This window comes from Anser cygnoides, chromosome 1, assembly GCF_040182565.1.
Source record: "Anser cygnoides isolate HZ-2024a breed goose chromosome 1, Taihu_goose_T2T_genome, whole genome shotgun sequence".
NCBI classification, from domain to species: Eukaryota; Metazoa; Chordata; class Aves; order Anseriformes; family Anatidae; genus Anser; species Anser cygnoides.
Window position 1 is genome coordinate 55,934,862 of NC_089873.1, and position 105,980 is coordinate 56,040,841.

Sequence of the window (105,980 nt, forward strand, 5' to 3'; positions counted from 1 at the left end):
TATTATCTCGCAGACTCCAAGCCTCACATCTTCAATGAGCCACAGCAGGATCTCTCAAGCTTTCCTGCTGAAATGTTTCCAACCACATTCAGTTTCCTGGAACGAGAGTTGCTTGTAAGGCTCCTGCTCTTGCTGACTCCGGAATCTCTGCTTTCATTAAATCAGTATGGAAATATGTTCCCCGGTGGTGAAGATAATTCCACAAACGTTATCAAATGGTACCTGGGCATGCTGATTTATCTGAGAGAGCCTGAAATTACAGCTTGGGGAAGCGGGGATGAGTCCTGCTCACGCTAATGACATTGGGATGTGTTGGACACACCTCAAAGCACGGCCGGGGAGTTTCCCAAATCGGTGCTCCCCACCTACACCCCCACACCTCCACCATGAGGAGCTCACATCGGGCTCCATCTCACCTCCGGGCGATGAACCCCCTCGGGGCACAGCCTGGTTTGTGCAGCTGGTCTCCTGGCTGGGGTGGGCTCCCTGTGGCTGCAGGATGGGCTCAGCTTCCCGGCCAGGTGCTGGGCTGCAGATGGGCAGCACGGATCACCCCATGCCAGCCCATGGAGATCATTGTCCCGAGCCATTTGAGTGCTTTCCTAGCATGCAAGTACAGTGAGAAGCCACTGACGGTGCTAGAAATAGTGATGGTACAGCAAAAAAAAACCAAGCCTTCGATTAACTCAGGCATGAAGGAGCCTGACTCCACGGAAGCAGTGGAGTTAGCAGATCTTTAAAGCCAGCAACACGGTGACTGGTTGTGGAGGCTTTGTGCTGCTTGCATTTTGGTTTAGGGGCACTTGGCACAGGGCGGCAAGTAAAAGCAAAGCAATGCAAGCAAAGGTGGCCGGGTGCTTTAGGAAAGGACCTCCTTGTTTTGGACACAAGGATGTTGCTGGCAGTGACACAGCCTGGCCCAGGTGGTTGTTGTACATAGAGGGATTCCCTCAGCTGCAAACGCAGGTGGAGAAGCCTTGCGTCATGTAGGGCACAGCTGCTGAACCAGACCAGCACTGCAGCGCAGGGAGGGCCGGGAGATAAGCAGGAGGAGATATGAGCTCTCCTGCAGGCAAAGTACAGTTAGGGACCTCGTCCAACTCTGCCATGCACTTTGAAACTGATAATTTGCTTTTGAAAAGAAATGGGAAATTGAATTCAGGCCGGTGCATTGAATTTCCATTTTTCTTTAAATAAATACAGTTAAAGAAGCAGAAGGATAAAAAAGTAGAAGTGTTGGGGTGCAGCATGCGCTGTTCAGGCTGTGCAGGCACTGCAGGCAAGCCCTCAAACCTGAACTTTAAGAAATGATGTGTTTCGAAAGCAGACCTACAAGCTCAGCAGACACTGACTCTAGAGGGGAAAGGATTGCCACCGCTTGGCTGGATGTTGGCTAATGCCACCCAGAGGGCCGGCAACACCTGCCCGTTGCAAGCACTGCAGGAGAAAAAGGCAATATTTTGCTAAAATATGACCCCGTGCTTTAGGTAAGGACTATTCCTGGGCTAATGGTTGGCACTGGGTGTGCAAGGGAAAGAAAATGCAACTCCCCGCTTGCTGCTGGAGGCTCGGGTATGTTGTTACTGACATGCAGGAGAGCTGCAGGCTACGGACTGGCTGTGATCACCGTCTCCGCGCTGCTGTAATACCCAAACCAGCACCCTTGCAGTAGCAAAGAAACCTGCCATTTATTAAGCCTATTTCAAGCCTAGAAACTACCCGCTGAGGCATATTACCCGTCTCGGGTTGCTGTCTGCAAAAGCGACTTTTGAGACATGCCGGGCAGAGGTTTGTTTGCTGTGTTTAATATGCAGATTGCAAGTGGGTGCTGTGCTCGAACATGTCGGGGCAGGCCAGGTGCCGGTTTCAGCTCTCCCAAGAGCCAGGGCTCTGGAGCAGTGTGCTTGTGGAATAAAGGCACGTTTCTCCTGCAACACCCTGGAGACCGAAACTCAGCCGCTTGCTGTTTTTCAGCAAGCGATGCGCGTAAAAACGAGTCTGCAATGATGGTCCCGAAGAAAGAGGTTCCCTTGAATAGTTTTTTTTAGGAGCTGCTGGAAGAGGAGGATGTTTCGGCAGGGCTGGGCTCCCTCCCTTTCCCGAGGTGTGGCGGGCGGACCAGACGTGCTGCTCGGGGAGAGAAAGTGCAGGGTGCTCCGCTCCGATGCTATCGCGGCTTGGAGGCAGCGGGAGGTGCTGGGGTGCGTCATCCCCTGCCATGCTGCTGGCTCCAGCCCCCTCGCAAGGGGACCCAGGTGCAGAACTGGGCTCCTCAGCCTCCATCCATCGCATTTTTCTGGAAGGAAGCCTGGCTCTCATCCCAGCACGGCTGGGAGGCTTGGGAGAAGGGAGGGAAGCATGTTGATGCACTTAGCACCGAAGCAAACAGCACAGCATCGCTGTATGGGATCCTTAGTGTTGTTCTTGTTACGATAGACATCAAGAATGAGCATTGACACACTCCTGAGTTGGCTGGGGTGCAGACCTTGACGTGCCAACTGACTGCCTCGCCATGTGCATGGACCTCAGGGCTTGCCTGTGGGACAACCTCCAGGATTTTAGTAAGCACCGATGGCCCAGAGGCTACTGTTTGAATGGCGTTTTGATAGGGAGCAGGGTCACAGCTGGGACAGGGGGCTGGTTAGACATAATATCCACTTCTGCTTGGCTTCCTCACAGCAGGAGCCCGGGGGAAGCGGGGAGGAAGCTGACCTGCAGCACCCATGTGCCAGTGATTTGGTGGCAAGTGCTGCTCGCAGCACGAAGCCTGCTCTTCTCTCCTAGTGTAGAAGGCCTGCAAACAGCCCGGCTGTTTTGGATGAGCCCTGTAGGAAGAATTAAGGAGGTTCTCCTGGCCTCTGTGCTCATGTAATGAGGGGGGGCTCAAGCTGCCATATAATGCTCTTCCTCCCCTGCGAGGAGTACTGTGGGTGCAGAGGTGGGGTTGGAGCAGTGTGAGCTCCCTGCTGGGCTTCTGCTCCCAGCCCCAAGGGAAGGCTACCTCCTCTGAGCTCAGTTTTGGTGGAAAGACGCTGCTCTGTGTCCCCCGGGGGCATGTGGGGTGGTCCAGAAAGCACACACACACCCCCCACACACACCCCTGGGTGAGAGCCAAGGCTGGTGTCTGTTTTGGAGAAGAGCTATTGGGGAGGGAGGTCTATGGGCAAGCAGGCTCCGTCTGTGAATTTCCTAGAGAGAAACATGCAGGGAGAAACAGCCCCAGCCCCCGCAGTGCACCCCTTCCTAACAATAGCATTGTCCGCAAGGACGGGTGCTGTGTGCCAGGGCTCCCCGAGGCCCTCGGGGACCGGACAGGCCCCTGACGAGACGAGACGCAGGGAGAAATGCCGTCCTGACAGCGCACAACAAAGGCGTCTGTCTCGCTTTGTGGCAGGCTGTTTATTTGGGGTAAAGAGAAGGAAAAGCAGCAGAGAGCGACGGGGCCTCCCTCCGCACGGGGCCTTATTATGGGCCATCCTCGGTGTCCCAGCCCCTCTGCTTGGGGGGGCATGGAGGCAACAGGGCGAGGCTGCTCCCTGGCCGGCTCGATGGGCCACACCGTCCCTCACGGAGGAGCTCGACACACCAGGCAGGACCCTCCAAGGAGGGCCACCAAGGGTGGTGGCAGCCCTGTCCCTGCTGCCCAGACGCCCAGGGACTGATACTCTTCCCCAGATCCCTGGGACAGATCACGAGGGATCTGGAGGGATCTGGTCTCAGTGGGCCCCAACCTTCATCTCTTCTTGTGTCTGCAATGTCTGTCAGACCGAGGCTTCCTGAAAACCACCTCCTCAGGTTCTCAGACCAGCCAGGGAAGCCCTGCGAGCTTCTAATAGCCCAGACTGAGATAATCTTTAGGTGCTGCAAGCTGTTAGAGGATCGGCGTTGCAAAATACCCACCTCGGGTACCTTTCGTGAAGGCCTGAGGGCTCAGGCAGGCCTGAGACGGGGGTTTTGTGGAGGAGGATTTTGTGGCGTGAACGACAGCTCCAGAATTACAGGAGGGAGCGGCAAAGGAGCAAGAGGGCATGGGGAGAGGAGCCTTTCTTGATTTGGAGGATCTCTTTTGGGATAAACCAACCTCTTGCTCCTGGTCCCTGCATGCATTGAAGCCTGAGCATTAAACCGAGGCCAGCAAGCTGTGACGCTCTCGAGGACTGGCCCTGGATGCTGACCAGCTCCCTGCGGAGTCACCATTCCCACTTTGGGAAACCGGAGCTCCAGCCACGTTTATCGCATGGTGGGAGGATGAAAACGGCCCTGGACAGGAGGGGATCCCTGCCCAACAGCTTGCAGCTGGGCCGGAAAGCACTGCAGCAATACAGCTCCCTGCTAACACCAAAGTTTGACCTCCCCTGGTCCCTGGAAGTGCTGCGAGAAGGTCAGGATGCTTCTCAGCTCAGCTGGGGGATGGATGGATGTTGCACCCCTCAGAATGAAACCGAGATGCTTGGGTCAGCGCTGCTGTCCCCAGAAGCAGAAGCTGGTGAGGATGCCAGCACCTCGTGCGCCCAGGAAGGTGGCTGCTAGCTCAGAGTGATACCGCCTGCGGGGAAATGGGATGCTTTCTGAAAAAAGGCAGGCTTTCCGAAAAATAAAGCAGGCTTTCCAAAAAAAAAAAAAAGAAAAAAAAAAAGCAGACTAAGCAGACTTTCTGCAAGCAGTGTGCTGGGCAGGGGTGAGATCTGCCAGTGATGGAGTGGCCTGGCTTGCTGGGCCAACATGCACTAACCCTTTTCAGAGCAGGAAGGGGTTTGGGGGGTCTTGCAAATGGCTCACAAAGGGTCGCTTTCTCGTTTTTTTGACCTGCAGAGGTCTGCCAAAGGCAGAGCAACGTCTCTGTGGGCTTGCAGGGCCCCCCTGTGCTCCATGTGCCTGGGGAAGGGCGTCTCAGACCAGCCCCATGGCAGGCAGGAGCTGCTCACAGCCGGTGCTTGCGGTGCCAGGGAGGGATGAGTCCCAGGGGAAGGTGAAAAGCAGGGCTTGCTCTATGGTTAATAGCCAAGCTTTTATATATATATATATATATATACACATACATATATATGTGTGTGTGTATATATATATATAAAGAGTATCTTATCTTTAGAAACATTCCCATAAAGTTAAATATATATATATATATAGGGTTAGGGTTATATATATATATATTTAACTTTATGGGAATGTTTCTAAAGACAAGATACTCTTTGATCCCTCCAAGAGGCTGAAATGGGAAATGCACTGCTTTGCCTTTTTTTTTTTTTTTTTTTTTTTTTTTTTTTTAAATATACAACATCTTTCAGCCTTTTGGGCTTTGTGCTGCTGGGAACACCACGACTCCCAGCAAGGAACATCCCCCAGCGCTGTAACACCACGGATCGGGCCCCGGCAGCCAGAGCAGAGCCGATGGGGGACGCAGGCCGAGGTGAGGCCCCGCTAAGAGCAACGGGAGGCAGGGCAGCAGATGCCAGCCGCTGCAGGCAGCCGCAGCCGGAGCTGATTAAGTGCACACAAAGGGCAGCCGTGACTTGGAGCCAGCCCGCGGGGCCGCCGGCTGCATCGCGCGACGCTTTCTCCCCGGGATGCAGCCCCGCTGGCCACCGGCCCTCCTGAGCTGAGAAACTTGGGCGAGCGAGCCCCTGCCAAACGGAGCTGGGAGGGAACAGCAGCTGGGGGCCCCGCTGTGCTGACAAGGACCAGAGAGAGAAGCTGGCCCCCGAGAAACAGCCGAAATTCAGCATGCCTCTCACCGAGCCTTGGGGTGATGCGGAAATAATGGAGCGTTTTGCAGGCAGCACCGGCTTGGGCTGGGTGTGCAGAGTCACGGAGCAACTCCGACGTGCGACCTGACAGACAGACAGACAGGAGGCTCAGGCAGCAGGGAGAGTGAGGTCTGCTGGAAAGCAATTGCAAGAGGCATAACTTCTTTCTATTCAATTTCATTTATTTTGCCTCTTTCCGTGCCCAACACCGAGGCCTCTGTTAAAGGACAGGGGAAGAGTGGTGCCTGGCAGGATGGATGGTGGCAGGGGTTCACAGCTTACCCTCCATGTGTACAAGGAAATGACAGGCAGCAGAGTTACAACAGAAAGACAGGGAAGAGATAATTCGACAGGAATATCATGAAATCAATGAGAATTTCACCCCAGAAAGCCTAATGGGAACACAAGCCAGAAGTTATCCTCTACTCCTAGATTTATTTTCAGCCTAGGGAACAATGGCCTGGGAGATGGGAGAGTGAGAGCCCTAGACAGACGGCTTGCTTGTGATGTCTGATTTACTTACTGCACCTGGCACAGCATCAAGAGACAAGGAACAGACAAGGGTGCTCAACAGGAGTTGGGCATCCTCAACAGGCCAAACAGGAGGCAAACGCAGCGTGGCATTGCTCCACGACACAAGCCCTTTCACCCCAGAAACCTCTGGGGGAAGGCAACGAAAGAGACTGCCTGTGGTGGATTACAAGGCAGTGAGCACCAGGAAGCTCAGCCTAAACCCCCCGAGGGAGCTGTAGGACCTGCCCACCCCACAGGACGTGCCAGTCTCCGTGTGACCCAGGCCGTGCAGGCAGGCGGTTGTGCCGGCGTGCCGAACGGGAGCGTGGTGCCATCCTTCACATTTCCACCTCCAAAATTTGGTGAGCGCATGAACAGGGGCTGGCACGGCTCCACGCCGCTTCTGGGCCCTGCTCAACGGCGGCTGAATCAGCAACCTCAACGCATTAGGGCCGAAGGACGCTAAGTCAGGAACACCTCTGCTTCGTGGAGAAAGGGCACCTGGCCAGGACCACAGCCGACGTGGTTATAGCAGGGGGGGATTCTCTAAGACTCCCTAACTTGTACAACAGCGGAGAGCACCTTGAGGAAACAGCAAGCAGCACCCGACTCGCTTCGGGTGACTAAATCACAGCCACCGGGCAGGACAACTCGGATGGTCGCAGACCAGGCAATCCGGGTTTGTTCCTTGCATCACCTCCCTTTTTTCCACGCTCAGGCCTTACGGAGCTGCCTGTGCTTGGCTGCGGTGGTTCACTGAAGCTACAAAGGCTGATAAAACTCTCTAAGCTGGGGAGGTTATTAATGGCTTTTAATTGTTCTCAACTGGTTCAGCATGGAGAGCCGAGCTAGCTTGTCGACCAGGAGCACTTCCAATACGTCATCTGTGCACAATTCCCAGCAAAGCCTGAGAGTACAGCAGCAGTTCCCGTACGTGCAAAGCTGTGCAAGTTGCAGGCTGGGTGAGTTTGCTGGGGTCAGAGTCCACACTGTGAAAGGAAAGGCAATAAGGAAGGAACGTACAACGACACGGGGATGGCAGTGAGGCACCCAGACGCCTGCAGGACATGGAGGAGGGGACAACACCTTGTGAAGGGGGTGAGGAGAGGCAACCTGCGCAGCAGAGGAGGCTCCTTACAAACCGTGCTGCTGGAGGAAGAGCAAACGCTGGCTGCTGCCTCTCGGGGCAGGCAGTAACAGGCTGCTGCTCCTCGCCTCCTCCTCCCTGCGCCCCGTGCTGCAGGACAGGGTGGTGCCTGAGGTGCCTGCCCTGGCAAAGGGGGAGCCTCGCATCAGGTTGGACGAGTACCGAGCGAGTTCCTCGGATCATGAGCCTCTCTTGGCTCCGGAGGAACTTTCCCATGCAAAAAAAAAAAAAAAAAAAAAAAAAACCTCCTCGATCCTGCCAGTCCTAACACCTTCCAGATCCTTCCCTTTCTCCTAGCAGGTCATGTGGCTGAACGCTACCAACATCCCAGCCGAGGTGATTATTAGTTGCTCATATTACAGGCATCTGCTCACTGATTAATATCTTTAGACCCGTATCTTCCTGCAGCGTTTGTCGTTTGACCAACCTGATAAGCTTCTATGATGAAATGACTGACATGGTAGATGAGGGGAAAGCACGGATACTGCCTGCCTGGACTTCAGTAAGTCCCTTTGATATTGTCTCTCCTAAGATCCTTATGGAGGAGCAGTTAAAGTACAGGCTGGATGAATAGATGGCGAGGTGGATCAAAGACTGGTTGAACAGACAAGCCCGGAGGGTGGTGATCGGTGGCAAGAAGCCTAGCTGGAGGCCAGTAACGAGTGCTGTACCCCAGGGGTCAGTACGGGCGCCCCAGTCCTGTTTTACCTCATTGTTAGCCATCTGCGTGATGGAGCAGAATGCTTCCTCAGCAACATGACAGAAAACCGGGAGGAGCAGCTGCCACAGCAGCGGGTTGTGCTGCCATCCAGAGGAACCTCGGCGAGCTGGAGAAACGGGCCGAGAGGAACCCCGCGAAGTTCAACACGGGGAAATGCAAAGTCCTGCACGCGGGCAGGCACAACCATATTTTACCAAAAAGTGGGTATTGGTGTCCTGGGCTGCATTAGGAGGAGTTACCGGCAGGTCAAGGGAAGAAATCCTTCCGCTCTTATTTTTTCAGTGGTGCCCAGTGCAAGGGGAAAAGAAACAGTGGGCACAAACTGGAGCATGGGAGGCTCCCTCTGACCGCCAGGCAGCACTTCTTCACTGGGTGGGTAACAGGGCTCCGGCACAGGCTGCCCAGAGAGGCCGGGGAACTCTCCCTGCTTGGAGATCTCCAAAAGCCACCTGGACGTGGTCCTGGGCAGCCTGCTCTGGGTGGCTGGAGCAGGGGGCCTCCAGAGGTCCCAGGAGGTCCTACGGATCCCAGGAAAACAGGAGCACGGTGAGGAACGTTTCAAACTAGGGGACACCAGGCTGCCAAAGCCTTGGTGCCCTAGAAGTCAGGCTGGTGAGAGCTGCCCAGCCAGAGGTCCCAAAGCAGTAGAGGAAAGGAGCAGACAGCCACGGAGGAGCACACAGGGATTGCTTCCAGGTTACCTGCCTTCAAATCATGTATGCTGCATCCCTTGCGTCTCCCCGCGCCTTGCCCAGGACTGGCGATGCTCTGTGGGTTGCTGCTACCACCAGCAGCCAGGGGTTGCCACAGTAACAGCACTTACACGTGGATGCTGGGCTCCTTGGATAACTGAACGGCTGCCACGCGCCTTGCAGGGGTGCTGTCTTTATTGCACAGCGGGCAAGGATGCTGCAGCTTTCAGGAGAGGAGATGAAAGCTGTTCTCCACGCCAAAACAAGCCCCCCCCATCCGTTCCACCCTCCCATGCGCTTCCACAGCCCTGTTCTCCCTGGCAGCTGCACCGTTTCTCTAAGCACTCAGCCCAAGAAGTAAAACTGCTTTAGATGAATAGATCAGCCTACCTAGGCAGAAGCCATCGCTTATTTCAGTTTAAACAACTGATCCCCCTGGGGATCCTAGACCCCTCGGCACCAGAGGCTTTAACGCAAGCTGAATGATATCTGACGGGCTTGGATGGAGAGCTCACCACCCCTCAGGGACACCGGGAGGGGGTCTTCCAGTCTGTTTTCTAGGAAGGTCTGCTCATTCTCACCTTCGTGCAGGAGGATAGCGGAGGGAAGCCACAGAAAAGCAGCCTGGCAGGTCTGGTGGATCCCTATATTGCTGCTCTCAGCCCCACGCAGGGCTCAACAGAGCAGCCCAGCGGCTGGAGGCAGCACTGGTCCCTCTGCTTCCATCGTCGGGGAGAAGCAGCTCGTAGAGGACTCCTTCCTGGTGGCCTCGGTGATGTGAGGCACCGAGGGTAGGCCAGGTAAAGCCTATTCTTCTGCTCCCAGCCCACCTCTGCTACACAGCAAAGCCCCCAGGGAGAGGTCCATCAGATCAAAAGCACAGCCATGAGGGATACTGGTCAGCCACCATCCATTTAGGGAAAAGGGCCAGGAGCTATTTTCAGCAGCAACAGCAGGGAAAAAAACCACCCTGCTCTCCAAGCTTCACCATTCAAGATCCCAAGGAAAGTCCGAAGTCAAGGGAGTGCCCAAACGCAGGCTGTTGGGCTGTTAGGAACCAGTTAGCTACCGGATTCCCTCCTATTTCCTGGTGTACCAGCCTGGGAGCCCACAGCCTCCAAACCCATCTGCTGGTCCCGACAGCTGGCAAGGACAGAGAGAATGAGGAAGAGAGCACACGAAGGATTAACCCCTAGGAGCACCCTAGAAAAAAGGAGGGAACTCCAGGGTAAGTTCTTGCTGTGCATCTGTGTGTATGCACCTGTAAATAACTCAGCCTAGCTGTGGCCCGAGGGCTCAACAGCAATGCTCCGAGTTTGAATTTGGTACAACAGAGCTCTGAAAAGTGATTTGGGGTCTGGGTATCCATCTAATTAGGCAACCGGAGTTAGCAGACACATTAGATCTTGGGTCTGGCTCTGCTTGGTCATTCAAGAGGTGATTAGAGGCTCATTAAACAAGTACCATTCCTCTGGATTTCAAATTAGAGATGGCAGACACAAAACGGACAGACAGATGCATACAAAGGGGACCAATTAAGACGACAGGCAGTCTTCAGAGAGCTCTTCGGATGTCGTTCTGTTTTGGAGGGCTGTTCTCTAAGTCATTTTGGCTTAAACAACAACAGAAAAAAAAAAAAAAAAAAGACATTCAACACGTGGGATTATCCTAGCACCAGTAAACTGCATCTGGTTCTGCCACACGAGCTAACACGGCAGTAACTGACACTGAGGGTGTTTGTTCATCTCAACAGCTGATCTTTCAAGCAAGACATGAGAAGCTTGGTGACCAGCAACAGCTGTTAAAGAGGTTTAATAAAGGGAAGGATTTGGCTCCTTTATGAGGGGCTTCAAATGCAGTCTTACACCCAGATACCCAGGCCGTTCTCACCTTGGTGGGACTACAGGCGAAGAAAGGAGGCCATGTCCAGCCTACGCTCACACTTTATTATATACAGAGACACGGTGAGTGTAAGAACATCAACACGGGACGTGGACAGTCAGGGAGGCCCGAATAAACTGTCCCCCGCCCCCTTGGTGCAAACAGTCAGCATAATTTATACAAATAATACAATATTCGAACAATAAATAAGTCTGATAATTAAGATCAATAAATAAAAAAAAAACGTAGAAAGACGAAGCAGCAAGGAATGATTCGAGGGCTGCGACACATTCACAGCAGTGACAATACCAACAACATCTCACCTGCACAGCAGCAGCTGGAGCACAGACACCCCCCCGTCAGCCCTTTTCTCTCACCACACCATGGCAAAATCCACTGAGAGGGGGGAAGAAGGGGAGAGTCGTACAGTTCACTCCTGCTGTGCTTTTGAGGTCTGGTAGCCCTCTCTCCTTCACCAGCCCCTTTGGAAAAGGGTGCTTGCAAACAACGTACAACCACAGACCCACTGTGCGCAGTCACAGCTTGTCTGAGTTGCTTGGCACAAAAAAAAAAAAAAAGGGACAAGGACAGTCTCTCTTCCCTTTCTACAGTCCTTCAGACAGACACTGGCACAGTTATTAACCGAGTCAGGGCAGGAGGTGGTAGGGGAAACATATCTAAGGAACAGGGGAAGAGAAAAGATGGAAGCGAGGTGATGCTCTCTTCCGCTCGTGGGAGGCAGAGATGCTCTCATCCATCGCTCCAGCACGCTCCTTCCACACGCCCTGGCACCGCTGGAGGCTGGGCAGGTGAGAACACCAGCTACTCCCCTGGCAAGGAGGGGGTTACCACAAGGGCTGCAGGGATGCAGCTCAAAAGTCGAGAGTTACGCGAGTGGAGGGACAGCAGTAAAAGGCCGCCACTGGTTATCTAAGAGAAAAATAAGACAGCTGTTCCCTAACCCCTGCAGCGGGAGAGGCCGTACAGAAACACTGATTTGACCCCAGGTCAGCCTCAAGGCCTCCAGCTCTCTCCCAGAGATGCTGGCACATGAGGGAGAGGACTCTGTCCATCACGGACAGCTCTCAGCAGAAAGGAGGCAACTTGAGCCCTGCCCCTCCCTCCTTCTGCCCCCAGAGAAGGGTACCGGAATGTGAAGAAACGGGGAACTGAGGGAATACGGCGGTGAGAGAGAAATGGGAACAGATGGAGATCTGGGATGGGGAACCCGACCCCTCTGCCCTCGCGTGTAAAGACTGCTACTCATCCAGGCCCGGTATCAAGTCTGCAATGCTGTCCACGTAGTAATGGGGCACCATATCCTTGGCGGCGGCACTGTCGCTGGCCATGTAGGCCTGCGCCTCTTCGAGGCGGGAGACACCCGTCAGGGTGAGGATGGTGGAGAGCCCGCAGTTCTTGCCGAAGAGGATATCCGTCTCCAGGCGGTCCCCCACCATGAGGGTGCGGGACGGGTCGACGCCGAAGCGCTCCACGATGCACTCGAACATGTAGGTGTTGGGCTTGCCCACCACCAGCGCCTTGCGGCCCGAGGCCGTTTCCACCGCAGCTGTGAGACTGCCAGTCCCTGGGGGAAGAGAAAGACACAGCGGAAAGCGGCTCAGCACCGGGACGGACACGCGGGACGGCAGCCAAAGCCAGCGCCCCGACCCTCCGGAGGCTCACCGGGCGTCCGCCGGCCGTCGCTGAGCGGGTGCCAGGGGTCGGGGTCGGTGGCCACCAGCAGGCAGCGGGGGTCTCGCAGGTAGCCGCAGGCCTGCGCCAGCTTGCCGAAGGTGAAGTCCTCGTCGTAGCCCACCAGCACGGCCCGCACCGCCTCGCCCCCCGGCTCCCCCTCGCCCGCCAGGCGCAGGCCGGCGGCCCGCACCTCGCCGCGCAGCCCCTCGCCGCCCAGCACGAAGACGAGGCCGCCGCCATCTCCTCCTCCTCCTCCTCCTCCTCCTCCTCCATCTCCTCCGAGGCGCTGCCGCAGGAAGAGCGCGGAGCACAGCGCCGAGCTGAAGACGTGCTCGGCCCGCACCCCGCGGAAGCCCAGGCGGCTGAAGCGCAGCTCCAGCTCGGCCACCGAGCGGCGGCTGTTGTTGCTGACGAAGAGGGCGGCCTTGCCGCAGCGCTGCAGCCGCTCCAGCAGCTCCGGGGCGCCGGGCACGGCCCGCTCGCCCGCCCACAGCACGCCGTCGCAGTCGAAGAGCAGCCCCTGCGCCGGGCCCAGCACCTCCCGCAGCCCCGCGCCGCTCAGCCGCCGGCAGCTCGCCATGCCGCCGCTCCGCCGCCGCTCCGCCGCCCCGCCCGACTGGCGGCCGCGCCGCCCGCTCGGCTGCCCCGAAGGGCGGGCGGGGGGCGGGACAGAGGCCGAGCGCGGAGGGGGATTGGCTGAGGCGTCTCCCCCCCGCCCGGCATGGCCGCTCGCCCCCTGTACCCCGCGGCGCTGGCCCGCGGGCGCCATCTTGCCCCCCCGGATATAGTTGCAACATATCCATACCCATATCCATATCCATCCATACCAATACCCATATCCTTACCCATATCCATGTCCATACCCATATCCATACCCATACTCATATCCATATCCATTATCCATACCCATATCCATATCCATACCCATATCCGTACCCATACCCATATCCATACCCATATCCATATCCATATCCATATCCATATCCATATCCATATTCATATCCATATCCATATCCATTCCCATATCCATATCCATATCCGTACCCACATCCATATCCATACCCATATCACATATCCATACACATATCCATATCCATATCCGTATCCATACCCATATCCATATCCATACCCATATCCATATCCATTATCCATACCCATATCCATATCCATATCCATATCCATACCCATATCCATATCCATACCCATATCCATATCAATATCCATATCCATATCTGTATCCATATCCATACCCATTCCATATCCATACCCATATACATATCCATACCCATATCCATATCCGTATCCATATCCATACCCATACCCATATACATATCCATATCCATATCCATGTACCCATACCCATATCCATACCCATATCCATACCCATACCTATATCCATACCCATATCCATATCCATATCTGTATCCATATCCATATCAATATCCATATCCATATCCATTATCCATACCCATACCCATATCCATATCTGTATTATCCATACCCATATCCATACCCATATCCATAATCCATACCCATATCTACATCCATACCCATATCCGTATCCATATCTATACCCATATCCATAATCCATACCCATATCCATATCCATATCCATAACAATACCCATACACATATCTGTATCTATGCCCATACCCATATCCATATCCATAATCCATACCCATATCCACATCCATACCCATTATCCACACCCACATCCATACCCATATCCATTATCCATACCATATATACCCCCATATCCATACCCATACCCATATCCATACCCATACCCATTATCCATACCCATATCCATACCCATATCCATATGCCCCCCGCTCTTTAAATCTACTTCCAATAGATACATCCATGTGCGTGTGTGCAGTCGTTCTTTTGCTTCTTTTTAAATAAAAACCTCTCACTGGGAAACCAACCGCTTGCCTTTTCCTCTTCCCAGTCCCAGCTTTGAGGCGAAATGTTGGCAGAATGGTGGCGGCGTGCCCGCCAACAGCCGCTGCCGGGCCTGTCCCTCCGCCCTCCGGGCCTGTGGCACAGCGCTCTGCCCACTGAGGCATCTCCCACCCGCAGGCAAAATGGCGCAGGGCCTCCCCTTCCTTCTCCCCTTCCCCCCAGGAGGAAGGCTCTTGGCGGTGGATGAGGAGGGGGATGCAGGCAAAGGCTCACGGCCGCTGGGAGCTGATGGTAGCCCCACACCTCGCTCAGTCATTCTCCGCCATCAGCGATGCCACCAGTGGGGCTATGTCCCCCCGCTGGCCCCTCTTCCGCAGCCCAATCTGGGGTGGCGGTGGTGGCCTTGGCGGAGGGAGGCCCCGGGGACGTCAGGGACTCGCGGCTGTGGCGCGGTGCTGGCTGTGGTGGCAGCGGTGGTGGGACGGAGGGAGCACCCATCCGTCGCGGCCGGGCTTTGGGGCTGGTGGCATGCTCAGGGGCCGTGCTCCGGGGCTGGGCCACGGGTGGTGGCACTGTAGGTCGGGCTGGAGCCGGGCGCTTGGCTGGAAAGAAAGCAGAGGGTCATGGTGCTGGCTGTGGGTCTCAGGTGGACTGATGGACAAGCTGACCCTTGCCCAGCTCCCATACTGGAGTCTTGAGATGAAGGGTCAAAGCACATGCAGTTTTTTGGGGGTCTTTTCCCACCCTCTTCCGTCACAGGGGGGCATTAGGTTTGAACTGGGGATGCTCCCCCCTCAGAGGACCAGTCACGTCCATCCCCCAGTCCCACCATGGCTTGGGTGGGGTTGGAACTAGATGATCTTTAAGGTCCTTTCCAACCCAAACCATTCCATGATTACAAAACGAGGGGCTGGATCTTGGCCACGCTGCCCATCCTGAAGACCTTCCCCTCCCACGTGGTGGCCCTAGCACCCTGTCTTGCAGGACGTGGTGAGATGAAGGCAAATTGGACAAGGTAGCGTTGGTGGGGTTGTCTGCCCTGTGGGCATCTCCCAGGCATTGTGCCTGCATGGTCTAACCTTTGCGGGTGGAGTCGTTGGCTGGTATCGGAGCTGGTGGCACTGTGGCTTCGGGGGACGGTCTGGCCACCTCTGGGGAAAGCTGCTGGGTGCTCACCTCAGGGTCCCTCGTGCTGGGGGAGAAGGGGACAATCAGGCTCTGGCTGTCCCATGGATGGCAGGAGCCAGCTCCTCTGCGGGGCATGGTGGTGGTCCTGGCCACCTCGTGAGGATACGGCCCATGGGGTGGGGTGGGATGGAGGTGAGGAGCCCCCTGCTCCTGCCAGACTTACACTTCTTCATCCGGGAGAGCCGGGGAGCTGGCTACGGGGGATTTGGGGGATGGCTCTTCTACAGGAGTGTCCTTGCTGAGTCTGACATCCGCAGGCGGCGTAAACATCCCTGAGACGTTGAAATCTACATCTGGGTGGGGAGAAAGGCCAGGAAATGATTGTTGTGCCCGTGCTAGACACAGAACATCCACGGCAGGAAACTGGAGCTGCCCAGGATATTCTTCACCCATCCCTCTGCAGTTCGTGGTTGCAGCGGGACCTGGTGCCTTTCTTCTGTGCCCTTCACCTTGTGTCACCACCCCCTGAGGACAGGAAGGCAGAGTGAAGCCCTACCTCCGGGGAAGAGGGTGTCCGCGTTCTGGATGAGGGCTTCCACGATGCCCACCACCTGAATGGAGGAGACCGAGGCCAAGTCCAGCTGCACGGGGTCTCTGAGAGACAGAAGTGGGGGAGGCATCAGGGAAGGACTTTTGGGAATTAACCCATTTTATGCTCATTCGGCAGGGGTAGGGCCCCCAAAGGGCTTTGTCCCTGCCCTGGAAAGCTGGCATCCCACCCAGCCAGACCTCACCCTGTGCTCTGCTGTGGCCACAGCAGGTTGGGGCCCAGCACGATGGCGATGTTGCTGGGGGTCATTTTATTCACCTCCTGGTGCTCGGCCAGCTTGGCTAGAAACTTGATCAGATACCTGTGGGGTAAAAGGAGAGGGTGAGGGGGCCGTGAGTGTGCATTTGGGAAGTGAATGGCTGCCCCTGGTGGTTGCATGGGGTCAAAGAAGCCACAAAACACCTCAAATTGTTGTAGCTGTCCTGGGGCAGGCAGCTGCAGGTGTCTCGCAGGCTCTGTACACGGCTGTCAACATCCTTTAAGCTGCAAGAGAGAGAAAAGGGAGGGAAGGAGACCTCAGCCAGCTTCATAGGACAAAGATGGACACGGCACGTGAGGGAGAAGGGCTGATGGGGGGCATCGTCCCAACTTCTTGCTGCATCTCCTCCACCACTCCTGCCTGCCCTAAAGTGAGGAGCCAAACAGCTGCTGGGCTTGAGCTTCAGAGCTGTCTGAATTTCTTGTGAGCACCAGACAGGCGGCAGCTGGACCGCACGCTGTGGTTGTGTCTCCCCGTGAGACAAACGAGGCCGAGCATCCCTGCTCTGAGTGCCGGAGGAGGCAAAGCGGGGTAACCGCGGGCTTTTTTAGCCCCATGGGGTTTTTCCCCCTCGCCGACCCACCTGGCCACTTTGACCCACTCGTCGTAGAGCTCGAAGGTCATCAGAGGCTGGGGCAGCTCCCGCAGGTAGGACTTCAGCGCTCCTGCAGGGGAGCAGCAGGGGTGATGGAGGTGAGAGGACGGCAGCGCCTTCCCGACCCCATTCCCCTGCCCCATGTCACCGTCACCCACCGGCCACAGCGTGGGGGTCTGAGTAAAACTCCTCCAGGGCATTGGAGCCGCTGGCCAAGCTGCTCTTCAGCTTCCTCAGCACCGAGGCGCCCGCCGCCAGCCGGAAGAGTCCCTGGGGATGGAGTGAAGGGATGAGGGAGGGCTGTGTTTTTTGGGGAAGGGGGCACGGGGTGACGAGCGCTGCCCACCTCCTCCCTCATGCCGGAGGCCAGCAGCATCATGACGCAGGCCTCGATGGGCAGCGCGATCTCCCGGCCCAAGCTCCTGAGGTGGGTCTCCAGGGGCACGCCGTAGTACCCGGCCACCGGGGTGTCCGCAGCAAAGGAGGGCTCTGGAGGAGAGACGGGGATGCAGGGAGGGAAGGAGCATCCCGGTGGCATCCAGCCTCGGTGGCATCTCGCTCCCAGCTGGGGACGGCTTGGTGGAGGCAGCGTCCTCACCCGGCCTCAAGCTGCCGTGCCGGCCCAAGGTGGGAGGCAGCAGCAGGCACGGGGAGGAAAAAACATCTTTTCCAGCCTCGCTGGCCGTGCTCACAGCCCTCCCCAGGCTGCCTGGAGAGCAAGCAGGTACCTGTCTGTCTGTGGCTCTCCTTCAGCTCCGCCAGAGCCGAGTCCAGAGACCCCAGGGACTGCCGGTGGTACTGGGCTTGGATTTCCAGCAGCTGCCAAAGAGGGGACACACGGCTAGCACTCAGGAACCCCCCGGGCTTTTTTACCCCAGGAGACGTCCACACACTAAGTAGGACTTGCAAAGACGGGACTTACTCTGATGAAGTAGCTGGCGTAGCTGTCCTCTTTGGTGGAGAAGTGGTAGAGGTCAGCCATGTACTCGTCCTGGGAAGGGAGACAGCGAGAAGAGTGACCCTCTGCCTCCTGCCTGGTCTTGGGGCATCTCCCTGTTTCTGCTCCCGGAGCTGCTGGAGAGGAGCAGGTCTCCAGCCCTGGAGCTGCCCCTCGGAGGAGAGCCAGTGACATTCTCACCTTGCACTGCTCCACCTTCCTCTTCACCTCCTCCTCCTCTTCCTTCAGGATCTCCAGTTTGTTGGCAGAAGAAGCCCCCGGGACGGTTCCAGCGCCAGCGCTGTTACTGGAGCCCTTGGCAGCTTGGTTCAGCCTTTGGGGTGGGAGAGGAGACGCAACGCCCAGCTCATCAAAGAGGAAACAGCATAGGGCAAATGTGAAGAAGGGGCATGAGGACGAGGAGGAGGACAGGGAGGCACTCTGGGTGGTTTCTCTAGGCCAGCACTGCTCACTGCCCTCACCCAGAGGATGCCGCTGCTGAACCCAACAAGAGCCGGAGCGGGTGATCAGTGCCAGGACATTTTGCTTCCCTCTGCAATGGCACTGCCCTTCTCTCCGGTGTGATCAGGCCAGCGGCTCAGCCCAGAGCAGGGTGCACCCATGGACAGGGTTGCCTGTGTCGTACGGTGCTGGGGACAAGCTGGTGCCTCTTTGACTTCACCCCGGCCCTGGGAAATTCTCTCCCCACATTAGCAGAGGCCAGACCTCTCCCCCTTACCCCAACCCAGCTGTCCCCCCATGGCCACAGCGTGCCCCGTACCGGCTCTTGATGGCGTTCCAGTCGGAGATCAGCTTCTGGAGGGTCTTCTTGCGCTTCAGGATGATGGGCAGCTCCTCCTGGGAGAGAGGGGCCGGAGTGAGCGGCAGAGGTTTGGGGACGGGACAGCAGAGCAGGGGCTGGCCAGGGCTACCTCGCTGAGCTTGTTGAGGGGCTGCAGGATGTCCCGCTCCACAGCGATCTCAAACTCGGCCAGGATTTTGGCCAGCGAGCTCTGGATGCAGCAGCCCATCTCCAGGGCTTTCCTGCATGGGGGAGAGAGGCGAAACAACCGCAGGCTGGAGACAAGTCAGCCTCTAACCCAATGCCCCCCACCATGCCCCTACCCAGCCCCACTGATGCTGCTGTTTTCCATGCTCTCGGGACGGGGTTTTACAGCTTGGCTTGGCTGTGGGAACCCCAGAGCCAAAACACTGCCCCAGACAGGGTTTTGCCATCTTTCTCCCACCAGCACTTACCCGAGGCTGGATTCCGTGTCCAGTTCCTTGAAGCTCTCAGCCATCGTCATGGACAGAGCCATCAAAGGCAGCTTCTTCTGCACAGAGACAAAGTTTGGGGAAAAGAGATGAGATGGTGTGTGGCAGACATGCACCGGTCCCCTACACCTTCCTCTGGTCCAGCTCCCTGCTGACTTCGGGGCCCGAGGAAGGACCCTTTGGAGGTAGCACTCACTACTCTCTTGTCCATCTCGGAGCCGCAGTGCCCCTGCAGACAAGCCTGGAGCCGCTTGGACACGCTGTGCGCCGCTCGCTTGGCCGGCTCGATCCTCTGCTCGATCTGGGGGCGGAAAGGTGGCACCGGTGAGCCAGCTGAGATCAGCCAGCGCTGTGCCGAAGCCGCCGTGCCGGCCCTGGGGCTGCCGTGGGGCAGGCAGGAGCGTCCCGGCCCCGTGACTTGGAGGTGCCGGCGGGGAGAGTCGCAAGATGGGACGGGGCACATCCCCACGCGTGGCCACAAGCCAACACACGCCCGCCGAGCCGTACCACGCCTCACCTGCAGCAAATCTTCCGTCAGGAGCTCGGTCGCTTCTTGGGCTCTGTGGAGGAAGGGGAAGAAGCCATTAGCAGATGGGGTGGCCTCCTCGGGGAGGCAGGTCCTTGTGCATCTCACCCGCCTCTCTTTGAGCTCCGGGGAGTGGGAGGTGCTGGCTACAGCCTGGACCGTCCTACATGAGGCAGAGTGAGCCCAGGAGAAGGGAGCACCAGGAGCAGAAGGCTCAAAACGCCCCGATGGGACAGGGCCATGGCACCGGTGGGAAGTTTTGGGGGTAAAACTTTCTCCCCCAACTGCTTCTTCCTCGAAGGTGAATCCAAGGCAGCTTCTGCTGGAGCCCTGGGGGTGCCTCTGTGGAGCAGGTAGCGGAGAGCTTTGGTGCCGCCAGAACTGAAGCGAGACTGAACTTTGTGGCCAAAGCGGGGACCTAACCCAACGGCAGCCCTCGGGGTGCCGAAATGAAAGCAGCTCTCTGGTTGGTTTTGCAAGCAAGCGTTCAGAGCGAATCGGGCAAAGGAAGCTGCTGGTTTGCAGCAAATTCAGATCAAAAACCCAGTGCAAAACCCAAGAGCCGCTATGGCTGCAAGACCTCCACGGCTTGTCGCAGAGGGGAACCCTCGCTTGGAGGACCCGTCCCCTCACTATTCCCTGGGAACTGCCTCATCCCCCTGCCCAGCCAGTCCACATTTCTCTTTTCAGCCTTTGCAAGAAGCGACGCGGGACGAGCCCGTGGAGCCGCAGGAAACGGGGGCGGCTGGCTCGAAATCACGTGAGACCGCGGCCCACGGCGGGGAGGCTCTGCAGCGGGGCGAAAAGCTCACCGGGGGACTGCACGAGCTGCTGGAGACCTGCTGCCCATCCGGCCCTACGTGAAACGGAGGCGCTGCCAGCGTGGGGACGGGGCATCTCCCCTCCGGGGAGGGGAGGTGGGAGAGGAGAATCAGCTCCCTGCTGGGAAATGCAAGAAGAGCAACAGGCGAGCGGGCTGCAGGAGCTGCGGCAGCTCTGCTGGGGTGGTTTGAAGGACCCCGAGGATGTGGCTGGTCCCCCACAGCCTCCCCATGCTGGGGAACCCAGGTGGCGGTGTGCGGAGGTGGCTGTAGGAAAGAGGGAGCTGAGGGGGCTGGGAAGGGAGGGCCCAGCCCTGTAATTTCAGTTCTGGGTTTTGCAAGGGAAGAGCTTTGGAAAGCCAAAGAGAAAAATAAGGAAGCAGCGGAGGTGGGACCAGGCTGTAGGAATTCGTGTGAAGCTCTAAGTCCTCCACGGATTCTCCAAGGATCCCCAGTCCTCTCCTTGAAGGACATGCTGGGATGATCAGATGCAGGGCATCGTGCTCAGCACGGAGGGCAGCTCCCAGCTCCTGTCACCCTCCTGGTCACCGCACAGCCCAGGGCATGTGGCTGGAGAATCCCTGCCCACGGCCCTCACGTCCTGGGGAAGCCAACCCCATGCCCAGGTGGGTGCAGGAGAGGCAGTGGGGCCTGGGGAGCCCATCCGTGGTGAGCAGCCCCAAGCAGCTGTCCCACCGCCCCTTGGCTTACACCGAAGATGCTCTAAGCCCAAGCTCACCCCGCACTTTTTCCCTCTTCTTTGCCCACCGGGGAGCCCAGTCCGGCCTGGGGCTCACCCTCCAGGACCTGCGTCCTGCCCCCTCCCAGCCCACCGGCACGGGGAGCGGAGAAGTCCTTACCGGCTGGTGGCGTTGGGATGGGACAGCTGCTGCCGCATCCGATTGAACTGCCTCTTCATCATCTTGAGGGACGGGACGAGGCCGGGAGAGCCCTTCCACTCGGCTGTGCCTGCTCAGCACCCCTCGGTCACGCTTGGCATGGGACGCCCGCAGCCCCTCGGCTCCCCGGGGCCACCGCGCCTCGTGCTGTTGCCCAAGCACCTCTCTCCCTCCTTGCTCCTTCCTCCTTCCCTCGTTCCCCCTTTTGCTGTTTGCCGGCTTGTCCCCTCCCTCGTCCCTCCCTGGGGATGCCCTGCCTGCTTTCTCTTCCCCTCCCTTGGGCTCCTTCTCTCTCTCCCTCTCTTTTGCTGAGCTTCCTTCCTCCTCCTCCGGCCGCCCCTCGCTGCGGATCAGGTAAGAGCAGTTCGGAGCTCCTGCTCCGCTCTGTGTTCCTGTCACCACCCCACAAGTATAAATAACTTAAGCCCAGCCTTAAAGGGGAAATATTGTTACAGCAAACACGTAACAAGGCAGGACAAGCATAAGCTGCTGCAGAGCCCGAGCGAAGGGCCCACGCTCTTTCCTGCTTTCTGTCTCGGCTGGCGCCTTTTCCCCACACCCTACCTGGTCACCCAAATTTTGGGCACCTCTCCACAGACAGCAAAGCCTCCCCTGTGCCCCTCACCGTGCTTTCCCTCCCTCCTGAGCCACCGCAGAGCTGCGGCGAAGGGCTGGTGCCTTCTGCCCTGCAGAGGCCCCCTTCCTCCTCGCACAGTCGCACGGGGACCACAACCTCCCCGTTCCCATGCTCGGGTGTTGCAGAGCTGCACCGGGGCCCTGCTCCTGCCAGGGCGCAACTTCTTCTCTAAAACCACCCCACCCAGCGCTTTTGCTCCTGCTCGGCGAGATGCAAACGTCGCTTATCTGCAGCTACCTGCAGCTGGGACTTTCCTCCCCCTGCGCTGAGGTGGAGCGGAGCCTGCTGCTGGCCGAGCTGGCGAAGGGAACTAGCAGCCGAGCCCAGACGGGAAGCGGTCAGCTCGTGGGCAGGGGCAGCCAGCAGCAAGGGGGAAAAGAGGCTGAAAGGGCCCCCCCACCTGTGCCCTGAAGCCTCGGTAGCTGCCGGGCTCTGTTCCTCCTTGCTGGAGGGCGAGCTGGCGGCAGGCAGCTGCTGGCACCTCTATTTTCAGGGTGGGGAGAGCAGGGAAGGGTTGGCGAACCCTGCCTGAACACCAGGCTGGATCTAAACCTGCAGCCAAGCAGCCAGCCGTACCTGATCCCCCTGCCACGAGCCCTAGGGGGGGGGCTCCTGCCTCGCATCACGCTCACCGACAGCAGGCGAGGGCTTGGAGGACTCAGAGCAAATACGCAGAAAAGCCCCCCGAGCCCCCCCGGGCCGGTGGGCCAAGCTGCGGCCTCTTTCCTCCCAACATCGGGCAGGCGGCTGCCGCTTCCCAGAGCAAATCCCCCTCCAGCGACCCCCTGCCCTGCAAGAAAACTGCCCCGCGGGGCCGTTTCCGACCGGGGAAGGAGGAGGAAGTGCTGCTGCGGGCGGCCACGAAGCCACCAGCCCACAAAAACAGGCGAGCAGGGCGCAGGGGGCTGGGGGCACGGCCCCTGCCCACCGCCTGCTCCCCGAGAGAAGGAAGCAGCGCCCAGCTCGCGGCGTGGAAGTGACTTGATCTCGAACAGGAATTGAGAGCAGCTCGGGGACTTCCAGCATTCCCCTTGCCCCCTTCATAGGGCAGGGGAAGCGTCGCAGCGAGGGCTTGGGCAAGCAGGGGCAGGATGCGAGGTGGAAACTACCCCTGGCAGGGTGGAAACAGCTCCTCGGAGCCGTCAGGGCGGAGTTGAAACCCCACTCCTTGGGTGAAGAGGCGCAGACTCAGGAAAGAACTCTTTATTTCCCATAAATACAGCAGATTCTTCGCGCCGGGCGTTTTTAATTTTTTTTTTTCCGTCTGTTTTCTTCCATTTACAGAATTTGCACTGAAAATATATACAAGTCTGTTCTCGAACCAAACAAGATCTGCAAAGAAAAAAAAAAAACCCATACAAAACCCTGAAGAGACCAGAAAGGGAAGTAAGACACAGCAGAACCCCAGCACAAAGACCTCGCTTCCCCCTCTCCTCTGCCACTCGCTGCCCCCAGCTCCCAGCCCTCAAGCAGAGCACAAAGCCTCCCAACTCCTCTCCACCTTGTGCGTGTTTCCTTCTACCTCCAGCAAGCTGAGCAGGACCACAGCTTGCCCCCAAGATCCAGCCTGGTTAAAAACAGCCTAGGGAAGGGAAGCAGCTCCTACGTGAGGATGGGGATTGCCAGGGCCGTGCCACCCCCCCGTCTCCTCCCCGCCTGCAGATCCCTGCTCTCGTGTCACAGTGATGGGGCGGCCGGGCGAGCCCCCTCCCCGCTGCGGGGAGAGAAAACCGGGGGGTAAAGGTGCACAGGGCACAGCAGCACCCCGTTTTCTCCCCCAACCCCCAGCGCGGCGCTGGGCTCCCAGTGCAGAGCTTACTGGTGCCCCCTGGTGATGCGCTGGGCTCCGGCCTGCCCCCAGCCTGTCATTTCCCCTGCTGCAAGGGGAAATCGGAGCTGGAAGAAAATCATCCCACCTCTCGTCCGTCTCTTCCAGCCCAGCCAGGGGAGCGCAGAGAAGTTGTGGCTTCCCCTCCCTGCCCAGCAGAAGGCTGGGGGGAGGCTCGGCCCCCCACAGAAGGCCCCCTTTGAACATGCCCCTGGCAGGGCTGGCACGCAGGACGAAGAGGCGTGATGGTGCAGCCGCAGTCCCAACTGCCTGCTGCGGCACATGGAGCACAGAGGAAGGCTGCACGCCTCCTCCCTGCAGGGTTTCAGCGCCCAGAAGCCGAGGACTCAGAGGTGAAGGGGATGGGGAGGCACGAGGCAAGCCCTTCCCACTGCCCACCTCCCACCGACAGCTCTGCCTGCCCCTGGAAGGAGGGCGGGAGTGGAAAACCTCCCCCTGGCCCCCCAAAACAAGGGTGGGTGCCGACGCTGTGGTGCTGGAAAGACACCCAAGTCCCCCTTCAGCCTTGTTCTGCACCAGCTCCAGGGTGATCCCACCAGAAAGGGGGGGGTCCAGCTCCCAGGAGAGGGCAAGGGGGAAGCCCCGTGAACTCAGCATGTGCTAACGCAAGGGAGCAGTGCAGAGCACGAAGCAGCTGAAGGGCTGGGAAGGGCGGGGGGAGGACAGACGCAGGAAAGGATCTTCCTTCGCTACACCTTGCCCCAGGCTGAGGCTCTTAAAGCTCCCCCCTCCGCACTCCCTGCTGCACCTAGAGGGGAAAAGCAAGGTTAGAAGAGAAGCTGGACAAACTGGAGAGGGAGAAATGCCTTCGGAAGAGCAGGGAAGGCAACCGTTCACCCGCAAGAAGCTCGACTGCGCTCCTGGTCCTGCGGGACGAACATCTCCTGGTGTCTCTGCTCTCACCCTGGAGGCAGGCTCCCTCTGGCCCCTGCCCGGCCGTCTGGAGCAGAGCGTGAGCAGCAGCCCCCCACCCACCCTCCCCGTCTCCTCAGGCTGCCCCAGCCCCCCGGGGCTGTTTTCCCAAGGACTCTGCAATGTAGTGCCTGCAACGTGCGGCCCTAGAGGTTTCCCCAGGACTCCGGAGGGGGGAACTGGTCCACATCCCCCATTTCATTGTAGGTTTGCTCTCCCATGGTGAAGGTCAGCTTGTATCGTAGCCTCACTTTCTCCTGGAGATGGGGGCAGAAAGGGTAAGCAGTCAGAAGAGGGGAAGAAGGGGTTTTGTCTAGGCAACGAGATCAGCCTGCTCATGCCCCAGGGGCGGCGTTGTTACCTTCTGTGGGTTAGCGAGCAGCAGGACTTGTGTGATGGCACTGGGATGGACAATGGGGTTGAAGGCCGGCAGCTCCATGCCCGAGGGAGGCTGTAGCTTCACCTTCATCACCTGGGGAGAGAGGAGAGCATCCCACGATCCTGAGAGGGACGTGGCAGCCTGTCTAGCCAAAGAGCCTCCCTGCTAATCTGAAGGCAACACGGTTTGTTCTCAGCCCACGGAGCCCTTCTTTCCACCCACCCTGCCCTTCCTGCGAAGGGAGAATCCCACGGGAAGAGTCTGGGGACCCGAGCCCCGGAACCTGCCTTACCTTGGGGACAGCAGACTGAAAGACAATGTTTCGGATGGGCTGCGGGGCCGTGCTAAGCATAGAAATCACCACCACCAGCACGTCAGGCCTCTCGGGCAGGGCGTCCTTCGCGAAGTGGAAGAGGACACGAAAACCATGCTGGTCGTACACCGTCACAGGGAGGATGCTGCCTGCGGGAGCGGCAGGGACAGGCAGCAGTCAGCCAGGAGGGAATCGGCCTGCAGCAACCCTCCCCACCAGCCACACCGCACACGAGCAGATACAACTCCTCTTCAGCCCCCCAGAAGCCCAACAGGCAAGCTTCCCTTCCATGCGTGCGCCCCCTTCACACCCTGTCCAGTTGTCTCTTCCCTGATCTGCCTGGTTCCCTTCCAAACGGCCCACTTCCCCCCCCCCTTGACAGGCTCGCCCCGCTCCTTCACCCCGGCTCACTGGGTTTGATCGACTCCAGAGGCACAGTGATGTTGGCCAGCGAGATCTCCTGGGGCAGCGTGGCGGCAGGAGGCCGTGCTGGGCCAGGAGCGCTTCCCGGCGGCGTGGTAGCAGCTTTTGGAAGCGCAGCAGGGGCAGGCACCTCCGAGGTCAGGGGCAGCGGGGGGTTAGGAGAAGCGCTCTGCAGCACGGGCAGAGCGCTGGGGTTGGGGGCTGCGGTGCCGGAGCTGCTCCGGTTCTGGAGATCCCTCAGGGTGAGCCGGGGGGGTGGCTGCTTCTCCCTGTGGGGCGAAAGAGACGGAGAGAGGAGCGAAGAGGGCACTGAAACGTCTGTGTCCAGAAGCCCAGGGTGGGGAGAGCTGCGAGACCGCCCTGACCCTGCTTACCATCGCACTTGTTGGGACTCCGGAGGCAAAGACTGTTGCAGCAGGGTCTTGCCCAGGAGGTCCAAGTCATCCAGGCCACTCGTGCAAGCCGAAGGTTTGGGGGAGGACGTGCCAGCATCTGCTTTGACTGGCGGTGCTGCCACAGCGGGGGCGATGTTGAGCTCGCTGCTATCTGATGACTGTGGGAAGAGCGCACAGGAGAGCCCCCCAAGCCCGGGCAGGGTTGTACGTCAGCATCGACCACGAGATCTAGGACGTTTCCTGACCTACTCCATCTCTTTCTCCACCACCCTCCCCACCTGCTTCCACGGCTCCCAGCACGTTACCTGGAAGCTGTTCCAGCCACTGCTGTCACCGGCCTGGGCAGGATGCGGTGCTGGATCGTTCAGGCCTGCCAGAGAGGAAAAAAAAGTCATGGAGCCAAGCTACCAAGTGGGTGAGGGCACTAAACGGGGCCTGAAATAAGGCACCTGCAACTGAGGTCCCTCCGGTCAGGCAAGACACAGAAGCAGTAGGGCAGAGCCACCAATACAGCCTCCACCTTGGCCTCCATCCGTGTTCGGGAAGGAGCAGGGAGGATGGTGGTGGTTTCTGTGCCCTGAGATCCCACTGCAAATGGCAGAGAAGTGGCTACCGCTGGGCTGACACACCCCACCTTCACCTGCACCTGGGAGACCACACTGTCTACTTCAAGCTGTTGTAGTCAAAGCACCTACCCTAGGAAACAACCATTTTGTTGGGGAAAAAAAGGACTCTAGAGCCTTCTAGGATGGGTACCTCACAAGACTCCCATGTGAACAGTTCTGGAAGTCCCCATGTGTCTACTGTCAACTTGTGACATCAGCTGCGAAGAGGAAACACGAGGAGCTGGGGGCGACCCACCCTCGTGGTGCCATCTGCTGATGGCCATTGCGTCACTCTGGATTTACCTGCCAGGTCAGTTTACCCGGAGCAAATCAGAGGGTACATCCCTGTGGGTTCTCTCTGGCTTGGCAGGAAAACAGGACGGGACTTAAGTTCAGAATCACAGCAGGGTCTTTCCTGCCACCTCCCTCACACTGAGGGACACCTCTTGGTCTTTCACAATTCACGCTTCTGCCACAAGAAGCACCATCCGCTCAGACTCTCCAGGGTCAAGGACATAAAAGAGAGCTTTTGCTCCGGCCTCCTCACCTAAAGACATGAGTTCATCATCCAACAGTGAGACAGAGCCAGCCTGGTCAGGCACAGGGACTGCCGAGCCACCTGAGAGGGTGGGCATGGCTGGGTAGGAAGGGCCTGTTGCTGGGAGGTCCAGTCCTGACAGATCCAGAAGTGCTGAGGTGCTGCCTGAAGAGAAAAGAAAAACAAGGTGAGAGGCAAAACCCTTATCTCAATCCTCAGATTGTGCTGAGAGCCAGTTCCCATCCTTCCTCACACTTCGGAGAGGGAAGTTCCCACCTGCTCTCCCTTCCAACTCCCTCTCTTCACGCATCAGTCATCTCTACAAGCTATTTCTTCATCCCAGTCCAACTCTGAACTCCTGCAGGTTTCACCTGTCCACTTCTTTCAATCTTCTTGTACACCAGAGGAAACCAGCAACAGGGTCTTTGTGCTTGACCTTCCTATCCCCCGTTCCCCAAGTCTGCTCACCTCGAAGGGGACCAGCCATCATCTCCCCGTTGATCTCTTCTCCCCGCACAAGCTGCTTGTAGAGATTGATCACCTGTGTCAGGTTGTCGTTGGCTTGCAGGATCTCCGCTGAAACGGGACAGATAGGAAAAAAGTTTTAAAATAGTAAAGGAGCGGTAAGAAAGACAGAAAGAAATAGTAACATAGTAAAGAGGGGGTAACTTTTATACCCCACTCAGCCTACGCCTTCAAAGCAATTCCCCTGGACATGACAGCATAGAGCATTTTTGCCACTGTTGCTTCAAACCTTCTTGAAATATGTTGATACCTCACAAAGAGGAGTACAATCCTCATTCCTACAACAGTGGAAGAAACCTGTAACACTGCTGATTGGTGCCATCTGCCCCCGCGCCAAGCCATCTGCTAACTAACCTACAGCCAAGCCACCCCGACGTAGCAGCTGCTGAGAGATACCACATCACAGGTAGCCCAGGCACAAGACTCCTGAGAAAAGAAGGAGACAAAGTGAGAAAGCCAAAGCGAGACGCTTACCCAAAGCTTCGTCATTGTCTTCTGTGTCACTGGCGAGCCGGAAAAGCATGGGCCTCATGCGCTCGCAGCGCTGATACAGCTCCTGGGGGAGAGGAAAAAGGGGCACTGAGGTGAGCCGTGGGATGCTCGGCTGTGGTGCAAAACAGGCAGGAGGAACTCGGGAGGATAACGGTCGCTCATCCCTGCTAAGCCCAAGCCTCTCCTCACCTTCATTAGGTCCTCGTTGCTCTCCGTCGTCTCCCCCTTGCTGTAGTTTGTCACCATCTCTGTCAGCAGCTTCACGTTGTTGTTCACCTCCTCGATGGCATTCACCCTCTTGGAGATCTTCTCCATGCGCTTCTGGTCCTGGGGGGGAAGCAGGTCCTTGCTTGTCAGCGCATCAACTCCCGGGACTCGATCACAGCAACGCTGCCCCAAAAACAGTCTCCACTCCCGTGGAAAACCCCAGACCGTCTCTGCAGCGGCACTTGCCAGACAGGGCTGGAAATGCCACAGACCTTGTGCTGCAGCAGGGTTTGTGCCACAGAAACCACTCGGAGTCACTCCTCCAAGTAAAGGACGGCAGAAGTCACACAAGGACTCTTTGGCACTGCTGCTGCAGAACTTTTTGCAGCTGCTCTGTACGTTTGCCTAAGGACAGAGACCCTCTGCTCCCGTGGCACCCAGCTATCACCACAGAGGCCGTGACTCCCTGCCCTCCTCCTCCCCAGCCGCACCTCCTGAACCATCTCCTTGATGAGCTTGTTGGCAGCCCGGAGGTCCTCGGGATGGGAACTTTTCAGGAGGCGAGCCAGTATCTGCAAGAGAGAAGCACCTCTGAGCCCAAGCCGAGGGGCTGGCAGCCGGAATCACTCCTGCAGCGCTGCAGCTGGTGGAGACACCCAGCCCCAATCCCAGGTCTGGCAGAGGCAGCAGACAGCACGCAGGTGCTAGTGTCAGAAGTAGTCTTGATTAAAGTGTTCAACAACTGCCTTCTGTAGCTGGACCTTGAATTCAGCTCATGTCTTTTAGTTACAAGGCCTTATATTTCTTCACTTTAATCTCCACGCTAAAGCATAACCCTTCCAAAATTGTCTAATTTTCTTAAGTACATTTCCTAGGTTAATACAAGTTCCCAGAGATGAAGTCACTGACCCGAGATCCTTTTGTCATACATCTTATGACAATTTACTATACCAGCATATTTTTGCAAAACTATTGACCCTGTGCTTTCAAATGTTGGAGACTGCTGCTTTAAATGTGCAGTCGTAGAGGACCTTCAATTTTTGGCATCCCAAAACATGATTCAACTAAAACAAGTTTTGTGAAATTTTTTTTTTTTTTTTTAAAAAAAAACTAAACCTATAAATGCATTTTGACATGATTAATATTCAGTGCAAAAATTAAGTTGGGATAATGGAACTGCTTTTAAAATGTCTGAACCTGTAAATCCTAAGTGGAATAATTTTCAGAATCAGGTAAATTTTTTTATATGCTTATTCTTAACACGCACGTATATTCACTCGATGATGGAATATACTTCAGCATTCTTACAGAAAATTCATTACAACCTTTTTTGGGTGCATCATTGTTCTTCATGAGCTGTGAAATTTCTATTTCATCCTTCTGATATAAACATTAATACCAAACTTCCTTGGAATTATCTGTGCTGGGTGTACTTTGTTTTCCCTTAAGTGGTAACTTTTGCATATTGTTTCATAGCAGGGCATGGTTCATGACAGTGATGCCAGAACTTTTTTGCTGTTGGATAACTGAGCATTGATTAAATCTGGATCAATTTCACATGTTATTTGTCTATTTAGTTTAAATGCATGATATGCTGTAAATTTTTATGCTAGTTTCAAAAACACGGTCAGTGTCTGTACTGAGACAGCAAAAAACGTACCACAACTGAGTTAAGTCAAAACTATTTGAACAAAGTTGAATTGTCAGACCGAATTTATATACCGTAACGCATCAGAGCTTGGTTTGCAGTCAAAACCATCATTTTTGAGTCATAAAGACAGATTTGACTTTTGACCTTTGAAAACCCAGCTACAATAGCTCGAGGGCCAGCAGAGACCAGGGAGAGAAGTGTAACTGGTCCTCCTTTCTCCTTCGTGGTTCCGGCTGTGTAACTGATGTCTTTCCCTGAAGAGCCCCTGCATTCAAAGCCTGCCTCTGCCTGCCTGCCGAGCACAATGGAGAGCCTGGAGCACAGCGACGCCAGCGCCGGGACAGGCAGAAAGCCTGGTTTAACACAGGGAATCGCCACAGGATTGTAACGGGCTCTTACTCAGACCTCCTCACATGCCCCTTCTGCAGCTGTAATTGGTAAAGAGGGAGACCAACCTTTTTCTCTCACGCTCTGTGGTCAGTGAACAGCCCTGCAGGACACACACAAGTCCCCATTTGTGACACACGGAGACAGAATATATCCCCTGCAGCAAGCTGACGACCCACCTCTGCTGATGAACTAGACCCAGACCCTTGACTCTTACTGGGTCTCCAGCCCCGGGGTCCAGGAGACCCAGCAGCAGTGAGGACGACGCTCTCTGTCCCTCTCCTCGCACAGACCCCTTACCTTTGATTTCTCTTCGTCGTCAAAGATGATGTTCTTGGGACGAGGAGGAGGTGGCGGAAAAGGAGCATCGTCAGGCAGTTTGGGGTCACATTTCACAATACCTGCAGCAGAGACCAACGGAGATGTCGGGAGGCCTCACCCTCTGGAGACACACTGCCACCTAGGGCGATTCTTCCCTAACAGCCCATCATTCCCAGCTGGAACGGAGGGGTTTTGGGTCTGCTCCTGCCAGCTCCGATCCTGAACTGTGGTTTTTATGCCAGAACTGCTGCCCCAACACCCCCAACAATATCCTATCTTTGACAAATCCAGCACTCATGCCACCAAAGCGCTCATATCCCTTCAGCACCAACCCATTCCAGCATGCCATCTCCTGTGGGGCGATAACCCCTCCAACCCATCTAGCACCTCAGACCACCAGCAATCCCCCTCTGCCCAGCCAGGAGCCCCACAGGGCTCCCATTCCTTTGCCGATTCCTGCTGCAGAGCCAGACAGACCGATGGTCGTGCTGAGTCTGGGGACAGATACAGCCTGTTTGGGATTCTGCCTGGACAAACAGGGAGAAAAGAGCAAGACTTCCATCCCCCTTCCAGACCCCTGCCTCTCACCTTGTTTCTTCAGCATCTGGTAGGCCTCCAAGATCTTCACCTCGTGAGGCAGCCCCAGTGTCCAGCTGTACATCAGCTCCAGGATCTTGGACTTCACTTTTTCTGGTGTCCGGCTGCCGAGATACTAGAGGAAGACAGAAGCAGCAGCTTGAAGCTGATCCGAGCTGTTACAAGCCTGGCCTGTTCCCCTCCTCCCCTCCCCCAGGAGAAGTGAGACAGTTCCCAACGGCGCAAGGACAAAGAGGAAGCAGGCAGGAACGCTCACGAGGCCCTTGCAACACGTCCTCTTGGTTTCCACCACTGGAGGTGGGAGAAATGCTGCAGCAGCAGCCCCTCGGCAACACCCAGGGGCTGGTGGGAACGCTCAGGCAGGTGTTTGTCACCTTGTGAGGGAAAGCGTGCTACCAGGCGGTGGCATGCTCACTGTTTTTACCACCGTGGGCACAGTGAACGTGCCTCCAAAGGCCGTTGGCTTAGTACAGACGACATCCTCCAGAGCAGGCTAGCAAGAAGGCCGTGGGATCTATCCGTTACTGTCCCTGGCCGTTCACCGTCACAGATCACAAGCTGTGACTGACAGCCTCAGGTTTTCCCCAGTTATATTTAGTCTGCGTTCCCTTAACTCCGTGCTTGCTGGCGACGTGAGCTGCCTGCCCTGGCTGAAGGAGGGAACAGGCCCGGCTGGTGCAGCAGCAGCAGAGGAGCAGGTAAGGAGCTGGTGCTTCAGACAGACTCGCCAGAGCACCGCTGACCAGGCCTGGGCTTGCCCTCAGAGCGTCTCAACCAGGCTGGGACACCCTGGAGAGATGGGGTCACAGTGTCAGAGCCGAGGGAGGCTCCTGAGCACAGACAAAGCCCGGCAGAAACGCAGTGAAAGCATGCTCCAGGCTCACAGACAAGCTCAGAAGCCTCACAAGCGCTGGTTGCGACAGCTCTGGCTGGCCCCCAGCCTCCTGTAATAAGAATCAGCCAGGAGCAGGTGAAAGCTCACCGGGAACATGGACTAAATATCTCCCAGCATCACCCTGTTTCCCCCACATCCCAGTGGATGTCTGGCCCACCACTTCTTCCCAAAGCCCTCCTTCCCACCGGCCCGGGGTTCCCTCCGGCAGGATCCTGCGGGACCCACCTTGGGTGACACCACCTTGATGAGCTCGTTGAGGAAGCGGAACTTGCCCACCTCATCGTGGAAGCGCTTGCCGCAGCTCTTCATGCAGGACTCCAGCACCTGGGGAGAGGGCCGGGTCAGCTGGCTCGGGATTCGGCTGCCCCTCACCAGGCATGGGGCCTGGGGCTCTCCTTACAGCGCCTCGCGAGGACACCTGCCTTCCCTCCATCATATCACCCTCCCAAAGGGGGGGGAGAAGGATTTTGAATTTGGGGTCAAGTCTTTGCAAAGGTGGCTCACTGGACCATGGAACTGGACATCCGTAGTGCACCGGAGCCATTCGGAGGTGGAGTGAGAGCTCACAGACACTGGTTCACAGCTCCTCCACTCCTGCATTGCCACCTTCAGCCCCTCTCCCACCCCAGGGCTCTCCGAACACAGCTTCCCAGACACCCGAAGCTTCCCTCGCTCCTCAGGCACAACCGGAGGAACCCCACGCCCCAGCCCTCTTCCAGCCCCGCCGCCCCTTACCGTGAGGGCCTGGATGGCTTCCCATTCCTGCGGGGACTGGATCTTGTGCGCCAGCAGCCGGGTGGCGAGCGGAGGGCTGGACGGCGCCGAGAGGGAACGAGAAACCCCGCTGGTTATCGCCGATAAACCCGCCCGCGGGCTTCTCTTTGAAAACCCACCCGGGTCACAGGACTGAGGCGCGGATAAAACCCCAGACCACCGCGAAACCCCGCCGGACCCCCGATAAAACCCCAGGCCGCCCCCCAAACCCCGCCGCACCCCCGTTATTAGCGAGCCGGCTCCCCGCCGGGTGCCTCGGGGCCGCACCACCGAGGAGGCCGGCAGGGAACCCGTTGCCCACCCCCCCCCGGGGGCCTCACTCACCCCTCCAGCTCCTTGTTGAGCTGCTCGCAGAAGGCGCCGATGCCGTCCCAGTCCAGGTCCCGGTTCAGCGGGCTGGTGGCCTTGTCTGCGGGCGGCACAAGGGCGGCCTCAGCCCCCGGACGGGCCGAGCAGAGCCCCCCCAGCCCCGTCCCCGCCCCCGGTACTCACTGATGCGAGCCTCCAGCGTCTCGGGCTCCATGCCGGGACCCGCCCCCCCCCCGGCCGCCCCCGGCTCCGGCCCCAGCCCCGCCGCCGCCGCCTCAGCGGGGCCCCGCCGCGCCGCCCGCCCGCCGCCGCCGGGCCATAGAGAGGGCGGGGAAGCAGGCTAGAGCGCCGCCCGCCCCGCCGCCGGAAGTGGCGGCGCGCGGAGCCCGCCCCCTGCCGGCCGCTGCCGAGCTCGCAGGGAGGGAGGCGCCCGAGACCTCCGGGAGGGCATAGAGAGGAGGGGAAAGGGGAGGCTAGAGCGCCGGATAATGAAGACAGCCGGCGCGGCGCTTCCCGGAAGAGGGGTGGTGCTGGCAAGCGAAGCCGCTTCCGGTGCGGCGACCAAAGCGCTTCCGCCCCGCCGCGGAGCCGCGTGTCCTTTAAAAGGACACCGGCCCGCCCGCTGCGGCGCATGCGCGGTGCGCGCCGGCCGGCCTGAGGGGGGCGCTGCGCGCGTAATGGCGGCGGCGCCCCTGAGGGGAGGGGAGTGTGGGGGTAATAAACAGTAACGGGAGCGCTCCTGGCCGCAGCCACCTTTAATTTATTGTCGTTTTTGTGACAGGGTCCGGCCTTCTGCCCGGCTGAGGGGCTGCGGGGGCGGCTGGGCTGGGTTGGGTTGGGTTGGGTTGGGTTGGTTGGTGGGTGGTGGAATCCTGGAAGTAAACTGAGAGAAATAAACCGAGGGGAATAAACCGAGGGAAATAAACTGAGGGAAATAAACCCATGGAAATAAACTGAAGGCCTCCAGGAATGTAAACTGTGCTGCCTCCCCCTCTCCGTGTGGCTCTGGCAATCGGGGCTGTCGCGAACCCTGCCACTTAATAAGCAGCGCTCGTTTCCTCCGTGCTCCAGCGGTCTCGCGAGGAACAATGCGTGTTCGCCTTTTATTTTCCTTTTTAAATAATGCTGGTGAACGGTGCCAACTCGGTGACCTTTGGGGAGCGCAGGCCTCCAGCTGCTCGAAGAGCCAGGGGTGCTGATGGCCTCCCCAGCGGGAGCGCCTTGCAGCATTAACCCCGCAGATGGCAGGCGAGGGAAGTGCCCCGGTGTCACGCTCCTAATGGCTTTTCCATACGGATAGCCATTGTTTCTGCGGGGATTTTTTGGCCATTAAAAAGCGCTTTTTTGGTGCCTGAATGTAGGTGTGTTTTTTTTTTAACTCGCTACCTTGCATCACAAAGCTTTTTTAAGGGCCTTTCGTAGACAATTGCCACATCCTTTCCTCTGCTGTGTTCAGGCACGTTTTTACGCGAGTTATTTTAGTCCTGTGAGTCAGTCCTGCCTGTCACTACTACCTCTTCAGCTTTTCTGAGAATCTTTAAATCATCTTTAGGAGACCGGGGCCTAGGTACTGCTATTCTGGGCCGTGTGCGACCTGTGCAGGAGGCGTGCGTCTCCCTGACCCAGAAAGACAGAGTATTTCTGACCAGCGGTTTTTCAGCCGGGTGTCGCACAGCCCCCTTTAGCTCAATTTTCAGTCTGCCTTAGTCTTGAGGCGTTTTATTTTCTTCTCTTCGGCAACACCCAGTCGTTATCAAGAAGGCTGCACCTCGTTTCGGCTGGCTGAAAACAATGGGAAATGAACTCAAGCATAACGCTGATGTTAGCAGCGGCGGCTTTTCAAACCTTTCTTTTCTTTCGCATGGGCTTAGCTGGCTCTTTGCCTCTTGGTTGCATCTGCTTTCTGTGTAACGAGGACCTTAAGAGCAGCAAAAATAAGAGGTTTCTTAATTTTGCTCCCTGCAACAGGGCTAGATGACGTCTGAGAAAAACCTTTCTCACGTACCTCAATTTATTTCTACTGACAGCTGGAATCCCAAACTAGATCTGAAGCCTTAATGGAGCGAGACGCTCCGTACTGTAATTAACAGTGATCCAGAAGGAAAATACTGGAACTATAATTAGCTTGCAGCCAGTTGCAGAGGAAGGTGATTACGCACAAGCCGGAGGCCCGGGTAGTTTTGCATGCCAGAGAAACAACAGCTTTTGCTGGGAGAGGGCTGTGCCATGCCAGGCTTGGCAGGCCCGGCTCCCTGCTGTCCCACAGAGGGCAGCAGCAGGCAGGAGACCGGCTGCCTGCTCAGTCTGGGCTGGGAAAATGCTGCTGCTGCCTTTCGAGCCGCAGCTGTGGGTGAATCATGCCCCAAACCAAGTCGGGAAAGGTGGGAGGGCTGCAGGAGTGGTGTCTGGGTCTGCTGGGTGAGGGGTTTTCCAGGCAGGTGGGACTCCCCACCTGGCTGTCTTCTGCCAGCCAGAAATGCTCCGTCACCCTCACTCTGTGCCCACGTTTGTTTGGTTTCCCTGCAGTGTGTGTCTGGGGGAAACCGTGCGATCTTTTCAGGTGTGCTCATGTGCAATAGCGGGAGGTATTGTGTGCTTCTTGTTGTCCCCGGCCTGGGAAGTCAGGTTCCCTTTCCTCTGTCATATTTCTCTTTCCGTGGCAAGGCTTTCTACCAGAGTCCTTTCACTTTCCTGCCTCTGTATTGTGGTCTTTTGTTCCCTTTTCTCATTTTCCTTCCCACGGCTGACTGCAGCAGGCAGTTCCTGTGCTTTTGGCTCAGTTACCTTTGCTGCTTTCCCTTGGAAGGAGGCTGGCAGCTCCTTTCCTGACATCACCTCGGACCATGCACCTCTTACACAATCCTCTGGCTTTGCAGCCCTGCTATTCCCTGACCTTGGCTAATCTCCTTCCTTTTGCAATACTTCTAAGCACCTTTCCCAGTGGAGTGTTGCAATTAGAGAGGCAAGTATAGAGTTGCAGGCTCCTCCAGAGGGAGAGCAGGTTTGCGCGCCTTTAATCTGACAGGAAATTTCTTCTTCCCTTTCATATGCAGCACTTTCTTGTGGCATGCAGTTACCCACCAGGATTGCTCCCTTCCATTTCTTTCAGCATTTCCCTTTTTTGCTGCAGGAAGGCCTGTCCCCAGTGATCAAAGACATCCAACTGCAACTGCAAGAGCAGAATGAGGAAATAGGATGCTCTGTAAGGGATCAGAAAACCTGCTTGCAAGGTCTCTGCCATTAAGCATGTCTTGGAGCGAGACCGAAGGAAATGCACATCTACGTTCACTACCTCGGTTTCCCCTGTTGTTTGTGTGGGGAAATTCCTCTGGGGAATTGACTTGACCTCTGTATGCTGAATGTCCTTTCCATGTTGGTTCTGTCATTACAGGTGGAGCAACTGGTTCAGCGAGACATGCGAGCGAGAGAAGCAAATACCAGAGCTTGCTTCCTTACAGACCGGGCACCCAGGGGGTGTCTCGGTCCCTTGGCTGAGTCAGCGGCATTTCCCTGTCAAAAAGGGAAAACGTTTTTCGTGTAAAAAGTGGCAGAGCCTAGTGGCCCCCTGAGAAGGCTCAGTGGGGCTTGTTGTTGCAGATAACGTCTTCACAGGAGAGTTTGGGACAGCCAGAGGATGCTCTGAGAGCTATATCAGCAGCAGGCAAAGATGAAAGAAAACTGACAGGATGGAAAACCTAGCTGTGGCTGGGGGCTGATGGGTTATGCATCTGGGTAAGCCAAAAGCGGCCCAGAGAGAGGGAGATCTGCCAGGTTACAGCGAGCTGCTTGAATTTATGGGGCTAAAGTGAGCATCGAAGGCCCCAAGCCCGCAAGGGGGAGCCTGGCTGAAGTCATCAGCTACGCTGTTGGTGAGATCAGCTCCTGACTGGAGCAGATATACCACCGATAAAGTGCACTTGGGATTCAAGTGTTGAGAGAGGCACTTGAGGAGGTGAACAGATTCACCTGTTCTTGCTCTAGCCCTGACTTGCTGAGTTATCTCTAGTGGATTGAAGGGGTGTAGTTGGAAAGCACAAGTACTGGAAAAAAAAAAAAAGTATGGTTTAAGAGCCTGGTTCGGCTCTGAAGAACAGCAGGAGGAAGAAGGAGAGAAATCCTATTGCTCAGGCATTTTTCACGGGCAGCCAAGCGTGCTCCGAGCAGGAAGCAGCGACATGAAGCGAGGAATCCCGGAGCGAATCGGGGAGCCCGAATGCACCGAATCCCCAAGCCCGGCTGACGAACACGTCCCTGCATTGTGGTGACGACCAAGTGTGACTTAGTGAAGCGTTTGCTGGGGCTGTGTAGTGGGGCAGGAGCTCAGAGACGCAGCGTCGTGCAGCTTCTCCCCCCAGCGCAGCGCGGGGAGGAGGCAGTCCCGCCACGGGGTGCCCCGGTGCCGCACGCATGTGCTCTCGGCTCTGCAGCTGGCCCGGGTTTGGCAGCTGGTGAGCTCAAACAGGCGCTTTTTGGCCCAGGCTCGAGAATCCCGTGTTGCCAGCGATCCTGCTTTGGCTGCAGCTGCCTCGGGTTCCCTAGGAAACTTCAGCGCTGGCTCAAATCCGGGCTGCGAAGCGGCAGGAGGAGGCAGCCTCGTGTCCCTGCCTCCGGCCTGGCTGCTCGTCCTTTTCTGCTCAGCACGGCCCCAGTGCTGGGATGAAAAGGGAACTGCAGCCCGGGAGGAGGATGGAGATGCAGAGTCACGTGCATATTTCCCAAGGGTGGTCCTGTGGCTTCGTCTGTGTTAACGAATGCAAGAGGAGCGGGGCCGCCGGCATGGTTTTGGGCTGTGCCAGCTAGCACCGCCACCGCACCCAGGCACGGCTGGGGGACGGCGTGGGCTGGGGACTGTTCCCAACACAGCCGTCGTGTCACCGAGCATTTAACCCTGTGGCTGAGAGCTGTGCCCTGCTCCTCGCTCTCATTGCCAGGAGCGAAACAGCCCTGTCCTGCAAGCCCAGATCCCTCCAAAGGCAGGCTTTTGAAGTGCAGTCCCCTGCAGCAGCTGCTGGAGACAGTTGGAGCCTGTGTTTACCCGCTAATCCTTCTCCCATTTTCACTTTTCCTCTCTGCAGAGGGAAAATGCCACACAACAGGTTGTAGGTGAGTGGGGAGGGCGTGAGCATGCGCCAGGCTGAAACTGGGAAAGGCTCTGTCTGCTGGGCAGGGCTGAACGCGCAGCCCTGACTCACTGTCCCGAGCCCCGTGCTACGGGTTGCTGGCTGCATTCGGCCTGGATTTTGGGGTGGGAGAGGTGCTGTGAGACAATGCTGCCCGAGTGCATGAGGTGACGGGGCTGTGGGGGCCAGCTCCTGAATGTGGGGGCTCACAGACACGTCGAATTTCCCCTCTGGGTCTCCTGCCTTGGGAAAGCACAAATTAGGGGCCCTTTGTTGTATCCAGGGGGCAAAGCTGTTCTACAAGGGCTTCCCCATGCCCAGACTCCTCTGTCAGTTGACACAGCTCAAAGCAGCACAGCTTAACAAGCGGGCTTTGGGGCTTCTTAGCTCTGGTGAGGCTCACCTAGCTGCTCCTGCAGCCAGATGTTTGCTGGTGGCCGGAGCAAGCACTAGGCAACTCTTCATCTCACCCTGAGCTGGCTCCCCGGGGAGCTGTGCCTCCGTCAGAGCCGTTCGGGAAAGATTCACACCCCTTTCCTGATGAAACCGAGTGAGTAATAGAGATGCTCCTCGGGGATGGTGTTGTAAGCAGTGCTACGTGCGTGTTCAGGACCAAGGAGCAGGTCTCCACTAGCTTCTCCCTGCCGGTGTGCGGCAGACATCGATGCATGTCCCATCTTGACAGAAGAGATAAGCTATCTGCCTGCTGATGGGAACTTTGCAGCCACTGTTCCTTGCATTGTTCTTATCAGATCTCCTGGTTTGGCAAGCCTCTTCGTTGCACGCCGAACAACGGCGACGTGTTTGGGTCTCCTCTGCCTGGGATGTGATAAGATTTGTCTGGCGTGAGTCGTGTGCGAGGCATTTAGCTGGTAATTCTCTTTTCCCCCTCTCGGGAGCAAGTGTTCTCCGTCCAGGAATCAGGCTGCGATTACGGCAGCACCTGCTTCGCGGCGGGGGAGCTCTGGAGGGGAGCAGCACGACGAAACCTGGAGAAGTAACAGCAGCAGAGAGAGGCACAAGCTGGAGGGAGGGAAAAAAGTGCTAAAGAGGGCAAACGCCATGGCAAGACCACTGAGAATAAACAAAATAAACACCCGCTGTGGTCAAGTGAGGGCTTATGTACTACTGAGTGGCTTTGCGGCTGCGTGGGATGGGTCACGGGAGCAAGGAGAAGGCACAGCATCCCAAACGGGGCCGGCCAGCCAGCAGCATGTCCTCAAGCGCATGGGGTGTCCTTCAGTGCTCGGTATGGCCCTGGAAAGGCAGGCGGGGTGTCCCAGCTGCGCTCAGCTGCTGCTGCCCCCATCCCCATGAAAAATACCGAGCTGAAACCTCTCCCGACAGTGCTGTGACCCCGCAGGCTCGGCTGCAGGCTCTGAGAGCTCTTTCCTGCCGGTGGAAGGTCCAAGCAAGGCTGTTGGTGGAGTTCTTCATCAGGGAGCAGGGAAAAAGTGATTTTTGCTAACCACGGGGTCGTTCCCTGGAGCTTCTGTGGTGGCTGCAGGTCAGGTTCAGCTCTTTTCCCTACAGCTTGCTCTGGAGGTCCTTTGGTTCGTGTATTCCTGGTGCCTTCGCTCCGAAATGGAGGAGGACAGGAGCACAGAGGGTCAGCTGGGTGAGCCTGTTTTTTTCTTAGGTCTCCTTTAGATGCCTGCAGTTCCCGCTTTAGAAGCCCATTTCCTGCACTGAGTCACTCATTTTGGGATTTTGCTTCCCTTTTTTTAGCAGCTTTTCTTTTCCATTTCCATCTGGTTTGGTTTTTACTGCTTCATTTTGCAGGGCCATCAAAGGGAATGTGTTCAAGCTAATTTCAGAGCAGCGGCAGCAGATCATTTGGACTTGACAACCCCTTCCTCTGCAGACCTCAGCCACAGCCTTGGATCCAAAGCCCCTTCAGACCCTCTCAGAGCTGGGGGGGGGGGGGTTAAGGTGGCTTGCTGCTTGCTGGCAGGCACGAGGGGTATGAGAGTTTAGTGATGTGAGCATGGGAGAACAGACTTTTTTTCTCTCCTTCATTCCAGCCCATGAGCTGTTAATTCTTGTGGCTTTTCCAAACTTGCTATTTCTCCCTTAGCATTTTTTTTTCTCTCTCTCTCTCTCGCTTTATTTTTTTTCCAGTGGATGAGCCACCCTTGGCATCGCTCCTCGTGCGTGTGACTCAGATGGATTCTGCTTGTCTGAAGGATTCCTGCAAATCCTCAGAGTTGTCCAACCCGCCTCGGCGCAGCGCTGGAGCCCGTGAGAAATGCGCTCGGGGCGAGCTGTGCAGCACCAGCAGCCTTGTTCTCCCCGTACGGGGTGGACCGCTGGCCACAGGGACCCGGTGGCCGCTCTCACTGCACCCCCCTGCTGTGGTGTGGGGCTGGATCCCGGGGTGGCTGCTCAGAGCTCGACTGAGGGAGGTCCCCACAGACGTTTTGTGTATGGCGCAACCCTGCATTTCTCTTCTGCTTATTCGAGTTCCAGCCAGCTGGCCTCACGCTGGCTCTGTTGTGGGAAATGGTCCCCTTGAAGGCAGGGGACTTGGGCTTGGGGCATCTTGGAAGTCCCCTGGCTTCCATTGTTGGAAGACGACGTTCATTTTGAATGCCGCTGGTTTTCGGGTTTAATTGGACCCACCCAAGGGCTAATTTCTTTTTTTCTGAGGCACTCAGTACCTCGGTAACTCCTACAGACAGTAGATGGCATGGTGAGAGAGCAGCACCTCTGATACTTGAGCTGCATTAGCCAGGAGAGCCCAGCTTCCTTTAGCTTCTAGGAGAGGTTTGCAAAGCTGTTTATTTTATTTTATTTTTTAAAACTTGTTTGCCCGTGCCTCAGTTTCCCTGTGCGGGGACTGCCATCTTCATTTCTCAAAGGTGAGAGAAAGCTGTTGGAGATCTTAATCTTTTGTTGTAAGATGCGCATGGAGCAGAAGACCTCACGAAGCTGATCCATTGTGGAAGATACTTTTCCAGTTTAGCTAATAATATCTCACCCAGCAAGTGTGGGTAAAGCGGGGAGATCCCAAAAGTGTGAGAGATGGGGAAGGCACGAGCCTTCTAGGCATCTTCTCCTTTGCCAGCAGGGAAGCTTTCAACACAAATGCACTTTTATCTCCAGGCATGTTTTTCAAAGCCACAACCAGCATTCCTGGCATGCCCCATGAGGGAAAGAATTAGAGAAATGAAGGCTGGAAATGGAACTGGGTGGCATGTAATGAGTCCTCTGAACTCGTTTCCCCATGCTCTGCCAGTTTTACCCCTTGTGCAAGCTGAGGACCCATAGGACATGACCCGTCTGTCTGCTTGGGTCAATGAAATGGCCCTGGTGCCTTACGAGCCAGCTTCCATGCATACGAATCCCTTTCCTCCTCTTCCCTGGCACAACTCAGACCACACAAAAACGTTGCCAGAGAAAAACTGGGGTGATGCTGGTGGCGAGCCTACCAGATGCTGGTGGCCTCTTATCACCTGCCCCCAAGGTTCAGAGAGCGAATGCTTCTTCCGTGCTGCCCAGAAGGGCTCGGGATGGTGCACGTTCAGGGAGCTGGGGCGTGAAGGGTGGCAGGGAGGGGATTACACCTTTGTCTGCCAGTCTGTTGTTCCTTCCCATTGTAGTGAATCTGAATGTGGAGAATTCAATGCTCCTGGAGGAGCCATCCTGCTCTGGTTGACCTTTTAGACATCAGGTTAGGGCTCATAGGCACTGGTTTCGTAGTGCTCATCATTGCCTTGTCTTCTCCTGCATCTCCTGGACAATCCTCTCTTGTACACACCCTCCAGATCCGCAGACCTGCTTATCCAGTCTTCTGCTTACCTCAGCGCTCGGCTGAGCTAAGTACTTTTTGTTCTCTCCGTCCTCCTCCGTTAGGAAGCTGGCGGGCTGTCAGAGCTTAGGGATAGGCTGGGTGAAGGTTGTGGCATTATCTGATGGAAGATAATCAAACCAACACCCCTCTACTGAAGGGGAAACCGGCGTTGCCAAGCCTATCTGGGAATTTTTGAGACTGGGCATCGCCACGGGGAGGTGATGCACAGCCTCTTCTCGGTGCTGTCCTGCAACTGGTGGGGATTGCATGAGGGTCTGGGTGGATGGGCAGGACCTGTTTTTTTTACCATTTGTTTTCGGAAAAGCTGCATTCATCGGGGCCTCTGAGAATCCAGGGCTCAGCTTCTTGAAATTCACAGTCCTCTAAGTCAGGGGGCATGCCCCCTTCGTAAAAGGGGGAAACTGAGGCAGGAGCGGGCCTCAATCAGGGCTGCAGGGAGGAACTGTTACTGGGGCCTGGATGAGGTCGGAGAACATGGTTTAAATCAGGTCACCGCTTGATATTTATTGTGTAGGGTTTTTCTTTTTTTCCTTACTCTCTCCCTGAAATCCTTCCCCAGAGGCTATTCAAGGAAATAAATAGCCAGTGGAAAGGGACAATAGCTCGCTGTGGAGTACAAATTATACGAAGCAGTAGGAAATAATAGCAGAGTGAGCAGCTGCTGCTCCGAGAAGGAATGTGTGCTCTCTCCAGCTCCTCTTTGCCTTGAACGGGTGCCGATGCCTGGTCCGCAGCGCAGACTCCCTGGTGCCTCGGGTGCGCAGTGGGATGGAAACCTTTTACACCCCAGCCTCTTCATCCAGTGCTGCCTTTGTGGTGTCTAATTAGCACCAAGCTGCAACTGCAGTGCTAATGGGATCTCTCGCCTCTGCTTGTGCAGCTTGGTGTGGTGGAAGGACAGTGGCACGCCTGTCCCCGTGCCATCTGGTGTGGACAACCCACACTGCTTTTCTGAGGGACTCTTTTTGGCTTGTATCATCTGCAGGAAGGGAGACGTTGGCTGCTGTCTCCTCCGAGCCCCTCTGCAGAATGCTGTGAGGAGAGAAGATGAGGACTGTGTTGCTTGGTGGGAGTGCTGGTGTGGATTTTGGGGTGCCCCCCCCTCCACAAGCAGCCCTGTGGAGCCTCTCATAGCTGGGGCGGTTGTGCCGCCTTAGCTGGCCTATTGGGAAGCCTTGGATTTTCCTCAGGGGTTCAGACCAAGCTGGCTTATCTCTTGCCCAAGTAAGAAAAGAAAATAAATACCGCTGCCGGTGATGCTGCTGCCGGGGATCCTGGCAGCCTGCCAGGAAGGGCAGCTTTCGTTCTGTCTTACGGGGCGGCTGCCATGTGGTAGCGGTTGCGGCTGTAGGTGCTGCGGCCTGGAGCCACCCCGAGGGCCCCGAGCTCCCACAGGTGCTCCTGCTGGCCTGAGACCTCCCCAGGACTAGAGGAAAGACCGGGAAGGACTGTTGACCCCAAAACCTACCTTATGGGACCTCTGAAAATGTAGTTGCTGTGTTTCCCCTGGCTTCATGCTCCCCATCCTGTCTGAAACTCACAGTTTACCACCCTCTTCCTCCCGTCATGAGAGCCCTGCTGCTCCTCTATATGCAGTCCAAAACACTGGCAGCATTTTCCTGGGCAGAGACCCCTGAGAGCTCCATGAGACATAAGGGTCTCCAGCCAGAGGGGAGGTGTTGGGGCCCCCACAGCTGCTCTGCGGAGGACTTGCCCTGCCACCCTGCAGGCTGAAGGCCCAGGAGGTTGTGCCGGTCTCTTCCCCCCTTAAAATATGATTTTTATGACATGGCAGGGCCTCCTCTATCTCCAGCAATGTCAACATGGGGGTCCCATACCAGTAAGGCCAGTTGCCCTCTGGCCAGCATGAGCATGGGGTGGACTCCCAGGCAGATACCCTGTGACTGTCTCTTTGGGGTGAAGGATCCTTGGGTCCCTTGTGCCAGTGACCACCAGCTCCCACAGCCACTATTTATATTTTCCTTGCTGCAGAGATCCTCCACCTCCTTTGCAGATGCCCTACAGCCGGATTTCCTCTCTTTTGGAGATTTACTTTCCCATCACTTCACCATTTCCCCAGCCTTTCTGCTTTGCAGTGCTTTGGGGGAAATATCAACCCGCCTCCTTCCCCCTCCCGTCATCCCAATTGCCACATCCTATTGCACTGGAAGGTTTCGGCCTTTCTGGGGTCCCTAAATTCTCCGACCCTTCTTATGTGGGAAGGACATCCCCCTGTACGAGTTGGGCCATCTGCACAGAGCTGGCTCCTGACCGCGCGGAGGCTCAGCTCCGCAAACGAAGGAAGTCGCCAGCGCTGGCAGGATTGCTGCCTTGTTTCCCACTATTGTTCCCAGTGGCAAATAAAAAAAAGGGGTGAACGCCCCTGCCGAGCATTTGCAGGAAGGGGGGTAACGTTATCTCAATAAAATCACACAGCCCCTCTCTGACCAGCCCGTGCCTCTTTCCTGCCCGTCTCCCTCCTTGTGTATATTCTGACATCCGCGGTACTCGCGGCTCCACACGCAGCTCTCTGCGCGAGTGGCATTCCCCATCCCCCGGGCATCTGCTGCTGTCCCTCCCAGGCAGCCTCACCCTCTGCCAGGGGCATCGGTGGATGTGATCAGGGCGATGTGAACGTGTGTGTGGGTGCCACATGGCAGCAAACCCACTGCCAACCCCCCCTGCCTGCAAACCACTATCCGTGGCACCTGCTCCTGCCAGCCCACAGCTCAACCCCGTGGAGTTTCACCGACAGCTTCAGTGACCCCATCAGCAAATAAATTCCCAGGGCCTGCTGGGTTTTATGAGCTGCTGCAAATAGGAAATCCCTCCAGGAGAGGAGCGCTTATCAGCATTTATCTCTTCTCACGTCAGGAGCCTTTGGGGAAGGGCAGGAGCTGTCTCCCAGCTGTGCAGCAGTGGGACAAGAGCACTCAGCAGCTCTCTGCAGGGATGGGACTTGGGAGAGGGACTGCTGCTCTCCTGAGCCTTAGCCTCCTTCTCCTTCTTGCTTTCCCACTGATTTCTGGAGTCTGGGGTTGAATCAAGAGCCACAAGAAGCGAAGGAGATGATTGCTTTTTTTTTTAGCTGAGCTGTTACACAAAGAAAAGAAATGAACATGGTGGTCACACCTCTGTGGAGGATGCTTGTCCTCTGTGGTGGCTGGAGTAGCACCACGAAGGGCCGTGTGTGCTGGTGCCTCCACAAGGAACCCACCGAGAAGGCTGGGAGCTGGTGAAGTCACCCTTAGTCCCCAGTAAAATGCCTGTAAACAGGGAAGCTGTTCCTCTGGATCAAAGTCTCCTGCCTTAGTAGCTGCTGGAGGCGAGAGCTGTTAATGTGTAAGCCATAAGGAAGTGTAGGGTTGTAAGATCCTCTTTTCGAGGCACTTCTCAGCTATACTGCTGGTGGCTCCCTACCTGGTGACTCTGCCCGCCGACGAAGATGTCTGTAAGGGCTGCTGCTCCTGTCCGCTGTCCCCCAGGGTCCCTGCATCATGCTGCCGGGTGGTCAGCAAGGCTGAGCCCAGGCTGGGCAAAGCCACGGCTCGCTCCACCCTCACCATTCCTGTTTCTTGGGCTGTGTGGGTGATGCTGCCCACCAAACACGGGGTTGGACCGCTCTGCTTGAACCCTCTGCTCTCATATCCTGCCTTTCCTTGTGCTGAGGACAAGCCTGTTCTCATCTCTTCTCTCTCTCATGTCTTTCGTCACTTGATGGCTTCGCTCAGCCCTCCCCTCACTGAGAAGCCCGTGCAAGACCTCCAGCACGGAGGGCTTTAGTCCATGAGAGGAACCCCTGCTGAGAGCAGTAGATGTTCTCCTGGCTGGGGCACCTTCTCCAGCAGCATGGCTCTCCCTCATGACAGGAAAAATTCGAAATTTTCAACCTGGATATGAAGATTGGGGACACCCTGAAGGTGAAGGGCAAGATCTCTGGCGATGCTGAAGGGTAAGTGCGATGAAACCACTTCGAATCACTACGCCTGGAGGTGAGCTGCAGAGGGAGGTGGTTTTCCGTGGTCATCAGGGAGGCCTGCCTGTCAAAAAAAGGTAGGACAGCCTGGTGTAAGGGGACCTGCACCACCACAGTTTGGGCTGTCCTGGTTCACGAGCATAACGGGCAGCCAGGAGGTGTTCAGCACCTTCGACGCTGATCGAGGAACCGGGGCCAGAACCACACATTGGATCTCAGCTCTTCCCCGGCCCCGTCCTGCCCGTGTGGCTGACCTCCCTCCTGCTCGCCCACAGCTTCTCCATCAACCTCGGCAGCTCCTCCTCGGACCTGGCGCTTCACTTCAATCCCCGCTTCACCGAGTCGGTCATCGTCTGCAACTCCAAGTGCTGCAAAGCCTGGCAGGCCGAGCACCGCGATCACCACTTCTGTTTCTCCAGGGACTCCAGCGTCAAGGTGAGGGCTCCATGCTGGCGTGGGGTTTTGGGTTGTCTTTGTGGGGGGGAAGCCCCAGGTTAGCAGGTTCTTGTACCCTTTGTGCCTCCCTCTCTCTTCACTACTCCCTCATCCTCATCCTCTGGGTTTTTGGTCCTGGTTGCTATTTCCACTCCTCCAAGTCCTCAGCGCTTCCCCTGGAAACTTTGCATGAGCTCAGGCTTTGTAACTGCTCCCAGCCTTCATTCCTGCCCAACAGATGAATACACTAGGGCCATATATGCACGTAAAGGGGCTTTCCAAGAAGGATCTTGCTGCTCTCTACCTTATTTCTCTCCCTAATTCCTGCCTATGCAAACACATGTTTTAAGCCAAACCAGGTTTGGGAGCAATGTGGCACAAACTGCCCTTTCCTCTCCAGTTCCCAAATCTCTCCCTCAGCTCTTCTGTCCTCACCACTCCTAGATCCATGCTGACACTCCGTCCTCCCTCTCCTCCTGCTGGGGATGCTGTCCCCGCTGCTGTCTCACCGTCTGATGTCCCAAGATGTGGCCAGAGCTGCGTTTAGGAGCAGTCCCCTTCCTGCTGCCATGGAGAGGAGCCTTATTTCCTCATCCATGGCTAGATGTTGGGGAGGGGGTGGAGAGGTGACAGCTCTGAGGAACAATCCCTTTAATTTGCAAAGGTCAGTGGTAAGTTCTTGCTCTGTCCCTTTGTTCATGTTTATGGTTGACACTCCTTTTTCCGGGTCCCCGTGAGGGCAATGAGGCAGCAGGTTTGTTCTGCCATGTTCAGAGGAGATCTGAGCCACGTGGCATATAAGGACTCAGTGGAGGCAGCACTTAAGTTTAACTGCTCTGAGTTAACAACCTGAGTAGCTGAAACAGCACCAGGAGAGATCCTGTCCCCAGGTCATAGAATGGGTACCAGCTTGCACCTTCAATGTCAACTGCTCATTTCCTGCAGCACCCCCAGCTCAGCCCCCAGGCTAGGTCCGACTGTCACACATAGCCCCTGGAGTGGTTGGTCACCTCCTATTCTCCTCCTCGTCCCCAGCTGCTGACCTTTCTGCCCTCTCTTCCCCCAGCTCATCGTTGAATTCCTGGAAGACAAATTCAAGGTGAAACTACCGGATGATCACCACGTGGAGTTCCCCAATCGGCATGGCTTTGACAAGCTCAAGTACATGAGCATCAAGGGAGGATTCAGGGTCACCTCCTTCAAGCTGGATTGATGGGTGCCACTTCCTACATCCAATAAAATCCCAGCTGGAACTTCTTGCTCCAGCTGCTCTGGCTTCTGTGAGGTCTCTGGCTGTGTGGATGTGTGCGAGATGCTAACAAAACACATTTTTTCCACCCACAGGAAAGGAAATAGCTCCCAGATAAGGCCAGGTACTTTTCTAGGTCAGACGAGGATGTGGGGTTGAGCAGATAGCGCACAGGGCAAAGTAGGCTGTAGGTGGGGTACAGGAGGAGGAGGAAGATAGGAGGTGATTGCTTAGGAGATACTTGTGTAATCTCTTCACAATGCACCATTTCTTCCTGCACCCGCATTTTTGGGAGGGGGGAGGGGAACAAAAGCACTGACGTGAGCAATATGGCACTCAGTGCCACAAGAGCGCATAATTAAATGTTAGGTTTGGGAACCTCAGGGCATGGGTTCGCTGCTTCCTTTTGGCTTGCTTGCACTGGCAGGCAGGAGGAAGGGCTGCCATGCCTTCCTGCTGGCACGGTACCAGGCGAAGCGGGGATGGGAGCACAGGTGTGCCCCCATGCTGGCATTCCTGGTGGCGATAAGGAGTTGTCTCCTCCGGCTTTCCCCTTTATCTCACCTCACTTATCTGCCCGTGCATTCCAGCCAGGTTAGCCATTACTCCGACACTGCCACACCAAATCCTGTTCGGAGGGAAAGTGAGGCAGGGGAGGGCGGAGGAGAGGGTTTGGGCTGGGTTAGGTGGCTCGTCACCTCCCGCCAGGGTCCCTCGCACGGGACTGCAGGCAATTACTGCTGATTGTCTGATGCTGCTGCTCTAATTAAGAAGGGTTTTGCCAGTTGCAGGAAGGGAAGGCGGGCCTGAAGCGTGCTGGGTCAATCCTGTTCTCAAAGTCCCTGGGGAAGGAGAGTGAAATATGCAGAAAATGAGGAAACAGAGAGATCGCCGCCTCCAACAGCGCTGGGAGGGAGGACCCGGGAGGGCTGCATGCAAGAAAAAGTCAATGTCACCTCCTTGCCCTCACAGGCAAAGCCCTAAGTGATGCCGGTGTGCAACAGCAAACTAGACTGGGTGGGATGAGAGCAGAATAGAAGAGCATCTTATTGTGCCCTCTCCACTTCCCTGCTGCCCTCGCCAGCTTTGGGAAGGGCACCCTGGTCTGCTTTGGGGTGCCAGCGGGTTGGTGCTGGGCTGGGGAGGAAGCTTTGCTCCTCCCCGGGAGCCATTCGTGCCACGTAGTGCCAGGTGAATAGGGGCTGGCTTCATGTGTTAGTCACAGTGCTGGGCTGGTGGATCCAGGAATCCCAGAGGTGCTGCGAAATCCTGCAAGGAGCAGAGGCAGCGTGTTTTGTGGCTGGGACCAGAGCAGCAGACGCGGTGGGGGAGGACGATAAGGTCGCTGCAGCAGAGGGAGGGAGGGAGGCACCAGAGAAGTTAGTATCAAAACTGCTTTAATAAGGACAATAATAAGTGCACAGGGTACAGAGTGGAGGCAGAAAGGCTATTCCACGGACGTGGGTCTTCGGGCTGGAGCTCGTGTTATGGTTCGGGAAGCAGAGAGCAGGGGGAGCTCGTCCTGAGAGCCAGCCCCCGGCACAGCGGTGGTGCAGGCTGATCCTGCGTGGCCCTGCCGGGTGCTGGTGGCCAGAGCCGGGGATGTGTTGGCACCGCCTGGGGGGGCCGAGGGAGGTGGGCTTGCCCTTAACCTGCCCGCAATGCCCGCCTGGCTCCCACGTACAACACGCGCGTGCCGGAGCCTCTTTATTCTGCAGAAGGACCGGGTGGCCGGCGAGCTGCGTGGGAGCATGACTTGCCTTCATCTCCCCCCGCCGCACACCCCCGTCCGTCCCGGAGAACAAGGAGGGTGCTGTGAGGGTCCCTCCGGTGACCTCAGCCCCCGAGCATCTCGGCTCCACGCCGCGGCACAAAGGCGCTTCTGTGAGTGCCAGTTTGCACGTGGGGCAGCGTGGGGGCCGCTTGTCCCAGGGTGGCCATGTCACCTCGGCGAGGGGCATCAAGCATCCTCCATGCGTGCCCCTGGGACCAGGCGCTCTGGGAAGAGGGGTGAGCACGCTGGGGACAGGGAGAGGGGGCGAGGATGGGGAAGAATGGCTGCAGAGAGGGAGTCTCCTTGTTCCGGGGGGTGAGAGGAAGGCTTTTTTTAGGGTCTGAACCTCAGAATTTGGTGCCTGGACGGCCTCACCTCCAGCAGCTCATGAAGTTTCTCCCTCTCCCTGCTGCAAGGGTTGGACAAAGAGACTTCCTCAGCGATGTCCAGCAGCAGGAGGCAGGGGGAACGTCCCCAGCGAGAGGCAGGAATGCCGGCTGGGTGCTCGGTGCAGCCACAGCCACCTCCGTGACCTCCACTGCCTCCCCGGGGCAGGGCTTTGCATCAGGGATCAAGCCCGGTGTCTGCGGGCTGTCTCTTGCTCTGCTCCCTGTCTGTCGCCATTCCCTTTCCTGAGCACATCGTTTGCTTGCTGGGGGGGATGCGGGATGGGGTGGAAAGGGGCTCGGGGGGTTCTTTGGCACATGGGAATGTCCCTTTGGCACCTAATGAGGACGGGGAAGGGCTGCAACACAGGGCACTGTGATGCACAGCCCTCACCTGTCCCTGCAGCACCCTGCCAACCCTGGGGGGCCCGGCAGCAGATGGGGTCTCCTCCTGCCCCCCCTGCACCCCACTGCCCTCAGCCAGAGGCGAGGAGGTCTCCTGCCAGGTCTCCTGCCAGGTCTGACCTCCACCCGGCGGTGGGGCACGGGGAGGAGGGCGAAGACCACGGCATTAGTGTCCTTGGGGGGAGGAGCCGTGATGGGAGGGATGGCCCTTCACACCTTGACTTCATCATCCTCCTCCTCCTCGTCGGCATACTCGAAGGAATTGCTGTGCCCCCCCCGGGTGCCACTGTACCCCTCCTGCAGGCTGGGGAGCTCGGCCTCCTCCTCCTCTTCTTCCTTGTCTCCTTGGTTCCAGGTGGTCTCTGGGGACCGTCTTGCTGCTGTCACTTGCGACCGCCACAAGCTGCTGCTGGGGCTCTCCCATGCGGCCTGTGTCCGGGCTTGCCGGGCACCCTCGCCCTTCTCCGAGCTGCGTGGGGTGCTCGTCCCCCCGTAATGGCGAGCCAGGACCTGGGCTGCCCGCTCAAACTCTCCCGCCTCAATGGAGCAGTCGTTCCAGTGCCCCTGCCACAGGGTCCCTCCGGGTGCTGCCCCCGGCCCTGAAGCCCAGCCCGGGTCCTCTCTGGCACACTCGATGGCGTGTGCCTCCCCGTTGGCATGGACGGACAGTCCCAGCAGCGAGCTGGCCTGCCCGGAGCAGTCCCAGAAGCTAGACGTTGCCTTCACCTCTCCATGGGATGCATCCGGTCCTGGAGGGACCCCATCCTCGGTCCCCTCGCCCTGCGGGACTGTGCGGCTGCCGGGCAGGTCTCGGTCATTCTCCACTGCCTCATTCCCGTTGGTTTCGGAGAAGCTCATCACCTGGAGGAGCTCGCTCATGAGGGAGGGCCCCAGGTCCAGGCGGAAGGACAGCAGGGAGTCCGAGCGCGCGAGCTCTGCTTCCCCGGGGAAGGTATTCTCCTGGGCCTTTTCCAGGCGAGGGACGCGAGGGATGGTGCAAAATCCAGACTCCAGCCCTGCAAGGCAAAAACGATGGCTGGTGAGCACAGCTAGGGTGCCACGGTCTTACATGTCCATGGGACAAGGGACGCTGCCACTGAATTGGTGCAGGCCGGTGGCACTGGTCCCTAAAGGCCAGGCCAGGTTTCATCCCCTTACTGGGTCCACTGGTCCTGGGCTTGTGAGGCCCAGCGAGCAGTGGCATCCCACCGCTGCAGCTCGGGGATGGACATCTCCAACCCAGAGCTGAGCAAAAGCCTCCAGATGGGCACCAAGCTTGGTAAGACGCCAGCGGGGACGGAGCCAGGCAGGCGGGACCAGGAGATGGCAGCATTGCCTCGGCTTGCCTTTCCCTCTGAGCCCAGCCACGTCCCCTCTGGCCGCTGTGGGCTCCCCCAGACCCTCCTGAGACCTTCTGCCACAGCCTCTGGTGAAGAGCAGAGTGACAGCCTCATGTTGAGACTAAAGAGCCAGCCAGCTATCCTGTCCCACCCATCCCACCCTCCTGTCCCAGGCTCACGGGGGAGCCATGGGGCTGAGGGGACACGGGGGTGCCTGGGCACCACCCCCCGCCCCGTGCTCCACTCACCATAGGCCTGGTGCGTTTTGGAGAAGCTGTTGGAGGCACTTTTGAAGGAGAACTTGCTGGTCAAACCTCCACCGCCGCCGTCGTACGTCCCCTCGTTGAGCTGCGGCAGCGACACGGCGTTCTTGATGATGGGCGAGATGGCGGGCGGTTCGGGCGATGCCACCACCTGGCTCCCGCTGCCCCGGCTCCTCAGCGGTGTCCGTCGGACGTGCCGCAGCGTCCGGGTGAAGAAGTTGTTGGCTTTGGTTGTCTCGGTCCCGCCGTGGTTGCTGAGGAAGGAGGTGTCCCCGAAGACGTCCCCGCCGCGCCCCACGTGCATGGTGTGCCGAAAGTCCCCGAGCGGCGGGCTGATCATGTCCGGCGTCAGCTCCGACTTCAGCCGCCGCTTGCCGTGGGAGCCCGACACCCAGCTGAGCACCGGCAGCTTCCCCAGGCTCATCTTGAACCTCCTCGTCCCCTCGCCTGCTGAAACCCAAAAAAAACTAGCCTCTGGTGCCGGAGTGGCCTGTCACATCCCTGGCATCCCCATCACCGGGGGAAACAGCTCGCTTCGCCTTGGCTTTGATCTGGTGGCAGTGGTGGGCCTACGTAACGCTCATGGGGTCACCCAGAATGGGGATGTCGCAGCAGTTGGTGGCCTTGGTGGGGACGGGTCCTCCCGAGGAGCGGTGGGTGCTGCTCCCTCACCCAGGGAGGGACGGTGGTGGCACAGATGTGTCCACAGGGGTCTGTGGTCACCCTGGGTGCTGCTGGAAGCTGCCTCTGGGGCTGATCCGATGTCTTCTGCTGCAGGAGCTGGTTCACAGATGGGTGGCAGGTTAAGTGTCTCAGTCCCCTAAAGAAAACAAGTGGGAAGGTGAAGTCCTCAAAGAGGATTTTCCCAATCCCAATCCCAGCTGTAATCCCAGGAATGGCAGAGCTGGGTGGTCCTGGGGGCGGTGAGGTTAAAATGGGAGCATGAGCAGTGCTGGGGGGACTGTCCCCAGCTGTGTCCCTTTCCCGGTGCTCCTTTTGGGGTGGAAGGAAAAGCGTCCCCAAGCACGTGCCCTTCCCTCCGCCCGCTGCAATCCCGTGCCCTGCCCCACGCCGCCCTCCTGGGGTGAGGAACCTCTCCCTGCTCCTCGCTATTCAGACGAACCCTTCAGGAGAGGGTGAGGCCCGGGACGGTGTGGTTCTCAGGGAGGAGGGGAAGGGAAAAATGCAATATTCGTGTATTGGGTTGTTTGTCCTCCCCTGCCTGGATCCCCAGGTGCTTTGCCAGGGCGTGAATGCAGCGTGGAGCACCCGGGCATGGCGGGGGGAGGCAGGCGGGTGCTGGGGGACAGGCGGGGAGGCGGTGGCAGGGCGATGACCGCGGGGCCATGTGGCCTCTCTGTGGGAATGGGACAGCGGGGAGGGATCTGCACGTCCCCGGCGGCGTGTGTTGCAAGAGTGGGTTGGGGAAGGGAGAAGGTTGGGGGCACCGCAGAGCATCAGCGGTGTGGGTGCCCTCCTGCGGCACTGCTGGGTCCGTGAAGGCTGTGGGGACATGTCCCTCCCCGGGCTCAAGGGCTGGGGGTTGAGAATAGAGCTGGGTCCTGTCATCAGGAGGGGACAGGAGGCCAAAAGGATGCACAAGCCCCCCTGTCCCTCAGTCCTTGTGTGTCTGGGCCCCCATTGCTGCGTGTCTCCACCAGTCTCCCCCCGCCACGCTGCCTGCCTCCCCTCAGTGTCCCTGGGTCACCTTGGAGCAAGTGCCCGGGAGGCCAAGCCTCTGCCGAGGGGGAGGCCTGGGCATCGGGCTGCTCTCCTGGCAGAACGCACACGTTTTTTTGCCTTGCCCTGGCCTTGTTTGCTCACCCAGGGCCCCTCTTATCTGCCGGGGGTTAATGCCTGGGAAGGGAAAACAAACCTCCCCCTGCGGAGGCCGCCACCATTGGCTGCCTCCCCTGGTGGCGGTGGCAGGGCCGCAGGACGGTGGCAGGGCCACAGGACGGTGGCAGCCTCGCTTCCTGCCGGCCCCCCAGCCTCATGGCTCTCTCTGCCTGCGTCTGTGCAAAGCCTCGAGGCTGGGACACGCCGGGCACGTGGCAGATTTGGGGTGGGAGGACGGCGTGGGGGCAGGATCCCCCCCTGGCACAAGCCATAGGGCTGGGAGGGGAGGAATCCCCCTGCCCCGTAGGCCCGGGCTGCCCTGTGGACCCCCATGGGGACCCTCAGCTCTTCCCTGCTGCTCCTGGGGAAGGGGGCGGATGGTGCCAGCCCTTTTTCCTCCTCCCCTCTGCCCCCGCTGTGTCTCTGCCCTCCCTCTGCCCAAGCGTGCTGCTCCGAGCTCGTGATTCTCGGGGCAAAGGCTGACCCGCGCTCTCCTTTCCTCCACTAGGCGAGGGGACCCCTGTCTGGCCGTCCGTCCGTCTGTCCGCCTGCCCACCTTCCCTTCCCCGTCACCCTCTCCCCTCCTGCAGGAAGCCCCCTCGCCTCGAGGGCTGGGAGCCTCCTCCTCCCTCCCCGGCCTCCCCCGTGTCCCCCCCGAAGCCGAGCTGGTTTCCACTGGTTTTCCACTCGCCAGGAATGGCCGGAGCTGCTCTGCTCGCTGGGAAGAACGGAAACCAACAAGGGAGGGAGGATGGGGGGGAAATAATCCAGATGTCTCGTTGGCTGGAGCTGCTGAAAGCAGCCTCTTCTCTCCCCCCCCCCAGCCCCCCCAACCCCTCCTTCTTGCACACACCCCACGGGGACACTCTCCGAAGAGGGAGAGGAGATGTTTGGGGTGGTCTCGACAAGGGTTGGAAATAGCTGTGGGCGGCCGGGAAGCCTTTCCAAGCCTTCCAAAAATCTCCGAGTGCCCCAAATCTCCCTCTCCCCGCAGGAGGAGGAGGAGAGGCAGAGGCTCCGCCGGCTTCTCACTTTGTTCTGGGACGGGGGAAGCCGTCAGGAGCGGGGTTTTGGGTGGGAAGGGGGCGATGGGCCGGGCTGGGGCTCCCTCAGCAGTCCTGGAGCGGTGCCGGGCAGTGGGCGGACAAGCCCGAGTCCAGCTCCCGAGCTGCCTGCTGCTATATATATATATTTATATCTCTGCCTGTAATGAGGGTATTTTTCCAAGCAGGCACCCTGGGATGTGGAAGGAGGCTGGCGCTCCATGCAGTTTAAAGCCATCCCCTCCCTGCTCCCTCTCATGCTCCGACACCCCAAAATTGTGGCTCCCTGGGGTGTTCAGAGCTGGGTGAGGGCGGTAGCAGCGGGAGGGCACCCTGCTCCTTTCCCCCATCCTCGGGGCCCTCTCCTTGTCCCGTTCCTCTCCTCACTCCCCTTTCCTCGCTCCCGCTTTCCCTTATTTCCTCCCTGTTTCCCGTCGCATTCCTGCCTTCTTCTGCCTTTCTTCTTCCACATCCTCCCCGTCTCCCTCGCCTTGCCACCCCTCCCGCTTCTCCCACCTCCTTGTTCCCCCTCTTACCGCCCTCTCCCCCCTCCCTTCCCTTCCCCTCCGAAACACCCTCCGGCTCTCCGCACGTCGAAATCAAAACTTTCAGGCTTTACCTCTTACGAACCGGGGCGACTTTTTTGTGTTTTTTTTTGTCCCGTCCTCTGGCCGAAAAGTTGGGAGACGCTCCCTGCGCGCCCCTCCAGCCGGCTGGGAGGGCAAGCGGCGGTGCGTCCCAGCGGGGAAAGGGAAGGGGATGCGTGCCCCCCCTTTTCCCACGCCTGTCCCCCCCAAGGCTGGCTCCCCAAGGCTGCTCTTTGGGTGCCTGACGCCCCGGTGCCACGGGAGCGAGGGAGCGAAGCTGGCGGGGAGGGGACGCGGGAAGGAGGGGGCGGGCTGCGGCACCGCCGAGCCAATCCTCGCCCCGGCACGGAGACCGGAGAAAATGAGATTTATTCCAACTATCCAGGACAGAAAACTTCAGGAACTTCTCTGCCTTCCCCCCCCCGGCTCCCCGCCCCACTTCCCCAGTGCCATTTCCCTTCCTCCGGCGCTGGGCTGCCTCCTGCTTGCCCCGCTCTCTTTCTTCAGCGAATTTGGGGGAAGGGGAAAAGCCAGGTCTCTGCTAAGCTTGTTGGGAAAACCGGGCAGAAGGAAAGGACTTTGCGTGATGTGTGTGAAAGCCCTGGTAATAACACGGGGTTGTCCCAGCCTGTGTCGGATGGGAAGCCCCCAGCGCCCACGGTACAGCGCTGCCGACTCGAATGGGGAGAGGGACCCCAAGCCTGGGGGTGCACAGTCACGCCAGGACCCATGGGTGGTGTAGGGTGAGTGTTGGTGGGGTAGAAGCCTCTCTGAAGGCAGTGTGGGTCAGATAGGTACCACAGGCTCAGGACAAGAAATATGAGGTCAGGACAAGCATTACAGGGTCAGGACAAGCATTACGGGTTCAAAACAAGCGTTATGGGGTCAGGACAAGCATTACAGGGTCAGGACAAGTGTTATGTCAGAGGCACTGTGGTAGGTTCAAGGAGGTGCTCTGCTCCTTCATGCTATGAGCTTCTGCCCACCCATGGGACACTGCATCCCTCTGGCATCACGCTTTGTTCCTTGACGGTCCCTTATCAGTGCCACCGGGGGGCAACCTGCTGGTGGGCACAGCATTGCCAGTGTCACTGGTGACCCCGTGGCCTGGAGATGAGGCTCGGAGGCTCTGCCGGGGGTGTTCGGCCAGACACAAGCACTGTTCGTGGCCCTGTGGAGGAGAAGGGAGGTGTCTCCGTTGGTGGAGGCGAGATGAGACTTGTTGGGGTTGAGCAGGGCCTGGATGAAGGGATGACAAGATGTCTGCGGAGGAGATGTCAAAATGGAGCCTGGCCTCTTGCTCGGCTCGGGTGGCCCTGCCGAGGTGCCCTGGGCAGGACGGGCACCGTGTCCTTGGTCATCCAGCTCAGCTCAGGTTCTGCTCACTTCTGGAAAGGAGTCGGCCATGGCTTCTCACCGCTGCTGCTCACCCCAGGACCACCACTGCTGGTAGAAGGTCTTATTTTGCTTGAACATCTCCTGGAATGCTTGCTTCTTGAGGATTATCCTTCCCAAGGAGTAACCCCAAGCTGGATTTTGGCGTGTGTGCTACTTGAGAGAAGGAGGGGAAGCTGTTTGCTGGAGGCAGGCTCTGTGCCACTTTCCAGCAGACCAGCTTGGTGCTTTCCTCTTCGCTCGGAGGCTTGCAGTAGGGTTTTGGCACATCGTCAGCCTCTCAGCCCCAGGCTGCTCCCCTGTGAAATGGGGTAGTTGCCTTTTCTGCCTTCCGTGGAAGCCAAATATGATGGTGAAGACAAGCACAAGCCTTGTGCATTTTAGTCCAGACCTACTTCTAGCAGGTCTGCATCTTGGATTGAGATGGGAACTCAGGGCTGAAGTGGACAGAGCTGCGCCACCAGTGGGAAAAGGAGAAACCACGACCTCCATCCTCCCAGCTTGCCAGGGCTATAGGAGGCACCTTTTTCTCATGTGTCCCGCCCAGAGGAAGCCAGCGGGGTGGTGGGAGAGGCTGGGACAGACCCATTCTTCAGCACTTCTCCATCTGCAGCCTGCCAGGGTATCTCTATCCCCATCCCTGTCCCGGTGCCCTGCAGTGGGGGCTGCGGCGGGGAGTGAAGGCAGCCGCCTCTGCCGGGGAATGCAGAACAAATCTCTTCCAGATGGGGCAGGGGCCACGATCTGCTGCTCGTTGTGGGTCGCCTGCTCCTCCTCCTCTTTCTCCTCCTTCTCTTTCTCCTCCTCCTTCTCCTCCTCCTCCTTGCCCGTGCTCAGAGCATCTTTGCATACTGGGCCAGGGCTTGCTCCATTTCCAGGAAAGCCTCTGGAAACCCCCCTCTTCTCAATCCTCCCAGAGCCAGGCTGTCAGGTTTTATCCCTTCGGGGATGGCGTTGGAGCGGGTTGGAGCCCTCCAGGGTATATATACGCCGGCTCTGGGACTCAGCATCCACCCTGGCCATGGGAGGTGGATCAGCCTCACGGGCTACACCCTCACCTGGGCAGTGCAGTTCCTAGACCCCTGCCTGACACCGAATCCATAAAACCCTACCTCCCGGCCCCTCCTCGTGTTGTCCTTCTGCCTCGGCTGTCCCTGCGAGGGATGCTGTGGGTCTGGATGGTCTTGCAGAGCCACTGCAGCGCCCGTGGGTGCCCTGGGCAATAGCTAATGGCTGGACCCCTCCCAGCCCCATCGCCCCAGACGCCCAGCTGCCTCATTTACCCTGAGTCACCCCCACCTTTCATCCGTCTGCAGCCTCACCCCCCCCCGCCCCGGGCAGCGGGACCAGTCTAGCCATCGCGGAGAGACCGGCTATCGGGCTTATCATCGGAGCAGATGGGTGGCCCCGCAGCTCCCGCAGGTGACGGCGCTGCTCGCTTTGATTCCTGCAACATCAAAGATGGGGCTGAGCAAATCAGCCCCCCTTCTTCCCGGCCCTCAGAGAAGAGCCTCGCAGGTCTTAGGTGTCGCTGGGTGCGACAGGGAAGGAGCGAGGGGTGGGGGAAACTGGGGGAGCCCAGCTCCTGGCACGGTGGAGGAGACAGCAAAGGACCCCAGGATGTTCCTTCCTCCCGTTTTTTCTTTGCAGCCCCACAGGGCGAAGAGGGGCTGCAGGACTTCCTTTGGGGAAGAAAAATCCCTTTTCTTCCTTTCTCCCGTGCCTGGGGGGATGTGGCGGGGACACCCCAGCTCAGGGACAGGACCCCCATCCCTGGAAATTTCCCCGGGGATGGAGGGCGGAGGGGCGGGCAGGCGGGAAGGGGCGCCCGCTCGGCGCACGAGCGGCAGATATCCTGTTGCTGCCCAGGCTCCCCAGCTCATATTTCCTCATTAACTGGGAGCGCCGCTCGTTTGCGGGCGACTTCCAGATGTTTCCATTCTCCTCGCGGCGGCCGCATACCGCGAGGGCTGGGAGGCGCTGCCGGCAGCCCCCCGCTGTCACAGAGGGGCCGGGGGGGTCCCTGCCCCGCCGCGCGTCCCGGTGTGGGTCCAGGTTCCCTCGCCCCGCTGTGGGTGATGGACAAGTCCTGCGTGGTGCCTTTCAGCTTCTGCCCATCGCTCTCCTGGCAGCTTTGTGGGCAATTTCCCCTCTGGTGGCACCCCACAGGGCCGTGCCGCAGGTCCCCACACCGTCCCCATAACCCCTGCATGCGGTGACGATGCTGGGAAGAGGGGTGGGACGTTTTAAGAGCCTATTTCTGATTTTCCCCTGCTCTGGAGCAGTGGGAGGCCGAGGGAATGGGAGCAACCACGTCCTGCCTGTGGGCTTTACGAAGGAGGGGTTGCTTCTCCCAGGGGACCTGGGCTGGGAATGCGAAGCCTTGGGGTTTGCCAAAGCCCAGGAGGAGGTAGGGATGAATTCCCAGGCTTGCTGGCAAACTGCCTCTCCTCCCTCTGCCCATCTCCTCCTATCCCGAATGTTTTTGTGCTCCTTCCTCCTCTCCCCCGTGGCTTTCTCCTTGTGTGCTTGTCCTGCTTGCAGTGCCGCAGGTGTAGGGGTTTGGAAGGGCGGAGGGAGATGCAGACCCCAAGTCTGTGCTCCCCTGGCACGGACGGGAGGGAAAGGCTGCTTTGGGACACGGCTGGGAGCAGGCTGGGGGCATGCTGCATAAAGCAGAAGCAACCCTGGAACGGCTGCTTGTGGCCTGGGAACACCCCCGTGATTCTGGGCGCTGGGAAAGGAGATGCAAATATCAATGTGCATATGGATATGGTGTCTCCCACCACTTGATTCTCCAGTTCCTCTTCACAAACCCTGCAGAGGTGTAGGAGGAACTCGATGGGGGGGGGGGGGGTTCAGACATAATTTTCCCTCCCTGTAGGATCCATGTCCCACGATGCATGGATACAGGGAAGGAGGGATGGGGATGAGGAGAGAAGTCATCCCTGGGGTGAAGGCATTACCACGTGTGAGGAACCTGTCCTGGTCCAAGGGACGAGGCGCAAGACAGGGGAGTGGGTGGAAGCAGGGCCTGGACGACTCTTTAATCTTAATGATTTTGCCTGTCCATCCAGCCCGCGTATTTTTGGCCACGGAAGGAAGGGGGTGGGGTGCAGAGGCGGCTAAAAATAGGGGTGTCCCTGCCCATTCCCCCAAGGCGGGCATCCGTCTGTCTGCCTGCCTGCCTGCCTGCGGGGCTGCTGCGGGATCTGGAGGAGGGGAGCAGGCCCGGCCTCCTCCCCAAAGCGTCTGGCTCCGCTTTTGTTTGTCTCTGGGCCCTACGGGGACAGGAAGAGGCTGCGGGGCTGGGAAACAATGGCTCATTCTCTCGGCGTCAGCGCCTGGCCAGCAGCGATAGGGGACGCGGGCCCCCGGCCAGGAGGCGGCACGGCCTCGGCCGCCCTGAGGAGACGGTGGGGGGCGATGCCAGGAGAGCTGGTGGGACGTGGGGTGCCTTCCCCAGCCCGTCTCTCTTTCCTGCTGTGTCCCTCGCCCCAAACCAGGCTCCTGGGTGGAGGGGAGTGGGGTGGTCTCGTGTAGGTGCACCCTGTGGAGGAGGTGATGGAGGCACCAACACCCAGCGAGAGGTGGGAGCGTGTCTGCAGCCAGCTCTGGGGCAACCGCTCGCTTGTCCTTGACCCTATAAAACCTGCGGGGATGGTGTGTGAAGGGATTTGGCATCCCGCAGTGGGAATGCCCCCAGCTGCAGCCAGGGAGGTGTTCCTTTCCGCCCTCGGTGCTGGGAGCTGCCGTGTCCCTCTCTGCCCCAGACCCTCCTCGTCTTCCCATGGCACCGTCTCTCCCAGGCTGTTCGATCCACCCCCAGTGCTGGAACTGCCTTTCTCCCTGGCCATTATTTCTCCGGGCGTACGAGGTAGGGGTACGAGGAGATGGTGCTAGCACCTGAGGTGGGGCAGAGGTTAGGGGACGTTTCGCAGGGGCTGAGCAAGGAGGGGAAAGAAGCACCTCCCCGTCTCCAGACCCCTTCTCAAGGTCTCGGATGCTTGGGGCTGAACGCTTGCCAGGGCTCCTCTTGTTTACTCAGATGGGAGCTGACACATCCAAGGTCTCTGCTGACTCCACTTTCCCACATGCTGCTGCCGGGCGCATTCCAGGGCAGAGTGGAAGTCAGCGCCGAGGCATGCGAGAGGACTCGATTCGGGATGCCATCCTGCCCTGCCCGCTCTCCTCCAGCATCCGGCACCTCCTGCCAGGCACTCGGGAGCTGGCACCACGGCATCACCTCTGGCTGCCCACCGGGGCTTTTATGAGCCAGGGCTGGCACAGAGCCCGGTGGGAAAGCACGGACGGGGACCCGGGGACGGGAATCTGCCTCTCATCCCGACGGCTTGCAGCAAGGCTGGGTTTTTTCTCCCCTCCTGAGATCTGGCTCTGATGAGGGTTAGCAGCACGGCGCTCTGCAAGGGCCAGCATGAACTGGAGGAGTGGCTGCGCCCCGCTCTTGCACGCACGCCCTCCCAGCCCAGCGCGGATGCCTTTGGTTTTAGGAGGGAACACCACAGAGCTTCCAGAAATAAGTGCCAGGAGATAAAAGAAGGGTTTGCAGGGCCGGGGCTGGAGAGCGGCGCTCGCCCTCTCATTTCGGCTGCGCTCCCCTCGCTTGGGGTGCTTGGGGTCCCGGGGATGCTCCGACCTCTGCCAGGGCATCTGGCACCTCTGCATCCCTCAGGCTGCTGGAGAAGGTTGGCTACGACCTCTCCTCCCAGGGGCTGGCCCGCAGAGGCCCCTTTATGCCCAGCCCCAGCGTCTGGAAGAAGGGGCCTCGTCTCCCTCCTTGGCTGCCGCAGGAAACGCGGAGCCTGGAGGTCAGGGGCCGGCGGCAGCTCCTCCCGCGGGGCCAGCCGCCCGGCGCAGGGGCTTGCATCACACTGGAGTGGGGGGGGGGGGGGGGGGGGGGGGGAGAGAGCGCCAGGCTTTTCCTGTTTATGTGACTAACAGACCCCCGAGAAAGGGAAAGGGCTTGGAAAGCGCCTCGCTCTTGGGCGGGCTCCAGCGAGTGCCGGGGATTGCATCCCCGCGGCAAGGCTCGGCTCCTTCCCAGGGCACCCAGCTCCCGCAGCGCGGAGGCCGGGGCTGTGGGGGTCAGCTGGAGGGGGAAGGCTGGGGCTGGCTCCCCAGGAAGCGAGGCACGGCTCCTTCTGCATCCCAGCCTCTGATTCCTCCCGTGGCTGCCGGAGCTGACAAAGGGCTTGTCCCCGCGTCTCGGATAATGCTGGTCTCCGCGGGATGGTCTGAAGGGCCAAGTGGTGCTGGGGGTGAGTCAGGGAGGCAGCTGGATGTATATATAAATATTATACATATGTATGTCGGCTATGGGAACACCAGACATGGAGGAATGCGTAGGGGAAGCATTCAAATGACACATTTACCCACGAAGGCTCCAGCACGCAGCCCATGCAGTGGGCAGAAGGGCCACAGGGTCTCCCGGAGCATCTAGGGCCGCATCCTGCAGGGCATCTGTAGCGGCCCTGGTGGTACGTGGAGGAGGAAATAAGGTCCCAGATGCTGTGCCTTCACCTCGGGCACCAAACCGCCCTGGCTTTGGTCACATCTGCACCAAACTTGCCAGATCTCAGCTTGGTAGCCCTTGGCTGTACTGGACGTGGGTTGAGGGGTGGGTTGTGCAACTCCACGTCCAGCAGATGCCCGGGGAGAGCACAACCCACCAGGTAGCACTAATGGGAGAAAAGGGGAGTCACGGCCCCTTTAGAGGTGGAGTTGGCGTGGGTACAACATCTGTGGCGTGGAAAGGCTTGGGAAGGGCCTCAGCAGCAAGGAGCAAGGAGCCCTGGCAGGTCTGCGTGGCAGGAACGGGCGCAGCCCTTGGCTCCCCGCGTCCTGTGCAAGGGCTCCAGCAACGAGGCCACGCTGACCCAAAGCTTTGGGGCTTTGCCCTGGCACTTCCCCAGCCACCTCCTCCCCCAAGGGGTTGGACGGTGGCGTGGTGCCACCCTATGGCTCTGGAGCAGTGTTACAAGTGGTGGTGGCACGCTGCTGGAGCTTGGATGGGTTGCAGGGAGAAAAGCCAACATGCCTTCCCATCTACATCGGCAGCCCATGCACTCAAAGCCCCAAATATTGTAGCAGCAGACAGCTTTGGGGAGCTTCCCCTACATCGGGCACCTACATACCTGCAGCTGGAGTTGGAGCTCTGCTGAAGGGGGTATAGGGGAAATTTATGTTCTGTACAGTGACATCCTCCCTGCCTACATCTGATATAGATTGACGACCCTCATCATATAGATTTGCCCTCCTCTGGCTGCAGGTGAGCTGCTCGTTTTGGTCGGCCAGCCTGGGTTCCTGGCAGACCTTCACTGGGACAGACCTCGTGCCCCGGGGAGGAGCTGGAGTCAGGGGAGGACAGACAGCCCGTTTCCATCTATTGCTAACCGGGCAGGTCTGAGACTGGTGTGAATCACCCCAGTGACACAGAAACCTTCCACAGGAGACATGCCTGGAGAGGCTGGAGCACTTGCGGGGTTCTGCGGGACTGTAGGCAAGGGACAGGGTCTCAATGCAGAGTGCTTGCAGGATGCTTGCTGGGGACGTTGTCATTCTCAAGCCCCGTTTTTCAGGATAATGCCAAAGCCACATCGTGATGAATGCTTTGAATGTTGGCTCACATGCAAACCTACCCCAAAATTATTTCCGGAGAGGTGGAAAGCAGTACCTGCTCCACGTTTCTGTTCCAAAGGGGTTGCGTGCGGCACCCAGCAGCTGGTTGAGGTTGATGTGGCCACATTGACCTCTGGTGGCCGCAGCCTCAGCATGCAAGGAAAGCACTGGGTGGCTTTGGCGAGCGAGCTGCTGCCTGCTGCAATTAAAATGCAGTTGGGGTCACAGAATCACAGAATTACCTGGGTTGGAAGAGGCCTCCAAGATCACCGAGTCCAACCTCTGACCTAACACTAACAAGACCTCCACTAAACCATATCCCTAAGCTCTACATCTAAACGTCTTTTAAAGACCTCCAGGGATGGAGACTCAACCACTTCCCTGTTCCCTCTCTGGCACCCTTCCCTTATTGCCGGGGTAAGGCAACTGGGAGCAGGGCTGAGGTGGGAGAGGCATGCGAGGAGACTTCCAGTCTCAGCCCTGTTGGCTGAGGCCCTTGGCCATGGGCAGTCAGGCAGCTTCGGAGTGAGGAAGGGGCTTTAGGGACTTGAATCCCATGAGCCTGCTCTAATTCAACTCTCACTTGCCACCCCCCACCCCTGGATGCCCTGATGAGGATGGAGATGTGCTGCCGATACCATCCCAAGGAGCTCCCACATGCTTCTGCCTCCTTTAGCTCCAGGCAATGGGCGTAGTGCACGAGGGGGAGGAATACTGAAGGAGACATTCACTTGTTTTCCTATCTCCACACACATTTATGTGCATTTTCTTCCTGCCATGAGGGCCGCTCATCCTTTCCCGGGGGCTTGTTCCTCCCCTTCTGCAGTCACCTACACCACCATGGAGCCGCTGTTGGCCTGTCGTGGCTCTGGAAGGCATCAGGGGGACAAGCAGGCAGTCAGAGCCCTTGCGAAGGCTGTTAATATAAACTCTGAGCTTGGTTAGTGTCAATAGGAAAAATAAAAGTGTCTTTTTGTGTGTGCTATCTAACCTGGTGTGAGTGTGTGAGCTGCTCAGACCAGGCTGGAGTTGAGAAATCTGTTTCACATCTTCTGAGCTTTCAGCGCTTGTTTTTGTTCCACGTGGGAACAACGCTGTGGAGAGGTTTTGTGACACAGAGATATGCGTTGCGACAGCTAATAAAGAGAGGGAAAGTTTGGGGGGGGGGGGGGGGGGGGGCTGTGTTTTGGACTTTCTTCCTAGACTTGACCAGAGAGAGCACCAGGGACTTTAGCAAAACTCCCCCCTAAAACTTCATCAGAAGATATGTCTTTGCAAATCACTCAGCTGTGAGGAAAATAACACAGTTTGATGGGGAAAAAAAAAAGCACAAAAAGAGGTATTTTATTGAAAACATTGTGACCACTTCATGTTACCGTGTAGGTAAGATGCTTCAGGGCAGGCTTGTAACATAGGCAGAACATAGGCAGGATTTTACAACGCATCTGAGCTCACCATCTGTTGAGCTTTATACCGACAGCATTTCATCCGCACAATGAGGAATTTAATTCCTTCACCACCTCAGGCCTTTCTAAAGCGGTTTCAGGAGCTCGCCTACCTCCAAGGGTGCCCACCAGTCAGCCCCACACCACGAGACGCCGCCGAAAACCCATGGCTTTGTGGGCTCCATGTGCTAAGCCCTTCCTCTCTCGGTGGAAACATCGCATGGCTCACCGCTTGCTGGCCTGTCATAGGTTTCCTGTGCGAGCCAGCGGTGTTTGGAAAGTCTTACCAGTGCAACTATTTTGGTCAGGAGTTGAAAAAAAAAAAAGCAAAAAAAAAACAAACCAAAAGCAAAACAAAAAGCCAACAACAAAAAACCACCAACCCACCCAAACACTGCACGATGACATTCCTGGTGTGAACTCAGCTGTATCAGCACAGAAGCTGCTGCTCTCAACAGGGCTAATTCGGAAACGTGAGACCTGGCTGTGGTGGCACTGTGACAAACTGGGGGTGTCTGGTACCACCGCAGCTCTCCCCCAGAAGGAGAGCTCTTCACTGCTGTGCCCACGTTCCCTGGGCAAAAAAAAAATAGGGACAGGACATCTCCTTCTGCTCAGGAGCTGTCTGCCTGGGGGCCTTCAGGGTGGTCTTTTGGTCCTGGGGCACCTGCCCAGCTCAGAGCCCCTCCAGGAACAAAAGCGACAGCTAAGGCTTGATGTGGGAAGTGCTGTGTCTGCTTTGGGTTTGCTCTGAGTCACAAAGCACCACAGCTACTGCCCATGAGGTCGGGGAGGGTGGAGGGAGAGGTTTCCTTGACACCAGCCTTGAGTTTGTCCCTGTCTGGGTGAATGAGAGAAACCAAGCCCGTTTGGGGCTTTTATCGTCACTGCAAAGATCTCGCCTTCCATCGCCGTGTAATATCCTGCTCAGGAAATCTTTTCACTAGACCCGGGCTGTTTGCAAGAGAATAACTAGCAGGAAGACATTGACATGGCTTGAGTCAGAAGTCGTTCCCTGCAGGCAGCCTTGCTCCTGCTTGTTTTCCATCGCCCATTTACAGCTGGAGGTAAGGGCTGGAGATGGAGCCGCGTCCTGCCCGGAGAGCCCGGCTGGTGGTCTCTGCGTCCTGCCTTTGGGGGGGGGGAGCTGGGCAAAGGCGGGAGGAAGGCAGCTGTGGGATCCCTTGCAGGGAGGATGAGTCAGCAGCGAATTCATACGCTCGGGGTGGCAGCGGGTGGGACGGGTGCCTTGCAAGCAGAGGGGGCGTTTGCCAAAAGCCCTGCGTGTGCACGGTGTTTGCACACAAGGGCTGTGAAGCCGTGTGGTGAGTGGAGGAAAATTTGGGGAGCGAGTCTCAAAGCTGGTCTCAGGTGGTGGTTGTGCTTGCTAAGAGCACAGCAGCATGGGGAAGTGGGCTTGCTAGGGCCTCCCTCCCCCACGACCGCTTTGCTGAAGCCGGTGCAGGATCCCCGCAGGGTCTGGAGGGGACGCGTTGGCCCCTGGAGGAGAAACCATCCGAGATGTTCCTTTTGGGTCCAGTGGGAACCCTACAGCTCCTTTAGGGCGGGCGGTCTGGTTCATGCTTGGAGCTTGTTTTACACTTTGGCTTCTGTGGTTTCCACCTCTGCCAGACCCCTCGTGGTCCCAGTGGCGCGGCACGGCTTTGGGCAACGGGGTCCGTGGCAGGGGCTAAGCCACGTGTGCCTGCTGGGATGCTCCAGCCCCGCTCCTGGACGGCTGTGGCCGCTCGGAATGGGGACGAGGAAGGTTCCTGGCAGCTTCCCCCAGCCGGGCAGCCCTGTGCAGGGTCAGGCCGGCAGTGCAGGCCCCCGCACGCCGCGGGTACGGCTCAGTCACCCTGCCCCGGGGGTGCCTCCACGCCCAGCTCCACCCACACCCGCTGCTCGGGACCGGGGGCCAAAATTAAGGCTGTGGCACCTCTTCTCGGCCTGGACCGAGCTTTTATCCAACCACTCCTATTTTCTCCCCGTGCTCGAAACCCCCTCCGTCCAGAACCAGCTCCGCACCAGGGGTGGCCAGGCTGTAATTCCTGGAGCCCTTAAACCACGGGAGCACCCCGGCTCTGATCTGGAGCTCTCCTCCCCGGCCAGGGGAAGCCGAGCCGGGCACCCCCTTCCCCCGGCAGGCTGCGGGGAGGTGAAGCCGGCTGCGTTTCGGAAGAGAAGTTGCTGGCGAGCCACATCCTTCCGGAGAGCAGCTCCAGCCCCGGGGCTGCCGGCGGAGAGGAGACGGGACCGCAGGCAGAGGAGGACCCGTCCCCGCCTCGCCCAGGTGAGGAGCAGCCGGAGGAGGTCGGAGACGGGGGGGGGGAGAGGCAGGGGGAGAGGCTGGTTGGGGAAAGGGAAAGGGGGGGGAGCCGGCTGCCTGCCCTCCCAGCCGGGCGGAGGAGGGAGGGAGGGAAGGAGGAGGAGGAGGAGGAGGAGGAGGAGGAGGAGGAGGAGGAAAGGTGCAGCGGGGTGGGGAGGCCGCTCCAGACACACCTGCAGGAGCGGGCGGCGGCGCGGAGCCGGGATGGAAGGTAAGGGGACCCCCCCTGCGCCCCCTGCTCAGCCCCGCAGCCCTCCTCCCCTTCGGAGGCTGCCCCGGGGGGGTTTGTCCTGGTGGCTGTGCTGTGCAGTTCATTCTTCTCTCCTCCTCCTCCCCTCGCCATTCCTCCCAAAGCGCCTCCAGGCGTGCTCGGGACCCCCCCCCCCCGGAGCCCCCTGCCGAGCCCCGCTTTGGTCTGAAGGTCAGAGAGGCGGCTGGGCTCGAAACAGCACGGCTTCTGTTACCTGCTCTTGGTCTTCCCACCTACTCGTCTCTTAACTCTGTAAGAAATGCAGATTATTTTCCCTATTCAGCTTCCTTTGAATGGAACTGGAATGATCCAGATCTGTATCAGTATTTAGGCTCCTAAGCCCTTTGGTGCCTGAAATCAGACACTTGAGTACCTTTAGTGTGTCCGGCAGTCCTCTCCTCCTGTTATCCTGCATCCAGCAGACCCCGAGACCCCATATTTCTGCTTGGAGGATTAACTTCAGTGCAGCTCTCTCGGCCGTCCCCCTCGCTGTGTGAGTTGGCTGGCTGAAATAGCATGATATCAGCCTCACCACAGGGAAAAAAAAAAAAAAAAAGGGAAAGAAATAAAGAGAAAAAGAGCGGGAGATTTTCTTCCCTCTGCTTTCATGCACCGTGAACCTTTGCACTGCCGCTGGGGACGTTTGGTTTGTGTGGCTGGGGTAGGAAGCTGGACGTGGTGCCAGCACCGGAGGGGAGGTGATGGCGCACGCTGGCGAGGAGTTGGCTTTATCTTGCCAGCTAAAAGGATCTGTGCTGGCTGGGGAAGCGGGCTTTCTTTGTCAAATGAAAATGGATGGGCTGGTTGAGCGGATACCCAGGTGGGGAGGGAGCTTCTTGCGGGTACCTGCTCCATCACAGCCTGCAGGGCTTAATGGGGCAGGCTCACCGCTGCTGTAAGGGCTTTGGGGCCATTGACTTGAGGGGATGCATCTTGCTTTGGCTGAGAGTAAGCTTGCCTTGTTGCCGAGTATTTCCAGCTTCCACACCCATGTGTGGGAGACTCATGGAAAACACATTTTTGACATTCCCATTTGGCTCGGCTACTTGCAGCCAAGCTGCTCCATGCTGCAGGGCTAAAGGTGACATCTTCCCTAGGCTTCCCACTGTACGCACTCTTAACTACCTTGTGCACCGCTGCCTTCTGCCTCCTACGTGTCTGAGGTGGTAGGGGAACACATCAAGGTCCTGCTGAACCGATTTGTGTATAAGATGACTTCTGAAGTATCTGAGTCCTGGATGCAAGACTGAATCATTTGCAGGATCATACCTTGACTCATTCTCCCATACCTTTCACCCTGTGCTCCTCCACCACTCAGACTTTCTCTCCTTTTATCCTGCCAGCCCTGGAGAATGCCTCTCTCCAAGCCTGCAGCCTCTCGGAGCAGGAGGAGGAAGAAGATGCCATCTGGGAGAAGATCGAGAGCGCACGGCACCAGCTGACCCGTTCCCTGAACCCTGCCAAGCTCACCCCGTACCTGCGCCAGTGCCGCGTGATAGATGAGCAGGATGAAGAGGAGGTGCTGAATTCGTGCCGATTCCCTTGCAAAAGCAACCAGACAGGTAGGAGAAAACACAGATGGGTCTGGTTTGTGGGGGGCAACCCGTACTTGACACACAGTGGATGCTCACAGGCTTGAGGTGTTCTGACCTCCTGGTCCCTCATACTGCAGTGCTGCCCCTGCTTTTTTGGTCCATGAGATGATGTGCATCCAGATTTCTGTCTCCTCCTCTGTGGTGTCTCCTCCTGGGTGTGCACACGTGAAGGCTGTTCTCCCACCCCATTCCCTTCTCCAGCCCATCCATTTCGTGGGGAGAAGTAGAATAGGAGAGGCTATTTTCTATCATGAAGCTGGACTATGCCTATTTATTTTTTCTCTGGCTTGCAAGGAACTCATGCTAATTCCTTATCCCTTATCCAGGCTACCTGATGGACATCCTTCGGCGCCGCGGGAAGCGAGGCTACGAAGCCTTCCTGGAGTCCTTGGAGTTTTACTACCCGGAGCACTACACCCGGCTCACAGGGAGGGAGCCAGCCCAGCGCTGCTCCATGATCCTGGGTAGGGCCAGGTGCTCCGTCCTCCCTTCGACTGCTTGGGAAGGGCCAGCAATGTGGGCATGGATGCGTGCATGCGTAAAATCCAGGTTCACGCTACCTGCGAGCGGCGAACCTTGACGGCTCTGCTTAAGATCTGGCAGGAGGGGAACCAAATGGGTGTGTAACAAACCAAGGGGGCCAAATTGTGTGTAATGGGCCTTGGTGCATTACAAATTTGCGGGCTGCTTTTTTGGGGTTACCCCTGTCTTGGAAATCAGGACCTGATTCTCCTTTGTCTCCTCCAGATGAGGAAGGCCCCGAGGGACTCACTCAGTTCCTGCTGATGGAGGTGAAGAAGATGAGGGCTCAGAGGAAAGAGCACCTGCTAAAGGAGCACCAGCTCCAGGCGAAAAACCAAGCCATGGAGCAAGAGCAAGCCCGGCTGGAGCAGCGGCTGCAGGAGCTCCTGAAGGTGCAGGAGCGATGCCAGCGGCTGCGGGAGGAGTGGGACTCCAACAGCGTGGAGCTGCTGAGGCTGAAGGACGAGAACTACATGATGGCCATGCGCTATGCTCAGCTCTGCGAGGAGAAGAACATGGCCGTGCTGCGCAGCCGGGACCTGCAGCTGGCGGTAGGGTGCCAGGAGGTGACTTTTTAGCGGGGTGGGCAGTGGGTCCCACAGCCACGGGGGGGCTGAGGAGAGTGGCACGGCTCAGAGGGGTGCACGTGGATGTCTGTGCGTAGGGTGGTGCCTTGCTCAGCTCGGCCGTTGGCACCTTGAGGTGCCCTTGCATGTGTTTTCTGCCCTGGGCACGTACGGCGTGGAGCTGCTCGGCATGCCTTGGCACTTTGGCCGCGAGTCAGCCCATTTTTCCCCCGCTCCGACACTCCCTACCGCCCCCTCGTCCTCTGCTGACGTTCCCGAGACTCACGCTGCATACCTGAAGGGATTCGTGACACTGCACTCTGGCTGCCAAGCTCTCACCTCCAGCAAACATGCGCCTGTTTCCTGTCTGGGCAAGGACCAAAGTACCTTGAACCTATTAATAACTCAGCTACTTAGGTGCCTCCTGGCATTCCTCCTGCTGCTCTGCGCTCCTCGTGCAGCCCCGTGGTTGCCTCTCATTCCCCATCCCGCTCTGCCCGTGCCAGGATCCTCCCCTGCTTTCTATCTGGCGTGCCTGCCTGTGCCAGCTCTCCCAGACCCCCTCAGAGCAGAGAGGTGAATTGCTTGCGGGTGACTGTGGGGTGGAGAAACACTTCTAGGAGCCGAGTGGACCACGAGGTCCCAGCCCACTTTCCCTTGAGCTCACCCCCCCTGCCCTACATTGCCTTCAGTGGGTTTTTCTGCTGTGAATTTGTTTCTCAGCTGCTCCAGGAGCTGGGAAGCCTTTGAGGACACTCTCAGTTGCTGGCCCTGGCAGCACACCAGAGGCCCCTGGTCTCCCCAGGGTCAAGGCCAGCTGCACTGTGGATGCCCTGAGGTAGCAAGAAAGTTGTTGTGCAAAGAGAGGAGCTGGAGATTGAAAGTGTTTATGCAAAAATTCAATTCATGTGCATCCTCCTCCTCCGTCTTGCAAGGAACGGCTTTTGTGCACAGCTGTGCAAACCTTGCCCCGGCTGAAGCTCCTTCATGTGGTTGCCCAGCCCTTGCTTTCCTGGCCTCCAAGGCATTTTTCTGCCCAGCTTCCTCTCTGCTTCACTCTCCCGCTGAGGCAGAGGTGCCGGGGCACGTGTGCCAGCCTACGTTTGTTCCCCATCCCTCAGGTGGACCAGCTGAAATGCAAAGTCACCAGCCTGGAGGAGGAGTGCAGCCTGCTGAGGAAGCAGGCAGCTGCGGTGCCCCAGCGGGAGGCGGAGGAGCGGGGCCACCCCGACACCGTGTCCGAGCTGTGGGCTGAGAACCAGCGGCTGATGGCATCGCTGCAGGAGCTGCAGGGCACGTTGCAGGTACCCCACAGGGCACAGCTGGCTCAGAATCACAGAAAGCTTGAGACTGGAAGGGCTCTCTGGGAGGGCGGCTGCTGTCACCTCTGGGTCTGGGCAGCGATGGGTCCCTCTTTCCAGCTCTGTGACCCTTGGGTGTGCTCACAAGCATCGCCCTGTGCCTTTGAGGGCACAGTAGATCCACACAGAAATGATGAGGGCAGTCGTGCTGTCATTACTCAGCCACCAAGCTGGGCACTGCCCTGGTGTGGAGCTCCCTTGGTGCCTGCAGTGTGGTGACGGTGCCTCCTCATCTCCCAGGCTCCAGGCGAGGTCCCAGTGCCGGGCTCTGAGCAGATCCTGCTGGACATCCTGGAGCATGACTGGAAGGAAGCCCAAGACGACCGGCAGGACCTCTGCCAGAAGCTCAACTCCCTGCAGAGCGAGCTGCAGTGGGCCGAGGAGCTGAGGGATAAGGTAAAAGCATCCATCGCCAACCCCTTCCCCGCGTGCAGTCGCTTCTGAGAGCGGCTAACGCTCGCTGCTTGCTGCTGCCAGTACCTGCAGGAGGTGGAAGACCTGCAGCTGAAGTACCGGACGCTGCAGAAGGACTGCGATCTCTACAAGCATCGGATGAACACCGTGCTGCTGCAGCTGGAGGAGATCGAGAAGGAGCGTGACCAGGTGAAATGCTCTCCACCTGCCGGCAGGAGCAGGGCTCTTGTGTCTGCTCGGGGTACCCTCTCCTTCCCCTGTGGGTCTTCTCCAGCAGCGCCAGGGTGGGAGAAGGGGGGTTTATGGTGCATGCTTCCTTGTCTCACTCTCAGCCTGGCTCCTTGCAGGCTATCCAGAGCCGGGACGGGGTGCAGCTGCAGTACTCCCAGAGCCTGATCGAGAAGGACCAGTACCGCAAGCGCGTGCGAGCCCTGGAGGAGGAGAGGGACGAGCTCCTGAGCAAGCTGAGCCAGGCGGAAGGGCTGAACAGCACGCTGGAGGCGCAGCTGCAGCGCTGCAGAGGCAACCGCAGCCTGGGCAAGGTGAGGGCGGTGGGAAAGGAAAGCACAGCGAGGAAGGCAGGGCTAATTTTTCGGGGGGACGCAAGGGGATGATGGCTCCTTTCTCTCCTAGATGTGCAGCTCTTCCTACTCCCTCTGCTCCAACCTCAGCAGCACCTGGAGCCTCGCGGATAACCCTGCTGGCTTCACGAGTGGGCTCGTGGACGCGCTGGGGGACTCTGCCATTCAGAGCATGGTGAGTGTTTGGCTGTGGGAAGCTGTTCCCGTTGGGAGCAGTGGGAACCCACAGCCCTGCAAGGGCATGAGGTGTTGGAGCAGGGTCACCATGGGGCACCCTAGAAATCAGCAGCCCCGTGTAAAGTGTTATCCTCTCCAGCAAGCTCTGTAATCATGCCCCAGGGAAGCAATCCTAACTATTTTATACCCTGTAGCAAATATCCTACTGTTTTTAATGGGGTCAGGTTCTTGCCCATTTCCCTCTGATTCTTCAAATCTTCAAACCCTCATCCCCTGAGCCCCCCAAAGTGGGAAGTCCCACAGGCTGGTTGTGCCCCTGGACGTGCTAGGAGTGAGATATAAGGACAAGGGTGCTGGGTGCTGGTGTAAGCAGGAGTCTCTCTCTCACTCTGCCCAAGGAGGTGACCCCCGACAGCGAGAAGGACATCAACCGCCTCTCCACCTTCCCCTTCCCTCCTTGCATAGGCTCCATCCTCCGGCGGCAGCGGGAAGAGAGGTGCATGCCCTACAAAAGGTGACTGCTGGGGGCTGCCTGAGCCTGGGCCTCCTCTAGGGGGGCGAGCAGGATGGCTCTGGGAACCTGGAGTGTGGCTGAGGGTGGGAACTTCTGTGTCAGGGTTGGGGGAAAGCTGCGGGGATGGGGGTGAGAACGGGATGAAAACAGGCTTTGGAGAAGCCGCTGCCTCTCACCTCACCTTTGTGTCTCCTCTGCAGCTTGTCCTGTGGCTCCTTTAGCAGCATTGAAGATGCAACAGGTACCAGGGTGGGGACCTTCCCCAAAGGGCTTATCCTAGGAAGAAGTGGTGTCTGGGGGGAGAGGGGTGGGAGAGCTGAGCCTCCCTCACACCTTCACTTTGTGCAGCTTGTCCCCCCGCAGAGCAGGTAACTCTTTCCATCCGCTCTGTTTGATTTGTGGAGAGCTTTGCTGGTAGAGAGCTCGGTTTGGAGCTGGGGAGTAGGAAAGAGAAGAGAGCAATGCCTTCCCCCTGGGGTGTTATCGGTTCTGGGTGATGGGCTGTGGATCTCCTGGTGCTGGTGTGGCCTGTGGTGGATGCTGGTGGCTGATCTCCATGACATCCTGAGAACGATCTCCCTGCAGTGCTCCAAGAGGTGATGTGCCCCCTCTCTCTCTTGCTCTCTCTCCTAGGCAGTGGCTTCGCTAGCATCTCGCTTGGGGCCTTCTCCTCCTCTTCCAGCAGCACCTACGCCAGGGTGAAGTCGGAGATCTGCTTGTCCACGCTCCCCAGCCGCCAGGAGGTCACCAGGAGGTGACTGCTGCTCTCTGAGCTGGGCACCATGGGCCTGCTGCTTGGAGGGGGTTTCATGATATTGGGGGGCCACGCCTGGGAGGCTCTTCCTCCTGTGGGCCCTTTTCTGCCAGCAGGAGAGCAGAGAAATGAAGATGCTATATTCCTTGCTTCCTAGCAGGATCCCACTTTTCTGTCCTGTCCCAAATGTTATGGAAGGATGGGGATGTTGCCCTGAGACACAAATCTGTCTAGTCTGGGACAGGACTGGTGGACCCCAGCTTGGCTTTTGTATTCGGTCTGGTGGGGTGGAACGGGATGGGGGGTTCACCAGCTCCATGCACATGCCCTGGTGATGGACTGTGAACTCTGCATGATATGTATTGTTTAATATAATAAAAATGCTGTAGCTGGGCACAAGGCATGGGGATCTGGTCCTTAGAAAAAGCAGCGAGCTTCATTTGCTGGTGTTTCTCCTTGGCAGGTCACTGGTGGTGCAGCTCACGAGCATGGGTCCCACCGGCAACCTGTCGCCCCAGGAGAAGAGTCTGGGAGCGGACATCTCCATCCTCGGAGGGAACAGGACAGGGATTTTCGTCCAGTGGGTCAAGCCAGGCTCACAGGTTGAGAATGCAGGGCTCAAGGAAGGCTGCCGGCTCATTGAGGTGGGTCTGGGAACGGGCTCTGGGGATTTGCGGTGCAGCCGGGATGCAAGGAGTGGGGAGCGAGCCCTGGTACAAACTGGCTTCTGGCCAGCTTGAAGTCCACCTCCATTTCTCTCGTTTCCCAATCCTGCTCCTTGCCTAGAGCTTGATGCAGCACGAACAGGCACGCAGGTCTCTGCACTCAAACATACCTGCACATGCAAAGGTGCCGAGGCTTTCTGAAAGGTTTCCATCAGCTGCAGGAGGAGAAAAACAAAAAGGAGTCACGAGGATTAAGACAGCAATATGGCTGTGTGTCCCCGGAGCTGCCTGTCACCTTGTAGTATTGCAGAGCAGTTTGCTTCTTGCATCCTGCGCATGCCTGTTGCAAAACAATCAATTCTGGAGCGAGATCTCGCAGGCCTCCGTGACCCTCTCAGAGAATAATTGCTCTGAAGAAAGCTCCTGGAAGGAGGGAAGGGCATTTGTTTTGGCAGGAATGACACCACTTGAAATACAGCCACGGTACTCGAATTGATATCCCACCTGTAACTGGAAATAAACCAGCCTCCCTGCCTCCACTCCTGCACATGTTTGTGCACACACGTTTGCTTTCAAGGCAGGCCAGCATCCAAACCGGGGGGGCTGGCTGGCAGCAGCTATGTCAGAGGCAGAGGAGGGAATCAGAGGCTGATGAGGATGCCTTGCCCTCAGGCAGAGCTTGCCCTGGTCCTGTGCCATCTCTTGGTTAGCCCTGATGGGTGAGGAGCTGGGGGGGAGCCTGCTCTTCCAGCCCCTGGGTCTAATGGCATCTGCTCCTTGCCAGCTGAGGGTCCCGTCGCTGAAGGAGGAGGTGCTGTCGCTGGAGAACTGCACACGGGAGGTCGCCTACCTGAGCCTGCTGCATTGGGATGAGCCCTCGCGCCTGGTCTTTCAGCTGGACCTGCAGGGTAAGGCCCTGGCAGCTGGGATCTCCTTCCAGCATCAGCTCTCTGCTTCCCTTCCTGACCTCTCAGCTCTTCTCTCTCTTCTCCTGTTTGGTCCTAGGCCACTAGGTGTGACACCGGGGTTGGCCGTAGCTCCAGTTACTTGCCCTGTCTGGTGTGACATGTGCATCCTCTGAGTTACAGGATGGAGGTACAGACCTTCTGTCTGTTTGCCTCTGCACCCCCACCCCACCCCATAACCTCAAAGCTGTGCTGGAAACTTGGCTATCTCTTTGGTGATGGTGGTCTACTGTGTCCCCACCTGCGGTGACCTGCGTCTCTCGCTGCAGGATACCAGCCTCTGCGGGAAGCCCTGGAGGAAGGGAAGAAGTTTTCTGGAGACTCGTTCTATGTCCGCACCAACCTGCCCCTCCTGGAGTCGTCAGACCCCTACGCGCTCTGCGTCAAGTGTCGGGAGATCCTCCACGTCACGGACACCATGCACAAAGGGCGGCTGGAGTGGTACTGCTCCCGTGTCGACCCCCTGACCATGCGGGACCTGGACAAGGGGACGGTGCCCAACTACAGCAGGTAACGGGGGGAGGAGGAAAGCAGAGGGGTACCTGGGCTACCTGTCCCATTTCTCTCTGTTGAGCATCCCCAAGGAGTCCTGAGGCATGTGGATTGGCCTCTTGATAGTGTAGGATGCCCAAGCCTGGTGTTGGGGACCAGATCTGTAGGGTTTTGGTGCCTTTGTGAGACTGGGAGGAAGCCTGTACTTCAGGAGGTCTCTTTGGGGAATGTCACAGCTGGCTACAGTCCCTGAGGTCTCCAGAGTTGCTTGAGGGAAACCTCTTCGTCTTTTCAGGGCCCACCAGCTGCTGAAGATCCAGGAGAAGAGCCACCTGCCTGGGCAGCAGAAGAGCCACAGAAATAACGTAAGCCGGAGAAGCCATCAAGGAGAGCTTTTTTAACACATTTTTGTTGGGCTATGCTCTCAGCTTTGTTGCTCTCCCTTCCTCTTCAGCTAAAGAAACGGGCCTTGGACCAACTGCGCCTGGTGAGATCCAAACCACAGAAGAGCCCAGGCCAGCCCCCTCAGCAGCTGTGGCTGGACCCTTGCTCAGGTGAGCTGTTACCCCCACACCTGCCCCGTCACCCCTGGGGACCTTGTCATGTTTTCACCTTTTTCGCTTTCTCTTCTTCATTCCTGTCTTCCAGACCCGGACAGGAGCCTGAAGCCTTACAGCCTGGTGCACCCCGTGGTGGTGAAGACACTGCGCCCCGTGGTGCTGTCACCCAACTGCATTGCTCCGCGGCTCATCAGGAACCTGCTGGACCTGCCCACCTCTCGCCTGGACTTCCACGTGTGCCCAGCAGGTAGGCAGCAATGAGGGGCTGCTTTCCCTTTTTATCTCCTGCCATTCCTTAGCCATGTGGTGGGAAGCCAAGGTGCTGCTCAAGGAGGTCACTTCTCTGGAGGCCTTGGCAAGCCCAATTCAAAGAATGGGTGCTCTTGGTCCTGAAGTATGAGACATGGTCTCACGGGGCTCTTGGAGAGGACATGAAGTGTCTCTTCAGCAGCTCACTGTGGGTGTCTTTCAGTCTTCCCATACAATACCCATTGACAGGTCAACGTTTTTTGGGCAAAGTACAAGATGTTCCCTTAACTGTATCCTGTCCCTTTGGCCATAAGGGAAGCCAGCCCTCCCTTCTGGTCTTCTGGGCCATGGGGATCCTCTCTCTTTCCTTGAGAGGGTGGTGTGGCACTGTCTTGCTGCTCTGGGTGGCTCTTCCCAGGGGTGAAGCCCTTGCCAGAGGTGGGATTTGCAGGTTGACTTCGTACCTGCCCTTCCTCCCTGGGAAAGGCAGCATCCAGCCGTCCCCTTCCTTCCACCAGCAACGTGAAGCTGACACACCACTGCGTAGGCTGCTGGGGAACAGGGCTTTTTTCCCCAGAGGGGATTTTCACAGAGGACAAATCCCTCGTCCCCCCCCCCCTCCTTTTTCAATCTCTCTCCTTGCCCGTGTTTACAGTTCAGTCTTTGCCAGCTGCAGGACTGAAAAATGAGTCGGTACGCTTTTTGGGGGTGGTGATGGAGGTGGTGAAAAATCTGTTTTGCTGAAAAAGGATGGCTCTGCCAATTTTGGCCGCCGGGCTTCTTGGCTGAGTGACTTGGCCATATATCCTATCCTACTGAGCCCTCTGCAGGGTCCCCCTCACATTGCACAGGAACATGCTTTGAAGTCATTTACTGCAGCAGGGGATGTAAAACCAAAAACAACTCAATTCTCTCCTGCTAGTTTTGGCTGTTGTGAGGAAAGAAGGTGATCTGAGAGCCCTGAGATGTTTCTGTTTTCTTTATTGCCTGTATTTTCTCTTGCTCTTCTCTTGCAAGCCGGATGATCTTCCACAGGAGCTTGCTGCCCCTAAAAGAAACTTGTGAAACTTACCTGGCAAAATAAAATGATTCGTTTTCTGCTGTGCTTCATCAAGGAGGGGCTGGAACAGTGGGGAAGGGGGGAATCAGGGCTGGGAGCTGGCTTTGGCTGCTGCTGTACCACAACATAAGAGCTGCTCTTGCCCTGCAAGGTCTTCAGCTGCTATATCTTGCTTTTTCTGTGAGCAGAAAGCGGCAGGAGACCCATGCCAACGTGTAATGTTGTGTAATTAGACTCGCTCTCCAGAATCCATAAACACTGAACTCAAGTATCAGCACCGCAGCAAGCGTGCAGGAGCTGAGGTAGAAAGTATGTGCAAGAGGGATGAGGGGATGATGCCTCCCTCTTCATCTCTCCTGCTCCTCTTGGCTTGCAGAGAAGCTGGCAGAAGAGCATCCCAGCGCTGTCCATGCTCAGGAGCCCTCTTTGTCTAAAAGTGGCCCCCAGGAGTGGAAGGAGAGCGGCCAAATCCGCATGATCCGGGAGGCGATGGAGAAGGTGCTGAATGGTTTGGGGGGAGAGGACCAGGACGGGGCACCCTGTTCGGGTGGGAGGCAAGGATGGGACAACTGAGCAGGGCAAGAGGTTAGGTTGCTCTTGGGTCGGGCTGGCTGTGATGGAGTGGGTGACCCTGCTCTTCAATTCTCCCCTTCCCTCTTGGCCCTGCTTGTAAATCCCACATTTAATGGAATTACTATTGGAAAAGCAATGATATTTCACAGTATGGAGTTTGATTTAATGCAGCTGTCAGGGGCTGGGGCTATTTCTTCTCCATTTAAATCAGTAAATCTATTCAATTTCCTTCCAGAATAAACATTGCCTGCTCGAGCTGGGAGTTCAGAGTGTGAGGGATCTAATTAAATGTGAGATATACCCCATTGTTATCCACATTGAGGTCACCGAGAAGAACGTCAGGGGACTCAGGTAAGACAAGACCGTGAGGTACGGATGGAGGGCATCGCGGGAGGATGGAGAACACCTTGCCTCTGTTCAGAGGGAGAGGAGGTGGCTGAGCTTGAGGTTGGCTGCTGTGAGGGAAAACGGGCAAAAAAAGTCAGCTTTGTGCACATGTGAGCGAGCTCTTGTTGGTGTTTTTGCAACCCCGTCTCCCCATATGAAGGTAAAGTTCGTCCCTATGTCTTCCCCAGGAGCTTGCTGGGGAAGCCGGGCCAGCGGGACGCGGAGGTGCTGAAGGTGTGCCGCGGTGCTGAGCGGGCTCTCCACGCCCTTCCCTGCTCCTGGGCCCGTGTGGAGCCCCACGCCTGGAGCCACGCCGAGGAACTGCCCAAGGTGGTGCGGGGCTGCATCTTCCAGGAGCAAACGCGCCCGCTGTGGGTTGAGGATGGCGATGACTGAGCTTGGAGTAGCAGAGTCTTCCCAAAGAGCTGTCCTCGGGCTCCTCCAGGAAGCGTGTCCACCTTCCGCAGGGGGATGGCAGCAGCAAAGGCACCACATGGCTTTGTGGGTCCCCTTGAGGACATAAAGAGTTGGGGGCATAACACGTGTTGACCCACCAGCCTGAGCTTTCCATATTTTACTGGAGAGAAGCCTTCCTTCCACCTTTCCGCTGGATGCCTCCTGGGCTGTTCCCCATCACCTTGGGCCCTTGGCTCTGGTACGTGGTCAGATTGGGAGCATGGGGGAACCGTGTGAGATCAGGCTGTGCAGGAGCATATCTCACACACGTACACATTGAAACCCTTTCCCCATCACCTCCGTCTTCCCTGCCCCGTGGCACCGTGTGCTCCGGGTCCTCCTCTACCTCACCTCCTGCCCCGTGGAGCAGGAGGCACGGCTCGTCTGCAACCGCCCCGCCGCGGCCGCACTGACACTAAGACGCAACCAACCCTCGTTTTATGGGAGCTGTACTTTTTATTGCTTGTAAATTATTAATGGGCCATTTTATTGGCAACCCGCGTGTAAAGGAGAATTAAATGCCATTCATAACGGCAACGGGTGGCAGGCTGTGGACTCGTGTGTTAAGGGGGAGGGTCGGGTGATGCACGGGGGTGTTTCTCTCCTCCTTTAGCTGAGGCCCATCTGCCCAGCTCCTCTGTTGCAGGGCAGCAAGAGGTGTGTGGGGAGAGGACAGGCTGAGCATGCCACAGACCAAGTTCCCTCCTGTTTCTACTTGCCCTCTGCTTTTCAGCCCCTTCCTTCTCTGCAGTGCTGATGTTAGGCAGGTCACCCTAGGAAATGGGGAAAAGCTCGCTTGATGTCCTGGCCAAGGTTCCTCGAGCTTCATATCTCTCCATACCCCAGTTATCATGAAGTGACAAGCCAGCTACTTGTCCTCCTGGGGGACAAGGACAGGCGTTTGGAGGGTAGATGGTCTCTCCTGGGAGATGCAAAAGGAAAATGGGGGCTGTGGCTGTAGGGGACTTTATGGCGCAGGAGACCAGACAGAGGGCTGGGGTCAATGGGAAAAGATGGGCCACCAGTATCAGAGGCTGAGGTCTCCTGTGTCCTCCTCACCCCTGTAATTAGGGGACTGCTACTGCCATGCACTTCTGAAGCTCCAAGCAAAGATTAACTTCAGGGGTCCCCTGTGAGGTGTTATTTCAGGCTCTAAACCAGTTGCCTGTGTCTTTTACGAGGACGAGAGGGAAGGGGGGAGGAAAGGAAAAAGAAAAGACTTTAACCTGCAGTCACTTAAATGTAGAGCAAAGTCCCAGATCTGCCCTGGAGCAATGCAGCTATGGAGGGGACTGGTGTAACAGGGCTCCAGCTGAAAGCTCCTAAGTGGAAGCATCCCAGCACAGCTGCCCCGGGAGGGTGGGTGCCCTGCAGGCAAACAAAGCGGTGCTCTTGTTGAGCTGATGAGAAGACAAGTCCCAAAGCGAGCTCCCCTCTGCCCAGGCAATGGGTTTGCAGGGGAAAGAGGCTGGGGCCTGCATCTTTGCATGGAAAAAGTAGTGCTCGAGTACCCAGGGGAAACGCTCCCCATGAGGCACCGTTTCAGAGCTTGACAGCTCCTCCTGCCCCTGCTAGCATTGGAGCCACCACCAGCCTTATGGCCTTGGCCATAAAGGGTCGGGGGGTTAAGTGCAAGCACCCCCACTTTGGGCAGCTGCTACTCCCCAAAAAATAAACCAGACATTTCCACACGCTTTGCTGGGCCTTCCTTCAGGAGGGAAACTGAGGCAAAGAAAGGTGGTGTTGGGAGGCAGGTTGGCACTATCAGGCTCTCCAAGCGCTAGGCGGCACTGCCTTGCCTGCTCCTAGCCTTCTTCAGGTCCTCTTTTTATCCGTCTCGTCTCCCCCTAGGCTTTCAAAATCCAGCTCCAGCTAGTCCTGGACACGGGTGAGAAACGGGGCAGAGGGCTCCAAGGCAAACATTACGCCCCCACTGCCCTGCACACTGCCCAGCCCACCTCATTTATGTCCCTGGGGGGGCAGCTGCATGCTCTGAGGAATGAGTCACGGGTTAGGTAAACGGGCAGAATGCAATTAGCAGCCCTGGGCATCAATTACCAGCTGTAATAGCCTTATACGAACCCCTTGTAAAGTCACCGAGAGCAAATTTTCTCCCTCTGGGGAGGGCAGAGGCCGAGTGGCAGGTGTGTCCCCGCGGGAGGTCACCAGCCCTCTCCACGCTGTCCCAGGGGAGCTGCAGCAGCATGGGGTCACCTCTAGTTTTAGGAGTGTTTTGGTTTGTACATGGTCAGGTCGGACCCGCTCTGCTGCCCAACACCATCAAGGTTGATTTGGGCCACGCTTGCAGCCCCCAAAGGGCTCTTTCGGGGATTTTCCACCTGTGTCCCCTTTCTCTCCCAGAAGACCTGGGACAGGGATGGGGAGGTGCTGCAGGATGCTTAGGAGCCATGGAAGCTGCCTGTACCTCTGCCTGGGGCTGCAGCTGTGAGGCCAAAATCCTCAAGGAGGGTCATTTCTGGCTCTGGAGCAGTGGCTAGCCATGGGAGCAACCACAGTATTTGGTGTGGTGGCCGTGGTTCGGTCGTGCCAGCTTCATGTCTCTGCGGTAATGTAAAGCCTGAAGGTGAGTGACAACCCCCTGCCCCAAATTGGCGTAAGAAAACCTCAGTAGTCAAACAGATCTAAAAATAAAGCCTGGAGGGACCCTCTGAAGGGGTATGGGAGATGCTCTGGAGATGTTCTTGCTGCAGGGGAAGTCCAGGAGGCTTGTAGACTAGGAGAAATACATGAGAAGAGGGTACAGAAGCAGATTCGGTGATTTCTTCCTTACAAAAGAAAAGGCTGGAACCAGGGACAGGGCTGGGGTGAAAGTGCATGTGTGAGGCCTGGGGAAACTGAGCACAGGGTTTTGGTAATGTGGGGAGGTCTTCCCTGTGTCCCCACCACATGGTGGGAGTATGGAACAGAGGAACCCTGATCCCTGCCCTGCCCCTCTTTTATAACATCCCATGATCTGGCATGTGCACACTGGGGGGGCTTTGTCACACGGCACACCCTGCGAGCCAACCCCCCCCTCCCCCCCAGTCTTATTCCCTTTTATTTTTATTTTTTGCTATGCCCACAGCTTGCAGCTCCCTCAGGAGGCGCTCTGATTTCAGCAGCTTATGTAGAGCGCTGTCCTCCTGCTGTCCCCACGCTCGCTTCTCCACCGAAGCTGGGGTGGGGGTGCAGACATCAGCCCCCCCCCATCCTGGTTGCTTCTTCGTACCCCCCATGGGACAGATGTGGTGCCGGGGGAAGGAGCTGGATGTGCCAGTTTCCTACAGGACTTGTCTGGGGTTCTCTGGAGAGGGAGAGGGTGTATGGGGGGGTAGCAGGAGACCCAGAGTCCTGTTTTGGGGAGGCAGGGTAGGGTAAAAGGGCAGGGATTCAGAGCAGTGCCCACGGGAAAGCTCTGGGGCCGGGGGATTTTGTGCAAAAACATGCTTCTTCCAAACAACAGTTCACCTGAACCCGCACCCGTTCCCCCTTCCCTCCTCCCGTAACAGCGAAGGGCTGTGCAAGGCTTGGGGCCCCCCATAGGGCTGGGAGCCCCTCCGGGAGCTGGGCTTTCACAGGACCAGCAGTCAGGCAACAGGTTTGTCCTCCCACATCAGCTGCTTGCCACCTGGGAGAGGGCCCAGCCTGGGGTCTTGGCACAGCGGGTGAGGCGAGGCAAACCCCGCTTTCAGGCCGGGGGCTGCCCCCCTCCATCCTCCACCCTCCATCCTCTTCCTCCCCCGGGGCTGGCGCTCCGCCCCATGCCCGGAGGCGGGACCGGGGCTGGCAAGGAGCAGGACCGAGCTGCACAGAGGGAGCAGGTGGACAGACAGACAGACCAGCTGCTCGCAAGGCACCCAGCCCCTTCCCACAGCCCTGCTCCGGCCCCATACGTCCGCCACAGAGCCCCTGGCTTGGATGCGCAGGCTGATGTCTTCTGGGGAACTGATGTCTTCGGTCCGGACTCCCCCTCAATGGCTCTGATCTCCTCTGCCACCCTCTCCACCCCCAGCCCAGGACCCTCATCCTGTCCGCCAGGAGCAGGGATGCTCGCTTTCCTCCTGGCGAGCTGTACCAGCCACCCACCAGTCGCCCTGGAGTATTTTCCTGCCACACGTCCCTGCCTCGCCGGGTGATCAAGCCCCCTCGGTCTGTGGAAATTCCCCTCGCTTCATCTCTATCCTCGGGGACTGCTGTAGCTTTGGATTTCGGATCTTCACCCACCCCAGTCCTTGGCCTCATCCTATTTGTACCTCGCTCTCGGCTCATCCTGCCCCGCAGAAGGCTTAAAGAAGTGTGGACAGATTCCCGTGGAGGTACGTCAGCCATGGGCCGCCGGCTCATCCGTGGTCTCTCTGGAGCAGCAGTCTTCCTGGTCAGCATGGCCCTCCTCGCTGTACGGCACCGTGGGGCTCAGGAAACATCTGGGGAAACATCCCCAGGGCTCAGAGAGGGGATGCCGGAGAACCCAGAGCGATGGACGCATGCACGTTCAGAAGATGCCGTGAGAGGTGGTGGCAGGGGGCAGAAGAACTTGCAAATCCAACCTCCGGAGGAATACGGGACTGAAGGAAACCTGACACTTGGAGACATCTTTATAGCTGTGAAGACCACCAAGAGATTTCACCAGAGCAGGATGGAGCTGCTCCTGGACACGTGGATATCCCGGGCAAGAGAGCAGGTGAGAGTGTGGATTTGGGCTGCAGAGGGGTGCTTGGCGGTGGGATTGGGGACGGGGTGTCCGTGGGGAGGGACAAAGCCAATGGAAGGGGAAATTGGGCACTGTGGTCCCACCCTTTGCCTTGTTTTCCCTAACTCTCGCCTCTGTTCATACTGAATGGTGGATGCTACCCAGCAAAATGTTGCTTTGGTACCTGGTTCAGGGGAAGGGTGGCCAGAGAAGCTGAAGAGCTTCCACTGGTGGCCAGGTTGTGGTGGTCAGAGAGGCTGAAAAGCCTGTGTGGGCTCTTCACATGAAGGCTGCGAGGATGAGTGCTCTCAGCAAGCATCGCCATCCTCTAACCTAATCCTGACTCTTTTGGCTTGAGGTGTAGGGGATTTGCTTTCATTTTCTTTAACCACTGACACCGCAGACGGCCCCAGCCACACCGGATGGGGAGCGCAGGCCTTCCAGGACCCGTCTGAAATGGTGGCCTTCTGCCTCCTTGTGCCATGAGTTTGCCAGGTTTGAAGCTGAGGCTCCCCCTTGTTTAATGAGATGAGTTCAGGCCTCAGCAAAGAAGGTAGACGGGAGTGGAGGTTTTGGGTAGGAGAGCGCTTGAAGCAAGGCAGGGTTTTCTGGGTAAGGGTGGTTTTCCACTTTCTGGTGCTGCAACCGTCTGGTCTGCTGCGGTTGTCACAGGAAGCCGTGTCCTATTTCGGGCACACTTCCTCTCCTGCCTGCGCGTCCATCTTAGCATCTGAGATACCCTGCTTCCTCCTCCAGACGCACTTCTCCTCTCCACCCACCCGTTCCTGCCCTCAGCCCAACGGCTCTTTGGAGAAGCCAAACCACGCCGTGTGCCCACGCCGGCATCAAACACCGCCAAAAGGGCTTTTGGAGCAGGTTTGCAAGGAGCCCCTGACCTTGCCCTCCTCGTGTGATTGACAGACAGACATCTGGCCATCCTGCAGATGGCAGGAATTAGACAGCAGCTCCCCACGTTCACCTGGCCGTCTCTTTTTGACAGACAAATGAAGTCCCAGCCTGGGAAGAGGTGGTGAATTTTCTGTGCTGCTGCCAGCCCAATAGGAAATCTCCACGAACTGAGCAGGAGAATGGGAAGCGAGGGGTTGAATGGGAGGGTCAGTCATTTTTAAAGTGCTTTTCCAATGTTATCAGATTCTGTTGGAAGCTCAGCGCTTTCCTTCCCTCCTGTCTGCTTCCCCTCCTCACCTCCCCCCCAGTTTTCAATTTTTTTTCTTCTGCTTTTTTACTAAATGACCTTAAGGGAAAGGGAGGGGGAGGGAGGCAAAGAGAAATACATGAAAGACAAAAGTTTTTTTCTTTTATTTAAAAAGCAAGCAAACAAACAAACAAAAAAAGGCAAAACTCTGTAGGGTTGTACTTGGAGGTAGGGGAAAGGGTTAGTTTTGAAAAATTGACAATATAGAAACCCTTGCTTAGCAGGAAAAAAAATAAAAAAGAAAAAAAAAAAGAGAGAGAGCTCTCAGCTTGCAAAGGTTATTTAATTGTTTTGTGGCTATGGACAGGTTGCCAGAGCTCCTACTAATGAATTTTTATAGAGAGACATAGACTTTAAAACCCAGGTCTTGGAAGCACCGATGTGCAGGAACTGTCTTCTAGGGCTGACCTGCCACCTTGCTCTCTTGCTGGCTCTAACTCACAGCTGGAGACTGATTCAGCGTGTCCTTCTCTGCAGGTAGCCAGTGGAGAAATTTTGGCAGCTGGCTGTGCTCCTGATGCCAAGCCTGGCTTCAGAGCTGGTTACCTGCACGGTGTCCTCCCGGAGGAAGTAACACAGACCTCAAAGGCCAGGCTTAGGTGACTGCACCAGGAGGCAGGACCAGCTGTGGTCTTTTATGATTAGGAGAGATCGCACAGGAGCCAAATTAAAAGTCTTCTATGTTGGACTCTGTTCGGGTATAATGACAGAGAGAGATTTCCCCTGAAGCTGCACTGTTTAAACATAAGATGTTCAGCTGGTGGGAGGTGGAGAAAGGGAAGTACAGGGTGGGTGCTCTTCCAGGAGCCAGACCGTGATCTCTCTCTTGAGAACTAATCCAGTGCAAACTTTCCGCTGGAACTTGCTTTAGAAATCATTTCAAGGAAAGGCCCATTACTTAGAAAAGGCTTCACCTAAGCAGAAGTGTCAGTTTTGATGACTGTTAAGGCTGGACAGCATCTTGAAGTGGCTGGCACTCTTAGCCCTGATGGTTTGGATGAAAATAAGTCTCGATTTCTGGTCTGAAATGGCATTTCGTTCGGTAACACAAACTAATTCTAGCAACCTCCCCTCCTTACAGCAAGCCAAACATCCAACTGATGGAAATGAAAACTTTGAATGACCCATCCTCAAACATTTTTCACATTTTGAGTGCTGTGAACACAGTGTAGACTTTGAATCTCTTCTCTGCCCAGACGCACCATTAACCCTGTTCACGCATTTGCATTTTGGAGGCTGTTTCTTCCTGGAAAAGGGATAGCCTGGGAGATTAATGTGACCCTGGACTGTCAGGTTCCAGATGTGTATTCCCTTTTTCTAGTTTTTATTTGTTTGTTTCCAAATTTAGGCTGTGGAAGCCTCAACATCTAGTGTTTATCCATGACGTGGGCACCTGTGTTCATGGAGAGCTGCCAGGCCAAGCCCTTTGACACCAGCAGCTCTGTATCACTGCTAACGCCTCTGTCCACCCTTTCCCACCCAGCCATCTTCTCTGCTCCTACATGGCCCCATAGATGGTCTAGTGGAGCACAGAAAGGTGGATATGGTAGAGAGGCTGCTTCTCTCCAATCCAGCCTCCACACTCGTAGCCCCCTTCTTCCAGTTCTGTCAGAGAGTCTGGTGTTTCCCATGGTGATGCTGCTCCTTCAGCCTTGGGTTCCTGCAGAAGCACGTCAGGTGTCTGCAAAACAGCATTCCCCACCTCGCATCAAGAGGAAGGTGGGAGCCTTGGGGTGTTTTCACAAACAGGAAACCTAGAAGAAGGTACAGATCCCCATTTTAAGGCAGTCAGATATGACGTTGGCTAGGCACATGATTTCTGGATGGTTTTATACCTGTAAGCAAGTCATTTCTAGCAACAATATTTCTGTTTTTTGAAAACATCAGGAAGTTTCAAGGGTTTCAGAACTGTTTTCTTAAGATGAATTATTTGTCATGGTGGAAATTTCTGCCTTTAAATGTGCTGGCAAGGGAAATCCCATGTCACTGCGAATGCCTGCCGTGCCTGAACCTTAGGGTACAGTCGCCTGACCCAGTACAACTCCTTCACTTGAGACTTTGCTAATTGCTTCCTGTCCCCTGATTACCTTGGAAATTTCTTAAACTAAGCAGGTCTATCACTGGGGTCATGTAGGACAGTGTGCACGGTCAGTTATTGCAATCAGCCGTGGGAGGGGAATTCACCAAGTCACTGCAGCTCAGACATTTGAGACTGTGAGACCATCCTGCCATCTCTGCTCAGCTGGGTGGTCTCTGAGGGTCCTCCACTGCCTTCCTTGCGTGTTCAGATCATTTCTCTTCCCACACCTCGCTGGCGGGGGCACATCACCCAACCCAAATGCATGGGGAATGCAGGGAGATGTAGAGAGAAGGACACTCATCTCATCAGAGCAATGACAGCTCCTACGAGCTGGTGTCCATCTGTTTTGTCCCTTTTGTTCCTGCCCAGGTGCTGTTTAACCAGCCTGTAGGCAGCTGGTGGAGAGACTGTTTAAGGCTTGTGCCTCCTTTTTGATTTCATGAAAGCTCATTTTCTGCCTGAGGAAAGCTTTTCTCCCCGAGCCCTGATCCCTGTCTGGCCCTGAGGAGGGGGAGACATGCCACATAATGGCAGAGAGGGGGATTAGAGAGCCTGGGGGTGGAGGAAGAGGAGGAGGAGGCAGGCAAGCGGCAGGGGGCTGTACACACTTATCACCCAAACAGATGTTCTCCTTTCAACTCGAGCATCGTTCAACCACAATGCATGCATTTTTCTGCAACTGACACCTAAGCCAGGCCTCCCTCAACCCTTTGCTTGGTGTTGAAGGTCCCCTTGTCCCTATTCCCAAGGCTTCAGGGAGAAAAAATAAAGCAACACGAGTAGCGATGATGATGGCTGGGGCATGTTGGGTGGTAAAGGAGGTGCTGATCCTGCTCAGGGCAGTGAGCAGCCCCTGCAAAGCCCATCCTGTGCATGGGGGGGAAGCAGCATGAAGCAATAGCAGGGCAAGAGGGGCAGCGTGGGGGTCTGTGTGCACCTCCTGTGATGGTTTGGAGAGCTTTAATTGGGAAGGGGAGCACTGGGGAAGCTGCTGTCCCTCTGCTCCTCTGCTGCCCGGTGCCTGGCATGGGACCATGGCAGCAAGGCCTGCCTTGGGGTGGGTGGCCAGGAGCAGCACCAGCTCCAGGCCTGACAGTAACCTCCTTTTCCCATCTCCCCAGACGTATGTCTTCACTGATGAAGAGGATGATGCCCTGAAGAGAAGAATGGGTAACCACCTTTCCCACATCACCACCTTACTCTTCTTGCCTTCAGTCTCTGAGCTTGCATGGCCTTTGGAAGGGGGCTGGCAAGATGGCTAGCTCCAGGCACACAGTACAAGCACCCATGGAGAAAACCTTACCCTGTACCTTCTCTGGCCATGGGCAGGGTGGAAGTGCAGTTAGCAAGGGACCTAGACTTGGGCAAGATGCTTTGCTTTTTCCTGGCTTCATTTCCTAGGTGGGGGGAAGGATGGGACTTCTGTGTCTGTGGGTCACAATGAGGTGGCAATAAGGGCGCTGGTCTCTGCAAGGTGCAGTGGTGGCAAGGGGAAAGTAGAGTGCTGAGCTGATGGCTAAACTCTTGTCCCCATTGTACCATTTGTGGGGTGGAGTCTAGCTATAAGAATCACAAAATGGCTTGGGTTAGAACAGCTCTGAGAAGGCTTGTGTGGAGTGAATGGTTTGGGGTTGATGGGGGAAGAGGCGAGCACGTGGGAAATGCCCACATCATGGCAGGCTTGGATCAGGGGGCCAAGAGGAAGCTGTCCGCAAGCAAACCTCTTCCCTCCTGCCCAGAGGTCCTCCCCGTGGCCGTGTGGGCCACCCCTGAGCCCCAGCCTTCTCTCTGCCCACAGGCGACCACGTGGTGTTCACCAACTGCTCCACCGAGCACAGCCACCTGGCCCTCTCCTGCAAGATGGCCGCCGAGTTCGACGCGTTCCTGGCCAGCGGCCAGAGGTGAGCTGGGGCTGCTGCGTGAGGGAATCCCCACGGGGCTGCCAGCATCTCCTCACTGCGATCCTCTTGTGTCTTCGCTCCCGTCTCCCTCCAGCTGGTTCTGCCATTTGGATGACGACAACTATCTGAACCCTCAGGCCCTCCTGCAGCTGCTGTCCTCCTACTCAGCGACACAGGATGTCTACCTGGGGAAACCCAGCCTGAACCGACCCATCCGGGCCTCCGAAACGCTGCCCAACAACCGGACGGTATGTTGCAGGGTGGGACAGCTGTGGGTTGTATTTAATACTGTGGCTAATCAGCCGTACCCTGATGAGAGAAAGGTCCTAGGAGCAAGAGACATCAGCTGAGAACACACCGGTCCTGTCTGAATGTGGTAGCATGTGTTGACTCACTCCAGTCTACCTCGAGGAAGGGAAAGTGATGTCCCATGGTGCTGCTGCACCACTGGGTACCCATCTGCAAGGAGATCAGCCTGCCTTGGGCAGCCCACGTGCTGCTGCCTGCAGGAGCTTGGCTGCTCCAAATGGATCAGCCCTGCTCTAGCAGGCTGGCAGAGCTCAGCCTGGATTTCCAGCTAGCCTTCCTTAGCCCCGCATGATGTGATTTGGCCAGTGGTCTCTTCACCTCTGCTTGCTCATTTTTCTCTTTGAGCTCAGAGTGCCATGTTAGCAGCCTTGCTCATCCTGACTTCCCAGCCACGTGCAGAGATCAAAATTGGTGCTGTACTACTAGCAAGTCCCTCTGGGTAGCAGTTTTGGGGTGACAATAGGGCTCTGTTTACCTCTGTTTCAAAGCTGGGTTTCTAGCATTCCCATCTCAGGGAGCATGGTGTTCCTCTGAGCCTCTGCCATTGATTTGCTCTGCTGTTTCTCTCCAGAAATCTGTGCGCTTCTGGTTTGCCACAGGAGGGGCTGGCTTCTGCATCAGCCACAAGCTGGCAAGGAAGATGGTGCCTTGGGCCAGGTGAGCCGTGCAGCCGGTGGGTATACGAGCCTTTGGGGATTAGGAACACAGACACACAGTGATTCCTGGCAGCATCAAATCTGGATTTGTGTCTGTGATGTTTGCAAGGATGTTTGCAAGGGTGCAGAGTGCCACGCGCTTCAAATCTGTAAGCATGTGGGACTGGAGGAAGGATGTAGTGGGTGGGTCTCCCACCTGATTAAAAAGAGACAACAGCAGGCACGCCAGCAGACGTGATCATAGGATGACGCACTCCCTCCTCCCCAACTCCTTTCAGCTCTTGGTTATTCCCCCACCCTCCTTCCCTTTTATTTCAGCTTCTTCTGACTCTTTTCCTAAGTGCTTTCCCTGTCTGTGTATCTCCCCTCACTCTTCCTCTTTCCAATCTCCTCTGCCTCCCTCCTGAGCTAATTTTCCATTTCCCCACCCCAAACCCTCTTACACCGGTCACTGTAATTTCCTCAGCTTGGTACAGGGAGAACAGGTCCCGGGGTCTTGTGTTAGCCCAGCCTACAAGATGTTTTCCAGGATGCCCTAGGTTATGTCACAGGCTATATGTGCATGTATCAACAGGAAACATCTGTGCCAGCCTTAACCAGATCTTTGCATAGCCAGAAAGACAGATCTGATGTACACCAGGTGGTCCTGTTTTTGCTGGTTTAGCTGAAGGCCATGATACATGTGCTGTGTTAGACCCAGGCAGGATAATGGTCTGTGATCCAGGGTAAAATTAAAGTGGCATGGACAGAAAACACCTAATCTGTCATAAAGTCTGCCACTACTGTGTTAAAAGGCCATTTGAACTAGCTGAGGGGTGTGTTACAGTAGACAGCACTTTGTGTCATGTGGCTGCTTCCAGTTACAAGAGCCCTAAAGCTAGGTTTACCCCGTCATCAAAGCAAGTCTGTGGTGCTACGTTAGGGTGAAGCCAATGAACGGCTCATTCCAGCTGAAAGATTGTCCTGTTCCCTCTTCCTCCTGGTCCTGGCCATGCAGTCCTGCCATTTCTCTTGTGCTGGCTTGTCTGACCCCTGAATGACTCAGTGCAGCTCACCAAACAGCTGGAAAACTAACCTGGCACAGCCTCTGCCAGCTCTCTGAATCAGCTCGCTGAGGATATATATCAGGCACAACATCAGATACTTGGTGGGAGAGCATGGCCGGGCATGGCTGAAGGGCAAACACACTCCCACGTCTTTACAGGTGGGACTTGGGGATTTCTTGCCTTGTTCCAAGGTTTACTCTGCTTTTCAGTGACGTGGTTGCCTATATCCCCCACCTTCTTCTCCTAACCCACCCAGCTCTGCTCTCTTCCAGTGGCAGGAACTTCCTGAACACTTCAGAGCTCATCCGCCTGCCGGATGACTGCACCATGGGGTACATCATCGAGTGCAAAGTTGGTGGGCAGCTGCTGTCCAACGCGCTCTTCCACTCCCACCTGGAGAACCTGCAGCTCATTCCCACCTCCCGGCTCATGCAGCAGGTGAGCAGGGGAAACAGAACAAGAGAGATGTGTGTGAGGAAGGGGAGATGGAGCAGGGGGGCTAACAGACACATTGCCCATTTCATGGCCATGAGGTGGATTGAGTCAATCATCTGCTCTTTTGAGGAGGTTTTCCCCACAAATGGTTCCTTGCAATAAGGACCAGAGGTTTCCTGCAGCACAGTTGACAGTCACAGTGGCCTGGGGTCATTGGTGGGGAGCACGGGTACAGGGAGTGATAGGAGGACTGGGAGAAGTCCTTGGGGGAACATGGCACCGGGACATGGAGAAATGCTGATTGTTTGGGAAAGGGGCTTTACACCATGCCTTCCTTGCATGGAGAGATAACAAGGGGTGTAGGGGGCTTGGAGAGGACTCAAGTGGGGACCATTATGGGAAGGAGGAGAGGAGAGGAGAGGTGGAAGGCAAAGACCAAGCCATCAGAGAAGGAACAAGAACACAAGCTTTTTTTTAACCAAAACAAGTTCCTTGCTCCTGAGCTCACCACCACACCCTCCCTGCTCCTTTCTCCCCACATCTCTTTGCAGGTCACACTCAGCTACGGTGTCTTTGAGAACAAGCTCAATGTTATCGAACTCGGTGGTCCCTTCTCACCGCAGGAAGATCCCTCAAGGTACGGGGCATGAGTGATCTGGGCACGCTGTGGTTTGAGCTGTCAGACAATAGGCTGGGAAGGGGAGGCAGCTAAATGACGTGCGGGTGGTCTAGAGTGAGGGACAGAAACCTTGCAGCCACATGGCTTATTGGGTGAGGAGCACACCAGCATCAAGATGTTTGTGAATGCTTACAGACTTTGAAAATCCTTTTGGATGAATGGAAAGAAAAGAAGTATCGTAACATTTTATTTGGACAGTTACTGAGCCAAAAGTTTTACCATTTATTTCACACTGAGAATGAACAAGCTAACCTTTTACCTCTGGGACAGGAACTGAAATGTTCTTCTAAACTCAGGAGAGGAAATTCTGCTTTATTTTACTTTGCTTTGCTGAGGAAATTGAAGGGAGAAAAGAAAAAGGTTTACTTCAGCTTACCGCAAACAAAAGTGTTCTTTGATTTACTTTCTCTGGTTTGAGTGAATAAACCTGAAGTTGTTATTTGCGGAGCATGGGTAAGAAGTTTCTGGCTGGAGATAGCAGGGGTAGGAAGCCACCAGGCAATGAAAAGAGCATCCAGAGAACCATGTAGTGGGGGCTGGTGCAGTGCCCACTCACCTACCCAAGATCAGGGTGAGCCTTGGGCTTGGGCTACATGGTCCAGAGCAGGGATTCAGGTGTTGGAGGGAGGCTTGGCTGCCCCGCTGTGCCAAGATGAGGCATCGTAAGATGAACAACCAGTCCTGGGGCACTGTAATGCGGGGAGAGCATCTGATGTGGGATGTGGCACGAGGAAGAAGTCTTCCGTTCTTTAGCTTTGCCCTGCAGTAAAAACTGCCACCTGACCTTCCTTCACTCTTTCCCCAGCAGGTTTCGATCGCTCCACTGCCATCTCTACCCCGACACCTCCTGGTGCCTGCAGGCTGTTGGCTGGTGATGCCCAAGCATCAGCTACAGTGGGTCCTGCCGATCTTGTGCTTATAGGGGGTGAGACATGGAAGAAGCTCAGCGCTCCCAGCTTCCCCTTTGCTGTGGCAGTCTTGGGTCCTTGTTGAGTACTGGTGACACGGGACAAGAGAGTTCTGTGCCAAAGATAGATAACGTGGGCTGGACATGTGGATGGGCTTCCCATCTGTGCTGGGATACTTGCGAGGGATGGGAGCAGTGCAATCTCCTAAGCAGAACAAGGACTGGGCAGTGACTGCTGTGCATCTGGGTGGAGATGGGGATGTCTGCTCCTTACTGTGGATTCATCTTGCTGGACCATGAAGGCCCTGGATCAGGGTACCCAGTGCCAGAAGGGGGTTCACTGAAAGCGTACTTTGTCTCCAGCCTCTCTGAGCAGGTCCCCTTCCTCTGTATCTGCTTGTGCTTTCCCCATTTCCCACTTTTCCCAGCCACAGCCCCTTGGCCGAGTCTCTGCCTAGTTGAACTCTGACTCTGCCCTCCCTTCAGAAATGGAAAATGTGACCATTTCTGTGCTGAATGAGTGCTGGAAAAGCATAGCTCTTGCCTGACTGAGGGCAGATGGGCAGGAAATACAAGAAATCAGGAATCTCCCTTGGCTAGGACAAGGGAGAGGATGTGGAATGGGGAAGACAGTAGGACAGACAGAGATGAGGGTTGTTCCTTTACTCAACATTGAACGCTTGATCTTGGATGGCCCTGCATTATTCCTCTCTTTTTACCTTCTTGATATGGGGTCAGGATAATCTTTTGCTCTAATTACCAACCTGTTGTCTGAGATTAGACTCCAATTCCTACCTGTGAGAGAGGAGACATAGAGGATTAGAACTGGCTGAAAGAGAGGAAAAAGGAAGAGATGGAGAAGGAGTGCTCAGGAGCGGATTAGAGGTTACAGCTTTATAATCTTCTCTGTGCCCCGACTGAAAAAAATTAAGTCATGAAGGAATGGAAACAGCAGGGCAAAGAGCTTTTTATCTCTGCATTTCTTTCCTCCAGATGCTAAGAGCTGCTTTCTGCCTTCCTGCTGTCCCTGCTGAGCGTAACAGGGAGAAGGAGCTGGCCCAAATAGGTTACAAGCTTTCTGGCACATTTACGGGGAGCCCTCATCTCAGCACAGATCCTGCCACGAAAGCTGGGCAATTCTGCTCAATGGGGAATGAACTTTGGCACCATTTTGTCCTTGTACACATGGATAAATGGCTGGGGGAGAGCGTTGCAAGGGAAGCTGGAAGGCGAAGAGGCTGTTTTAGATGGCAGGTGGCACCACAAACAGGTATTTCTCTTTAAAGAGTGTTTCAAAACAGGCTGCTGGGATCTGTGAGAGATTCCTGTAATCTCTGGATGAAAGAACAAATGCCCTTTCTCCAAAGAGCTGCTCAGCTTTGATGCTGCTGATCTGACTAAGCCTGCTGGTGGGCTGGAGGAGCCAAGGGGGACTATCGCTGTGCCTCTACCATGTAAAAAACGGGTCACCCTGTCACCCCGTCCCACCCTCACCCCCCCAAACAACAGCATCCCCTACACAGCATGCACAAAACTTAAAGGTAAGGCATCAGAAATACCTTCTACCTCAGCAAAGAGGGACCTAGATATAAATGAGCACTTTAATTACTGGCGAAGAAGAAAGCAGGCGTTTGCAGAGCTGTTTTCCAGCCCGGTCATTCTTGCGGGCGTTAGCCAGCTTGTGAAGCAGCAGAGAGCTCTGCTTTCTTCTCTTGCACAACGTGCCTTTGAACTGGAGAATCATGCTGAGCAGGGGCAGGGGCTACTTGATGCCATTGACCATTCCTGGAAAACTGCAAAGCACTTGTCTCACTCAGCTATGTGAAATGGAGCTCAAAATAGAGACAACCCAGGCGTTGGAAGGTAGCTGCAGAATAAAGAAGTCCCGCCCAAAGGGCGAATGATTTTGTTTGAGCTTATCCAGAACACAAAAAATGTTTCCATGAGAAGAAATAGGAGTCTTCAAGAGAAACCTACACTACTTGGATGTTTTCTTTTTTGCCCATTCAAGTTCACAGCTGTGTTGTTAATTGATTCTTGGCGTTAAAATGCCAGCCCTATCTGTAGGTGTCCTGATGGCAGTTAAAGCACAATCAGATTTGGGTGCCTGGGGAAGAAGAAACTGGTCCAGCACACTCGCTTCCCTGGGAAGAAAGTGGAAGCTTGCATTGAATCCTGGCTTCAGCTGGTCTGAATTGGGCTGGTGTCTTTTGCATGGCTGAAGATCAGATGTTAAACGGGTTGGGTCCTTGAGCAGCCGCACGGGGATGGGTTTAAGACCAGACTTTGCTGCTGGAGCAGTGCCACTTCTGTGGGAAAGGTCTCATAACGAAACTGAGAAGAGATGAGAATCTGTCTGGGGCAGGGCATCTCTTGGGCTGTAGAGAAACAACTGACAGAAAAGCCCTGCTATGCCTGTGACGACAACGTGCTGGAAAGAAAATTGTTTCTCAGAGTTGGCAAAAAAACCCCCACCCAGGGTTTCTCTAAGAACAGAGAGACAGCTTAAGGGGACATTCTCCTCTTGAAATCTGATCAACGTTAAAACCTGAGTTAAAATTAGTTTCAGGAATGGTTCCTGCCCCTGGGGCTTGCTGTCAGATGTTGTGGTTTTACAGTCTCATTTTCCTAGTTTATTAAAATGTTTAGCAGCTTGGGAAAATGAGAAACAATCTTATGTGAAACTTTTCAGGGGTCGGTCTTTTTTTTTATTCTACTTCATGATTTTCTGATGTAACAGTCAAAGTTTTTGGAAAGGCTCCACTGAGCCAATTAAAATGTTGTGTTTTTCTTTCTTTCTTTCCTTTTTTTTTTTTTTCTCTCTCTCACATTCCCATTTCTCGTTGCAGTACAAAAATCTATCCCAAGAACTAAAAGGGATGGAGATGTGGTCTTTTGATTTTACTGGGGAAAAAAATGGGGTCAAAGTCAAAGGTGTTGGCATGACCCAGCTGTTGTACAGCATTAAGTGTAGTTCAGGATTTCAAGTAGAGAGACCTCAGCCTGCCCAACACCATAGCAACGAAGGCTATTAATGATGTTTAAGCTGTGTACGGAAGATTCAGAGAAAGGGGAAGGAGGGGAAAAAAAGCTAGTTACTGTATTTGAAATGAAAAGTATTAAGTGAGGCTTTCATGTTAACAATGTCTTTTTTTAAAAATGCTTTCCCCTTAGCTGTGAATAATTTTTATAAGGGAACCCCTATTTGACAGTGTAAAAAATGCTAATGACTCTCCTTTCTTCAGGGGAAAAAGAGAAGTTAGTTGAAATAGGTGGGAAACTGCAGTTGTTGTTAAAGGCTTGAAGGGGAGAGAGGGAAGAATAGCAATGCTAGACAATGCTTCTCTCGCTGGTGCCAACTCCTCTTAACAGCTCTGCCGCCGAAGGAAAACACATTTCTGTGCCTCCCCGAGATGTACCAAGCTTGTACCCAGGCTGCAGCCGCAGCTCTCTCCCCAGGCCTCCTTTGCTAAAAATGCAGCCTTCAAAAGACTAACAGTTCATTAAACAGAAGCCAAAAGGTGAGAAATGGGCATGGGGAGAGACTGGAAGGAATGGAGCCACCAAGAGGAGCCTCGGAGGAGCACATGGGAATCGAAGCTGTGCGTTGGAAGTGCTGATCTGGGGGCTGCCCAGCAAGAGTGGGAAAGGGGGTCCTGACCCCCCAGCCTGGGTGTGTATGATTAGGACTTCACCTTGGAAGAGGTGAAATTGGTTTGGTTGGCCCCAAACCTCTTCTTATTTTTCTTCTTTTTCTTTGTTTGTTTATGAGAAGCTGACGTGCTTTCATCTGTCATTTATGCTCAATTCCTTGCAGAGGATTTGGCCTTTTAATTTTGAGTCTCCCTATGCCCTTACTTACAATGAAGGCTCTTCAGGCAGTCCCGGGGTGGGATCAACAGCATTTTTCACTCATTTATGTCTTTTGTTTTCCCTGAACAACCCCACAAGACAGCTGGCTTGTCCTTTTGCACCGCTGGCCACCAGGGCTCTGCACACCTGTTTTTGACTCCCAGGCCCTAATTTCGTGTTTACAGCGAGGTGATTGGGTCTCGTTTCTCAGCCGAACCTGAAAAAATGCTTTGATCTCCTGTTTCTGTATCCATAGTGACAAACTCCCATGTCTGTGCTCTACTGCTCACTCTTTTCTTTATTGTCTTCCACGAACATTGGGCTCCACGTGCAACTGAGCCACGGGACTCATTGCTGTAGGGCAATGTGTCAGTCACAGCTTTGCATTGCTTAGAGGCAACGAGCCTCATGGCGAGTAGAGGTAGACTCTGTCTAAGCTGGTAAAATCCCCCTGCCCCAAAGTACCGGTGAATCACAGATTGAAGTCTCCAGGAGGGAACATAGCAGGGACAATCTCTGTTTCCTAGGGTGCTGCTTGCACTAGGAGGGCCGAGCCGCTGTCGCTCAGCTGGCATTGCCTCCCGAAGGCTGTTCCTTGACAGCCTGAGCTTTTTGTTGCTCTTCTTTGATCCAGCTCGGACTCCAGGAAAGCCGGGAACTCATCTGTCTCCCTGTTTGAACTGCGTGTGATTAATTACAGACCCCGAGAATGGGCTGCTTGCCTCTCTCGTGTTCAAATTGCCTTCCAGGATTTTGCAAGGCTAAGGAGCCTCTTCAGATGTTGTGTCTGACTGCTCCCTGGTCAAGCCTCCCTTGGTTTTTGCTGGTAGCTGCATCTGATTCATGGTGAATTTGGAGAAAAAATTAAACAGAGTGCTTTGTGTGTGGATTTGATGGCCCTGACCCTTCCACCGCTGCTTGAAGAGAAGACAGTGTCGATTTTCTGCAACATAAGAAAAAGAAGTGAACCTGCACAGGGAAATTGGATGGGGAGAGATGCTGTTGTGCTGAAACCTTGCTTTACCCATGCCACCCCCACAAGTGGGGCAAAGAGAGAACCTGCAGCTGGTGCCTTTGGCCGCAGTGCATCACGTGGAGAAAATGCCATGAAATATCTGTTGTTTGCACTGGCAGAGAATCCAACAGCCCTGGTCATGAGCCAAGGCCAGCTTGTTCTTGGTGATGGACAGAGAGAGAAACAGGGCTGCCCCGAAGCCCGAACAAGCAGAGACGTGGTGGGGAAGGCTTACAAGACCAACGGGACAGTATTGCCACATCAGAGCAGGGGTGATGAGATGGTGTTTGGGATAGGGAGGAGCAGGGATTGGGGAGAAAGGTCTTTCTCCATCCAAAAATGCCATGAAGGAGCTGAAGATAAGCACATGGGGAGGAAATCTATGTCCTCTTCATGGCCGTGCTGGCAAGTGATGAATACTGGCCTGAGGACTGTTCCCTTGAGAGCTAGAGGTTCAATAAAAAGAGGGGAAAACTGGAAAGAAAAAGGCAAAAAAAGACCCTGGCCCTTCCTCACCACCCCACGTCTCCCACATTGCAATGAGCTTTGGCTGGGGTGAGGCTGACTGCAGAGGCTGGCCAAACTCTCTCCATTTGTGATGTTTTTTCTTTGTGTGCCAGGCAGGGAAAACTCCTCTCTGAGCTCTTTCAGAGACCAGTTTCCCAAAGACCTGCTGTGGGGTGCAGACAGACAAGGTCCTGGAGCAGTTGGTAGGGGGAGCAGGGCCCCTTCATACACCCCCCTCCCCTTTTTCCCCAGCATCCAGCTAATGTTGGCCGGTGTCTGTTTTTAGAAAAAGTGGCAGATTCAACAGCTGAGCTGCTTTTCCAAAGGGACATCTAAAACAAACAGCCTGCCATCTGCTCTATTGTCCTGGAATAGCGGCAGGGAGGGTGGGGGGAGAGGGAAGGAGGGGAAGGAAGGGAATGAAAAGTGGAGGTGGGGGGGCGAGGGTGGGAAGGGGGAGAGGAAAAGGCAGCGAGGGGAGGCAGGGAGGTGAGGAAGAGCTCTGGGGTGTGGGGAGAGGAAAATGAAGGTGGAGGATGAGGGAGAGAAGGAGGAGGTAAAGCAAAATGGGGAGCTGTGCGAAAGCAGGAGGGCGGTGCGGGGAAAGGACCAGGAGAGATGCACGGGGGCAAGCAGGGCAGGCACCTCCAGCACCCCTGGCCCTGGTTGATGCTGAGCCAGAGCCTGACTGCCAAAGAAACAAACTGAACTTAGTGGCCTGGATAATCGCTCCCCTTCCACCCACACAGCCCCCCCGCCTGCCTGCCATGCACCCCCCTGCCTCTGCCTTGGCTTTTATTGAGTGCTGCAGGGCAGGGATTGAACTCCAGGTTTGGCAGCAGAGTAAATAACAGCAACACTGGCCTCTCCAGCCCAGGAGGGAGGAGGGCTGGTTTTAATCAAAGGTAAATAACAGTCGGTGTTCTCTGACCCTTAATCCAATTTCCTAGAACTGGAAAATAATGTTCCAACTTAGATACATGGTTCTGGCCCACAGGAGAGGGACAGCTGCTCAGCCAGCCAGCTGCTGGGCACTGCACAGCCAAGCAGACCTGAACCTGGGGAGATGCCACAAGGCTGGTGGTTCATCTTGGCTGGCCTGGGACTGTGCTGAGATTATCTGACTCCTCCTGGTGCATTTTCCTTGCTTTAACCATCCTCCTGAATGGGGACGGCTTGCACATCCCTGTGAAATATGGGCCCAGAGGGATAGAGGCTCCCTGGTCTGCTCTGATGACAGGAGAAGTTGGACCCAGCTGATGCCCTGCATCTGCACCTCCGAAGGCCTTCCATAGTGCAGGAGAAGGGTGATTGTGCCACTGTGCTTGCTGTCATAGAGTTGTGGCAGGAAGAAATACATCTTTCTGCTACAAGGCAAGTGTGGGAAAGATTTCAGTGTCGGAAAGTGTTCAACCACTTCCAGAAAAGCAGGACTCATCACACATAATGGTTTCTTGGGAAGACAAACACCGTCATTCCCAACGTCCCTCCCATTCTTCCTTCTTTGCCCCAGCTTTTATTGCTGAGCACGATGCCATACGGTGCGGAATAACCCTTTGGCCAGTCTGGGTCAGCTCCCCTGGTCCTGTCCCCTCCCAGCTCTTCGAGCACCCCCAGCCTCCTCACTTGCAGGGCAGTGGAAGCAGCAGCAAAGCTCTTGGCTCTGCAAGCACTGCTCCGCAATAACTAAAAATATTGATGTGTTATCAACACTGTTTTCATTAAAAATCCAAAACACAGCATTGTGTGAGCCTCTACAAAGAAAATTAACTCTATCCAGCCAAAACCACAATAAAAGAAATGTTTGTATTGGTATTAGTCTGGTAACACAAGGGGCTGCAGCAGGGCCAGCTACCTTACAACCCTTCTGACAGATGTTCTTCCAATCAGCTACTAAAACATGTTGTTCTGGTACAGACTATTGGTGTCGCATTGGAAAACCAGGTTGCCGGTAGCTAAGCAGTGGTACCAGGTTGATTTTGGAACAAACAGGTTTGTTCTGTAACTCTGCGCCAATATGGATTTGCGGATGCTCATGGAGCAACTCTGCCGGCCTCTAGGGCACTGCTTTCTCCTCTGTGGGGCAGCTGATTCGCAGTTCTCTGGCACAAACTTTCCCTGTTTTGAAAGAGGCAGAGACACATACTAGAGCTGAGGGCGGAGGAGGCCAGATCCTTTCCAGCCCTTCCATCTCGCAGAATGACCTGGTTCTCTGTAGAAGGGGCTTCAGGTGCTGTGGATACAGAGCACCTGACTGTGGTTTCATGATCGCTTTTCAGGCTAAGCCCTTTCTAAGCCTCAAGGCCACGGAGAGAAACCTCCTCACCAAAAGGACAGTAGGATGGCTGGTCCTTACGCTTCACTCCCACTCACCCAGTCCTGCCCTTAGCGAGTCCAGCCCCAAAATTATTGGCCAGAGCGAGGAAGAGGAAAAATACGTTTTACATCTGTCCGATGGCGTGTTCCTTTCCCCTCTGCTCAGCTCACTCCGGGAAGCACTTTGCTTTTGTAACTGCTCGACCCCCTGGGATGGCGCCAGCCCCCAGCTCAGCACCATGGACAGGGATGGGCCTGATCCACCTCGTCCTGTCCTGCCTTGACTCGTCTTCCCCTACCTCGCCTCGCCTTCCCTTCCCCTGCCTCTCCTTCTCCTGGTTTTGGCCCAGGCTGGCAGGCAGCCTCCTGGTGTGGCACGGCTCTGCCTTGGCTCACAACCTGCACCAGCCCCTTTTTTTTGCTCTTCGCTTCAGAATGAATACACAGCGCTACAGCTCTGCATGCAGCTGCTCTGAAACTGTAGCTTAGATCTGGGTTATTTTTTGCAGATAAATCCTCTTTTCTATCAGATTTGACATCAAGCAATCCCTCCAGATCCCTCCCCTTCTCCCTCTCTGACTTCCCCCTTCTCCTTCTGCCCTGTGTTCTCTTTCCTTGCATCTGTGCCCTTCCCTCTGTATTTCTCCCTCCCCTTTCCTTTCCCATAGCCAGCTCTCAGTGAATATCATTTCATCTGCTCTCTTTTTCCCTGCTCTGCATCTCCACAGTACTCTTCATGTCTCCGCTGCCCTCAAATGTATGTATTCAACTGCTTTCCTGTCTTTTATTATGATTATTTTTCCACTCCGTCTCCTGTTGGTTTCTCCGTGCTCATTTCCACAACGCTGTGAGTTTATCAGAGAGCTGGCTGTGCCACGCAGTTCTGCATGTTGAGATTAAGCTCAAAATACCTAGTAGGTGCTTATTTTTTGGGGGCCCTGTTACAGCTGAGGGAACTTGGGATCCTCTGCAGGGCACGTAACTATTTCACAGCCTGCCCCTTACCTTCCAGCAGATGCAAGGAAGAACTTTTAGGGTGGCGGAGGCAAACAGCAATTGCAGTGAAGGAATTAAAGATACAGGCAGCCTGGGAGACAGCTGGAGTCACTGGCTGATGGGTGGTTGGATGGCGTAGGGCTCTCATAAAAGCAGATCCCACGTCTCAGAGGAGCTCTGGTCTTTGCTTCCATCACAGTCTGTGCCCACCAGCATGGGAACGGGGCAGAAGGCCACAGAGGCCTGGAGGGAAAGAGGGAGCTTGCAGAGAGATGTAGTCCAGTAATCCAGTGCAGATTTCCATCTCTCTGCTCTTGTCCTAAGAGTCTAGTCCGGGTGGCTTCTCCTTGGGAGCTTTACAAACTGGTATGTCCCTGAGATCTCCCCAGCGAAGGTCCCCAACACTTTGCTGCAAGATACCTATAACGTGCACTGACTTTTTTGGTAGGATCTAGTACCTAAAGGGGAAGAAACCTGCTGAGGACTTCTGTGATACTTGGAAGTGATCCAATGTGGGATAAAGGGATATCAATTTCAACTGCAGAAAGCCATTTTAATTTACAGGATCTCAGGGAACTCCCAGCCTGACACCGCTTTGCTTGGGATTTAGCCAGGATAGCATGGAGGATGGGATCCAAGCCAGCACCGTGAGCATCTGGATTTGAGTAGGGAGGAGAAAGGAAGGATTTACTCATTGTCTTTCACTTGTTTTGCTGCCTTTTAAAACTGGACAGGCCCATCCACAGGTAAAAGGACTACAGCAAGCAGGGATTGTAGATGGGTCTGGAAGAAAGTTGTGTTCCACCTTCATTCCTCTCCAAGCTGCACTACATCACCCAGAAGAGCTCACAAACTGTTTGGAAGAGGCAAGGGGCTTTCTGTCAGGCTGGAGTTGTCCTTTATAAAGTGACATTTATGTTTTTACCAGACAAAGCCTTTTCTGGCCTGTGATTCTTCCAATACTTTGGGTTAATAGGAGCAGAGGTTGGCTCAACACTGTCTGGGGCTCAACATTTAGATGACTGGGGAAAGGGGAGAGAAGGCAGTGGTTTCATCAGGGTCTAGTGAAAAGCTGAGGGGATGGAAAGCCCAGTTCTTGCTCCACCTTTGATGCCATCAGTTTACTTTCATGCATTACTCTCAGCAAGGCCAGGGAAGAATGCTATTTCCTAGCTCCTTCCCTGGCAGACAGCTGAATTTCAGGACCGGACCACCCAGTGAGGGTGGCTACACCATGTGCTAGGCCCATGTGGAATTTTTTTTTGTTGTTGGACTGCATGTCTAAGCAATTTCAGCATCTTCTTCCAGGGCAGTTCACAGCATGGTTCCACTTGCTGAGGCTGCAGAACACCTTTGTTTGCTCTTTTAAAAACAAATTCCTTCCCCTGCCTATGTGTGTGTGTGTTTCTTTTTCTTTTTGTTTGTTTGTTTTGTGTGTGTTTTTGCTGTTGTTTTTGCTATTTTGTAATATTTACAAATAGCCTCACCAGGCTCAGCTGCCTACCCATGACACACAAGAATAACTTTCTTCTCAGGGACCCTCCTCCAGGACTCACCTGGAAATTCCCTCATCTCCTCCAGACCCCTTGGCACTCTCTGCACCTGGTACCCCACTGCACCTCTCCCTCTTTTGTTCCCCAAAACCTCAGCGCAGCACCCCAGTCTCAAACCCACGCCACCTCCCCGGGTAACCCAGTTTCCCTCACCTGTTCCCAGCTAACCGTCTCTCTAAGGGGTAACCAGACCTGATATTCAGCATTTCTGCAGCACTTGAGCTGGGAAGGAATTTAGAGAACTGCTAAATAGCTCCCGTCTCATCTGTCGGGTCAGAGTTATCCTGCTTGAATGGCTTAGATACCAAAGCACAAAGTGACCAGCTCCACAGAGGGACCTGAACTCCTCGGACTGTAATTTCTCCCTCCTTCTCCTCTATGCTGATAGGAATAGAAGGTCACCTCTGTAGCTCTGGAGACGAGAGAGGGAGTGTGCCAGGTTTTCCACTGGTGTAAATCAGCACAGACCCACAGGCACTTCAGACCCCTGCTCTGCCTACACAGTCCTAGGAGGTTTTTTAGCACAACCTGGGGCCCCACAGGCAGGTCTGTGTGCGGCTGTCCTGGCTCCAGGCAGAATGAGCCCAGCCTCCCCCGCCAGTTTCGTGTGGCAGATTAGGGTCGTCAAAATACAGGGAGATCTCCAGGGGAGCTCTGGAGGAGAATTCAGGATGAAGAATGAAGGCGTGCACGTTGCAGCGGGTGAATGGGCAGGATGCTTTGCCCCAGCAGTGGGGAAACCCATCTGAAGCGGCCAGACCACCTTTTCCTATCAGGGGGTCAGCCATCCAAATGGCACTAAGCCTCCAGGGAGAGAGCGTGCTCATCCCCAGCCCCTTCCACCACACCTGTGATTTTCTTGGGAGCAAAGGAGCAGGAGATTAACTTTTCCTCCCGCAGAATTGGGAACGTAACCAGAAAGCCCCTGGGAGTCCCCCCTGCATCTCCGCAGCGGCGCTGGGCGAGCGTGAGCGTGGTGCCTGCACCTCGCAGCCACCCACCTGCCTGTGCAGAGCCAAGCGCTGACTTCTCACCACTTCTGTCCCTCCTTCCTCATCCCTCCAGCTCCCTTGGGGTCGGGCTCCACGCTGCTTGTGGCCCGGCTTGTGCTGCTGCTGGAGCCGTGCCCACTGAGGCAGGGGTGGCAGGGCCTGGTGGGGCCAAGATGAGGCCCAGCGCTGTCCCCAGGAGGTACGGGTGTGAGGCTGGGGATGTGGAAGGCTTGGACAGTCCAGCTAGTCCAGAAATGGGACCAGCAGAGGGCACTCCGATACTGCTGCTCGCCCACTGGACACAGCCCTTGGGCCGGGGAATGGGGCCCACCCCAAAGCCCTGTAGCCCATCTCGGGTTTGCTCTGGGTGTAGGAAGCAAATGGGATCAAGAGCAGGGTGGGAGCCTGCAGTCCTGTGTCCCTCACTGCGGGAAGGGGAAGAGGGAAATGGGTGAGGAGGCTGCAAAGGGGACATGTCCCAGGGACCGCCCAGCTCCCCACATCTGCTCCAAGGGTTTTCCACTCCCTCTGAGACCATGGGTGCGATGTGGCCCTGGAACAGGACAGCTGAGGGGAGGCAGCACCTTTTATTCCTTGGAAGGACTGCTGAGCTTCAGGCTTAATAACGGGGACAACCACATACACATCAGTCCCCAGGGTCTAATGCTGACACTGCCCCTCCTTCCCCTGCTATCCCAGTGCTGTCCCTCGGCAGCACCAGCTCTGGGCACATCCCCACCTTGCCTGCCAGGACAGACTTTCAGGTGGAAGATGGTCAAGGCTGATCCCTGGGCAGATGTGAGGATCCTCCTTATTGGAGAGCATCACTGCTATTTCAGTACTTTTGCTCGTGGCGTGGGGGGCCACAGCAATGTAGAGAGGGGTCTGGTGAAGCCCAAGCATCCTTGCGAGGGAGGTGAGGTGCCTGGCAGAAGACTTTTCTGGAAAGGATCTGTTTCATGCAGCAAAACCTCTCAGGAGACCTGCTCTCCTATCTTCCTAGCACCTGGAGGCTCTCTGCGAACAGCTCGGGGAGCATCATGCGCCGGCACGGGATGGATGGCTTGTGCTGCGCTCAGAGCAAAGCACAAAA

At 56.4% G+C, this 105,980-nt stretch overlaps 7 protein-coding genes across 10 annotated transcripts; 3 read left to right on the forward strand and 4 right to left on the reverse strand.

Moving 5' to 3' along the window:
- Positions 1–10,742: 10,742 nt before the first annotated feature.
- On the reverse strand, positions 10,743–13,031 carry PDXP (pyridoxal phosphatase). The gene is made up of 2 exons (XM_048048285.2): positions 12,382–13,031; positions 10,743–12,283 (listed from the first exon to the last, which is right to left on the reverse strand). The coding sequence occupies exons 1-2, from the start codon at positions 12,971–12,973 to the stop codon at positions 11,958–11,960; spliced, it is 918 nt and encodes a 305-aa protein (XP_047904242.1). The 5' UTR covers positions 12,974–13,031; the 3' UTR covers positions 10,743–11,957.
- Positions 13,032–14,139: 1,108 nt separating this feature from the next.
- On the reverse strand, positions 14,140–22,246 carry SH3BP1 (SH3 domain binding protein 1). Of its 2 annotated transcripts, none has more exons than XM_013181062.3 (18): positions 21,310–22,246; positions 19,620–19,662; positions 19,299–19,403; positions 19,085–19,161; positions 18,760–18,871; positions 18,609–18,685; positions 18,029–18,161; positions 17,813–17,881; positions 17,619–17,709; positions 17,237–17,379; positions 17,049–17,160; positions 16,879–16,960; positions 16,439–16,519; positions 16,221–16,337; positions 15,983–16,080; positions 15,650–15,779; positions 15,378–15,490; positions 14,140–14,900 (listed from the first exon to the last, which is right to left on the reverse strand). In XM_013181062.3, exons 1-18 carry the CDS (start codon positions 21,369–21,371, stop codon positions 14,611–14,613), a joined length of 1,935 nt encoding a protein of 644 aa, XP_013036516.2. In that variant the 5' UTR covers positions 21,372–22,246; the 3' UTR covers positions 14,140–14,610. The 2 variants fall into 2 exon arrangements, with proteins under 2 accessions (XP_013036516.2, XP_066852629.1); XM_066996528.1 differs by lacking the exon at positions 21,310–22,246 and adding an exon at positions 19,737–21,288.
- A 927-nt stretch (positions 22,247–23,173) lies between these two features.
- GGA1 (golgi associated, gamma adaptin ear containing, ARF binding protein 1) lies at positions 23,174–33,889 on the reverse strand. Its single transcript, XM_048048256.2, has 17 exons — positions 33,741–33,889; positions 33,573–33,657; positions 33,210–33,285; positions 32,700–32,798; positions 31,571–31,694; positions 30,962–31,062; positions 29,115–29,195; positions 28,606–28,743; positions 28,399–28,480; positions 27,868–27,975; positions 27,409–27,564; positions 26,562–26,626; positions 26,236–26,414; positions 25,850–26,130; positions 25,418–25,587; positions 25,108–25,218; positions 23,174–25,003 (listed from the first exon to the last, which is right to left on the reverse strand). Exons 1-17 carry the CDS (start codon positions 33,769–33,771, stop codon positions 24,893–24,895), a joined length of 1,998 nt encoding a protein of 665 aa, XP_047904213.2. The 5' UTR covers positions 33,772–33,889; the 3' UTR covers positions 23,174–24,892.
- Positions 33,890–45,845: 11,956 nt separating this feature from the next.
- On the forward strand, positions 45,846–48,183 carry LGALS2 (galectin 2). Its single transcript, XM_048048255.2, has 4 exons — positions 45,846–45,942; positions 46,361–46,443; positions 46,743–46,902; positions 47,969–48,183. Exons 1-4 carry the CDS (start codon positions 45,937–45,939, stop codon positions 48,113–48,115), a joined length of 396 nt encoding a protein of 131 aa, XP_047904212.1. The 5' UTR covers positions 45,846–45,936; the 3' UTR covers positions 48,116–48,183.
- A 1,348-nt stretch (positions 48,184–49,531) lies between these two features.
- On the reverse strand, positions 49,532–56,147 carry CDC42EP1 (CDC42 effector protein 1). The gene is made up of 3 exons (XM_013181105.3): positions 55,821–56,147; positions 52,305–53,139; positions 49,532–51,732 (listed from the first exon to the last, which is right to left on the reverse strand). The coding sequence occupies exons 2-3, from the start codon at positions 52,741–52,743 to the stop codon at positions 50,927–50,929; spliced, it is 1,245 nt and encodes a 414-aa protein (XP_013036559.3). The 5' UTR covers positions 52,744–53,139; positions 55,821–56,147; the 3' UTR covers positions 49,532–50,926.
- An 11,510-nt stretch (positions 56,148–67,657) lies between these two features.
- On the forward strand, positions 67,658–80,277 carry CARD10 (caspase recruitment domain family member 10). Of its 2 annotated transcripts, none has more exons than XM_048048277.2 (21): positions 67,658–67,807; positions 69,190–69,408; positions 69,768–69,905; positions 70,189–70,514; positions 71,651–71,833; positions 72,131–72,286; positions 72,368–72,493; positions 72,652–72,846; positions 72,938–73,060; positions 73,464–73,576; positions 73,777–73,817; positions 74,210–74,330; positions 74,794–74,974; positions 75,780–75,903; positions 76,230–76,470; positions 76,748–76,817; positions 76,907–77,006; positions 77,101–77,259; positions 78,698–78,819; positions 79,130–79,245; positions 79,470–80,277. In XM_048048277.2, the coding sequence occupies exons 1-21, from the start codon at positions 67,801–67,803 to the stop codon at positions 79,675–79,677; spliced, it is 3,069 nt and encodes a 1,022-aa protein (XP_047904234.1). In that variant the 5' UTR covers positions 67,658–67,800; the 3' UTR covers positions 79,678–80,277. The 2 variants fall into 2 exon arrangements, with proteins under 2 accessions (XP_047904234.1, XP_047904233.1); XM_048048276.2 differs by having other exon boundaries at positions 67,660–67,807; positions 73,461–73,576.
- A 3,110-nt stretch (positions 80,278–83,387) lies between these two features.
- On the forward strand, positions 83,388–101,185 carry MFNG (MFNG O-fucosylpeptide 3-beta-N-acetylglucosaminyltransferase). Of its 2 annotated transcripts, none has more exons than XM_013181053.3 (8): positions 83,388–84,418; positions 88,845–88,893; positions 89,522–89,624; positions 89,719–89,872; positions 90,505–90,590; positions 91,908–92,073; positions 92,622–92,707; positions 93,555–101,185. In XM_013181053.3, exons 1-8 carry the CDS (start codon positions 84,065–84,067, stop codon positions 93,622–93,624), a joined length of 1,068 nt encoding a protein of 355 aa, XP_013036507.3. In that variant the 5' UTR covers positions 83,388–84,064; the 3' UTR covers positions 93,625–101,185. The 2 variants fall into 2 exon arrangements, with proteins under 2 accessions (XP_013036507.3, XP_013036508.3); XM_013181054.3 differs by having other exon boundaries at positions 83,397–84,418; positions 93,558–101,184.
- The last annotated feature ends 4,795 nt before the right edge of the window (positions 101,186–105,980 follow it).

Coding starts and splice junctions, on each gene's coding strand:
- PDXP (XM_048048285.2), bottom strand. CDS start 12,973: ATGGCGAGCTGCCGGCGGCTGAGCGGCGCGGGGCTGCGGGAGGTGCTG. Junction 12,284..12,381: donor CGACGGCCGGCGGACGCCCG/GTGAGCCTCCGG, acceptor CTCTTCCCCCAG/GGACTGGCAGTCTCACAGCT.
- SH3BP1 (XM_013181062.3), bottom strand. CDS start 21,371: ATGATGAAGAGGCAGTTCAATCGGATGCGGCAGCAGCTGTCCCATCCC. Junction 17,380..17,618: donor GGAGAGCCACAGACAGACAG/GTACCTGCTTGC, acceptor TCTCTCCTCCAG/AGCCCTCCTTTGCTGCGGAC. Junction 17,161..17,236: donor CCTCCGGCATGAGGGAGGAG/GTGGGCAGCGCT, acceptor CTCCATCCCCAG/GGACTCTTCCGGCTGGCGGC.
- GGA1 (XM_048048256.2), bottom strand. CDS start 33,771: ATGGAGCCCGAGACGCTGGAGGCTCGCATCA. Junction 31,063..31,570: donor CCAGATGCTGAAGAAACAAG/GTGAGAGGCAGG, acceptor TCTCTGCTGCAG/GTATTGTGAAATGTGACCCC. Junction 27,976..28,398: donor AGACAATGACGAAGCTTTGG/GTAAGCGTCTCG, acceptor GTCCCGTTTCAG/CGGAGATCCTGCAAGCCAAC.
- LGALS2 (XM_048048255.2), top strand. Junction 46,444..46,742: donor ATCTCTGGCGATGCTGAAGG/GTAAGTGCGATG, acceptor GCTCGCCCACAG/CTTCTCCATCAACCTCGGCA. Junction 46,903..47,968: donor CCAGGGACTCCAGCGTCAAG/GTGAGGGCTCCA, acceptor CTCTTCCCCCAG/CTCATCGTTGAATTCCTGGA.
- CDC42EP1 (XM_013181105.3), bottom strand. CDS start 52,743: ATGAGCCTGGGGAAGCTGCCGGTGCTCAGCTGGGTGTCGGGCTCCCAC. Junction 51,733..52,304: donor CAAAACGCACCAGGCCTATG/GTGAGTGGAGCA, acceptor TTTGCCTTGCAG/GGCTGGAGTCTGGATTTTGC.
- CARD10 (XM_048048276.2), top strand. Junction 72,494..72,651: donor TCGAGAAGGAGCGTGACCAG/GTGAAATGCTCT, acceptor GGCTCCTTGCAG/GCTATCCAGAGCCGGGACGG. Junction 77,007..77,100: donor GTGGCTGGACCCTTGCTCAG/GTGAGCTGTTAC, acceptor CCTGTCTTCCAG/ACCCGGACAGGAGCCTGAAG.
- MFNG (XM_013181053.3), top strand. CDS start 84,065: ATGGGCCGCCGGCTCATCCGTGGTCTCTCTGGAGCAGCAGTCTTCCTG. Junction 89,873..90,504: donor CGCTGCCCAACAACCGGACG/GTATGTTGCAGG, acceptor GTTTCTCTCCAG/AAATCTGTGCGCTTCTGGTT. Junction 92,074..92,621: donor CCTCCCGGCTCATGCAGCAG/GTGAGCAGGGGA, acceptor ATCTCTTTGCAG/GTCACACTCAGCTACGGTGT.